General features: G+C 45.5%; 6 protein-coding genes across 6 annotated transcripts in view; 2 read left to right on the top strand and 4 right to left on the bottom strand.

Moving 5' to 3' along the window:
• The window catches only part of LOC130475565 (interferon-inducible GTPase 5-like), a 5,052-nt gene extending 426 nt beyond the window's left edge, over positions 1-4,626 (bottom strand). The window contains exons 1-2 of the mRNA XM_056847374.1: positions 3,962-4,626; positions 1-793 (exon numbers count right to left, since the gene is read on the bottom strand). The exon at positions 1-793 is cut by the window's left edge and continues 426 nt beyond it. Coding sequence (XP_056703352.1) covers positions 1-793; positions 3,962-4,626 — 1,458 coding nt within the window. The remainder of the gene's footprint in view (positions 794-3,961) is intronic.
• An 11,459-nt stretch (positions 4,627-16,085) lies between these two features.
• LOC130475597 (interferon-inducible GTPase 5-like) lies at positions 16,086-18,947 on the bottom strand. Its single transcript, XM_056847414.1, has 2 exons — positions 18,229-18,947; positions 16,086-17,304 (listed from the first exon to the last, which is right to left on the bottom strand). The coding sequence occupies exons 1-2, from the start codon at positions 18,945-18,947 to the stop codon at positions 16,086-16,088; spliced, it is 1,938 nt and encodes a 645-aa protein (XP_056703392.1).
• Positions 18,948-42,337: 23,390 nt separating this feature from the next.
• LOC130474661 (interferon-inducible GTPase 1-like) lies at positions 42,338-46,899 on the bottom strand. Its single transcript, XM_056846352.1, has 2 exons — positions 46,256-46,899; positions 42,338-43,567 (listed from the first exon to the last, which is right to left on the bottom strand). The coding sequence occupies exons 1-2, from the start codon at positions 46,897-46,899 to the stop codon at positions 42,349-42,351; spliced, it is 1,863 nt and encodes a 620-aa protein (XP_056702330.1). The 3' UTR covers positions 42,338-42,348.
• Positions 46,900-59,911: 13,012 nt separating this feature from the next.
• LOC130475101 (interferon-inducible GTPase 5-like) lies at positions 59,912-61,066 on the top strand. The gene has a single exon (XM_056846829.1). It carries the CDS (start codon positions 59,912-59,914, stop codon positions 61,064-61,066), a length of 1,155 nt encoding a protein of 384 aa, XP_056702807.1.
• Positions 61,067-89,174: 28,108 nt separating this feature from the next.
• Positions 89,175-90,415, top strand: LOC130475100 (interferon-inducible GTPase 5-like). Its single transcript, XM_056846828.1, has one exon. It carries the CDS (start codon positions 89,175-89,177, stop codon positions 90,408-90,410), a length of 1,236 nt encoding a protein of 411 aa, XP_056702806.1. The 3' UTR covers positions 90,411-90,415.
• A 3,675-nt stretch (positions 90,416-94,090) lies between these two features.
• Positions 94,091-109,853, bottom strand: SMG9 (SMG9 nonsense mediated mRNA decay factor). Its single transcript, XM_056846931.1, has 13 exons — positions 109,702-109,853; positions 109,547-109,621; positions 108,710-108,953; positions 106,994-107,091; positions 104,348-104,460; positions 103,590-103,701; positions 102,751-102,846; positions 101,004-101,089; positions 99,817-99,923; positions 98,813-98,920; positions 96,798-96,923; positions 94,857-95,001; positions 94,091-94,220 (listed from the first exon to the last, which is right to left on the bottom strand). The coding sequence occupies exons 1-13, from the start codon at positions 109,843-109,845 to the stop codon at positions 94,142-94,144; spliced, it is 1,533 nt and encodes a 510-aa protein (XP_056702909.1). The 5' UTR covers positions 109,846-109,853; the 3' UTR covers positions 94,091-94,141.
• Between the last annotated feature and the right edge of the window lie 14,879 nt (positions 109,854-124,732).

Raw genomic sequence — 124,732 nt, forward strand, 5'->3', positions numbered from 1 at the left:
AATAAAAGCCTCCATGGCAGCCTTTTTCTTGTTTAGAATTTCTCTTGAGAAAACTGGCAGAGCCAGGATTAAAGCATGTCTCTTGAAGTCATCCAGGTCATTTTCCATGGCCTGTTGCAGATTTGGGAAATCATACATATTCAAATTTCGCCTAGAGATGAGGAAAACGCTTGGATTAGATTCTCCTACCTCTGTCAAGTTATCACAGCAGTATTTTCGTATCTTCTGAAGGGATCTGTCCATATTGAACTTTGGGTCCCTCATTTCAGCGGTTATACTGACATCCATTTGGGAGCGCACAAAATAGAATTTCTTCTTCATTTTCTTAATTTCATGGGCCAGGAGGACATCATTCTCAGTGAAACGTTCTGAGGCAACAATCATGAAGAAATCATACTGGCTAAAGTTGACCTTCTTTAGATAATCCTCTGGTCTAAATTCAGGTGTCCCAATCCCTGGTAGATCCCATATGGTTACATTTGGAAACAAAGGATGTGGATAGGCGTGACACTCCATGGTCGTTTGCGTTACCCCAACCTTTGCTGCACCTTCTTCATAATCGGACATGCCCTGCAGGGCGTTGACAAGGGATGATTTACCAGCACCTGACACTCCTGTGATGGCAATGTCAAGCTTGACGTTTTGTAACGCATCCAATTCTTGACGCATTTCCTCTGTCACCTCTTCGAAATTTCTTTGCCTCACAGCATCCCTCAGCTTTGCAAGGTCAATTTTTAAGAACTTTTCAATGAGCTTGGAACGGATTCCACTTCCTTTGGATGGTTTGGTTGATCTAAGAAACAAAAAGAAATATGTAATTTATGTAGGATGTTTTAGGAAGTCCCTACCCTCACCTACAAACAGATAACGGCAAGAACTAGGAGTAGCACAGCAGGACAGATGTCAATTGTAAAGAAAAGCAATAAATCTAGTGAGGACAGCAGTCATCAGCTATTATCAGAAAAGTCACCAGAATATCATGAAAACAGTTCAGTGAAGGCACCAGGTGCCCTCCATAGTAAAATAGGTTTGATAGATCTATGGCAGGTCTACAGAGATCCTGCAATTGTTATCATGTTCTGCATAATATTGACATGAATCAAAAGATGAAGTGGAAAATGTGTTGAAGAAGATGAAGAGTTGGTTTTTATACCCAGATTTTTTCGACCTTTAAGGAGACTCAAAGTGGCTTACAATCGCCTTCCCTTCCTCTCCCCACAACACCTTGTGAGGTAGGTGGGGCTGAGAGAGTTCAAACTGTGACTGGCCCAAGGTCACCCAGCTGGCTTCATGTGTAGGAGTGGGGAATCAAACCTGGTTCTCCAGATTAGAGTCCACTGCTTTTAACTACTACGCCACTCTGGCTGACCAGTTTTCTGCATGAAAACAAGATGTGATGTTCCCGTTCTGGGATTGGAATGCTTGTTGTGAGTTCTTTCTGACACTAAAAACAGCCCACGGGGGATTGGTACCACATATACTGTGGGGTTCTTTAGGACACAATCCTATTCCCCATGCTCATCAATTTTTATGTAAATCCCTGTCATCAATATGCAGATGATGCACAGCTAACCATATCCTTCTTCAAATTTCCTGATGTTGCGGTAGAGTTCCTAAAGCACTGCCTGGATGCTGTGGTTAAATGGCTAAGAATGAACAAATTGAAAATAAACCCTGGAAAGACAGGAGTAATGCTCGCTGGGTAGGCAGAGGTTTTGAAGGACTTTATGCGACCCACTTTTGATGGGGTTAAGCTGACCCTTGCTGTCTCAGTCAAGAGACTTGGGAACCAAGTTGTACTAGACCCAACATTATTGCTAGTGAAGCAAGTTCATGCAGTTGCAAAAAAAAAAAGAAAAGAAAAAAGGCCTTCTTCCAACTCAGCCTAGCTCAAAAAAATAGCCCCTTACCTTGATACGACTGACCTGGTCACCTAGATCTATGACATGTTGACATTGAAACTACTCTAATGCACTGTACATTGGTCTCCTCTCAAAATCAATTCAGAAACTCCAGTTGGTGCAGAATGCTGCAGTTTGGCTATTATTGGGAGCTAGATGGGAAGGGCAGCCATGAAGGAGCTAGAAAAGATTCTGAAGTGTAAGGATGTGTCACTGGCAACCAAGATTAAATTAATTAATGCCATCGTATTCCCTATTACTGTGTATGGGTGGGAAAGCTGGACAATGAAGAAAGATGACAGGAAGAATGTAGATTCCTTTGAAATGTGGTGTTGGAGGGGAGTGTTACGGATACCGTAGACTGCTAAAAAAACAAATCAGTGGGTTATAGATCAAATCAAGCCTGAACTGACCCTAGAAGCTAAGATGACTAAACTGAAGCTATCGTACTTTGGTCACGTTATGAGAAGACAAGAATCACTGGAACAGACAGTCGTGCTAGGAAAAGTTGAGGGCAGCAGGAAAAGAGGAAGACTCAGCAAGAGATGGATTGGCTCAAAGGAAGCCATAGCCCTCAGTTTGCAAAATCTGACCAAGGCTGTCAAAGATAGGACATTTTGGAGGACTTTGATTCATAGGGTCGTCATGAGTTGGAAGCAACTTGACGTCACTTAACACAGATGGAATATGCACATCACTCCCATTCTACAGTCACTCCACTGGCTGCCCACCAGTTACCATTTAAAGTGCTGGCTATCCCATAGAAAGCCCTTCGTGGCCTTGGGCCCTCATAGCTGCCAGAGCATCTCTCCCCCTAGGCTCCGCCACGACAGCTTCGCTCATTCAATCAATCAACTTTAATACGGTCCAAGACCAGCAGATAAAAAATATATATGTAGAAACAGGATAATGACTATATACACCAAAAAATATTTGATAAAAATAGTCACTCACTCATGGAGGAGCCATTAAGAACATGATTTTAAAATATGATATATAGTTGCAGTCAATATAATTAAAGTCACTCATCCATTAAGTTCAACCCAGGCTTGCCTAGTCTTCATAGCTCGCCATCCAAATGTGGCCACTTTAAAGTGCTCATTCAAGTAAGGCCTTCTGCAGGTGCCAACCTGCAAATGGGCAAAGTCAACAACTGCCCGTAAACATGCCTTTTCTGTTGTGGCCCCCACCTTGTGGAACAGCCTGCCTGAGGAGGTCAGGAAAGCTCCCACTCTCCTGGCTTTCCACAAACTATGCAAAACTGAATTATTCAAGAGGGCTTTTCTCCACAGACAACAGGGTAGCACTGTACAAAAAGATTCACAAAGTTACTTGGATAAATTATTGGGGACTGTGTTCTGAACAGCTGCGTATAGTTTGCTCTGGGTCAGATCCTATTGTGTAATTTTGCATCATTTAATTTATCATGTTAATACTTATGCTTTGCTTCAGTTGTGTGTGTTGTTGTTTTTTAGATTTCGAGTTGGTTCTACAACCCAAATCCTATTTCATTGTTTATGGAATGTCCCATCTTGTTGATTGTATGCTATGTAATCCAGTTTGAGTCCCATTGAGAAACAAACAAAAAACAAATATGCTAGGAAAGAGAAGAAGAGTTAGTTTTTTATATGCCCACTTTCTCCACCACTTAAAGCTTACAATCACCTTCCTTTCCCCTCCCCACAACAGACACCCTGTGAGGTAGGTGGGGCTGAGAGAGCTCTAAGAGAGCTGTGACTAGCCCAAGATCACACAGCTGGCTTCATGTGTAGGAGTGGGGAATCAAACCCGGTTCTCCAGATCAGAGTCCACTGCTTCAAACCACCGCTCTTAACCACAACACCACGCTGGTGTATCATAACTATTCCCTCCACCCATGGTCATTTCACCAATCAGACTCTCCTCTCTCATGGTTGAGGTGAAAGCACAAGATGAAATAGTTGATTCTATCCCATGTAGCTTTCCACTAACCCCACCCAAATCAGGTCTGCATTTTTAAAATGCACATTTTATTCATATGCAAAGAAAACCAAATCAAGAACTGCTCAAACCCAACATACTTGTCATCTCTCTTATTTTCGGAGTCTGGCGGCACAGCTGGTCTTAAGACACGTCTCCTCAGAGCCTCGATTTCATTCTCAAAGGTCCTTTGCAGGAGAGGGAAATCGTACTTATCCCAGTACCAACTGGAGATGAGGAAAATCTGTGGAGAAGAAATACCAGCAGCTTCCACCAAATTATCAAGGCAATCTTTCCTGACTCGTTGAAGGGTTTCTTCCTCGTTGAAGTCTGGATTCAGTTTTTCACAGTTAATACTGTTGTCCATTCTGGAGCGCACGTAGTAGAACCGCTTCTTCATTTTCTGAATTGCATGGGACAGCTGGATGTCATAGACAGTAAAGCGACTAGAAGCGACGATTATGAAGAAATCATATTGGTTGAAATTTATCATTTCTAGGTATTCCTCAGCTTTAAAATGAGGTGTCCCAATTCCTGGAAGGTCCCATATTGTTACGTCTGGAAAGGCAGGGTGTGGATAACCCACTGGCTCCATTGTCGTTTGTGTCACACCAATTTCGGCTGCCTCCTCATCAAAATCTGACAGGCCCCGCAGGGCATTGACAAGGGATGATTTGCCAGTCCCTGTCATTCCTGTGATGGCAATGTCAAGGGTGATCTTCTTAGGTTCACTGCTTACCACTGGTTTCGAACTTTTCCCACCCATGGCTCTCCTTGGTGATTCGCTTGACCTGATAAATAAATTCAAATACTGTAATTGTTAATTGCTGCTGCGTAATGATCACATCACATTGACAATCTGCATTCAGCTGTGTTTGTGGGGGGGGGGGGCAATTTACTTAAGACATTCCTCCTGGGGTAGAAAAATGGACCCTTATCAGATTTATTGCATCTTTACAATTTTTATTCATAAAATATTTATATCTTGCTTTTCCAAAATAAACTTTCATCCAAAGCAATTTACTCGAAGACAATCTTACCAGAAGACAGTCTATGGAAGTGATTTATTGATTTATTGTAGCAGGATAAGAACACAGTACACAAAAACAAACCACTGAACTCAGGTCACTCCAAAAAGAGGAAAATAAGATCCCCCACCCCAAGTGTGCATGAACACTAATGAATGCAGACACCCTGGGGACAGCTTTCCAGAGTGCCACCACCAAAAAGGGCCTTTCTTTGGTCACTGTTTGATACCAACGTATCAAATAAAAAGATGAATCTACTTTCTTGTTGGAGCAAAAGTCTATCGATGTCCTGATGCTGATATGGTTTACCCTGGTATTGCCAGACCACGAAAAACTGCATTTCGTGGTCTGCATGCTTAGCCTGGAGATAGTGTGCAGTGAGCGGCGCCTCTAAGTTCCCATTGTGCATGTGTGATCGGTGTTCACCGATTCTCAGTTTAATTTATCGTTTGGTTTATCATGTATAAAAGACTGCATTGAGAGCAGAAGTTATTCAGAGAAAAGAATTATTAGGAGATAGAAAGAAAGATGATGTTACAAGGGGAATCACAGCGGCATTGCAATACACACCACTGACGGGACACACACAGAAAGCAATTAAAAAACACTGGCATTTAGTCAGTGGCATTCCCGGCTGCGAATCACCACCCCTATTTGGTTTAAAACGCACTTGGTCCTTTAAGGATCGACTTATTCATTCAGATACCAACATACCTATCCAGACCACTTTACCTACCGGACATTTCTGTTGTGGGGAATGTGTCGCATGTGCGCAGGTGCTACCAGTGAAAGAGTTTGTGGACACACGTACAGGCTTTAAATTTGTTTTGAAACACTTTTCCAATTGTAACAGCAAGAATGTGGTTTATTTAATTAGATGCCCGTGCTGTCTTTTATACACGGGTAAAACCAAACGATAAATTAAACTGAGAATCGGTGAACACCGATCACGCGTGCGCAATAGGAACTTAGAGGAGCCGCCCACTGCACACTATCTCCAGGCTAAGCATGCAGACCATGAAATGCAGTTTTTCGTGGTCTGGCAATACCAGGTAAACCGTATCAGCATCAGGACATCGATAGACTTTTGCTCCAACAAGAAAGTAGATTCATCTTTGTATTTGATACGTTGGCGCCTAACGGCTTAAATACAGGATTTGACTTGTCCAGTTTTTTATTTAAAAAAAATTTAAATTGTATATATATTCCCATTGTGTGTATACCTGAATGATGATTGTTTGAGATATTCTTGTATATAATTTATTTTGAATTATTGTAACAATTGTGGTTGTGCTTGCCCTTAATTAGATATTAGCATCACCTGTTAGAAACTAGACACATTCCCTTTAAATTAGGAGTAACGCAGTACTGGTTAGATGACTCAGATTCGTCATCCAACATTACGAGGGAGCTATGAGCTTGTTCACTCGGGTATGTAATTATGTTTATTGACCTATATTTATTGAAGAATGCCTTGAAACTCCTTATAGATATTTTCTGTTTAATTATGAGCACTTACACATTTTTACAGAACAAAAGTTCTGAGGATAATGTATCTGTGGACTGCCAATGATGAAAAAGCGAGTGCGAAATGGGATACTTACCGGAGACCTATTTTGGCTTTCACCACACAGCTTCAAGGACTTTAAGTTTGGCTTTTACCATCTAGCTGCAAGGACTTAAAGTCGCACGGGCCGTTGATGCAACTCCAGATGGAATATACACATGTATTAGCATGTTAATGCATCAATTGTAATTTGCTTTATTTGTGTTTTGTGCTTGTATGTACAATATATTGGTAGCAGCATAATTTTGTCTGTATTTTTTGCCATAAGTGCTTGAGAATTCCAATAACCACTTGGAGGTTGGCAACCCTACAGTTGAACTTAAAACCAACCTCCAGTTAAGATAAGATAGACTCTGCTGGTTTCTGCCTTTTTTCTATCCTAACATGGTTCTTTATAACTGGTAGGGTGGCCAGCTATGGCTTAGAACAGGGTCTGCAAACTGCGGCTTCTGAGCCACATGCGGCTCTTTGGCCCATTGAGTGCGGCTCTCTGAACTTGGTTCGGAGCCCCTGCTCTAGCACCCGCTTGCGCCGACTGCGGAGCCGGTGCGCCTGAGAGAGAGAAAGAGAGAGAGCGATCGCAAGAGAGCAGGCGAGCGGGCACGCTGTCTCTCCCCTCCCCCCGCTGTGGAGAATGGCCGGGTCCCTCTTTCCCTTGCCCTCAATGGTTGGGAGGCTAAAGCCTCCCCTCCCCTCTAGCCACGTGATTGCTGGGCGGGCGGCTCGACGGTTCCTGGCCCCCCCGCCAATCAGCTGTTGGGCGGGGCAGGATTCCTTTGGTAGCCCTGGCCTCCGGCTGAGTCCCATTGGGAGGCCATGTCTACCCATTGGCTTTCTTGGCGGTAGACCTGGACTCCGAGGAGGGGAAAAAGTTCCCCTTCAGAGGCCAGGTCCACCAATTGGCTTCTATGGGCCTCTGGAGGCCAGGTCTACTGCCAAGAAAGCCAATGGGTAGACCTGGCCTCCCAATGGGACTCAGCCAGAGGCCAGGTCTACCGATAGGCTTTTATGGCGGTAGACCAGGCCTCCAGACGAGGACCAGACAGAGAGGGGGAAATGGCAGGGACTTACAATTTAATTTTAATCAATAAATAAGATTACTATTAAGTTTGATATCAAGTTTTATTCCGTGTACCTATAGTTTAATTAAGACTTAAAACTTTAATTAAAGTTTATTAAGTTAATAAACAGTGTACCTACCTATATAGTTTAAGTTTAAGAAATTTGGCTCTCAAAAGAAATCTCAATCGTTGTACTGTTGATATTTGGCTCTTTTGACTAATGAGTTTGCCGACCCCTGGCTTAGAAAATTCCTGGAGATATGGAGGCAGTGCTTGTAGAGGGAGAATTACAAGAGGGAATCTATGGCTTTCCATAGAGTTTGCCCTCCAAAGCTGCCGTTACCTCCAGGAGATCTGATCTCTGTAGCCTGGAATTATCGGTTGTAATATCAGGAGAACTCCAGGCCCCACTTCAAGATTGGTAACTCTAGTAACTGGAGATATTTTCTGCATTTTCTAACCCAATAAGGCTGTAAGACTAGGGCTGCCAACTCCCTCTACCCAACTTACATCACAAGCAGGGTTGCCAACTTCCAGGTGGTGGCTAGAGATCTCCCCCTATTACAACTGAATTCCAGGTGACAAGAGATCAGTTCACCTGGAGGAAATGGCTGTTTTGGAAGGGGGACTCTATGGCATTATACTCCATTGAAGTCCTGCCTCTCCCCAAACCTCACCCTCCTCAAGCTCCAAATCATCAGGTATTTCCCAGCCCTGAGCTGGCAACCTTAACCATGGCACCCATGGGCACCACACTGGGGACCCCTGATCTAGATGAAGGGAAGGCAAAATCTTCATGAGCTTCTTTCTGTTATGCACACCCTGGCAAACATTGGTGGTGATGGAAAGTGTAAATGTGCCTGCTATTCTAGCTGTGCATGCCAAAGGCACAAAGCACTTTGTTTTTCAAAAGGTTGCCTGTTTGACCGGTATTGATAGTAACCAGTAACAGTAAGAAACTCTTAAAATACACTTTGTTGAAACTGAATCTTGGATACAGCAGACAGCTTGGCTGTGAATCTTGCTGCAGGGCTGTTCAAAGACTGATCTGAACCGCGGCTGGATTTATTATTTCAAAGGAAGAAAAGGAAAGGCTGTTGCTTGCTGCATTGTCCTTGTAGCCCTTGGTGAAATCTGCTTTTCACCCACATTAAAAAAAGAGAGAGAAAACTGTGTCAGTTCTAACCACTAAGCAGAAGCCACTGAAACACATGAAAAGCGGAGAGGAGGACGAATAGCAAAGAGAGACCGGCTTACCGTTCCTGGTCAAAGTTGGCTTGGAGAGGGGTTGAAGAATCGGCAGATCCTGTAAATTCACAGGGCGGATGGAGCCTTGCCTAGGTTGGTGGGCTCCCCTTCTCCCCTCTAAAACCCCTCTGGTCTTTGCTGCGTTTTCTGCCAAAGCAAAAATGAAAGCAAATTTGTTTGTTCAGAGTTTCAGCTCCACTCTCTTGTATGGTCCACCCTTCCAGGAAGAAGGCGGAGGGGATTTGCGGTCTCTTTTTCAGGTAGGTATTGATCTTCTGGGAAGGACCAGAATACCTCTTGTTTGCAACTCCAACTACACATTCACCCTCCCTTTATTATTTACTTATTAACCATTTCTATACTCAGAGGGTTCTTAAAGCAAGTGTACCTGCAAAACATTATTTAAAAATAAACCAATTTTTTAAAATGTGAATTGTTTGTGATGATGATTTGGACCTGGTATTGGAAGGGATCGACATTCAGAACACGCTGTTCCTAGATGTGGGAGGAGGGGGTATTCCCAAAGCAAGCAAGGATTTGGAGACAAAGGATCCACTGTGGCCTATCTGTGGCTGCTAAACCAGGATATTTTTTCAAGAGGCAGCTGAGCTAAACAGTAGCATGTTGGTCATTCTTGCTCTCCAAGAGCACTGCTGTGTTTACCCTTCCTCTCTGCTCTGGCTGATTAACAAGAAAGAGATCCTGAACCCAAAGGTTTCTTAGAATCATAGAACTGGAAGGGGCCATACTACTGTTGCCAACCTCCAGGTACTAGCTGGCGTTCTCCTATTACAATTGATCTCCAGCTGATAGAGATCAGTTCACCTGGAGAAAATGGCTGCTTTGGCAATTGGACTCTATGACATTGAAGTCCCTCCCCTCCACAAACCCTGCTCTCCCCAGGCTCTGCCCCGAAACCTCCCGCCGGTGTCAAAGAGGGACTTGGCAACCCTAGGCCATACAGGCCATCTAGTCCCACCACCTGCTCAATGCAGGATCAGCCTAAAGCATCCGTGACAAGTGTTTGTCCAGCCACTGCTTGAAGACTGCAGGTGAAGGGGAGCTCACCACCTCCCTAGGTAGCCAATTCCACTTCTGAACTACACTTACTGCTTTTGTTTTCTGGTCACTCTGTTTGCTTGATGAGTAGACGCTGTGAAAAGGGTACATGTGTGTGAGTCTGTCCTCCAGGGAGATCTGCAAGTTCAGGTTCCCAGTTCTGAATTGAGCAGTGGGTTGCCAACTTCCACCTGGGACGTGGAGATCTCCCAGAATTACAACTAAACTCCAGACAACAGAGATCAGTTCCACTGGAGGAAATGGCAGCTTAGGAGGGTAGAGTCTACTCCATTATACCCTGGTGAGGTCCCCAAATCCCACCTTCCCCAATCCTCCCCAAGATGCTAGCTGTCAAACTGGATACTGTCACAAAAGAAGTACAGGAGGTAAAGGCACAAGTCACATCATTACAATCAGTCATGAAGACAATGGATGCATAGGTTAAGAAAATGTCGGAAGAACAGAAGGAAGTGAAGAAAAAAGTAGAGAACCATGAAAAGCAGTTAGAAATGATGCAAACACAAGAAGAAGCCACGAAAGATCAATTAGTCATGATGGATTTGAAAGTCAGGGAAACCAACCTACATATACGAAACCTTCCTGAAGATTGTGGTGATATGAGAGAATCACTGGTGAAAGCACTAGCTTCCTATTTCATATAGAGGAATAAGAGATGGACCGAGCAATCAACAGAATTTACAGGATGCCTCTGTCCTCAAGAATGAGAATGGCAAAGGCAAGAGATGTCATGATTTCCTTTTACGATGTCAGAATGAAAGATATCATTATGCAACTGCATTATAAAGATCCAATCGTTTTGGAAGGCAACCCATTAATACTTCTCAAACATATACCTAGACATTTGATGACAAAGAGAAGTACTTTTAAGGATTTTGCATCAACACTGAGGAAAAATGGAATAAGATATAGATGGCTCTTACCTCAAGGACTTGCATTTACCTACAAAGAAGTGAAATATGTCGTTACTACAAAGGAAGATGTTGGGAAGTTTCTGTGTAAATACAGGAAGGAATTGACTGATCTCTCATTAGACCAGGGAGAAGACCAATCTCAAGAAGAAGACGAGGATTTACCAAAAGGAGCGACAGGTGGAACATAAATTTATGTAAATTCAGTCAAAATGGTCAAAGTAATTTCATGGAATGTAAATGGACTAAATGAAAAAGTGAAGAGAGGAAGGATTTTTAAATTTCTACAGAAACAAAAGTATTCCTTAATATGTTTGCAAGAGATTCATATTTCAAAGGACAAGAAGTATTTAGAAAGAAATGCATTGGGACATGCCTTTATTTCCTCATCTAAAACAAAGACTAAAGGAGTGGTTATATATGCGCATGCCTCAATGACTCCTAAACTTGTATATAAGGATGAGGAAGGAAGAATTCTTATAATTAGAACCAAAATATTAGGTCAAAAGACATTGGTGGTAGGGATCTATGCACCCAATGAAGGAAAAGCACAATTTTATAAACAACTTTATGATGTTTTATTACAACATACTGAAGAACAGGTATTGCTAATGGGTGGTTTTAATGGAGTTACAGACACTGTGAGTGATAAAAAGACAAAAGCTAAAGATGACAAGGAAGGCTGCCTCCCTAAGACTTTTTTCAAATCATTGAGGAATTTAAAATACAAGACATTTGGAGAACAATGAATACATCAGCAAGGGAATATACTTTTTTTTCAGCAAGACATGAAACACACTCCCGCATTGACATGATATGGGCTAGTAAGTCTATCTTTACACAATTGTGAAAGGTACAAATAATACCAAGAACTTTTTCAGATCATAATCCGGTCTCTTTTGAATGGAATGACAGGCAAGCATTTAGATGGAGACTAAATGATAGACTTTTGAGAGATGAAAAAATAAAATCTGAATTACGTACGGTAATCAAATACTTTTTTGAGATAAATATGAATGGTGAAACTGATTTAAATATAATTTGGGGTGCTTTTAAGGCGGTATTGAGGGGCTTTATGATTCAGAAAAATACTGCATGGAATAAGAAACAACTACAGCAAACAAATGAGATACTCTGGGAGTTACAAAACTTGGAGCAACAATTGATTTTAGAAACTCGAGAATCCCAGAGGAAGGACATTTTGTTAAAGACTAAACTGGTTAAACACCAGCTTAACTTAGCGGTTACTGAGGAAATGAATAAGAATATGAAATATGCGAAGCAAAGATATTTCCAACATGCAAATTGCCCAGGTAAACTTTTGGCTAGTCAATTGAGAGACTCTGTGCAAAGGAAGATTATTGGGGAAAATACAGACAGCAAAGGGTCCGGTTTTCACAACAATCGATATACAGAAAGAATTTGTATCTTTTTATACAAAACTGTACCAAAGAGACATTTCAGGAAAAAATTGATAAATATTAAAAATTTATTAAAATTAATAAATATTCTTAAATTATCCCTTGATCAACAAAAAATTATGGATGCTCCAATAACAAAAGCAGAATTAGAAGAATCAATATCAAAACAAAAAACGGATAAGACACCAGGCTCAGACGAGATTACGGCAATGTTTTACAAGTTATTTAAAGAACTCTTAGTAAACCCTTTTATGATGGTTTGTAATACCATATTAGATACGGGATTCTCCCCAGAGACATGGACAAATGCTTTTATATCGCTAATTCATAAAACAGGAAGAGATCCAGAGAAAGTAACCAACTATAGGCCTATTTCTTTATTGAATGTGGATTATAAAATTTATGCCCCAATACTATCGAATAGACTTAAACAATTTATTAGAAATTTAATACATGAAGATCAGGCGGGCTTTGTTCCTGGAAGACAGATTAAAGATAACCTTAGAGTGTTACTCGATGCGATGGAATATTATGAACATAATAATCAACATAAGGCTGCTTTTATTTTTTTAGATGTGGAGAAAGCTTTTGATATGGTTTCTTGGGAGTATATGAAAAAAGTTTTGGAAAAAATGAACTTTGGAAATAGATTTTGAACAGGAATTAATGCTATATACTCGACCCAGAAAGCCAAAATCTTAATAAATGAGTCAATATCTAACAACTGTGATGTACGGAAAGGAACTAGACAAGGTTGCCCACTTTCACCTTTGTTTTTCATTTTAATGCTAGAAACTTTATGTTCTAAAATATGGGACACAGAGGCTATTCATGGTGTGAACATAAACAAACATGAATTTAAATTGAGAGCATTTGCGGATGACTTATTGTTGATTTTAAATGACCCAAATCAATCTATTAACTTTTTGTTAGATTTATTACAGCAATATGGTGATTTTCGGGATTTAAGATCAATCAAGATAAAACCCAAATACTGTTTAAAAATTTGTCAAGTAAGGAGCAAAAAAACTTTGTATCTCTTTCAGGATGGGAGAAAACGACCAAAGTGAAATATTTGGGTACTTGGATTACAAATAAAAATAAAGACTTGATGATGAACAATTATGTTAAATTGTGGGAGGTGATAAAAAAGGAAATGATTTCATGGTCCAATAAAAAAATTTTCCTTTCTGGGACGTATATCGGTAACACAAAAGAATATATTGTCAAGATTGCTGTTTTTATTTCAAAATTTGCCAATAATCACACAACAGAAATATTTTGATATGTGGAGAAACAAAATTGATGAATTTTGTTTGGCAAGGGAAAAAACCTAGAATTGCCTATAAATATTTGATGGACTCCAAAGAAAGAGGAGGTTTTTCTCTTCCTAATTTTAAATTGTATGCTGAAGCCTTGGCGTTCGTATGGCTAAAAGACTGGATTCAACTGAAAAATTAATGTTTATTGGATTTGGAAGGTTTTGATAACAGATTTGGGTGGCATGGCTATGTGTGGTGTGATAAATTGAAGATACATACAACATTTCAACACCATATTGTTAGATCATCTTTAATAAAAACTTGGTTGAATTATAAACATCTTTTTGAAAACAAAACACCTTTATGGATTTCTTCACAAGAAATGTTGACTTTGAGACCATTGAGACCTTCCCAATTTCTTACATATCAAGACCTTTTAAAATGGGAACACAATACGTGTACATTAAAGGAATATGAAGACTTAAAAGAACATTTGACATGGTTTCAATATCATCAAATAAACTCAGTATACATCCAGGACAGAAGATAGGTTTTATAAAAGATAAATAGTCTTTACAACAATCTTTGTTAGACACAAATGATCATCTGATATCAAAGATGTATAAACTGTTGTTAACTATATATACGGAGCAAGACCAAGTTAAACCTACAATGATTACATGGGCACAGACTTTGGGTCACGATATCCCATTGAGTAGATAGGAAAGACTTTAGTCACGAGATATGAAGTCCATTTTTTCACAACAACTACGAGAAAATATATATAAGATTATCTACAGATGGTACCTGACACCAAAAAAAATTGGCTACAATGTATAAAACAATGTAACCGAATTGTTGGAAATGTAAAAATGAAATTGGTTCTTTTTACCATGCCTGGTGGACGTGTGAAAAGGCAAAGGATTTTTGGGATATGATTTACAATGAACTGAGATTGATCTTGCAGCGAAATATACCTAAAACACCAGAAATGATGTTGTTAAGTATGATACCAGAATCTATTTTAACTCAGAGATCTTTTTTGATATATGCCACCACAGCAGCATGATTGGTATATGCAGCAAAATGGAAAATTGCAGAGATACCAGATAAAAATGATTGGATATTAAAAATGTTAGAATTGGCCGAAATGGCTAAACTTATTGCGTTGGTAAATCAAAAGGAAAATGAGGAGTTTGTGGGAGAATGGGAGGCATGGAAATTATATTGTGAAATAAACATAGGGGAATGTAAAGGTTATACATTGATCTAATCCAGAAGATGAAGATAACAGTATTATCATAAAAAATTATTTTTTAAATTAGATGAATGTTCATATTGATCACTATAAAAATTAATATTGTATAAATGAAAGTAATGAAAATAATGAAGGTTAATATATAGTAATCTAAAAATATGTGAGGTTGGATTAGAAATTGTAATACAAAGGGGAGTAACGATTTAATACCAGATGGAGGAGGGTGGAGGGGGAGTTTTAAATGTTTTTACAATCAATAGAAGGATGATTAATTTGTAACAAGATGTAATTGAAAAATAAAAAAAATTAAAAAGAAGCTACATGTATTAATTAAATGCCAAGAATGGTATTGCAATCAAAGAAATAAAAGATCAAAAATTCTTACATTTGCCGTAGCTGTGCTGGCTACAGATGATCTATGGTAAAAGGCTTCTTTAAATTTTATTTTTCAACAAAACACATACAAATATATACACATAAACATATGAACATAACCAATAAGATTATTACATTATATTGGAGTTTACTTTAAAATTACATTTCAGTTATTAACTTCTTTGATTTACACATCCCTAAACTCTCATTATATTTTCTTATGTAATAATACATTTACTATTCTTAAACATTTGTTACTAAGATTTTTATACTCTGTTTATATTCTCAATTTTTATATGCTTAAAGAATACATTCAATTTTTCATAAAATTCAGAAGTTGATCTATTATGTATTAAAGATATCATTTTGCCATAGTTGCATATTCTGCTAATTTGTTTATCCATTCTGTTAAATCTGGGTACTCCTCTGCTTTCCACTTTCCTGCTTATATCACTCTTGTGGCTGTCACCATGTTCTTAAATAATTCATAATATGTTTTTGCCATGTTTATTTATTTATTTATTAATCTCCCGCCCTGTATCCCCAGCCATGTTGCTTGGCAAGCCATTTAATAACATGCTTTTGAGAACCAACACAAACATATTCTCAGTATTTTTTGCATTTCGTAATATATCATTATCCAATACTTTCTTGCCTTCCTATAATTCTACCACTTATCTTAAGCAGAACCCTCTCTCTCCAAATCAAAAGAACACATGCTTTACTTGAATAAGAAGCTAGATTTATTAATTAAATGCCCAGAATCGTACTGCAATCAAAGAAATAAAAGATCAACATTTCTTATATTTGTCCTGGCTAGTATGCCAGCTACAGATGATATATGGTGAAAATCTTTTCACAGACTAAGGGCTGCTGTTCAAAGCAACTGAAGTAAGTTCACAAAGAACGAGCTAGTAGTTAGCAAGAGTTCTGGCCCTGTGCATAATTCACATCTTTTGCACTTGGGACTCTTTCCCAGTCGGTGACTTGGTTCTTTGTGCCAGGATAATGTCATGGTCAAGGCTCCGCGGCTTTTGCCCGAACGTTCTCCGCATCTTCCACAATGTCATTCAGGAAACTCCTCAGCATATAGAATGTGGTTGCAAAAGAAGAAATTCCTCCAACCAAAGAGCCCAGCACTGGTACAAAATATGAGATAATTTCTATTACTGCCACAGTTGTACACAACCATGACCGAGCCAAGATACTGATTAAATATTCTTTAGTTATCATGCCAGACATTGGAGACTTTCTAATAGCAGATTTCAACATTTTATAATCTTTACCAACCAGATTTGCAACTCTGCGGAGGGAATCTTCATCTAAGCCAAAGACTTTGTAGAAAAGTATCAGTCCTGTTACCAAGATACCAATATCACAAAAAACCGAGAGGCCAGGGACAGGAATTGCCCCAATGGCACAAGACACAAGGGCTAGTTTCCATATATAGCCTTCCATAGCAGCCTTTTTCTTTTCCAGGATTTTTCTTGAGAATACTGGCAAAGCCAGAATTAAAGCTTCTCTCTTGAGGTCTTCCAGATCGTTTTCCAAGGCCTCTTGCAGATGAGGGAAATCATACATATTCAAATCTCGTGTAGTGATTAGAAAAACCCTTGGATTGGATTCTCCTACCTCTGTCAAGTTATCACAGCAATATTTTTGTATCTTCTGGATGGATTTGTCCATTTTGAAGTTTGGGTTCCTCATTTCAGCAGCTATACTGCTATCCATTTTGGAGCGTACAAAGTAAAATTTCTTCTTCATCTTCTTAATTTCATGGGCCAGGAAGACGTCATTTTCAGTGAAGCGTTCCGAGGCGACAATCATGAAGAAATCATACTGGCTAAAATTGACCTTCTTTAGGTAGTCCTCTGGTCTAAATTCAGGGGTCCCAATCCCTGGTAGATCCCATACGGTTACCTTTGGAAATAAGGGATGTGGATAGGCTTGACACTCCATGGTTGTTTGTGTTATCCCAACTTTCGCTGCACCTTCTTCATAATCGGTCATGCCCCGCAGGGCATTGACAAGAGATGATTTACCGGCACCTGTCACTCCTGTGATGGCAATGTCAAGCCTGGCATTTTGTAACGCTTCCAATTCTTGATGCATTTCTTCTGTCACCTCTTCAAGATTTTTTTGCATCAGAGAATCCCTCAGCATTGCAAGGTTAATTTTTAAGATTTTTGGGAGGAGGAAGAAACTGATTCCACTTCCTTTGGATGGTTTGGTTGCTCTAAGAAACGAAAAGAAATATGTAATTTATTTAGCAAGTTTTAGGAAGTTCCTACTCACACCTGTTTATTAAGACAGTACTCAAGGTCAGTTACAGATAAAAGTTTTGAAAACTTGGAAGACAATGCAATCTTTTAAACCTAAGAACAGGTAATGGCAAGAAGTAGCAGCAGCATAGCAGGATAGAAGACAATCGTAAAGAGCAACAATAAATCTAACAGTGACAGCAGCCATCAGCTGTTCTCAGAAATGTCAGCAGAAAAGGGATCATACGGGGAGAACAATCCAATGCAGCCACCAGGTTCCCTTCAATATAGATAGATCTATGGCAGGTCTACAGAGATCCTACGATTATTGATGCATTCTGCATAATACTGAAATGCCTCAAAAAATGAAGCTGAAAATGTGTGATCAGTGTTCTGCATGAAAATGAGATGTGATGTTCCAGTTCTGCGATTAGAACACTAGTTGTGGGGTCTTTCTTAACCTAAAATGTAGCCCCAGGGGGACTGGAGCCACATGCTTGGAAAGAGAATCTTAACTATTCCCTCCACCCATGGTCATTTCACCAATCAGAATCTCCTCTCTCAGGGGGTTTAAACCCTGGTGAGGGAAAAGACAGGAACACGGGATGTTTATTTTGCCATATAGGAGTGGGCCTTAAATTTATTTAATATATTCATATATACTAAATATAAACAATATATTTAATTGTCTTACTATACTTATAACTATATTTAAAAATACAGTGCAGCTTTTAAAATTGAGGTAAAGGCACAAAATAGTTCATATAGTTCATAAAATAGTTCTAATCCATATAGTTCTCCCTTCCCCCCTACCCTCAGGCGAGGTCTACATTTTTTAAATGCACATTTTATTCATATGCAAAGAAAACCAAACCAAGAACTGGTCAAACCAAACATACTTGTCATCTCTCTTATCTTCTGCCTCTGGCGGCACAGCTGGTCTTAAGACACGTCTCCTCAGAGCCTTGATTTCATTCACCAAGGTCCTTTGCAGAAGGGGAAAATCATACTTATCCCGGTACCAACTGGAGATGAGGAAAATCTCTGGAGAAAAAATACCAGCAGCCTGCACCAAATTATCAAGGCAATCATTCCTGACTCGTTGAAGGGTTTCTTCCTCGTTGAATTCTGGGTTCAGTTTTTCACTCTTAATGCTGTCGTCCATTTTGGAGCGCACATAGTAGAAACGCTTCTTCATTTTCTGAAGTGCACGGGAAAGATGGATGTCATAGACAGTGAAGCGATTAGAAGCCACAATGATGAAGAAATCATATTGGCTGTAATTTACCCTTTCTAGGTATTCCTCGGCTTTAAAATCAGGTGTCCCAATTCCTGGAAGGTCCCATATTGTTACATCTGGAAAGGCAGGGAGCTGATAACCCTCTGGCTCTTTTGTTCCTTCTATCACATCAGTTTTGGCTGCCTCCTCTTCAAAATCTGACAGGCCCCGCAGGGCATTGACAAGGGATGATTTACCAGCACCTGTCATTCCTGTGATGGCAAAGTCAAGGGTGGTTTTTCCTGACACAGTCAAATCTGGAAGACTTCCTTCTTCCCTGGCAGTCTTCTCCTCTTCAAGTCCACTGCTCACCACTGGTGTTGAATTGTTCCCACCCATGGCTCTCCTTGATGATTCAGTTGACCTGAACAATAAATTCAAATATTGTGATAGTTAACTCCTGCTTTATAATACTTCTGTCACATTTTACTCTGACAATCTGGATTCAACTGTGTGAGAGAGAACCAATTTACTTAACACTGGGTAGAAATGCAAACTCCCATCAGGTGCTTTAAGACTTTACTATTTTTATTCATAAAATATTTATACTCTGCTTTTCCAAAAGAAACGCATCCAAAGCAGCTTACCAGAAGACAATCTTACCAGAAGATTTTTTGGTTTCTTGTAGCACATTAGAACAAATTAGAGCAACGCAAATCTTTTTAGTTCACCTGAAAATGGGGGAAATAAGTTCTCCCCCCCCCCAGTGTGTATGAACACTAGCAAATGCAGAAACCCTGGGGACAGCTGTCCAGAGAAAGTGCCACCACTGAAAAGACCCTGTCTTTAGTCACGTCTTGCTTCACTTCTAAGGGCAAGGGTACCCAGGCAAGGAATTTTTTTTTAATTGATACTGCTCATTTGGCCTTGAGCAATGTCACACTAGATGCAACAAAAAAACAGTATTTTAAATAATCAACCAGTTACCCCATTTGAGGTCCCTAGAATTTAATCACGTAAGCAAAAAATATGTCTACAGCTAATGTAACTCCTACCTCCACACCTGCCAAGTGTTTCTTAACCTTATATGATGTTGACAGCCCCTCATCACAGAAAATCCCTAATACTGCAAAAGCTTTCTCCTACCCCTCCTCATTGCAAGAAGACCCTTTTACAACACGTAGGAAACTGTTTGCCTCAAGAACCAACTGTGCTGTCTTTGGGACTCCACACAAATCTCAACGTATGGAGGAAGAAAACCATTCCTTCCTATTTTTGCACTAGAATCAAGCAGGCAGGGAATCCTCCGCTATAGCAAGAAAGATTAATAACTATAGAGTCTGAGGAAGAAAACAAAACTGGAAATACCGGATTCTTGTTACTAATTTGATTTCTTTTCACGGAGTCGGGAAAGGCTGTGGATCAGCGAGCCTCCGAGTCAGAAACTCAGCGACTCAGTGCTATCCAGCCTTGGAAGTGAAGAGAGTTCTGCCTTGTGTTATTCGCGGAGTAAGAATGTGCATGTAAAGCCTGTTTTGCCATATCGTTTCATCAGTTGGATAATTAAATATCCTTAAGGAATCTGCAATTTAGCTGAAGATGCCTGTAAGGAAAACCCCACGGCTTGCAGTTCTTTTCGGCTTACGGCTACGGAGAATTGGACACTATAGCTTTTAAGAGGGCGGAAGCCCGACAAAGTTTTTGGGTATTATATGTTTGTGTGGTTCACGTTGTGTTTAACTGTGTAGTTGTAATGCATTTTGTATGTATGTTCCGTAGGTTTTTGTATAGAATAAGTATATAGCGGTGTTAATATATATTGCACGAAATTCAGGAGTGGTTATGTTGCTGTGTTTGTATGTTTGCTTTTTGCTAACCTCCAGGTGGTGGCAGGAGATCTCCTGCTATTACAACTGATCTCCAGCCAATAGAGATCAGTTCACCTGGAGAAAATGGCTGCTTTGGCAATTGGACTCTATGGCATTGAAGTCCTTCCCCTCCCCAAACCCCACCCTCCTTAGGCTCTGCCCCCAAAACCTCCCACCGGTGGTGAAGAGGGACCTGGCAACCCTACGGTCTTTCTTTGTTGCTGTGAAGTTCTAGGCCAGAAACTGGGACGGCAACCTGAGTAAATGAACTGGTTATGAAGGAACAGGCAAAAGCAGTTTCAAAAAAGTTGCAGGATTTTGCTTCTCTGGCCACTCCCTTGTGCCAGAAATAAACAAATTGCCTGACATAAAGAACGTAATATTTTGATAATAATGTATTTACATTATCTTTCAAAACCAGTAAACATTACAAAACACCAGTTTCTGTTAGCAAAAGCCGCAGACTTTTTTTGACTCGGCATCTAGCACAGGTTCCGGTACTCTAGAACCTAAAACCAATCTTCAGTTAAGAGCACTGATTTGACTCATGGTTGGTTTCTGCCTTTTCCAAAGGGAAATTCTCCACTTGCTTCTCTGTTTTAACATTTTTGTTTCTTTGTTTTTATTTCTTCAGATGTGGCATATAAGCTGGGAGAAGAATCTGATTCTCTGAAAATGTACACTTAACACAGCTCCTGTAATGTGTTAATAGATCAACATGGATCCTTGTTTCCGGTCCTCTGTAGATACACAAAGGAGGAGACCAATACAGATAAGGTATCCATCTTGCTGGCCATTTGGCATCTGATAGTCTTCTTGGCCTTGTGGATGGAGTGATACTTTCTGAATTTCAAGCAGGGTTAAAAATAGGGTTGCCAACCTCAAGGTGGTGGCTGGAGATCTCCTGCCGTTACACCTGATCTCCAGCCAGTAGAGATCAGTTCACCTGGAGAAAACGGCTGCTTTGGTAATTGGACTCTAAGGCAGATCTGGACTTAAAAGAAAGGGATATTGCTTGTTTCTTTGTCCTTGTAGCCCTTGCTGAAATCTGCTTTGTGCCCACGAGAGAGAGAGAGAGAGAGAGAGAGAGAGAGAGAGAGAGAGAGAGAGAGAGAGAGAGAGAGCTTAGTATTTGAAAGAGTATCTGTTCTGATATCGAAGCTGCAGCTGCTGAAACAGAGGTGAAGCAGAGGGGGGGGATGAATAGCAAAGAGAGACCAGCTTACCGTTCCTGGTCAAAGTTGGCTTGGAGAGGCTGAAGAACCGTCAGAGCCTGTAATCTCAGAGGGTGGATGGAGGCTGGGTTGGGGTCTGGGCTCTCCTTCTCCCCTTTAAAACTCCTCTGGTCTTTGCTGTGTTTTCTGATAAGGAAGAGCCAAAGTCTGCCGCCAAGCAGCAAAACTGAAAGCAAATTTGTTTGTTCAGAGTTTTAGCTCCCGTCTCTTCTAAGGTCCACACTTCCAGGAAGAAGGTGGAGGGGTTTTACAGTAACAATCCAATTAGGTGACTGCATTTTCAACTGCCTTGTTCTTATGTGGTTTAGTAATCAACCACTTTTCTACCCAAAGGGTGCTTAAAGTAGTTTACAAGTTTAATCCCCCCCATATGTACATCACTTCACATGGAATTCTTAAAGCCCCAGTATCTAGTATAAGCCAGACAGAGCCATATGCAGACAAGAACCTTATTTTTTCTTAGTCCAAAAATTAAAGTCCCTCTGAAACAATAAGTTCCAGAAGGCTGCATAGATGTCCTTTTTAATATAAGAACCACAGAAAAGTGTAGGGCTGCCCACTCCAGTTTGGGAGATTCCTGCAGATTTGAAGGTGGTGCCTGGGGAAGACAAAGTTGGTGGGGGGGGGAGCAGCCCCCCTAGAGTATCCATTATAACCATTCTGAGTCTTCCATTTCTCCTAGACTTTATGGCATACCAGGCCAGGGGTCCTGGTCTGTGGAGTAGATCTGAGGGCAGAGTTGGCACCTCCTAGGGCAGGGGTCCCCAATCTTTCTGAGCCTGTGAGCATATTTGGAATTCAGACATAGGGTGGTGGGCTCTGCCACAAAATGTCCCCAAGAAAGGTGTTGGCATGTGCCATGGTGCTCATGGGCATGATGTTGGGGACCCCTTTTTTTAGTGAAGACATTTGTTTCAGGCTCCCCATTTTCCTGTGGGGGGGGGAGAGCACAGCCACCTTCTCAGGGAAAATTCCTTTGGCAAAGAGAGAGCACTGAAAACATATTATGGGCTGTCTCTGATCAACTTTGGATGACAGGGAGTCAGGGTGAAAGGAGAGGGCACAGGTGGTCAGTAAGGGGGAAATACACTTTTAGGGGAGGCAGATTTTAAACTCTAGGCAAGCAACGAGTGAGAATTTGTCTCTCAGCTGCAGGGATTTCCCCCTCTTACATTGCTTGCCTACAGGCTGGCAGGTATACCTGCATCCTCAAGGTACTCAAAGCCCCATTTAAAAATAGGATGAAATCCAAAAACAGATTGAGCCCAATGCCTGCTCTTATGACGTCTCCAACCGATGCTTACCTTAGTGAGATGGGGAAAAAGCAAATGGATTTCATGAGATATCAATATATGATAACCAAGCAAGTTAATATAACGCCATGAGAAGAAATTAAGAAAGAAAATAATTAAATATGAGATGGAGCAAGTTAAAACCTGTATGGTGAAGTAGATGCAGAATTTTAAGAAAGAGAGCATGATGCAACAATGGGAAAAACTTGGACTATTTCAGTAAAGTTCACAGCTAGTAATAACTTAAGAGAATATTGGTATAAACAGTTTTTTAGATGTATATCACACCAATGGACATTAAAAATGGACAAAACATATGACAGTCGATGCTGGAAATGTAAAGAAATAGATGGGACTTATTTTCATATGTGGTGGACATGTAAAAAAGTGAAGAGATTTTGGATACAAATCCACCAAGAAATTCAAAAACCAACTTCCTTCTAGACCCTGAAACGATGCTGTTGGGAATAATGCCAGAAAAGCTAAATAAAAACCACAGAGACTTGTTCAGATTACAGCTGCGAGAGTAGTTTTGGCATCTTGAAAACAAGAAGAAATTCCAGAACTGGAAAGATGGCAAGATAAAACGGCAGAATATGCTGTGATGGTGAAACTATCTAACCTGGTGAAAGGCAGATCGATGGAAGAATTCCAGAAGAAATGGGTACTTTATTTTGATTACTTAAAATGGAAACTATAATTTAGCAAAGAAGGGTGGAAGAATATCAGCGCTTAACAGAATAGCAACATAAACGCAGTAGATTTAACTGATATATGAAATAGAATAGTTTGGAGTGGTAGAAAGAGATTATAAATAGACTTGGGGCATTAACGCATGGGCAGAATGTTCCTGGTTCGCTCCTCTGTTATCCCACAATATTTTAATCCCACCATGGGGCTTAACGCACGGCCAATTTGTCTCGCTTTTGTGCCTTAATAGTAGCGAATCTCCGTGGTCCACACGCACGACCGTCCAAGTGCTGCGCATCGGACCCACCTTAGTCGCGAATTAAGGCAAAAAAACCCGGGTTAAGCAATCCCTGTTTTCTAGCGATCTTTTCAGTGCTAAACCGCTACTTTTTTTTTAATTTCGCTACATTACTGGAACGCCGGCGTGCGTGTAATCACACGACTAGCCCGCTACTAACCTCCTTTCGTTCAAGGACACGCCCCTTACTGGTCTCCCTCACATAGGCGTAAACTTGGGGGGGGGCTCAAGCCCTCGAGCCCCCCCCCAAACTTGCGAGGGGGGACTGAGCCCCCACCCCAAGGCAAATGGCAGCTGAAGCACAGTCCTGTCCTACCTTCCTTTTGTATAGGCTGACCCGTTTTTTGTCACATTTCCTGGCCGTCCCGTCTTTTTAATTAAAATGCCCATTTTGTCCTGTTTTGAATAAGCCCAGCCAGTTGTGTTGCCTCGCCCTCACAACACAGCTTTATTTACACTCGGAAGGAAAAGGCACAACTTTCCAGCTTTGGGTGGAAGCAAAACATGGTCCGTCAATCTGATCAACGCGTTCCCATCCGCTGTGCTGTTGCGAGCCTCTGAAGTGGCACGCTGAAAAATGTACAAGGCTTTCCTTCCCCTCTCCTCTGGGCTGGCCACGAAGCAAAGAGGTGAAGTCGGGATGCACTAAAATGAATGACAGGCTAGCCGATTAGAAACAATGGGAGAGGATGCATAGCCTATTGAAGGAGCCTGGATTGCCAATTGCCTTGCATGAGCTCCATTGAAATACATTACAGCACAAACAGAGTTGCAAAGAAAATGTGGAATGGATTTTCCAGTAAGATCTCTAAACCCAGAGCTCTGGAACTGGAATGACAGCCCATGGGACTAGCACAATCCATCCTGTCATCCACACCAGCTTCTACTAGTGAGTTCGTTTGCAAAGCCTGTAAACTTCTGAGGTATGCTAGCTTCACCAGATTGCCGGTTTTCTAACATCTCAGCAAAAAAATACCCACATCTTTTTTTCAGTAGCACCAACGCACCTCCCTCACTCTAGTATGCATTCCACTGCCCCACTCCAAAAAGCCATTTTATGCCTGAGAAGATCAATGCTTAACTGGTTGAGACGATGATATACCGGAACGCTGGTGTTCCAAGAAAAAAAGGGGGAGAATCGCCCTTTGATTGGATAACCCCTCAGCCAATCCTTGGGCAATGTCACTCCCCTGCTATCCCGCACTGCGAACTATCCCACATTATATGGTTGGTTCAAACGCACGGGGAGCCTCCAGCAGCTACTTGTTTCAGACTTAATGTGGGATAGGCTGGCGTCATGCGTTTGATTATCCAGACTTAAATATTGTGGGATTAAAATATTGTGGGATAACAGAGGAGCGAACCAGGAACATTCTGCCCATGCGTTAATGCCCAATATTTAAGTCTGGATAATCAAACGCATGACGCCAGCCTATCCCACATTAAGTCTGAAACAAGTAGCTGCTGGAGGCTCCCCGTGCGTTTGAACCAACCATATAATGTGGGATAGTTCACAATGCGGGATAGCAGGGGAGTGACATCGCCCAAGGATTGGCTGAGGACTTATCCAATCAAAGGGCGATTCTCCCCCTTTTTTTTTTCTTGGAACACCAGCGTTCCGGTATACCATCGTCTCAACCTGTCAATTAAAAAAAGGCGGGACGGGAGACCGGAAGCAGCAATTGCTCGCACAGGAAAGGGGGCGGGACGGGGGACGGGAAGCGGCACTTGCTCGCGCAGGGAAGGGGGCGGGACGGAGGAGACCGGTAAAGGGCATTAGTAGCGAGCTAGCCGAGTAATTACACGCACGTCGGCGTTCCGGTAATCTAGCGGAATAAAAAAAAAGTAGCGGTTTAGCACTGAAAAGATCGCTAGAAAACAGGGGGCGAAAACGCACGGTCGCTTTATCCTCCTTTAATCCCTGTTTCAGCCAGGATTCAGCCTGGATCAAACGCATGCGTTTCGCTTAATGTGCGTTTGATCCTGGCTAAAACAGGAATTAAAGGAGGATAAAGTGACCATGCGTTTTCGCCCAGGGATTGATTAACCCGGGTTTTTTTGCCTTAATTCGCGACTAAGGTGGGTCCGATGCGCAGCCCTTGGACGGTCGTGCGTGTGGACCACGGAGATTCGCTACTATTAAGGCACAAAAGCGAGACAAATTGGCCGTGCGTTAAGCCCCAGGGATTGCTTAACCCGGTTTTTTTTGCCTTAATTCGCGACTAAGGTGGGTCCGATGCGCAGCACTTGGACGGTCGTGCGTGTGGACCACAGAGATTCGCTACTATTAAGGCACAAAAGCGAGACAAATTGGCCGTGCGTTAAGCTCCTAAAAGAAATGGTAGAAATGGATAATAGTGTTTCTATAAAGCTTAAGATATAAATTGTTACATATAACGTATTGAAAGATAGCATGGTTAAGGCAGTGGAAATAATGACAAAGAGTTAGAAAAGAATAACAGTTATATAAACTTTTAGTAAGATAAGAAGAGATAAGCTCAAAACGAATCCCCTGAAAGATTATCTATACTGTATATATGGGAATGAATGAATTTGTTATGTGTGTTTTATTTTTTGAAATTTTTAATAAAATGTTTTGTTTTTGTTTTTAAAAAAGGCCAGCTTGTATTTTAAAATAAATGTGCGTGGTATGTGATGACAGGAAGCAAGTGGTTTTGGAGAAGAGTTTTATGGATACCATGGACCGCCAAAAAGACAAATTAGTGGGTTCTAGATCAAATCAAGCCTGAACGGTCCCTAGAAGCTCGAATGATTAAACTGAGGCTATTGTATTTTGGTCACATTATGAGAAGACAAGAGTCACTGGAAAAGACAATCATGCTAGGAAAAGTTGAAGACAGAAGGAAAAGAGAAAGACACAACATGAGATGGATTGACTCTGTAAAGGAAGCCACGGCTCTCAATTTGCAAGACCTGAACAAGGTTGTTAAGGATAGGACATTCTGGAGGACATTGATTCACAGGGTTGCCATGAGTCTGAAGTGACTTGACAGTACTTAACACACAGGCATGTGATGATAATTTGGTCCTGAAACAGAAATCAAAGAGTTGTCAGGAAGGGCTCGGCACTCAGAGCGGGATGTTAAGAGGTGCTGTGTGATGGGGAGGTGGGGAGAGGTGAAGTGTCCCCAAAGCAAGAGGCCACTTGGAGATGATACACCAGCTGTGATGCCTCTGTGGCTGCTGAACCAGATTATTTTTGCAAGAGGCAGCTGAGCTAAACTCTTAAGTGCTGCTTATTCTTCCCCACCAGGAGTGCTGCTCTGTTTACCCCCCTCCTGGCTCCTGCTGCTCAAGCAGCTGATTTACAAGAAAGAGAACCTGAAACCGAACAGTTGAGCTTTCGTTTTCCAGTCAATCTGCCTGCTGGACAAGCAGATGCTGTGAAAGGTGTGTTATGTCTGTCCGCCAGAGAGATCGGAAAGTTCAGGTTCTGGATTCAGCACAGACTGGGCTGCCAACCTCCAGCTGAGACCGGGAGATCTCCCAGGATTACAACTAATCTCCAGATGACAGAGATCAGTTCCCCTGGAGGAAATGGCAGCTTAGGAGAGTAGACTCTGTGCCATTATACCCTGGTGACATCTCCAACCCCTGCCCTCCCCGAGCCTTCACCCCCAAATTGCCAGGAATTCCCAACCTGGAGATCGCAATCTTAGCACTGAGCTGCAGAAGCAGCCAGAATCCAGTATGGTGTAGTGGTTAAGAGTGGTGGTTTGGAGCAGTGGACTCTGATCTGGAGAACTGGGTTTGATTCCCCACTCCTCCACATGAGCAGTGGAGGCTAATCTGGTGAACTGGATTTGTTTCCCACTCCTATACAAGGCCAGCTGGGTGACTTTGGGCAAGTTACAGCTCTGTTAGAGCTCTCACAGCCCCACCTACCTCACAGAGTGTCTGTTGTGGGTAGGGGAAGGGAAGGTGATTGTAAGCTGGTTTGAGTCTCCCTTAAGTGGTAGAGAAAGTCAGCATATAAAAACCAACTCTTCTTCTTCAATTGTAGTTTACCTACCTCAACTCCCAAACCTGGTCAGAGTTTCAAACCATCCACCCCCATGGCTGGGAGCAGGAGTGGAATGGGAAGCAAGAATGGCCCTGGAGCAAGTCCAGTTGAGGGACCCCATGAGATGCTACACATCAGCTCTTTGGGGTTTCTCAGCTCAGTGGGGCCACCAGTGGGGAAAAGCTCACCCGTTGTCTTCTCCCCCCAAACTGGCAGCAGTGAAGGTGACAATGGGTGAGCCAACACTAAATGTCATTGTTGATGAAGAGTCTGAGCCACTGAGGCATTGGCGCAGTGGCTGGGGCTAGCCTCTGCTTACTTCTGGCCACCAGCTGACCACTAGGGCAGTGGCCTGCCAGGAAATGTCCAGTCCGCTCCTGCAGGGCGTTATTTTATCCAGGCTTTGAATCCTCCCCTCTTCCAGCCAGCTCCATAAGTTTTCCCAGTACAGTTTTCCTTCACGCATCTCTCTGAAGAAGTGAGCTGAGACTGACAAAAGTTCATACTGAGATAAATGTTGTCCGTGTTGAAGGTGCCGCCGGACTTCTGTTTCCATTTACCTTAACTAAATCCTTCTCCCTGAAAATCACCTGCCTCTTTACTCTTTCTCCTTGCTCCAGCTAGTCCAACAGCTGGTTTACAAGGAAGCCGGGCCCAGGTAGAGTTACTTCGCTTTTGCTTTCCTGTCAGACGCTTGCATGACAAGAAAAGGCTGTGAATAAGTGTATGCCCCTCCGGCCTGACTGGCAAGGGCCTTATTCATCACAGAACTGTAGAAACAGCCTGAATAATGAACTGGATTGTACATATCTCAGGACCCAAACATACCTCAGAGTCACGACTCAAACTAACCATCCCAAATCATCCACCACTAGGGCTGGCAACCTCCAGACGGGGCCTGGAGATGTCCTGGACTTATAAATAATCTCCAGATGGCAGAGATCAAGTCCCCTGGAGAAAATAACTCATCTGGAGGATGAATTTTATGGCAATTATACCCCACTGAAGTCCCACTCCTTCCCAAAAATCTGCCGTCCCAATGCCCCACCCCCAAATCTCCAGGAATTTCCCAGCTTGAAGGTGGCAACCCTGTTCACCACCACCATTGTCTGTGGCCCAAATTCTGGATTTCTAAAACAAGTAATGCCCCTATGAAACTGGGTCTTTCTACCCCTAAAATATACTTTGGCGTTGCTTTCTTTGTAAAACAAAAAAGGAGCCATGACTCGTATAGAAGGTTGTGCTGATTTCCACCAGTTACCCCTTCAGAATTTGGGAGAGCCCTGAAAAAAGCTGCCGGTATTCAGTACCGGTAAGGACAGTCACAAAAACGTTGACCTCTCAACCCAGAAACCTTTTCAGTATACTAGGTTTCAATATACTAGGCTGTATATTTTACAGCTAAAAGAATCAAAACCAAAACCGATGTCATGAAAACATGGTCGTCTGTGGTGGAAACACAGCAGGGACTAGGAGGTGGATCAGGGAAGAGAGCCTAAGAGGGCGCAGTCTGGGTGGGATTAATGGGCTAGAGAGAGAGCCAACTTTCCGTCTTGATTACATGCAATTTAGCAACGTTTTTCTGGGACTTCTATTCCATGGCCAGGTGGATAAGTGTACATTGGGGGGGGGGAGAACCAGATGTGAAGCACCAGTAGTGAACATCCCTGTGGATACTGTGAACTGCCAAAAAGACAAATCTGTGGGTTCTAGATCAAATCAAGCCTGAACTGTCCCTAGAAACTAAAATGGGTAAACTGAGGCTATCATGAGTTGGTCACATTATGAGAAGACAAGAGTCATTGGAAAAGAAAATAATTTTAGGAAAAGCTAAAGGCAGCAGGAAAAGAGGAAGACCCAACATGAGATAGATTGACTGTATAAAGGAAGCCACAGTTTGCAAGGCCTGAGTAAGGCTGTTAAGGATAGGACGTTTGGAAGGACATTGATTCATAGGGTCACCATGAGTTGGAAACGACTTGACAGCATTTAACACACATTCACATGCCTCAAGATCCATACTAAGCACTGTGGTGGAAAGTGCCGTCAAGTCAAAGCTGACTTATGGCGACCCTATAGGGTTTTCAAGGCAAGAGACGTTCGGAGGTGGTTGGCCATTGCCTGCCTCCGCGTGGCTTGAGAGAGCTCTGAAAGAATTGTGACTGGCCCAAGGTCACCCAGCAGGCTTCCTGTGGAGGAGTGGGGAAGCGAACCCAGTTCTCCAGATTAGAGTCCGCCGCTCTTAACCACTACACCACATTGGTTGTACGCATTGCACCATCCCAAATCAGTCACATACCCAATGAATGGAGACTGTCCCTTCTAATTGTGCAGCACAAGACTCTTCACTGAGTGACTGAGGGTAAGCTACAGCAACCATTGTTATGGCTGGCTCTGTTTCCTGTCGCAGGCATTTTGTGGCAGTGTCACACCCTTCCAGGGTGCCCCTTCGCCGCTTGGGGTCTGGGGGCCCAGCGTCACTGGCCTCAGAACAGGAGGGCCTGTTGAGCAGCGCAGGGCCCTCCTGCTAGCTTTCAGGAGCAGCCTTCATCCTCATCTGCCCTGCAGCCCTCCCCTCAGCCTCTGCCGGACCTCTCTTATGTAGCCTCTCACTCCTCCCTTTCGCCCCCTTTTCCCCTCCTCTTCCAAGGCTTCAAAAGGCCCGCACGGTTCTGTCAAGAATACAAGGCTGTCAGATTAGTTTGACAGGTGCAGGTTAGATCAGATGGATCTAGTAATGAGCAGAATAAGATATGTGAATGTGGTTGAAGCTGTGAACAAAAACATGGCATATATTGTAAAGTGTGCCAGTGCTAGTAATGTGGCAGATCTGTTTACAATAATCGTGGATTGTAACAAATTTGTGAAACTAACCAAACTAATCTAAAATCCTTGAGAAGGAGTGTCAAGAAGGCTGTCAGATTAGTTTGACAGGTGCAGGTTAGATCAGATGGATCTAGTAATGATGCAATCAGCCTGGAAAGTCCCTGGAGAGCTAGAGGGAGCTGGCCTAATCCAGTTATGGCCAGGTGGCTGATGCAATACAGGAGCAATGTCAGAATGACTAAGCATCTACTGTGATTGGTGGCTGCGACCACCAGGTGTATATAATGGAGTGAAACTGAAGCTCTGTGTGGGATGCTATGAGCGGAGAGTGTGTAAGAAGTATCTGTATTATATCTTTGCACTGTGAAATAAACTACCCTTTTCTAAGTAGCAGAGAACTTTCTGATGGTGTTATCCTGGACAGACTGCCAATCCGCTGGCTTTCGCGTCAGGTTCTCAGGTGTTCCCTTGCCCTGCCGCTCCTTCCCAGCCCTCCAGCTGTCTCGGGCCCCTGCCTCCTCTTCCCCAGCTGCTCCACTGTTGAGTGGGGCTCTGGGGATGCTGGCTCGCTGACCAGCCAGCCGGCGCTAGGGCCAGTGGGGCAAAAGTCGCCTCCCTTTAAACAGCCCAACTAGCTCCCGGGCCCTTCTTTGTTCTTGCTGCATGGCCGCGTTGGCAGCAGTGTGGCCTCCTTCTCCCCCTCGCCTTCAGTGACGGCCATCTCCCGGGGCTGGATAAGTGTCCCGTGTCGGGTTCTTCCCTCCTCTCCAGGCCCGGAGGGAGGTGCAGGGGCGTGGAGGCAGAGTCGGGCTGAGAGTCGGGAGGCTCGACCTCGCGACAGGCAGCCGTTTTGTGGCTGTACCCACCACACGGTGTCAGAATCCCAAAGGTGCCTGCAGGCTCAAAAAAGGATGGGGACCCCTGCCCTAATGACTTCTGCACAAGTGTAGCGTGCCTGTATCACCCACTGGCAATATGCCAGTGACTAAAAAACTGGGGGCTTTGCACACTAAAGGGAGCGCTGGGCACCCTCGATCATATAGCCCCCTTTACCAGTTGCCTTTACCAGTTGCCCTGGTATCCTGCATAGTGTACAAAGTGGAGGGCCAAAATACACATACAATGTTTATTTATTTATTTACACATCTTTGCCCCACTTTTCGTCACACTGGGGAAATGAACCCAGCGAACGCCTCATGAATTGCTGCATGTCAGGCTGCAATGGAAGCCCAGGTGTTGCTGGGGTTTTTTAATGGAGATGTTTACATAGAGAGGACCCTTCTTTTCACTGTGTGCAGCCTTTCCGCCCATCATTTCCCTATCTTTGTGGCCAGGGGGGTGGCTTTCTTTTTTTTTATATAATAATTTTTTTCCATACAATCATTATACATTTCATTACACATTGTAAAAAGTCTAATTCTTTGACTTCCCCTCCCCCCTCCTCTGATCCTTTAATTAACATTTTTTTTCTCTTTGTATTGTTTTTCTAATTCAATTATAACAAAACCGTCAATACCCAATACATCAGTTCTGAATTAGATCAAAATACATTTGTTAATATCACATTTAAGTTCATCTCTACAATAATTAGGGGGGTGGCTTTCTTGATTATATATAAAGACGGTCCTGTTTGCTTGCTATTCAGTTCTCTAGCATTATGTGTGCCCATGTCTTCTCTGTGATTAAAATGTGGAATTTGTTGCCAGAGGATATAGACAGCTTTAAAAAGAGATTAGATAGGTTCATAGAGGGCAGGTCTACCAGTGGCTACTAGCCATGGTAACTAAGTGGAACCTCCATGCTCAGAGACAGTAAACCTCTGCATAATTATGCCAGGAGGCAACATCAGGGGAAGGCCTCGGCCTCTATGCTCTGTTGTTGGACCTCCAGAGAAACTGGTTGGCCACTGTATGAAACAATATGCTTGACTAGACGGACCAATGGTCTGATCCAGTAGGGCTCTTATTATGTTCTCATGTTCTTACCCTATCCTATGCAATACAAGCAGCACGTCAGACTGAGAAGGAAGAGGTAGACGTTACCTCTCCTCCCCACACCCCAGCTGGACAGTACACCTTCAAGAGAGCCAGCGTGATGTAGTGGTTAAGAGCGGTAGTTTGGAGCGCTGGACTCTGAAATGGAGAACTGGGTTTGATTCCCCACTCCTCCAACATGAGTGGCGGAGGCTAATCTGGTGAACTTGATTTGTTTCCCACTCCTACACATGAAGCCAGCTGGGTGACCTTGAGCAAGTTACAGCTCTGTTAGAGCTACCTTAGCCCCACCTACCTCCCAGGGTATCTGTTGTGGGGAGGGGAGGGGAAGGTGATTGTAAGCCGGTTTGAGTCTCCCTTAAGAGGTAGAGAAAGTCAGCATATAAAAACCAACTCTTCTTCTTCAAAGAATAGGCAGACTGCACAGCTACAGGCACAATTGCTTTCCCCTGAGCAAAACATACCATCAGAGAGAGAGAGAGAGAGAGAGAGAGAGAGAGAGAGAGAGAGAGAGAGAGAGAGATGGGCATAATCATGTGAGTAATCCATGATTAGAAAGGATCTAGGATTTCTTGTCTTTAATTTTGTTAAAAAGCAGTTATGGGTGGGTGCCATTGTTGGACTAGGGCTGCAGTTCTGGAGTACAAGAAGAGTAACCTTGGTGGCATCTACAAGATGACAATTTTCAATGTTCCTTCCATTGCCACTGCAAATGCAGGCCTATTCGCTGGGGCAACAGAGCATCCACACAGCAGATTTTGCTGTATTTTCCTTGCCCTGGGCCACCAGAGACAAAATTCCCCTCCACATACCCCACCAGAGGGCTGTAATTGACATATTGCAGAGTGCCTTTCTGCAGTTGAAAAAAGCGACTAATTTTAAGGGGTACTTAAGGAACCAGTTTATAACAATCCACAATATTGTGTTGTGAGAATCCGCTTATAATACCATTTTTTAATGGGTCTAGGGAAGATACTTGCTGGGGGTAAAGGGAATATGACTGGGGAAGGCACTGGCAAACCACCCCGCAAACAAAGTCTGCCTAGTAAACATCGGGATGTGACATCACCCTATGGGTCAGGAATGACCTGGTGCTTGCACAGGGGACCTTTACCTTTACTTTAGGGAAGATACAGGAAATCACAGGCCAGATCAACTAATGTCTGCTCCAGGTGAATTAATGGAAACACTTGTCAAACATGTCCCTGGGGTCCTTCAGAGAATTCTTACCCCTCTCCTTTTCCCAAAACCCCAGGAATTAATTTGTGAGATGAGATTACATAGGTATCAAAGTACTTCAGCTTTACCACTGGACCTGAATCTACCACCAAAACAAAAACTCTCTCCACCTAGAAGTTTACAAAAAAAGAGGTTTCATATAGTCTGCTGGTGGGGCGGGGGAGGAAGATCTTGCTCTCTTTTTGCCAGTAAGTCAGCAACTGTCAGGAGCAGGCCATGAGTATGGTATGCGGTAGTGCGATTGTGCTGCTTCCAGGTGCTGTTGTGCTATTCTGACCAAGGCCAGTCTATGCCCCATGTTTAGTCTTCATAGATTCCCATACTGTGGGAATCGCCAAGTACTCCTTCCTGCCTCTGGGAGGGAGATTACCTGGGTTACCAGTTATCTCCTTTTGCTCTTCCATATATGCTATGTACTTTGCCTTTGCCCCTTACTAGTGTCCTTTTGAATATGGCTTCTGAAACCTGTCAATTCTAACCAATAAAACTGCTTTCGTGGATTTGCCGTCTACTGAAATCTGTTTATGGGTTTGCCGCAGGCCTAGAGCTTACATTAGGTATTATCCTTACTTGCTGACCTTGGCTGGAGTCCTGGAGGGTTCGCCTAGACACTCGTCTCCTCAGTTTGGGGCGCAGGATGAGCTCCCTGAGGACCCCAAACTTCTGCGTGCTGTCTTGGAGGAGGCGCAGCGGATTTATGCGGAGTCCACCTGGCTGGTTGGGCTGGTGATTGATCAGTGGCGTCGCCTGGCAGCGGCGACCCCCTGGAGGACTCAGGACGCTGATCTACGGGCCCACAACAACCTTTTGGGACTAGATACTTTGCTGGAGGAGGCCCGGTTGGTGCAAGAGGACTTTGCTCTCCTAACTCGGTTATTGGCTGAGCTTGCACTCCGCGGGGCGCAACAGGAGTCAGTGGCCTCAATCCAGGGACCCGAATTCTGTTTCCCAATGGTGGGAGCTCAGGGGGGTGATGTTCCACAAACTGTTCCGGATCCTGCCCTATGCAGCCGGGAAGCACAGGACACTGCTGCCAGGACAGTCCTGGTTCTTGTGGATTTCACGCCAACCACGGCGACGGCGGCCGACGGCAAAAAGATACTAATTCCTGAATTCGGTCCTGCCTCTGCGGACCTGGCTCAACAGGTCCAACCGCTGTTGGGCCAGCACAAGGTAATCCAAATAGCGGCCTAACCAATTGTGATGGCTGCCGCCTCTGCCAAACTCGAGGCGGACCGAGCGCTCGCTGACTGGAGGTGAGCAGAGGAGCAACTGTTGGCAGATGCGGCCGCCACTCGGGTGTGGGCGATGGCAGGAACTGGAGCGCGGTCGAACGTTAGCGGGGGACTGGACTGGTCTTTCCCCTCGTTTACTTGGGCTCCCCGGAACCTGGCCTGCCCTGGGAAATGGCATGCAGGTAACGGCTCACCTTTGCTCCTGATGTACAAGAATATTTGGATGAGGAGGACTTGTATGCAGAGGAGGGCGACTGGAATACGAACTGCCGAGTCAGCCAAGCCCGACGGACTGGGGGGGCTGAGGAGGAGATCCACGCCTTGAGGTTTCAAAACCGAGAACTGTTGGATCGTATGGCCCGTATGCAGGACCAAATGAAAATGTTTATGTGTGAGTACGGTCGTCTACAATGAGCTCAAGTGGCGCCTGCGCAGGCACTGGTTCCAGGCCAATAAACCCCCCAGCCAGCTGCCTCCGATGCAGCCAGCTCCAGGGCAACCTCCAGCACAACCGCCTCTGGGGCAGCCGGCCCCGGCGCAACCACCTCCAGGGCAGCCGGCCCCTGGGCAACCACCGGCACCACCCCCTGTGGTCCTGATCATGCAGTGGAAGCAACCCCATTTGTGAGTGACATTTAATGGCTCCGCGGACGCGTTGCCCTGTTTTCTACACCAAGTGGACAGTTACATGAGAGAACAGGGGCATACCTTTCCCACGGAAGACAGACAAGTAAGGTTCGTTTCCTCACTTTTGGCTGGAAAGGCTGCAGAATGGATGGTCCTCCAGTTTGATACCTGGGCCCACTCCATACGGTCGCTTAATGAATTCATGCGAGCGTTAAGGAGACGTTTCGAGGATCTGTTTCAAGGGGAGAAGGCCAAAGTGGCCCTCCTATAACTCCGTCAAGGATCCTCCTCAGTCCGAGAGTTTGCGGATGAGTTCCAAAGACTCGCTAATAAAATAGTGGATTGGACTGAAGCTACCTGGGTGCATTACTTCAGAGCAGCGGTGCATCCTGAGATTCTAAACTGGGCATACATGCAGCGAGACCCAGCCACCTTGGAAGAGTGGGTTTTGCTGGCGGAGGAAGTGGAAAGCCACCACCAGTTTATTTCCTTTGCCCGATGACAGGCCAGGGGGGGAAGCCAAAGAAACCCTCCCAAACCTGCCGCTCCTCAGGCCCCGCGGAGGCCAGCTCTACCTCCGCAAGACCGAGTGTTGGGGTTTCAAAGGGGAGCCTGTCTCATTTGTGGTGCCATGGGTCACTTCGCTGCCACTTGTCCGTCACGTTCGGGACTGCCGAGTCCCACTCCCCAGCCAGAGGGGACTCTCGTGGGAGAGGACGTACTTGGGGAAGGGGCACCACAGCTGAGTGGAGCATCGCTCCAAGACGAAAAGCGCCTCCAGCTCTGCACGTCGGAGAAGTGACAATGGACCTTTTGCCAGCGGACCCGTCAGGGTCCCGGATTACAATTACTACTCCTGGGGAGGGTAGCTCTGCTTCTTCAGAGGAGGGTGACCACTGGAACTCCCCAGCCCTTAACTTGGAGTCTCCCCTCGCACAGCCAAAAAACAGACTGGGTCTGCGGTAGAAGGAGCGATACCGCAGATCTCCGCAGGTGTTCCTGTGAAACCCGAGGCTCCTTTCATGGTGAGTGAAGTAGAAGAGACTGTGTATGTAGATGTGATATTACAACATTATAGAAAAGGTCCTCAATTACAAGTTAAAGCCTTAATAGACTCCGGATGTGCCAGCTCATTAATTAACAAAACCACCTTTAGGGCACTCCAAGTGAAGTCAGTCCCTTTGCCGGCACCTGTTCAATTTGCTCAAATGGATGGCAGTGATTTCAGGGGGGCCAGTTGACCATCGCACTGATGGAGTGGCAATGGGAATTGGCCACCATTGGGAACAAATTAACCTTACTATTGTGCCCAATGTTCGATATGCTGTGGTGTTAGGCGCAAATTGGCTCAAAGGACACAGTCCCACCATAGACTGGGAAGCTGAGACTTTAACGTTTAATAGCCCACTGTGTGAGTTACACCAATATGAAGTGGCCATTAAAACCATAATCAAACCAACTCCTGCTCTGGCCTCAGACACCTCCAGTCCGATCCAAGTGCCACCCGAATATCAGGACTTTACAGATGTGTTTGATGTGCAGGATTGTGATGTGTTACCCTTCCCCCCACCGCCAGACGGACTGTACTATTGAAGTGGTGGGGGATGGAAAACTGCCAAAAAGTAAGATCTATCCAATGAGTTCTACGGAACGGACGGTGCTCTGTGAATTCTTAGACAAGAACTTGGCTCGCAGTTTCATACGACCCTCCACTGCGCCCTATTCGGCACTGGCTTTCTTCATGTGTAAAAAACAGGGGATTTGCATTTGTGTATTGACTTTCGAAAACTCAATGCTGTTACTCAAACAAATGCTTATCCCATCCCCCTTATTTCTGATCTCTTGGGACAATGAAGGAGGGACACATTTTCACCAAACTGGACTTAGTCTAGGCTTATTACAAAGTCAGAATCCAGGAGGGAGATGAATCTCTGACAGCCTTTTCCAGTTGCTTTGGGATGTTCGAATTTATGGTGATGCCTTTTGGATTAAAAGGGGCCCCGGGGGTCTTCATGCAATTCATTAATGAGATCCTCCATGATCTACCGTTCAAAGGAGTGGTAGTTTATTTAGATGATATTCTCATTTACTCTAAAACCATGGATGAGCATGTTGCCTTGGTTCGAGAGGTGGTACAATGTCTCAGAGACAATCAGCTGTATGCTAAAGTGTCTAAATGCGAGTTCCATAAAAAGGAATTGACTTTCCTAGGATATATTATCTCACACCAGGGACTGACTATGGATCCTGAAAAGGTGCAAGAGGTGCTCGGTTGGGAACCACCCTCTACTCGTAAACAGATCCAAAGATTTCTCGGGTTCGCAAATTTTTACAGGGCATTCCTCTCACATTTCGCTCAGATTGTGTTACCCATCACGAACCTCCTTAAGACTAAGGGAAAGGCAGACTTCCGGTAGACATGGCCGGACTGAGTGCCATGTTTCCTGGACTCTCCCTGGGAAATCCAAGAAGTGTTCAATTTGGGGAGCTGGCAAGCACCCCAACCGGGTCCTAGCAAGTGGATCGGGAAGCAGGAAATTCCCTGCAGCCTATAGAGTGGTTTGATCTCCTAAACTCTCCGAGGGAGCTTTATTAAGTCCCCCGGAGGTTTAGATGCTGGTCCCGCCTGGCAAGAAGGGGAAAGAAATCGCCAGGAACACTACTTTGGCAGAAGACTCAGTCCTCCCTTATCAATTACCATCTAAGTCATATCATCATTACCAAGACTTCACCTCCTGAAATCTGATTGAGTCATTAGCATTCTTTCACTTTTACTGGCATTAATCTAAACAACCGAGGGTGGATAAAAACTCACCTGGAATCCCTATCCCTCCCTTAAGCAAACAAGGCGCTTTTGGCTTAAAGATTCCATCAGATAACGCGGCAGGAACCTTATCTACCTAATCGGCACATAGACTAAACAAAACGAATTACTGGATTGACATGGGACTTACCAATTAGACACGGTATTTCTGGAAGAGGAGGGAAAGGCTGAACTCCCTCCTCTACAATCGGGATGCCTTTTCCGATTTAAGAGAGTCCTCCAGCCACGTATTATTGGAATGGAGACTGCTTGGAATCGGAAGACCTCGCTAATCCCTCTCTACTGCTCGAGTTGAAATCGTGGCAGGAAGAAGGTCACAGGAAGAAGGTCACAGGAAGAAGGTCATAGGACCGGAAACGCCCCCTCGTGTTACAACATAATCCTTCCTACAGGTACTAACCATCAAAATGAGGCGATAGACGGTCCGCGCTGAAGTGACTTCCTGTTTATTTCCTGTTTCTGCCGACTTAGAGTGGCCACTTCAACTCGCTGGTTTTTTAACTTTTAAAAATTGATTTTTAAGCCTTACAATTACATTTCCGTGGCAAAAATATATGCATTCAGATCAGCAAATTGAACTCTACAAGATCCACCTATCGGATTCCTGCCAAAAAGTTATCAAATTTTGAAGCTTGATGTAAATGTCTGGATCCCGTCCACGTTCAGGCTCTTTACATAGCCCTGCATTTCAAAAACTGAGAGACTTAACCATGGAAAAAAAGGTGCAAGACATGCTGGCCAAGCAATCTGAAGCTTTTACTAAACAATATGAACAGATGTCTAACCAAATGGCACAGCTACCATCAGTGATGACTACCCTTAGCCAATCTACTCAAGCTATAAATCAAAAATTGGATACTGTTACAGATGATATGAAAGATGTCAAGACTCAAATGTCAACAATGAAAGCAGATATGAAGACAATGGATTCATCAGTCAAAAAGATGATGGAAGAGCAAAAAGAAGTTAAGAAAAAGTTAGAAGGTCAAGAAAAACAAATTGATGTGATACATACTCATGAAGATGCATTCAAAGACCAACTTGCAATGAGGGACCTGAAAGTTAGAGAAGCTAACCTTGGTAAGGGTAGTCTGGAGAGCTGTTGTAATTCCAGTAGCTCTCCAGGCTTCAACTGGAGGTTGGCAACCCTCATCCTATTCCTAAACCACTGCCTGTCTGCTATGGTTAAATGGCTAAGGGTTAACAAATTGAAACTAAATCATGACATGGCAGAAGCAATGCTAGTTAGGATCGTGGAGATCTAGAAGGACATTGTGCTTGCCTCTTCTGATGGGGTTCAACTGACTCTTGTTGACCCAGTTAAAAGTCATGGGGATATACTGGATCCAACATCTGCTGGAGAAGAACAGAATCGATATGATATGGGCAAGAAAAACAATTTTTACCCAATTACATAAAATACATATAATTCCAAGAACTTTTTCTGATCATAATCCAGTTGTTTTTGAATGGAACAGACAAGCATTTAGATGGAGACTAAATGATAAATGATAAACTAAATGATAAACTAAATGATAAACAGACAAGCATTTAGATGGAGACTAAATGATAAACTTCTGAAAGATGAGGGGTTGCAGAAGGAATTAAATACTCTTATTAAAGATTTTTTTTGAAATTAATTTGAATGGGACGCTTTTAAGGCTGTATTAAGAGGATTTATGATACAGAAGCATATAGCATGGAAAAGAACACAACTACAATCGACCAATAATTCTAACTTTACAAAAGTTAGAACAACAACTTATCAGGAAATACAAGAAGATAAAAGGAAAGACATTTTGATGCAAATATCTGCCTGCAAGCACCAATTGAACATGGTGGTTTCAGAAGAAATGAATAAAAATTTGAAAATGGCTCCCTCTGGAACCATTTAGTGCGATTGTGCTGCTTCCAGGTGCTGTTGTGCTATTCTGTCCAAGGCCAGTCTATGCGCCATGTTTAGTCTTCATAGATTCCCATACTGTGGGAATCGCCAAGTACTCCTTCCTGCCTCTGGGAGGGGGGTTGCCTGGGTTACCAGTAATCTCCTTTTGCTCTTCCATATATGCTATGTACCTTGCCTTTGCCCCTTACTAGTGTCCTTTTGAATATGGCTTCTGAAACCTGTCGATTCTAACCAATAAAACTGCTTTCGTGGATTTGCCGTCTACTGAAATCTGTTTATGGGTTTGCTGCAGGCCTAGAGCTTACAGCAACAGCCAAAGTCCATCTAGGATAAGTTTTTCTTCCTCTTCCTGCAGGTACATGTATGAAGATAGAGACCTTGTCTTGGTACTGGTAGATTGAATAGCTCTGGATTAGGCCAGTGAGAACGCAAACCAAATAGATTAAAAAGCTTTATTGATAGAAAAGTTCAAAACAGAAATTAAAATACCAGTTACATAGTCAATAGGCAAGTGGCAATAATAAAACAATAAATCTAGCTGGCTACATAATACTTACAAAGCTGTTGCATGATAAGCAGGATCTTAAAAGCTAAAGACGTTCATCAAAGCAACAGAGTGGCATGCTGAAATCAAGGTATAGAGGAAGCTTAGCTACTGTAAGGCATAATCCAACATGGAAAAGTGAACCCAGGTCAGATGACCCCCCAACTCCCAATCAAGATGGATTTTTGGGAGAAGTCTCTAAATGATGCAGACTGGTCTGAACCAGAATAAGGTTCTCAGAGTAAAAGAGTGATCTCACCCGGTCCATCTTCACACAGATGTTCTCACTCAGATTACTATATTATAGGGAGAGGAAATCCATCTAGAGTCCTGAGAAGCCACTCTGCCTCATTCCAGTTTTTAATCACCCACTTCCCTAAAAGACCTACATACAATTCTTGGCTGAGAGAACTAAAGCATTAATGTAGAGAGGCATAGGTATAAGAAGAACACCTCCTCCCCCCATAAGAAACATGAGAACACACAATTTACTTTCACAAGAAGTTAGGCTTATTAATAAAATGCAAACAATTGCAGCCAAAAAAAAATAAAGATAAAATGTTCTTATTATTTGCCAGCCAGAGATGATTTATGGCTGATCACAGGTTAAGGTCTAATGTGCAAAGGAAAGGAAACAATATCATAAGAATGAGCTATCAGCTAGCATGGAGTTTGGACTGGTATGGACAGGCAGAGGATGTTTCAAGCCTCCCGTGGCTTCTGCATACATTGAACTGGCACACCTGAAAAAACCTCCCTCTGGAACCATCTAGATAGAAATGTTCTTTATTTCACATGAGGGTGTTCCATTATATTCTTCTGTCCACGTATCAGTTAGACCAAGTCCTGGAGAAGAAATCCATCAATGGCTACCAGCCATGGTATCTGAAGGGAGCAAACCTCTGAATACCAATGCTGGGACACAGTGGCAGGGGGAAGGCTCCTTTGCCCTGTTTGTTGGCCCTCCAGGACAACTGATTGGCTGCTGTGTGAAACAGGATGCTGAACTAGATGGACCACTGGTATGATCCAGCAAGCTCTTCCTATGTCCGTAAGGGAAAAAAAATAAAGCATCTAAGCAGAAATTCCTACCTTCCTTTCTCATGCTCCAGTGATGGTGCACAATGCCTACTTTTTGTGCCAGGGAGTCACTGTCCAAACTGGTGTCTTGGATCTTTGTGTGATGATATCATAACGGTCAAGGCTCAGCAGCTTTTGCCCGAAGGTTCTCAGCATCTTGCACCAGGTCTCTCAGGAAGCATTTCAGCATGTGGTATGTTGTAATAAAAGAACTAGCTCCACCAGCCAGATAGCCCAACAGAGGTATAAAATCCAAGACTTCTTGCGTCACCGTCACCGTTGAACACAACCATGACTTGGCTAAGAGACCATTTACAAATTCTAGAGTGATCTCGCTAGACACTGGAGATTTTTTGATAGCAGATTTCAACACATTGTAATCTTTGCCAACCAGTTGTGCAACTCTTTGGAGGGAATCCTCATCCAAGCCAAAGACCTTGCAGAAAGATTTCATTGTTACCACCAAGAGAGAAAGATCACAAACAAGAGCGAGTGCTGGGCTAGGAATCATTGCAATACTACAAGCTTCAGTGGCTACTTTCCATATAAGGTCTTCCATAGCAGCCTTTTTCTTTTTTAGGATTTTTCTTGAGAAAACTGGCAGAGATGCAATAAAAGCATGTCTCTTGAGGTCATCCAGGTCATTTTCGAAGGCCTCTTGCAGGATTGGGAAATCGTACGAGCTCAAATCTCGCCTGGAGATGAGAAAAACCCTTGGAGAAGTCTCTCCTGCTCTTCTCAAATTCTCACAGCAATAGGTCCTTATCTCCTCGACAGTTTTGTCCATATCAAAGTCGGGTTTCATAGCTTCAGAAGCTATACTGATATCCATCTTGGAACGTACATAGTAAAACTTTTTCTTCCTTTTCTGAATTTCTCGGGCCAGCATGGTGTCATTCACAGTGAAGCGTTCTGAGGAAACTATTATGAAGAAATCATACTTGCTAAAATTTACCTTGTTTAGGTAATCTTCTGGTTTAAATTCTGGTGTCCCAATACCTGGTAGATCCCATAAAGTTACATTTGGAAATAAGGGATGAGTATAACCATTGGGATCCATAGTTGTTTCCACTACTCCTGACTTGGCTGCATCTTCTTCATAATCAGTCATGCCCCTAAGGGCATTGACAACGGATGATTTACCAGTACCTGAAGCTCCCGTGATTGCAATATTAAGCTCAGCATTCTCTAGTGCTTCCGATTCTTGATGAATTTTAGCTATCACCTCTTTAAGACATTTTTGTGTTGCAATGTCCCTCAGCTTCGCAAGGTCAAATGTTAAGGCTGCTTTTGAGAGGAAACTGTAAATTCCAGTACTTCGAGATAGTTCAGTTGATCTAAGAAATAAAAGAAATGCATATTGATTTAGTAATTAGTAAGATAATGCAACCATTTAAAACCCATGAACAGGTAATGGCAAAGCAAATAGGGGCAGAGAAACAGGACGATTGTCAGTTATAAAAGCAATCAATCCAGCCATCAGAAGGAATAGTCACCAGATCAACGGGTCTTGAACTGTTCAAGACCGCCACAAGGTGCCCTTCAGAACAAAAATAATTTTGATAGATCTATGGCACAACAACAAAGATCTTTTTTATTGTTAACCTTTTTCATGATAATGCTGACAAAAAAGGATGACACTGATCTTTTTTCTTTTTTGCATAGATAGAAAATTAATTGTAAGCAAAAGCCCCTGTTTTTCTGCAATTCTACCCTACCCCTGCAATGCTATCCAGAGGCAATAGAGAGGCCCATTCCAAGTTATCCATCCTGGCTGCTTAAAAGAGGATAATGGTATGTAATGTTGGAATTCTATGACTGGTGGTTTAACAAATAAAGATAGGGTTGCCAGCTCTGGGTTGGGAAATACCTGGAGATTTTTAGGGTGGAGTCTGGGGAGAGGGAGGAGGGGAGGGACCTTAGTTAGAGGAGAGGAGGGACCTTAGCAGGGTATAATGTCAGAGAGTCCACCCACGAAAGCAGCCATTTTCTCCAGGGAAACTGATCTTGGTAATCTGGAGAGCAACTGTAATAGTGGGAGATCTCCAGTACCACCTGGAGGTTGGCAACCCTAGACACATAGTCCAGAAAGTAGGGATTCTTTTTGATAAATGGGGACTGACGGAGTTTGTGAAAGACAACATTAGACCAAGTTTTCAATCCAAGTCATTCTAATTTACCACAATGGATTTTGCAACCTAAGAAGGATCCAAAGCTCTGCAATTGACTACAATTATTCAATACATGTATGAACACAGGAAGCTGTCTCCTGCTGAGTCCATTAAGGTCAGTATTGTCTACTCTGACTGGCAGTGGCTCTGGAGTCTCAGATGGAGCTCTTTCACATCAACCACTACCTTATCCTTTTAACTGGAGAGGCCAGGGTTTGAGCCTGGGACCTTCTCTGAATGCAAAGCAGATACTCTTCCTGGGGTTGCTAACTCTGGGTTGGTAAATTCCTGGAGATTTGGTGCTAGAGCCTGTGAAAAGTTTGGAGAGGGGATAGAATTCAGCAGGGTATAATGCCACAAAGTCTATCCTCCAAAGCAGCCAACCTCCAGGTACTATCTGGAGATCTCCTGCTATTACAACTGATCTCCAGGCAACAGAGATCAGTTCCCCTGGATTCTATGGCATTGAAGTCCCTCCCCTCCACAAACCCTGCCCTCCTCAGGCTCCACCCCAAAAACCTCCCACCGGTAGTGAAAAGGGACCTGGCAACCCTAAGCAGAACTGATCTCTGTAGTCTGGAAATCAGCTGTAATTCTGGGAGAACTCCAGGCCCCACCTAGAGATTGGCAACCCCAGCACTTCTTCTGATCCATCACCCTACCTCATTGTGATTATGATGGACAGGAAACAGGGCTGCAGGCAGCACAGCAGCAGTTCCAGTTCTGGACTGGGAAGACCTCAGTTGAGATCCTCATTCAACCGTAAAGCCTATTTGATGAGCCTGGGTTGATTATTCTCTAGCATCCTCAACACTATTGGAGAGTTGTTGTGGGGATAATGGAAAAACTGGACTGACCTCCAAGGAAGAAGAAGAGCAGAATAAAAAATCAATTTTTTTTTTTTTTTTTTTTTGTAAATTGTATGATTTTGCATCCCTGGAGATCTCTCCTGTTGGTGGTGAAATGTGCTCTCAAGTTGCAGCCAACTTATGTTGACCGCTTAGGGTTTTCAAAGTAAGAGATGAACAGAGGTGGTTTGCCATTGCCTCACTGGTCTCCCATCTAAGCACTAACCAGGGCCGACCCTGCTTAGCTTCCAAGATCTGATGAGATCAGGCTTGCCTGGGCCATCCAGGTCAAGGTTACAATTTTCTCATGCACCAAAATCATGTCATTGACCCAACCCCTCATGGGCTGGCTTACTCTCCTCTTCTGCCATGCACCCTTTCTGACTAGGGTTCAAGTGTCACCAGCAAAGGACAACTTCACAAAACGACCATGATGGATCCCTTTTTTCAACCAAGATTAGGAACTCTAAAACCCAAGAAACTCTTTGGTCCCAAGACCTAATGCACACACATACCCCAGATCTTATCCATGCAAGCATGGTGGTGATCCTCAACTTTTCAGAGAATACAGTTAAGACATACAGTTAAGGGATGAGCAACACGACTCATTGCTCCTCTGCACTTGGGGCAAGGGTTGGACCATCTGGTATCAGGAGACAGACATGGTCTGCAGAACATAGGGTTGCTAACCACCAGATACTAGCTGGAGATCTCCTGCTATTACTACTGATCACCAGCCGATAGAGATCAGCTCACCTGGAGACAATGGCCACTTTGGCAATTGGACTTTATGGCATTGAAGTCCCTCCCCCTCCTCAGGCTCCACCCAAAAAAACCTCCTGCCGGTGGCAAAGAGGGACCTGGCAACCCTACCAGAGCATCACCAATGGGGAGGTCATAGAAACCCATCCTGGGATGGGAAAAGATAGGCAAACTAGATTGGATTGTTCACCAAAATACAGGACAGCAAATAAAATATTATTGGCCTTAGTTAAACGCAACATACTTCTCATGATTCTCCTTTTCTGCTGCTGAGGCACGTCTCTCAAAGTCTTCCATTTCGTTCTCTAAGGTCCTTTGCAGGTGGGGGAAATCGTACTTATCTGGATACCAATTGGAGATGAGGAAAATCTCCGGAGAAGAAAGACCAGCCTGCACCAAATTATCAAGGCAATATTTCCTGATTTTTTGAAGGGTTGCTTCCTCAATGAAGTCCGGTTTCATTTTTTCATTTTTAATACTGACATCCATTTTGGAGCGTACGTAGTAGAACCGCTTCTCCATTTTCTGAACTGCATGGGATAGCTGGATGTCAGAGATGGTGAAGCGATTAGAAGCCACGATGATGAAGAAATCATACTGGCTGTAATTTACCTTTTCTAGATATTCCTCAGCTTTAAACCTAGGTGTCCCAATTCCTGGTAGGTCCCATATTGTTACATGTGGAAAGGCAGGGAGAGGATAACCCACTGGTTCTATTGTTCCTTCGATCACGTCAGTTTTGGCTGCCTCCTCATCAAAGTCTGACAGCCCTCTCAGGGAGTTGACAAAGGATGATTTACCAGCACCCGATAGCCCTGTGACAGCAATGTCAAGTGTGTTTTTTTCAAAAATGTTACATCCTTGTTGAGTTGAGTTTTTCCCACCCATGGCTCTTTCTGATGATTCAGTTGATCTGAAAAATAAACACAAATATTGTGATTGTTAACTTTGGCTGCTACATAATATTCTTGGCATTCTCCTGTGGGAAAATCAATTTACTTTCGGCCTTCCACCATGAGTAGGAAAAAAAGGCCCTTATCAGATGCATTTGCTTGTTATGATCTTCAATCCCTATATGTTTTGGGACCAACATACCTGAAGGACCGCCTAATGACCCTGCCAGACCACTACGGTTATCTTCAGAGGCCCTGCTTCAGATGCCCTCTTCTGAGATCAGGCAGGTGGCATCCCAGGAGAGGACCTTCTCAGTCATGGCCCCAGAGCTCTGGAACTATCTCCCCAGGGATTGTCCTCTGTCCCCCTCTGTTGCCATCTTTCACCAGCAAGTGAAGACTTTTTTTGTTTCGTTTGGCATTCCCTCAATCATCTCTCCTTCCTAACCCATGTTTTAATTGTTCTTCTCCAGCAGATGTTGGATCCAGTATATCCCCATGACTTTTAACTGGGTCAACAAGAGTCAGTTGAACCCCATCAGAAGAGGCAAGCACAATGTCCTTCTAGATCTCCATGATCCTAACTAGCATTGCTTCTGCCATGTCATGATTTAGTTTCAATTTGTTAACCCTTAGCCATTTAACCATAGCAGACAGGCAGTGGTTTAGGAATAGGATGAGGGTTGCCAACCTCCAGTTGAAGCCTGGAGAGCTACTGGAATTACAACAGCTCTCCAGACTACCCTTACCAATTCCACTGAAAAAAAGGCTGCTTTGGATGGTGGACTCTAACTCCACTGAGGTCCCTCCCCTTCCCAAACTCTGCCCTCCCCAGTCACCACCCCCAAATCTCCAGGAATTTCCCAACCTGGAACTGGCAACTTGAATTAGGACCTCTCCCGAATCACTAGGGGATTTGGCTAGAAATATGTAAAGCTGGGTGTCATCAGTATATTGATGACAGCCAACCCCAAAACTACAAATTATTTGTCTGAAGGGCTCTACATAGAGGTTGAATAGTATGAGAGTACAGGATTGTGCCTGTGGAACACCACAGGACATGGATTCTAGCTGAGTGCGCCAAAGGCACATACCATGCTGATTTTCAAAAGGGTGCCCATTTGTCCAGTGTTCATAGTCTTATAAGTCCAGTGCAGCAGTCATGTTAGTCATCTGTAGCAAAACAACACAGAGGGCCTGTGGCACTTTAAAATATGAGCAACACTTATTCCAAAATGGGCTTTCGTAAGTGAGTGCACACTTCATCAAACTTAAGTTTGAAATAAATATTTTTAAACCTTTAAGACACCGCTGGACTTTTGCCTTGATCAGTTTGTAAGCCGCTCGCCATAAGAAAAGCTCTTGAAATACAACGCTGAAATAGAATCTTGCCACCTTGCTGAGAATCCTACTGTGCCACTCTTCAAAGGAAGATCCGATTCATTATTTCAAAGGGTTTGTCCTTCTAGCCCTTGGTGAAATCTGCTTGCCATCCTGTCAGTGCTGATCACCAAGCAGCAGCCACTGAAACACAGAAGCAGAGAGGAGGACAAATAGCAAAGAGAGACCGGCTTACCGTTCCTGGTCAAAGTTGGCTTTGAGGGGCTGAAGAATTGCAAACTCACAGGGTGGACGGAGGCTGGGTTGGGGGGACGGGCTCTCTGTCTCCCCTTTTAAAACTCCTCTGGTCTTTGCTGCGTTTTCTGACAAGGAAAAGCCAAAGTCTGCCAGGCAGCAAAAGTGAAAGCAAATTTATTCCGTGCGGAGTTTCAGTTCCACTCTCTTCTGGTCTTTTTCTGATAGTGTTGATCTTCTGGGAAAGACCAGAAAATGCCTGGTTTGCGGTTCCCAAACTGAAAACTGTATATTCAACTGCCATTTTATTATTTAGTGTAATTATTAACCACTTTCCCATAAGTGTTGGCAATTCCAGGTTGTGAAATTCTTAGAGATTTTGGGAGTGGAGCCTAGGGAAGGTGGGGTTTGGGGAGTGGAGGGACCTCAGCAGGGTGTACCGCCATAGAGTCCACCCTCTGAAACAGCCATTTTCTCCAGGGGGACTGATCAGTTGTCATTCTGGAAGATTTCCAGGCCTCACCTAGAGGTTACAAGCAAAATAATACGCACTGCCAGGGATTTAGCAAAAGGTAAGTAGAATAACAGCCACGTAACCACTCCTAATTTCCATTCAAATATATTGATACAAAATACTATAAATCCTTCCTATACATAAAACAGCTAAACACACATAGAAGTGATCACAATACAACTATACAACTAAACAAGATGTGAACCGAAAGGAATGCAAAAAGTCTCTGTCAGGCTCCCACTCTTTTAAAGCTACAGTGTACAGCCGATATGAGGCTTCTGTAGCAAATAGCTGATGAGGACTGAAAGCCATGTAGCACAAGTACAAGCATTTCCAGCTTAATACGCCAATCACAGAAGGAGATTCTCAATCTTCCAATGGCCCTGGCACCAGCCTGGTGGAACTCTCTGTCAAGCGGTCCAGTTCTGCAGGGCCTGTAAGATGGAGATGCTCCACTGGGCCTATGGTTGAGCGACGGTTGCACATCAGTTGGCCTCCCTGCTGGTCCTTCCAAGGAATGATTCCTTGTCTTTGTGCTGTGCCCTGCTGTGTCGTTATATTTGATCACTGTGGCTGCTTTGTTAAGGGAGAACTGAGGACGCCACATTTTTAAAGTATTTGAGATATGATGTTAATTTCAGGCTTTATAGTTTTATATAGGTTTGTATAGCCTGTTTTTTCTAATGACACAGAATAAATATTGTTAGCCGGTCTGAGCCCAACAATTGTTGGGGAGAGTGGGGGAAAAGAAAAGAAAAGAAAAGAAGAGAAGAGAAGAGAAGAGAAGAGAAGAGAAGAGAGAGAGAGAGAGAGCGAAAGAAAGAAAGAAAGAAAGAAAGAAAGAAAGAGAAGAAAGAAAGAGAAGAAAGAAAGAGAAGAAGACAAAGAGCCCCATTTTTCTTAGTCAAAAATTGATGTCTCTTTTGAACAAAGACAGCCTACATAGACAAATGTCCCTTTCAGCATTTTTGCAGTGGGCCATTCCACAATCTTGAGGCAGCTGTCAAAAAAGCCAACACACGCCTGTGGTTCCCAGCCTACCTAATCCCAGAGGATGTCCGTTCTAGATGACGTAGTTACATTGCATTGGCTGAGAGATTTATGAATGCAGGAAAAGAACTGGGTACCCGAAGGGTGGGTGGGAAAAACGTATAGAAATGTGTTTATTTAAAGTGCTAATATCTACATTAAAGACAATACAAATTATATTAAAAGAAAGCACAAATGGCAACTGCTATACATAATACAACATGCATACTACTTATTCTATTTCTGGGCTGTGTTAGCCTTCCCTACAAGGTGTGCATACCAGTATCAACAAGTTAAACACCTTGCTTGGAGGGCTAACAGTGGGCTCTTTAGTTTTTTAGAATACATTGAGCACAAAGTCAAATTGGAATACATCCCTACACACATACCTGGGTTGTTAAAATTCTGCTATAATACTGTTATACATGTTGTATTATGTATATGTGTGCATTATAAGTGATTGTATTAGAGCACTGATGAAGGCCTGGAAGCTGAAACTCATTTGGATTGTGGTTTTAGTTTATCAGCCTGTAGTAATTGCCATTTGTACTTTCTTTTAATACATTTTTTTTAAAAAATTAATACAGATAATGTGTGTGTGTAAAGTGCCGTCAAGTTGCAGCCGACTTATGGGGACCCCTTTTGGGGTTTTCATGGCAAGAGACTAAGAGAGGTGGTTTGCCAGTGCCTTCCTCTGCACAGCAACCTCCTGGACTTCCTTGGTGGTCTCCCATCCAAATACTAAGCAGGGCTGACCCTGCTTAGCTTCTGAGATCTGATGAGATCAGGCTACCCTGGGCCATCCAGGTCAGGGCAATACAGATAATAGCACCTTAAAATAACACACATTTCTATACTTGAGGTTTTTTCCACCCAACCTTTGGGTATTCAGCTTCGTTTTAGACTGGGTCTTTCCTTCCCCCTTTTGTTTTTTGCAGGAAAAGAATCACAGAAAGCAGGGTTGTCAACTCCAGCTCAGGAAATTCCTGCAGATTTGAGGGTGGTGCATGAGGGAATGACAGTTTGGGGGAGAGATAGCCCTCCTAGAGCATCCACCATTTGTAACCACTCTAGCTCTTCCGTTTCTCCAAGACTTTATGGTATATCTCTAGAGTCTACCCTCTGAAGCTGTTGTTTCCTGCAGGGCCTTGATCTCTGGAATCTGCAGATCAATTGTCATTCTGGAAAAGCCACACATACTGCCTTGAGGCTAGCACTGCAAAGCACAGGTGAGAAACAAGATCCGGTCAAAAGATATAATACTGCAGTCCTATGAGTTTTCCCCCCTGTCCTGGATGTCCCAGGCTAGCCTGATCTCATCAGATCTCAGAAGCTAAGTAGGGTCTGTCCTGCTTAGGACTTGGATGGGAGATCACCGGGGAATGCCAGGGTTGTTGTGCAGAGGAAGGCACTGGCCAACCACCTCAGTTAGTCTCTTGTCTTGAAAACCCTACGGGGTTGCCATAATTCCCTGCTGTTTGCTAAGCATTTCCATTCTGACTGTCCAGTTTGACCAATGCAAATGGCAGACAGGCATTGCTAGCCCTTGATAGCTTATATCACAGAGGCTGGTAAATGTCTGCCTGATTTTTTCTGGGTTCTGGATTGTAGGGTAGATCTGAGGTCAGAGTTGGCGCCTTCTCAGCTCCTCCTTTCCTAGCTGGGGTGGGGGGGCAGAAGAGAGCACAGCAACCTTGGCAGGGAAAATGTCTTTGGTATGGAGAGCAGTGAAGGCATATTATGGACTGACTGCAATGATCTTTGGATGACATGGAGACAGGGTGAAAGGGGAGGGGACAGGCGGTCAGTCAGGAGAGAAAGAGGCTTTTCGGGGAGGGAGATGTTAAACTCCAGGAATGCAGAGAGGGAAGATTTGGCTCTGAGTGGCAGAGATTTCTTTCTTGACATTGCTTGCTTCCTTGTTGCCATATATACCTGCGACCCCTACCTCAAGATACTCAGAACCACATTTTAAAATAGGCAAATTTATTTTTAAAAACAAACTTGTATTGTAACAGATGGCCCTGGCTAGTATTTGGATGGGAGACCACCAAGGCATACTATTGTCGTGATGCAGAGGCAGGCAATGACAAACCCCCTCTCAACGTCTCGTGCCTAGAAAACCCTACGGGGTCGCAATAAATCGGTTGTGTCCTGAAAAACAAAACAAAATGTGATGATATTTTGGACCTGAAACAGAAACCAGAGGTGTCAGGAAGGGCTCAGCACTCAGAGTGGGATGTTCAGAGATGCTGTGTGATGTGGGGTGAAGCGCCCTCAAATAGGGTTGTCAACCTCCAGGTACTAACTATATAAATAGGTGTACTGATATGAAATTGTGCAACCCTAAAGGAATGATCTCAGTACACTACCACAACTTTTCCTTTTAAATATATTTCTTTCTTTCAAAGTTTCTTTCTCCAAGTGTATATTAATTTTAATTTTAACCTTTTAACTTGTCTTAACAACTTGTATAACAACAAAATTATAATTCTGAATACAGTTAAACTTCACTATACAAACACTTATCAGAATCTTTAACACTGGTTAAAGATTCTGATAAGTGTTTGTATAGTGAAGTTTAACTGTATTCAGAATTATAATTTTGTTGTTGTACAAGTTGTTAAGACAAGTTAAAAGGTTAAAATTAAAATTAATATACACTTGGAGAAAGAAACTTTGAAAGAAAGAAATATATTTAAAAGGGAAAGTTGTGGTAGTGTACTGAGATCATTCCCTTAGGGTTGCACAACCTCCAGGTACTAGCTGGAGTTCTCTTGCTATTACCACTGATCAGGTGTTTAAAACAGAGATCAGTTCATCTGGAGAAAATGGCCCCTTTGGCAATTGGACTCTATGGCAACGAAGTCCCTCCCTTCCCCAACCCTGCCCTCCTCAGGCTCTGTCTCAAAAACCTCCCGCCCCCAAAACCTGGCAACCCTACCCCCAAAGCAAGGAAGCCCTTGGAGATGATGGGCCTGCGGCAGACTCTCTGTAGCTGCCGAAAGAGGCTGCTGAGCTCATCCCTCATATGCTGTTTGCTCTTTCCAATCAGGAGTGCGGCTCTGTTTCCCCTCCTCCTGGATCTGGCTGTTAAAGCAGCTGATTTACAAGAAAGACAACCTGAAGCCCAGTTTTGCTTTCGTGTCCGGTCACTCTGCTTGCTTGACAATCAAATACTGTAAAAGGGGGGAGGGTTGTGTGTGTGTGTGTGTAAGCACCTTGAATACTCACCCCCCCCATACATACACACACACACACTGGGTCATGATCCCAAATCATCCATTCACCCCCCATGACTAGGAGCCTTTCACAGTTGTCCCATTATCTCCTATGGACCCAGCATGTCCTAATTTCTAATGCTATCCCTGTGGCACTGGGGCTTTACTCCCTTAGTACACTTTGGGGCCAACTCATCCACCCCTGCCAGTAGGGGTCTTGCCACTTTTTACATACCCCCCCCCCCACTATCATGTCTTGCCCAAAGGTTCTCTTTGGCACTCCCAGTAGTGGGATGTCTCATCTGGGGTAGCCTGGAGCTTATTCTGGGGTGCAGAAGGGTGGAGCCTTCAGTTCTGTATTCAGGCAATTCACACAGCCCCCGTGAACACATGTAGCACCCTTACACTGAACCAGTACCCCTGGTTCACCATCAAGGTCAGTATTGTCTGCTCATACTAGGGTTGCCAGCCTCCAGGTGGGGCCTGGAGATGTCCTGTCATTCTACCCGACTTCCAGACTACAGAGATCAGTTCCCCTGGAGAAAATGGCTGCTTCAGAGGATGGATTCTATGGCATTACACCCCACTGAAGTCCCTCCCCATCCTGCCCTCTCCAGGTAAAAAGGTAAAGGTCCCCTGGGCAAGCGCCAGGTCATTCCTGATCCATGGGGTGACGTCAGATCCCGACGTTGTTTATGGGGTGGTTTGTCAGTGCCTTCCCCAGTCATCTTCCCTTGACCCCAGCAAGCCCTCTCCAGACTCCACCCCACATGCCCAAGAACTTCCAGAGCTGGAGTTGGCGACCCTAACTCAAGCTGGCAAGGGCTCCCCGGGGTCTCAGGCAGGGGTCTTTCACATTACCGCCTACTTGGTCCTTTGAAGTGGAGATGCTGGGGATTGAACCTGAGACCTTCCGCACGGCAAACAGGCGCTCTACCACCCCCTCCCAAACGGTGCAGATGAAAATATGTAGTGTGCAGTGCAGAAGGAGATTGAGACTGGGAAGGGCAGCCATGAAGGAGCTAGAAAAGATTTTGAAGCGTAAGGATGTGTCACTGGCCACCAAGACTAGATTAATTCATGCCATCGTATTCCCTATTACTATGTATGGGTGTGAAAGCTGGACAGTGAAGAAAGCTGATAGGAAGAAAATAGATTCCTTTGAAATGTGGTGTTGGAGGAGCGTGTTACGGATTCCGTGGACTGCCAAAAAAACAAATCAGTGGGTTCTAGATCAAATCAAGCCTGAACTGACCCTCGAAGCTAAAATGACTAAACTGAGGCTATCGTATTTTGGTCCCGTCATGAGACGACAAGAGTCACTGGAAAAGACAGTCATGCTAGGAAAAGTTGAGGGCAGCAGGAAAAGAGGAAGACCCAACAAGAGAGGGATTGACTCAATAAGGGAAGCCACAGCCTGCAATTTGCAGGATCTGAGCAGGGCTGTCAAAGATAGGACATTTTGGAGGACTTTCATTCATAGGGTACCCATGAGTCGGAAGCGACTTGACGGCACTTAACACACACACACAGTGCAGGACAGGAACAGTGGAAGGGAGCTCAGCCGGGTCTATTTTGGTGCGGACGTCCCGTCTATCTGGGTTGGCCAGGTGACAGAGCGCGATGCTGCAGAGCCGGGGCGGGGGGTGGTGGTGGTGGTTACCGCATTATGCATTCCCAGCGATGCATTAAGAGTTTGAAAATGCCATAAAAAATACTGCTCGCACTTTCTATGTATTCCCACCGATGTATTAAGAGTTTGAAAACGTTATTAATAAATACCGTTCACGCTTTGTTTGGCCCCTTTAGCTGTGAAGACGTCTCCCAACCATTTTGTAGCCGTGGCATCCAAAAACCCTTTTAATTTTTTTTTTTATATAACATTTTCAAACTCTTAATACATCGCTGGGGATGCATAATGCGGTCACCCCCCCGGGATTCAGAGTGGGGGGTCAACCGAATCCATCTCTGTCCGATCGGTCTGCCTTTTGCGCCCCCTGGTGGCGAGTGGGCTCTCGGCGGCGACGCTGCCCAGCCGCTTTCCCTTTCGCTTTCTGCTGCTGCGAGTTAGTTTGCTCGACGAAGACAAATACGGGAAGGCGGTGCGGAGTCCGAAGGTCGGGGGGGGAAGCAAAGCCTTGGCAGCAGAAAGCCCAGCAAGCCCAGCAAGCAGCCGCGGGAGCAGGTAAGGCGATCTTCCCCCGAGCTTGCTTGGCTTCGGGCATCACGAACCGGCTGCGGCCGCGCTTCTCAATCCTGGAAGCGCACAAGACGCCCCTGGAAGAGAAGTGGGCGGGGGGGGGGGGAGAAAGAAACAGTGAAGGGTTTTTATTTCATTTTGTGACAATACCCCAGAGATCTCCCGGTGATAATTGGCTTCCAGACTGCCAGGGAAGGAATTTCTGCCTCGCTACAAGCCTGCTCTGTGCACTGGGTAACTGGGCTGAGAGTCATGGGGCGAAAACGCACGGTCGCGTTATCCTCTTTTAATCCCTGTTTTGCCCTGACCTGGATGGCCCAGGCTAGCCTGATCTCGTCAGATCTCAGAAGCTAAGCAGGGTCGGCCCTGGTTAGTATTTGGATGGGAGACCACCAAGGAAGACCAGGGTTGCTGTGTAGAGGAAGGCACTGGCAAACCACCTCTGTTAGTCTCTTGCCATGAAAACCCCAAAAAGGGGTCGCCATAAGTCGGCTGCGACTTGAAGGCACTTTACACACACAATCCCTGTTTTAGCCAGGATCAAACGCACATTAGGCAAAACGCATGCATTCGATCCTGGCTGAATCCTGGCTGAAACAGGGATTAAAGGAGGATAAAGCGACCATGAGTTTTCGCCCCATGGAGTGTCAGAGGGAACGATCAACAAGGATAGGAGAAACTGGATGAAACTGCAGCTGTCCTGAGTCGCGTTTCTGTCTGCAATACAATAAGATGCGCAGAACTTGTTTGGATCAATCTCTCTTCCCCAGTATAATTGGGACTCAGAGATTTCTGCCCATTAGGGCCTCTGAGTCAGCAGCTGCAAATAAACTGTTTTCTTGATAACCATCTTGGGTCTCTCTTCCCCCCCCCCCCCGAACCCCTGTTTTACTGCAACAATTTAAAACATTTCTATGCCCCCTTCCGACCCAAATAGGGTCCCCGGGGAGGCATGCTTGGCTGGGCGGTCAGAGGGTCGCTTTCTTTGCTGAGCTGCTGCGCCCCTGGGCGTCTGGAGCCCCCTTTTCTCGCGCTGCCACGCCTGGGGTGGATGGGTGGGGGGAAGCTAGGGATGCCAGCCTCCAGGTGGGACCCGGGGATCCCCGAAAATTACAGCTCATCTCCAGACTGCAGAGATCAGCTCCTCTGGAGCAAAGGGACGCTTTGGAGGGTGGACTGTATGGGCATTTATGCATGGGAGGTTTTGCTTTGGATTTGCCCCCCTCTAGATGCACATTTTCCCCATCCAGATTCTCAGATCTCAACAATAAGCCTCCAAGCAGAGTCTTGAGAATTTGGATGGGGAAAATGTGCATTCAGAGAGTGGCAAATTTAAGGCAAAACCTGCATAAATCTAAGGCAAAACCTGCATAAATGGCCTTTGGCATTGTACCCCATTGAGGTCCCTCCCCTCCCTAAATTCCACCTCCCAATCTCCAGCAGTTTCCGAATCTGGAGCTGGCATTGGCACTCCTACCCTTCCACCCCCTGCCGGTGGCCCCGGGAGCACCTGGCAACCTTGGGAGATCCTGGGGGCCCTCAGTGCAGTGTGGGGCTTTGGGCTTTTGTGCTGCCTTTCCAGCTGATCAGGGTCCTCAAGCCCACAAACAGAAAAACATTAAAACGCTTGGCCTCGCTTTAGAAAGGATGTGCCATTCGGTCTCTGTTAAAGGGACCGACATTTTAATTTTTCTCCAGGCCTGTTGGCAACGCTAGGAATTATCTATGCACAGGTGTTCTGGGATAAAAGGCATAAGGGCCAGCAAGGGAGAGGTTTAGCCAAACATTATGCCAAAATACCTTTCCCTTCCTAGCCAGCTGATTCCCCAAGGATCTAACCAGATACGGAACTGGGGGTGGGAAGGAATCACAACTCCGCAACATTTCTTAAAAGCAAAGGCAGCTTTGACTCTTAAAAGCTTATATGCCTAAAATCTTGTCGATCTCTCAGGTGCTACGGGAGGCGAATCTAGCTCTTCTGTTGCAGACCAGTACTGCCACCACCTGAAACTAAACACAAATACCAGCTGGTTATTGAGACTGACTGTGGGGAGGGAAAGGGCTTAATCGTTCCACCCCCTCATGGTCTCCCCACTTTGAAGTAAGACTCCGGCCAACCTCCCCCCCACCACACACACACTTACTTTTCTTGACCATTCTGTAGCTGTGGTTGGCCTTTAAAACCCAAGAAGATCAAGACACCCAATCCCTGTTCACATGTGAAAACGTATACAACCTGCATGGACCTCTGTTTGTAAGAAAGAGCCAAAGCCCGTTCGCTTGACAAATGAAACCGGGGTTCAGTCACACGTTTAGCTTGTACATGCATTTCGTGTAACGTGAGAATTACTCAACGCATGTGCAAAGAAAATTAACTTTGGGGTCAGGAAGCAATTTTCCTCTGGACCAGATTGGCCAGGGATCCTAGAGGGTTGTTGTTGTTGGGTTTTTGTTTTGTTTTTTGCTGTCTGCTGGCCATGGAGTAGAGGTCACTGGAGTGTGGGGGAACGGTAGTTGGGAATTTCCTTCATTGTGCAGGGGGTTGGACTAGATGACCCTGGTGGTCCCTTCCAACTCTATGATTCTTTGATTCTAAGTGTACACTGCACACAGATTGTATGTGCGTTCACTGTAACTTGTGAACAGGGCCACAGGTCTCTGTGCCTCTCTTCCAGGGATGCCTGGATTATTGTTGAACAAGATAGATTTGAGTCCAGTAGCGCCTTAGAGACCAACAAGAGTTGCAGGGTATGAACTTTCAAGGGTCAAACTTCCCTTCGTCAGAGCTTTGACTCTCGAAAGCTTATACTCTAAAACTCTTGTTGGTCTCGGAGGGGTTCCTAGACTCAAATCTAGCTGTTCTACTGCAGACCAACACAGCTACGCTCTGGATTATGGTTGTGATTAATAAACTGGGGAAAGAATCTGCATGCCTTGGGGGGGCACATACTAATCAGCAATTCAGTTTTTACAAGAGAAAGCCTGTTGGCCCCATATGTTGCATTGTGTTACTTACCTGGGGGATTCTCACACTCAAGGCCAGAATGCTTGGCACTGTTTTATGTCTGTCGTGGGGGCCCAGCCCTTGCTAAACATGTGAGTGTTTGGGGAATTTTGAGACTAGGTAGTAGATGCCATAACAAAGGTCGTTTATGCATGGGGTTTTTACCTGAGGTTCATTGCTGGCTGGGCCCACACTTTCCTGTTGGGAATCTCTGCACCAGCTGTCTCCAAGCTCAAAACAAGTCCCCGCCCCTTTAAATGCTGCTTTGCAATTGGCTTACTTTGTAGTGCTTACTGTGAGATAAAATCCCTCCCCCCACCATCCCAATTGCCCCATTAAAAAGCATTTCAGGAACAACAACAACAAACGGAGCAATCTGAAATGAATGGGGGGAAGAAATGGGGGGAAGAAATCCAAGTTTTAAAAAGCTTTTCTTCTGCTCAGAAAGAGCTCCGAGGAGGCAGGAAGTATTTGAATCCCCGCCTCTGGACATGCTGCTTTGTAATTGGCTGTGAGCGAAACCAAGCTTGCGTGCCCTGCAATTTGCCTTCTGCATGGGGATTTCACCCGGACTTTGCTCGGGGAGAGGGAAGAATCGGGTTCACAGAGGAATGGGAAGACCCGGACATAGTTAGGGCTGGGCACGAGGTCATCTCTAATGGAGGGAAAACTCATGCATAACTCCAAGGAACAACCGAGACAGACCGGGGGCAAACTTGGGTGAAGGTACCCAAAGTGTATTTATTTGTCTAAGAGAGCTTTGACTCTTGGAAGACTGTACCCTGGAAATCTTGTTGGTCTTTAAAGTGCTACTAAGCGCGAGTCTTGCTGTTTTATTTGTTTCGTTAGTTATTTGTACCCTGCTTTTCTTCCCAATCGGAACCCAAAGTGGCTTCCATCGCTCTCCCCTTCTCTGTTTTATCCTCACAACAACCACCCTGTGAGGTAGGTTAGGCTGAGAGAGTGTGACTGGCCCAAGGTCACCCACTGAGCTTCCCTTGGCAGAACATGTGCATGGCTGGCAAGGCATGGACCATTCTGGCTTCTGAGCATTTTTACTTGGAGAGAATTCAGTCCCTGTCAAAATTATTCACAAAGTTACTTGGATCATCAATTAGGGATTGTGGTCTATACTACTGTGTGCAGCTTGCAGTAAGTAGTATCCTACTATGTAATTTTGCATCATTTAATGTGTCATGTCAATACTTATGCTTTGCGTCAATTCTGGTTTTGGATTTCTACAACCCTAATCTTATTGCATTCTTTATTGGATTGTTGATTGTATTGTATTGACTCACTCTATGTAATCCTCCTTGAGTGTAAGTGAGAAAGGCGGACTATAAATAACACAAATAAAAATATAAACAAATGAATTGCAGGCAACTTTCTTGCTTTCAAAATGGTGTCAGGAATCCATGAAGCTAAAACCTCTCTGTTTCTTTTCACTGCAGAACGCCCAGATCTATGGCTATGGAAGAATTTCAGGTTGCTATTCATCAGGGGAACCTGTCGGATGCCATCTCAGTGGTACAGGCAAAACCGCTGCAGTATTTTAGCGACACGCCGCTCAATGTTGCCGTGGTGGGTGAACCAGGCTCGGGGAAGTCCTCCTTTGTCAACAGCATGCTGGGCAAACGTGCTGGCGAGCCGGGCGCCGCTGAGACTGGCATCCAAGCCACAACAGCGATGGCCAAGGATTACCGACATCCGACAGTCCCGCAGCTCATCCTCTGGGACCTCCCTGGGAAAGAAGACGCGGCTTTTGGCTCCCGCGTCGAGCAGGTGGATCTGAACCGCTTTGACTTCTTTATCATCGTCGGCTACCAGCGCTTCCGGACCGTCCACGCCGACCTGGTCCACGAAATCCAGGCGATGGGCAAGAGGTTCTATTTTGTGCGGGCCAAAACCGACCTCGACCTGGAGGCGTCCCGGAGACGCCAGCCGACCGGCTGCGACGAAGAGAAGGTCCTCCAGCGCATCAAGGAGGACTGCGTGACGTGCTTGCTGAATGAAGGCGTGATCGACCCCCAAGTCTTCCTGGTCTCCAACTGGGACCCCCAGAGCTTTGATTTCCCCCTCCTGTGGGAGAAGCTGCAGAGCGATTTCTTGTGGCTGAAGAGGCAAGCTTTCATTGTCAGACTGCCTTCCCTCTCTGCGCCTGTCTTAGAGAGAAAGGTGGCTGCGTTGAAGAGGAAGATTTTGCTCAAAGTCCTCTTCTCAGGGCTTTTGGCTTTGCTCCCAGTGCCAGGCTTCTCGTTTGTGGCCGCCATGTTCTTCTTTGTGAGGTTCCGCTCTCAATGCTACCGAGAATTTGGCCTGGACGACCAGTCGCTCACAGCTCTGGCGAGGGACATTGGGAAGCCGGTAGCAGCCCTTCATGCTGTGATGAAGTCCAGACCCCTAATGCCGTTGATCCTCTGGAGGCTTCCTGACCTCGTGGGAGCTGTTCTAATGCTGGTGGAATATTGTTCGTGGAATCGCTACCCCTACGCTGGCTCCTTGCTGTCAGGAGGCGTTTCATTGTTTACCACCTACTACATGCTACAGAGATGTGTAGTTGCTGTTGCCAATGATACCCAAAACGTCCTCTCCAAAGCTCTGGAGAAGACGACGGTCTAGAAGATGTCGATCTAGCATCAGATGCGATGTGATACTGCAGCTAGGTCCTGGAAGTAGGGGGCTGGGTTGGCAGGCACAGAATTCAGCATCTGTTTTTAAACAAAACCCAAGTTTCTCGACCCCATGACAGAAAACAGTTAGGATTGCAGGCCTTGAAAATTATTTAGTACCCAGGCAATCCAAATTTGGTGCCAAGAAAAACTGATTTCTGTGATTCGTGCAAATAAGCAGAGTACATTTGTACCATTGCTCTTATTTTGCATAAATGTGTTCTGGATTTGCTCATCGTGATGCAAGTCAGTGAAATCCCACCACATTCAGGAAAACCCTTGTGCCTTACGGCCATCAGCTGACTCCTTAATGCTAACTTTGATTCCTGTTTACTGGATGACTCTTTTTTAAAGTCCAGGGGGATCTAGAGTTTGGGATTTTATTTTCAGAGTGGGGTGAGCAGTATAAAACAGCTCTCTTTCACTGGCTGTTAGAAGCTGGATATTAGGAAAACATTTTTTACAGTAAGAGTTGTTCAACAGTGGACTCAGCTCCTAGGGAGGTGGTGAGCTCTCCCTCGCTGGCAGTCTTTAAGCAGAGGCTGGATAAGCACTTGTCAGGGATGCTCTAAGCTGGTCCTGCATTAAGCAGGGGGTTGGACTAGATGGCCTGTCTGGCCCCTTTCAATGCTATGATTCTGTGATTCTAAGCTACTGCAAGCAGGGAGAAGGTTTCACCTAAAATCCTCTATGCCCCCATTTGTCCCACACAAATTCTGAATGACCCCAATGAGTAAATAGCCCCCCACATGATCCTTATAAAGAATTACTGATTTAGAAAGGACACAGAGACAGGTATGAATGGTCAAACATCCCTTATGCATTTTTTTTTTACTAACGTGAGAAAATATACTTTAAAAACCACAAGTGTCTTTTTATTTCAGTGTTAGTAATAATATTTGTAGCAGATTTCTCTTTTCAGACTGTACTATCGCTAATTGCTTTTCAAGAGCTAATGCAAATAAAAAGCTTCTTAAAATGACAATTGGATCACCCTTTCAATCAAGTCTTTTGTGATGGCGAGGTGTCGTTACCTTATTTCTGTTTACAAGATTTATATCTCACTTTTCAGCCTAAGTCAGGGCCACCGGGGTGGTATACAAATACCTCAAACGAGACAAAACCAACTCAAACACAGAGGAGCATTTCCAGTGTACTCATTTAGGGAAGCATTTGTCTGATCTCTGACTTTTGTGCGTCTGGTTTTTGTACTTTGATCCAATTTTACACAGTTCAGCAATCGCTGCTAGCACACTCTGCACCCCATCACTGGGTCTTATTTCTGCTTTCCCATGCCTTGCCTCAGGGGTCCCCAACCTTTTTGAGACTGTGAGCGCGTTTGGGATTGTGACACAGGGTGGTGGGTGCAAGCACACAATGGCTGCCAGAAGAGGCGGAGCCAACCACAAGCTAGTTAGCCTCCTTCCAGGAGCTGCTGCTCCAGAGGTGGGAATGAGGATAACAGCCAGGGCAGCTTACATTCCTCAGAGAAGAACCTTATGCTGTGGCTACCACGGATGCTCGTGGGACCATTTTTCCCCACAGAGAATCAGAACAGACCCCACTCAGACCCACCCACTTCCTACAAATGCCTCTGTGTCCGACATAATGCCTTTTTTACTAAGGGATCCCAAGGCTACATTGTCAGTGGCAAGATTTGTTTCAGTCCTTATATCCCTCAAACCTTAGCTATATGCTGCTCAGGATAAATGGATCAAGGAGCTTCTAAGGGATAAAGGAAAGGAAAATGTATTGGGGACCCCTGCCTTACACCGACCCAGTGAATCATCAGAATTACATCCGGGTTCTCCGAGCCTTCTTCCTTGCAGGACCCTTTCTATATGCAACCCGTTTGTCTGTGTCAGGACTTCAGTACCTCGTTGCATATCAGTAATAGTAAACTTCACTCCAGACGGTGCAGCAAGTTAAAAGTTTTATTAAGAAAGCAAAACGAGTTCAGTAGGTCCATACAAACGTAAGATCAGAATACAGATGGGGGAAATACAGGTCATCTTTATAGGGGACACACAAGATTACACGTAATGGCTTTGAAATGCAAAACATCAGGGTTCTTCCAAGCTTCTAGAGATGCCAGGGTTCTGGCAGAATTGACACCTTGCAAACAGATAGCAGATTTACAATAGGAAGGCTTGCTTTGAAGTGGAAGTATTAGTGCCTCCGGCCTTAACACCTTCCTTCCAAACTGAAGAGACTTTCCCACGAGACCGGGAGTGTGGGGGGGAAGAACACGGCGCTTGCTTATCCGGGGCCCGACTGGGTGCCCTTGCTGACAGTCTGCCAGGGAAGCACAGAATGCCGGGACGTGTCCATGGAGTTCCAGAAAGATTTGGCAAGATTTGTTTCAGTCCTTATATCCCTCCAACACTAGATATATGCTGCTCAAGATCAATTGATCAAGGAGCTAAGGGATAAAAGGAAAAGGAAAGAAAGCAGACCAAAGGGAGTGAATCTATTCAGCAGCAAACAGCGATACTATTACAGCGACCCCAGGGCCAAATTGCCGATGTCCTGTTAGTGCAAAGGAGCCTCTACCTCGTAAGACCCTCACCAGAGTACCACTCTTCTAAATCTACTGAAGTCAATGGGCTTAGAAGGGTGTAATGTATGAGTGCCAACCTCCAGGTGGGGCCTGGAGATCTCGTGGAATTGCAACTCCAGACTGCAGGGATTGGTTCCCCTGGTGGAAGTGGCCACTTTGGAGGGTGGACTCTTAACCTCTGTAGAGACCCACCTTCCCCAGGCACACACACACACCCCAATCAAATATTTTTTAGGAATTTCCCAAGCTGGAGTTGGCAACCCTAGATTATAATTCTGCACTGTTGAACTGGTTGTTCTTTCTCACCAGGATGTATTTCTGTGAGGTGGGCAAAGAATCACTAGTTGAACCCACAGCTCTGCCCCTTCCAATAAACTACAATTTCCAGGAATCTTTGGGAATCCAGCAATTGTGCAGACTTGTAGTTAGTTCATTTATACACCACCTTTCTCCCCAATGGGGACCCAAAAGTGTTTATATCATTCTCTTCTCCATTTTATCCAGGCAACAACCCTGTGAGATAGTTTAGGCTGAGTATAACTGGCCCAAGGTCACGTTTTCATATGTTTATAGTGCAAATAAATCCCAGTTCTCACTCTTTGAGAGAACACATGTAAGGTATATGCTTGACAAATTCTCTTAAAATACATGGGGGAGGCTGTGTTTTCTTGTTTTCTGCAATTAATAAGAGCAATTATTTTTAAAAGTAATTCATTTTAGCCCTGGTCATAAATTGAGCAGGGTTGAGATTTTTTTATATCGCAAGTTCAATCTTCAGCACCTTCACTTAAATAAATAAAGTAGTAGGTAAGGTGAAAGACCTCTGCCTGAGACCCTGAAGAACTGCTGCCAAGTTGGAGCAGACAATACTGATACTTTTATTTGTTTATTTGTTTATTTAACTTTATTTATACCCCAGCTTTCTCTCCAACAGTGACTCAAAGCAGCTTACATCTTTCTTCCTCTGTTTCACCCTCTCAACCCTGTGAGGTAGGTTAGGCGGAGAGTATGGCCCAAAGCTTCTGTGGTCAAGTGGGAATTCAGACCTGGTTCTCCCAGATCCTCATCCAACACTTTTACAGTGCATTTCTGAGAAACGCCGGCGGTGGCTGCCAAAGCCCCTAGGAGGCCAGCAACGGCGCACGCCAGCGCAAGGGCCCACAACACCAGCGGCTGGAAGGCGCACGCCGGCATTAGTGGCCCCAGCGCCGGCGTGCAAGCCAGACACTGCCACAGCCTCCCGCCAGCCTCTGTCTGCCAGAACCTGCCGCAGCGGTGACCCGGGAGGCATCCCAGCGCCGTTTCTGCTCAGGAACGCCCCTCTTTTTTTGCGATCTCCTGTGCAACCCTATGTGGGTTGCACGGGGTTTTTTTTTTTACGCCGGGCGGAGGTTTCGGCACTGCCAAAACCTCCTTAGGAGGCAACGCCGCTGGGTTGCCTCCTAAGCCCGGCGCAGGCGTTCTGCTCAGGAATGCACTGTTGGTACTACACCACTCTGGGTCTTAATAGGCCCTGGTAGACCAACACTGACTCAGTATAAGGAAACTCAATGTTTTCAGGTGGCCCAACAGATTGTCCACGGTGTTTCCCCAGGAACGCTCAGCTCATGTTCAGAGAACCGATGGTTTCATTTTTTCACCTAACGTTTGTCGAGTTAATCTGACAACAATGTATAGGCGAGGTGGAAACTTCAAGTAGCTTTGCTAATAATAAAAGCCAATGAAGAATGTATCATATAGGGAGGCGTGCAACTTGGAGGAAGGTAATATGATATTTCCTTTTATTTCCTTATTTTGTGAACCAGGAAACTGTGTTTAATTCACCTCCTCTAATGATACATATGGGGCACCTCACGTACCACACTTGTTTATCTCCTCAAGAGACTGTAGCAACTCTTTTTTGTGAATGAATGAAATCTGAGTAACAGAGAAAGCCGAGTGAACCGAACTGAAAGCCTACTCCTTGTGTCTTCCCTGAGAATCGGAGAATCCTTGTCATCCTGAGGAACATCTGCCTGGTAATGTGACTTTGTTTGGTTTGGGTGTATCTTGTTACGAGTAAAGATTTTGTCAAATTTGCCTAGTATCCTGCCTCCGGCAGACTGGGATATCATTTAGCCTACATTTGAAATTAAGCTGGCATTTGAAATCTGAATTTGAATCTGTTTGTTTTGCAAATTTCAGGGGACAAATGTAAATAGATTTGAGCTTAAGATGGATCTTAACATTTGCAATATTAAGCATCAACTTGCCAGATTCAGTATTGTAACACGGTATTTTTCTAACATCCAACCTTACCATTATGCATTGTTGGAAATGGAAATGTTGTTTGAAAATGAGAATTAAAGCAAATTCAAGTTGGAAGACTTTGCTGGAGAATCACCCCCCCCCCCAATCAAATCTGAAACGTGAAGGTCCCTTCTATATGTACAGAAGTCAAAGGAACACATACTTTGAATATTTCTAAACCTCCTTTTCATTTTACCAAATGCCATGTATTACAGTAAGTTAATTTAATACCATCAGTATTAACAATACAGTAAGTTAACTTAGTTTTTTTATTATATTCTATAATGGTTGTCATTAGTAAAATCTGACAAACTAACACACAAAGAACATTTAATCAGAAAACAATGTTAATATTCTGATAGTGGAACTGCTGTTACATTCTAAAAGCAAGTGGTGATTTACATCTGCTTCTGTGGGTGGGGAATTCCTCCGTTCAGACCCACAGATCTAGAACCTTATCAGGAAAGCCAACTGGTGGAGAGGGGCTCAAGAGAAATACGGCCCATGAGCCAAAGGTTAAAAACCAGGGGTGTCAAACATGCGGCCCGTGGGCTGGATGTGGCCCGCAGAGGGCTTTTCTGTGGCCCATGGAGCCAAGGCAGCCAGCCCCCACTTACCACTCCCTTTCTGGGCTTTCCGGGGCTGCTGTGGCCCCGCAAGCCCAGCCAGCTGCCTTCCCCCATCCCTTCCCCGTTGTCTTTTTTCCTTTCTCTCCCTTTCTCTCTCTCTTGCTCCCACCCCTCTCTCTTTCTGGGCTTTCGTGAGCCCAGCAGGATCCTTTCCTTTCCTTTCTGGCCTTCCTCAGGCCACTCCGGCCCCATGAACACAGCCAGCTGCCTTGCACCATCCCTTCCCCATCATCTTTCTTCCTTTCTCTCCCGCTCCTTCTCACTCCCCCCCCTCTCTCTCTCTCTTTCTGGGCTTCCAGGGCCAGAGCAGCTCCAGGAGCCCAGCAAGATCCTTCCCCCCCTTCTCCCTCTCCCCCTCACGCTCTCTCTTTCTGGGGGTCCCGCTTCTAGAGCAGCCCAGGGAGCCCAGCCAGGATCCTTCCCCCTCCTTTTCTGGGCTTACTGGGCTGCTACGGCCCCGCGAGACCAGACAGTTGTCTTCCCCCATCCCTTCCCCATCTTCTTTCTTTCTCTTTCTTTCTTTCTTTCTTTCTTTTTTTCTTTCTTTCTTTCTTTCTTTCTTTCTTCCTTCCTTCCTTCCTTCCTTCCTTCCTTCCTTTTTCTTTCTTTCTTTCTTTCTTTCTTTCTTTCTTTCTTTCTTTTTCTTTCTTTCTTTCTTTCTTTCTTCCTTCCTTCCTTCCTTCCTTCCTTCCTTCCTTCCTTCCCTTCCTTTTCTCTTTCTTTCTCTCTCTCTCTCCCCCTTTCTCTCCTGCTTTACTCTTTCTGTCTCTCTCTCTCTCTTTCTCCCTCTTTATTTCTCCGGTGGTTTGGATCAGTGGACTCTGACCTGGAGAACCAGGTTTGATTCCCCACTCCTCCACATGAGTGGCAGACACTAATCTGGTGAACTGGATTTGTTTCCCCACTCCTACACACAAAGCCAGCTGGGTGACCTTGGGCTAGTTACCCTCTCTCAGATCCACCTACCTCACAGGGTGTCTTTTGTGGGGAGGAGAAGGGAAGGTGATTGTAAGCCAGTTTGATTCTTCCTTAAGTGGTAGAGAAAGTTGGTATATAAAAGCCAACTCTTCTTCTTCTTCTTCTTCTCCTCTCTTTCTCCCTATCTTTCTGGACTGCGAGAGGGCTGCAGGCTCACCAGTCAAAGCAGCTAGCCCCCCTCTAGCCCAGATCTGGGCTGGTGAGTTTGCTGCGGGCTCGCCAGCCAAGGCAGCCACACACACACCCCAGTCCAGATCTGGACTGGCGAGTTTGCTGCAGGCTTGCCAGCCAAGCCAGCCACACACACACACACACACACATACACACACACACACACGGAGTTTAAATTTTTTTTAAAAAAAAATTAATGCCAGGGACTAGATACAAACTTTACAGAAGACACATGCAAAGTCAATTAATGATATTATTTTTTATTTAAAATACAAGCATACTTAAAACAATAACAATAAGACTGTTAAATAAAAGAAAATACTGTAAGAATGTTATTGTTATAGGCTGTTTGTTTTTTAAGTAAAAAACAATATAATTAATTGACTTTCCCTGTGTTTTTTTATAAAGTTTGTGTCTCTAATATCTGGCATTACATTTTATGGCATTTATTTATTTATTTACATGTGGCCTGGTCCGACCAAGTGACATTTATGTCATATCTGGCCCTCTTAACAAATGAGATCGACACCTTGGGTTAAACATTTCCTCCCGCTCCAACCACTCCCCTGCTCAAAATTCCAGCTTCCTGGAAAAAGTAATGGTGCTTTGTTACATGCACTTGTATATAGTTTTCTGCTTACAGCAGGGATGGGGAACCTTTTTTCTGCCAAGGGCCATTTGGATATTTATAACTGACATGGGAGCTTACTACTTGTAACTCTGACAATAACATCATTCACGGGCCATACAAAATTATCAGCTTAAAAATTAGCCTGCTGTATTTAGTCCAACATTTAGCCAAGAGGCACAACAGGAGACGGCTCCGAGAGTTTTCCACGTAGAGCGACTCGCTTTTGAGCTCTGCCATCCCCAGCTGGGCCCAAGAGATTCAGGCAGGACAGCAAACACAAGACGGAGTGAGTGACAAGCCACTCGGGGCTTGTAGGCGAAGGAGCCCAGTCCAGTAACGCCCCGATCCGGCACTTTCCTGCCCTATGCATCTTTTTCAGGGCTTAGAGGGAAAGAACCAGAAGGAAGAGAGGGTACTGACCAAGCCCCAAGCAGGCAGCTGCCCAGATGACCCCCCAACCCGTGCAGGCAAGCAGGCTGGCATCCAAACGGTGGTGCACTCGTCCACCTGGTGGCACAGGATGGACTGTTGCACCAGCTGGGCATAGCCGTCCAGCTACATGCCGGAGTTGCTCCTGCTCCACATGGTTGGGGCTGGATTCTACAGCCAGCTCCTGCTGGGATGATATGAGGACACACTGGCTAAGAACTCGCCCCCACGCATTCTGGCCCTGCCCCCTTTAACCCCTCCATTGTCGCCACTTCCGCCCCCAGCCCTCTTGTAGTACAGAGGGAATACATTTCTTCATGGCCCAGGTGGGAAAGGGTTAACACAGTTTCTTGGGCGGTCCTAGCTGCTCCATAGCTAATGACTCTTCTGCAAGGGGGAAAGAAGGTTCCTTTTCTTGGCAAAACAAACTCACATCAACCTTGAATAGAGGTTATTCCTGTTTGCGGGAGGGGGCGGATCACCAGTCTTAGATTCTTCCGAGCTAGAGATCCGCCAGGACCCACGAAGGGCCAGACCAAATGATTTTGCGGGCCTTATATGGCCCCCGGGCCTGACGTTCCCCACCCCTAGCTTACAGAATGCCAATTGAAGTAGGGTATTGGCTGAAGGTATATGGCTGGGATAGTGCTTGTAATTGCTACACAAGAGCCCCAGGAAGTGGACCAGGATCTCTTTGGAAGTCTCTCTGAAGATTACACCCAATTATTTCAATGCATCTGTGTAAACTCTCTATTTATTGTCAGGTCATTCCCTCCCCTCAACCGACTGGAGCACCAAATCCTGATTGGGGCATTGGGCGTTGAAACTCACATAGCCATGATTTCCCCACTGACCCTGTGCTTTCTGTGGGCTCTTCTGGGTGTGGCTGGTGCTCAGACCAAAAGAGGTAAGTCTTTGACCAATAGTCCAAAGGATCCTTGTAGATTTTCTCCCCACCCCCCGCCAAGATTTGTGACAAAGGTTTGATGTGATCCTAGGAGGTTCACTTCTACAACCTAACCCAGCCCATGCAAATAAGACAAAACATTAAGCGTATGTATTTAATAGTAGTACAGTTTATTGCAAGTTGCCAAAAGCCATTACAATCTTAGCCAAAAAAAGTAATAAATGAACAAATGTTAACAACAGTTTTAAAAATTGCTAAAAATTAGTTCAAAGGAATAGAGTTAAGGTTGCCAAGTCCCTCTTCGCCACTGGTGGGAGGTTTTTGGGTTGGAGGGTGGGGTTTGGGGAGGGGAGGGACTTCAATGCCATAGAGTCCAATTGCCAAAGCGGCCATTTTCTCCAGGTGAACTGATCTCTATTGAGATTGTGATAGCAGCAGATCTCCAGCTAGTACCTGGAGGTTGGCAACCCTAAATGGGGTTAAAATTGCCAAACCCTATAAGTGCAGAAATAGTAACAGCAGATTAAACAAGCATAACTAGCACAAATTTTCTTGGCAACCAGTGTATACAGTGATATCATGTCAGTGACACTCTGGTCAACATCACATAAAAGATCAATGATTTTCGGTATTTCTGTATTTATATCAGTATCTTCCAAGAAGAAGTCACAATTTCCCTGTCTTTTTTTTCTTGCTTCTCAAACCCCAAACAATTTATAATAGCCTAGACGGGAGATTAGGATCTGGGGGATACACATAACTGGGCCTCAGTTCCACAACTAAAAATCTCTCCCCTCATTGCCAGTCCAGAAAACAATTTTAAAGTGTCAAAGGGACTTTCTTTTTCACCAGAATAAAAGCAGGGTTATCCTAGCCCATAAGGCACTGTGTGTAGGGCTCCCAATTGGCTCCATCCAGACCCAAATTTGCTTAGCTTCCTCAAAGTTGCAGGATCACACGGCGTCTAACACACCACTGTGGTAACTATTGAGTGATTACGAAAAATTCACCATTAGGGTTGGGATAAAGGATGGAATTCTGCATTAATAACTGTCGGGATAGAAATATTTGGTGTTCCATAAGAACATAAGAAAGGCCCTGCTGGATCAGACCAAGGCCCATCAAGTCCAGCAGTCTGTTCACACAGTGGCCAACCAGGTGCCTCTAGGAAGCCCCCAAGCAAGATGACTGCAGCAGCATTATCCTGCTTGTGTTCCACGGCACCCAAAATAATAGGCATGCTCCTCTGATACTAGAGAGAATAGATATGCAGCATGACTAGTATCCATTCTAACTAACAGCCATGAACTAACAGCCCCTCTCCTCCATGAATATGTCCACTCCCCTCTTAAAGCCCTCCAAGCTGGCAGCCATCACCACATCCTGGGGCAGGGAGTTCCACAATTTAACTATGCGTTGTGTGAAAAAAATACTTCCAAGATGTCATTTCCAAAAGCATTATCCAGGTATGCATTCTTCTTTCAGCTACATCCTTTCTGAAAGGGCACCCACCAGCACCGATGCAATACAGGGGAAGTAGACGTTGCATCTTTTGTGGAGCAACCAAGCGCCTTCAGAATCCTGCAGAGAATGCAGCACCCACCCATGAGAACACAAGGGCTGCCACATCCCCCAGCAGAAACACCGCTGTGCCGTCCATCGTAACCAGGCCTGCGATGAACAACTGGCACCCTAGGGCACATGTTCAGAAGGAGCAAGCAATGAGTACCCTGCCTCCAAGCGTTCAGAAAACAAATGGGACTTCTCTTACTGAAGCCAGGTTGGAAGACTTTGGAACCTCGGTGGCCTGCTGTACCCTAACAACAGGCAACATCAGCATAGGAAACACTGTGCAGGGATCAGTGAGGATGAACCAAAGAGAAGTGGTTAGGCAGGAAACTGGGTTGGCCCCGTTGCTGCAGAACCAAGCTCAGCCTCGACGGTCCCCATCCCATTCTGGCTACAAACCCAAACCTAAACCTGTTAGGCCCAAGCCATATAGACCAAAGCCATACCCCAGACCATATGGTAGCAACAGCATTAATGGTGGAGGCTCAACACACTGGACTGTCTCCTTCCCTGCCCTCATTCTTGGCCTTGCCGGACTACTGGTGGTTCACCAGGTCTCTTAGTTCAGCTTCTCCTCTCTTCCTTCAGCACTCCCATGAAGAGTGTCATGCTTTTGTTTCCTTACAAACAAGTTTCCGCAATGGACCCAAGGCCAAATTCATGATGATCAGACAGATGGTCTATATGGCAGACAACTAAAAAAAAGAAGGATGTCCTCAGGGCCGTCCAAACTGTGAAAAAAAACTGGGGTGTGGGGAGAGAAAATAAGAAATGTTTTCACTTAGTGGAAAGGCACCCTAGGATCAGCCCTATGGCTCTAAACACCAAAGAGTCCTTTTAGAAATATGTGGGAAAAAATAAGATAGTTATGATTTATTTAAGTGTGAATCAGGGTGGATAAAAATAAATGATTTTTAAAATTTAAATCGGATTTTTTTTATTTAAATCAGATTTTTTAAAAATAAAATATTTTTTGAGGGAAAATCTATCTAAAGAGGTTTTTCTATTTAAGATACGTTATAGTCCAAAGGCTATTCCTCATGAAATAAGGATTAGTTTTTAATTATGTAGTCTGAGGCTGTATATTCATGCAATGTTTACATTTTTTGGTCAATGAATGCCATTAATCCATTCACAGTCATGCTCCTCCAGAGATTTCTGTAAGATTATTTTGGGCAGTTTTTCTATCTAGAAGATATTATCACAGATGCTTCGTTTTGCAGTTCTCAAAACTGTGAATGCGTGTCTGCAGAGATAACATGCCTCTTTTTCACAGCACAAATGTTATAAAACAAACTTATGTAGCTGAGAAAAATACCGTATCCCACTGTTCCTTTGCAAATCTATGTACACAGAATCAGCCCCTTACCTCTTAAATGCTAAGTTTCAATAAGTTCAATGAAAAGCAGATTGTTCAGAATGGAATTGATCTGCACAAGGAGCTCAGTGCAAGGAGGGGAGGGGCAAGCAGTAAACTTGAAAGTAAAACCTTTTGAGGAGAATACTCCCCAAGTTTTTATGTAGAAAACCATGATTTAAATCTAGTCTTACTGACTAGTGATTTAAATCCTGATTTAATTTAAATCGGCCCTGGTGTGAACCAGAGTCACATCTCCTATCCCCTTCAGCTGTAGACACAGCACTAACTGCAGTTATCATTCAAGCACAGAGGGCCCCTTTAAGGAGTGCTTATAAATTGGGTTGCCAACCTCCAGGTGGTGGCTGGAGATCTCCCGCTATTGCAACTGATCTGCAGCTGCTAGAGATGAGTTCACCTGAAAAAAATGGCAGTTTTGGCAATTGGACTCTATGGCATTGAAGTTCCTCCCCACTCCAAACCTCCTCAGGCTTGCCCCCCCCAAATCTCCAGGTATTTCCACCCCCCCACCCCCCACCCGATGCTAAAGGGTTGCATAAATCACCGTTGTCTGGAGTCACAGGGAGAGCGTAATCAGAACCACCTGGAGGCGTCTTTGTTTTATGGCAGGTAAGCGCCCGGCTTGGGGAAGGCATGGGTCTCCCTGGGAGGAGGACCCATGGCTGCTGCCGTGAGTCTCCTTGTTTCCTCCCCTCCAGAGACCCTCCCTGCCAGCCCCAGAGCCTCCCTGCTGATTAGCTGTTTTTCCCAATCAGCTGTTGGGCAGGGAGGAAGGGAGGATGGGGCTGCTTTGTTCTCCATCCTCCCGTTGGGCCACCCAAACAAACCCAACCTGACGTCATCACGTAAATGATGCTGATCGGAGCCCCCAACTCGCCTCCCTAAACCTCCCACTGGTTCCAAGGAGGGACCTGGCAACCCCATTTCTGATGCTTCCAACAACCCCACCAGGGTCTTTTACGCATGGCTTTTTCACTCACCCCCACTCCGATGATTTTGGGTCTTTGTGTTGATTATGTATGCCGTTTCCGATTGTCAGAGGTCGCCTCGCTCTCCTCCTGCATTTTGTTCGCGTTTTGAAATTCGAGCTAAAACAGGACTCTGAAAACGCGAGCAAAACACGGGGAAATGCAGGGGGAGAGCGAGGTGACCTTTGACGGTCGGAAACGGCATGCATAATCCAAACGACGACCAAACGTTGTCAGAGGGGTGATGGCAAGGGAAGCAGTCATGCACAGAAAACCTTTGTGAATAGGATTGCCAACCTCCAGGTAGTAGCTGGAGATATTGGCCACTTTGCCAATTGGACACTATGGCATTGAAGCCCATCCCCTTCTCAAACCCTGCCCTCCTCAGGCTACGCCCCAAAAACCTCCTGCCAGTGGCGAAGAGGGACCTGGCAACCCTGTTTGTGAAAGCCATAAAATTCAGGCGGGAAAGAACTTTGCTACCACCTAGCAGCTGTGCTGCAAATGGACTACTTGTCTGACCAAAATACTTCGATGAGAGGGGACTTCCACTCCGGGGCCTTAAAAGATCTGGCAGCACCAGCTAGTTTGGAGTCACTCCCTCTCCAGCTAAGGTTTGCATTAAGGTTCCACATTAAGGAAGGTGTTACGCATATAGAAGATCTGTGGAGATCGACATTTTCTTTTCCCTCTGCTACCAGCAAAATCATTTTGACTGCTGAGTTCCAGACCAACTGGATTATCTGAATCAACTTCAGCAGCGACTTCTCACACTGAGCAATTATTTTGCTCATCACTTTTCACAAATATAAAACTATCAACATTTGTGCAAGACTGAGCGCCAGTGTTGTGCAGCGGTTAAGGTGTCAGACTAGGATCTGGGGAACCCAGGTTCAAATCCCCACTCTGCCATGGAAATTTGCTGGGTGACTTTGGGCTAAGTCACACGCTCTCAGCTTTGACCCTGGCAAGTATTTGGATGGGAGACCTCTCAGGAACCACCAGGGTCATGACGCGGAGGCAGGCAATAGCAAACCATCTCCGAACATCTCTTGCCTTGCAAACCCTACGAGGTCTCCGTCAGTTGTGACTTGACGGCAAAACACACACGCGCAAGGGGAGGTGAAATGATATCCACTGGTCCACAAGAGAAGACATCAAACACAGCACAGTCTGCTTAGAGCAGGGGTCCCCAACGTGGTGCCTGTTGGCACCATGGCACTCGCCAACAACTTCCCTGGCCCCCGCCAAGTGTTTTTAGAAAGTAGGCGGGGCCAGGTGGGACTTCTGCCCAGGAGGGCTTGTGATTGGCCACTGGAGAGCCAAATTGGCTGTGAAGATTTAAAAAAAAAAAGAAGCTGCAGCTGCCATCACAGCACAAGGATCTTCACTGTGTGACTGAAGGTAAGCCGTGTATATGCAAGGTATCTTGTTAAACGCACCTTCTGTCGAAATGTTCAGTAGTTACTATTAGAATTATGCACAACTTCCCTCCCTGTCATTCTGTCATTTGGAGCCACTAAAACTGGCGTTTAGCAAAGTTTTAAAAAAATTGTTTTGTGTTTAGCTTGTGTTATGTTTGTGTTGGCTGATCTTGGATCATAATAAATGAAATGATGAAATGATGGTTGGTGCCATCCCATTTGCCTGCCATTTTGTGGTTGGCTCCACCTCCTTTGGCTCCGCCTCCTTTGGCAGCCATTTTGGGGTTGCGCTCACCACCGTGTCAGGATTCCAAAGGTGCCTGCAGGTTCACAAAGGACAGGGACCTCGGATTCAGACTGCAAAGAGAAAATCACCATTGTAAATTAGTATTTGAATTGCCAAGAATTATTATAGTTCTCTAATTTCTTGACCCACTCCTGGCTCCAGTCCACACATCTTATTACTGTAGCACAAAGGACAGGTAGGAGCAGCCCTGGACAAACTTTTTCTACACTCCTTTTTGTGCAAATGAAATTTAAAGTGATGTAAATGGGTGAAAACAAATCCAAGTCTTGTGCATGCCCAAATCAGAAGAAGGTAGTTCCAGTGCATTCAATGGGATATACTCCAAGGAACTGAGCAGAAGACTAGTAGGAAGAGGGGAACGCGTACACCACAATGGAAATGCATGGATCTCTGGACCTTAGTAGAGACTGAGGAGGAATTATTTGGAGCTTACAATGTAAGGGGCTTTTTATATGGTACAGAACTGGAGCCTCTCCTTGTGGGCTGGTTTACATGTTGTGAATGAAGGGCATGTTTCAAATCACTCTATCTGGCCTCTTAGTAAAACAAGCACAGATTTTCCATACTCCTGCAAATGACCCAAGCGAAACATTTGAGATATTTAAATGAAAAAGTGTCCCATCTGTGTGGTAAGCCACATGATGAGCAATCCACCGTGTGGTAACAGCCACCACTAAGATTCTTTAAACAAAGAATACAAAGTCCTTCATGGCCTCCCCCCCCATGCCCCCACCACCACAACTTTGCTCATGTCAGAAGAGGCTTCTGGGGAGGGGTGCCAACCTGCAAATGGGCAAAATCAGTAACTGCCTGTACATGTGCTTTCTACACTGGGGCTTCTGCCTTGCAGAATAGTCTTCCTGTAGAGGACAGGAAAGCTCCCATGCTCCTGGCTTTCCAAAAACTATGCAAAACTGAATTATTCAAGAGGGCTTTTCTGCACAGGTAATAGAGTTGCTGTTAAGTCCGCGTGGGGAGGACACACGAGGTCGAGACGGAGTTCCAACACAACGCTTCATTGTGGTCAAGAACAGAACTGAGAACTGTGTAAAACTGGCCCCGCTTATATTCCCCCCCTGGCCGCTTGCGGCCACTCCCCCCCCCGATCCGTGATAGGGGGGAACAACCCCCGGGTTGCCAATAGCGCGACCCAGCTTAGGGCCAACGGGGCGCACTGGCTTGGGCCAATGGCGCGGGCAGGGTTTAGGAGCCTTCGCCCGGGACTCAAGCTCCTAGGTTTCCCCCTGCTTATCCACCTAACTATTTACATACATAACAGTTACTGACCTGAATGGCCCAGGTTAGCCTGAGCTCATCAGATCTCAGAAGTGAACCAGGATCAACCTTGGTTAGTACTTGGAAGGAGACCACCGAGGAATATGCAGAGGAAGGCAATGGCAAACCACCTGTTAGTCTCTTACTTTGAAAACCCTACTGAGTTGCCATAAGTCGGCTGCGACTCGACAGCACTTTACATATGCATAATAGGGTTAAACTGTACAAAATGGTTCACAAACTTACATGGATAAACCATTGAGACTGTGATGTATACTGCTGCATATAGCTTATTGTAAGTAGCATCCTATTATGAAATTTCTATACCACTTAATGTGTCTTGTTAATACTTCTCCTATACTTCAGTTTTTTTCTGGTGGTTCCAGACTTCTGAAATCCTAAGGCATTGTTTACTGAATGTCCTATTTTGCTGAATGTACTGACTCACTATGTGTAATCTATCTTGAGTCCCTGTGAGAAAGGTGGACTATGAACAATGTAAATATATAAATAAACTACAGTATCCCAAAGGGACTGTTATAAGGAAACTGGTGTTCAGAAGTTTTAATCACAAGGGAGAAGAGACATGGTTAGTAGCTGACAAAGAGAAGTGCATGCCGCATGTCCAGCTTCTTGCCATAGTTATGTCCCAGAAGAGTACATTTTTATCCAGATCATTTTTAGCTGCATCCTAAACAACACCCTTACTGGCTTTTAAACACCAGGTCATGACATGGTAGCTGACAAAGGGAGCTTTAACTCTCAAAAGAACCCTGACAATCTTGTTGGTCTTTGGTGCTACTAAAAGGTTACTCTTCTACTGCCGCGCAATACAGTCTGAGACAGGTCAAGATGGTCATTCTCTTGGGGTCACCTGCATGCATACCTTTGAGTCTGACCGGTGGGGCAGGTTTTCTCTTGAGTTTGACAGGTGGGGAAGGTCAATGGAATGGTCGACTATTAGTGGTTGTATTGTTTTTAATGTACTGTTCCACGTTTCTCTCCACCGTAAGCCTCTTTGTGGACATGTCCGGTTCAAAATGGGCAGAATTTATTCTGTAAATGATAAACCACTGAAGTTGGGCCATAGCAAGGGGTCACCTGAATATATTTCCCAAAGATGATTTTACAACCAATTCAACCATGCAGAAACAGGTTCAGTCCTTTCTGGGTTTAACCACTTGAAACTGCAGGTGGGAGATGATACGTTTAATGCCCCCTTTAAAACAAACAAACCTCAACATGTCTGCGTTCCTCTGGAAAGCTGGCAAAATGCTTTATTGTTATTTTAAAATTTCTGTTCTGTGTTATTAGTTGAAAGCCTAGCCTTTTCCTTGACATACTAATTTGCCACACGCAAGAAGATTTGGGGTGGGGGGTTTTTCCAAATAGAAAAGCGTTAAAAATGGCACAGACAGCCACATGCAGTCTGAGGGGAGGGTCTGTACAAACAAGATGATTTAGGTTGTGGTGTCAGCCCGGAAGGACTATACCATATCTCCATGTTTCAAGCAACACAGGAGTTAGCTCACGCTAACTGCAACGGCTTCACCCTCCGTGTCTGTGCGTGGTCCGTGTTCCCCCTGAAGAACCGCACAGTGCTGGCCCACAGACTCGAGATCTTGATGCGGTAATGGATGGTGCCGTCTCGAACGTCATAGACGTTGATCTGATTGTCCTGACGCCCGGAAGCAAACTTCAGCACTTGGCCACCGCAGTCTATAGCCATGTCGGCGTTGTTTTGGACGCACAAAGGCTCCTTGGCGTATTCCTGCGCTGCAAACTCCAGGCAGCCCTGCAGTTCTTCCGAAAGCACACCCCAGGACCGTAAGTTGCTTTTCACCTCCAGGATATCGCGAATGCTCAATGGCTCCTGGCGAGTGGACAGCCTAGCAAGGTACATTTCAGCGGTCCGTTCCCGGACATCGAATTGGATGGCGTTGTGCAAGATGTACACTAAAATCTCGCAGTCTCCGTTCCCAGAGAGGAACTGCACGGTTTGTCCGTCACACTGGACGACCATTTTGGAATTCTGTTGCACCGAGAGGGGCTCCCGACTAAAGCCATCAATGGCTTCATTGAAACAAGCCTGGAGCATATAGTTCACCCCGCTCAGCCGATCGCGGTGCCTCAAGAGGTTCCCAAGGGTTAGGGGTTCATAGGAGGACAACAGGATGGCTGCATACTGGAGAAAGTCCTTTAGGATCCTGACGACACCGTGCGGGGCCCACTTGTGCTTGCCGGTCACAGTGACCTCATGTCCAGTGCTTGAGGGAGAAGAGTCCATCTTCTCCACAGCGAGCCAGGAGGCAGACAACAGAACGGTACTCACAGTCACCACGGTGGAAACGATCAGGATCCTCTTGACCTGGGCTATAAAGGATCGGAAGAATGTACCGAGGGCCCACTGGAAGCCGTTTCTGAAGAGGCCAGCCATATTCCTAAAAACGGGAAGGGAAGGGAAGAGAAGGGAGAAAGGGAGAAAGGGAGAAAGGGAAGGGAAGGGAAGGGAAGGGAAGGGAAGGGAAGGGAAGGGAAGGGAAGGGAAGGGAAGGGAAGGGAAGGGAAGGGAAGGGAAGGGAAGGGAAAGAAAGAAAGAAAGAAAGAAAGAAAGAAAGAAAGAAAGAAAGAAAGAAAGAAAGAAAGAAAGAAAGAAAGGAAGGAAGGAAGGAAGGAAGGAAGGAAGGAAGGAAGGAAGGAAGGAAGGAAGGAAGGAAGGAAGGAAGGAAGGAAGGAAGGAAGGAAGGAAGGAAGGAAGGAAGGTTGACAACATCAGTTTTGGGAGGCAACAGGGCTTTTTCTGTGGTGGTACTCACCAGTACTGAGTTCCAGCACCTTTGGGGGGGGGGTTCTCTCAAGCACTGAGGGGGAAACTGGTAGATATTGGTACACACACCCCAAAACAAAAAAAAAGCACTGGGGGAAATAATCCAAAAACAATATTCCATTCTTTGATTTTTTTAAAGTTGCAATCTGCTTCCGCTTCTTACCCTTGGAAAGTTTAACCTTACAGAAACCATAAAATTAACCATCTGCTGCATGAACGCAACAGTTTCCTTTTCTCTAGCATGCAACTGTGGACAGATCAACAGCAGAACCTGAGTGTTTGGAGAAGAAGGCCCTTTCTTTCTCGCCTGTTTTTGCCAAGTCTCCTCACCACTGTTCCACTGAGTCACAGCTCAGTGATCTAGCATGCAAAGCAGATGCTTTAAGGCCCCAGGTTCAATCCCCACTATCTCCAGATAAAAGGAGCAGGTAACTGGGGGTGTGGGGGTGCGGAAGACCTTTACCTGAGACCCTGGAGAGGCGCTGCTAGTCAGACAAAACTGACCTTGATAGATCAATGGTTCAGTATAAGGCAGCGTCATGTGTTCAATACTCCATGAAACTGTCGTCTTAGTTTTGCCCTATTAAAGGTAAAGGTCCCCTGTGCAAGCACTGGGTCATTCCTGACCCATGGGGTGACATCACATCCCGACGTTTCCAAGGCAGACTTTGTTTATGGGGTGGTTTGCCAGTGCCTTCCCCAGTCATCTTCCCTTTACCCCCAGCAAGCCGGGTACTCATTTTACCAACCTCGGAAGGATGGAAGGCTGAGTCAACCTTGAGCAGGCTACCTGAAACCAACATCCGTTGGGATCGAACCGGCTGCTGTCCCGTTATTACCTTCCCAGACGGTGTTCAGAAACTGCTTATATCCCCTTATGCTTGGACTACCAGGTGTCAGGAAATCCCTTTCTCTTCTGGTACCCTGGAGAGTGTTTGCCAGTAAGAGTAGAAAATACTGAGCTAAATGGACCAACTCTGTACATGGCAGCTTTACGTGTTCATAGGCCTAGTGAACCAAACACCACCTACCACAACAGCACATCATTCAAAACATATCACATATCATTCAAAACAGACACAGACTGGGAAACACCTGGAGATTTGGGGGGTGGAGCCTGAGGAGGGCGGGGTTTGGGGAGGGGAGGGACTTCAATGGGGTGTAAGGCCATAGGGTCCACCTTCCAAAGCGCCCATTTTCTCCAGATGATTTCTGTCACTTGAAGATCAGTTTAATAGCGGGAGATCTTTAGTAGGGTTCCCAGCTTTGGGCTGGGAAACACCTGGAGGTTTTTGGGGCTGAGCCTGAGGAGGGCGGGGTTTGGAGAGGGGAGGCACTTCAGTGCCATAAAGTCCAATTGCCATTTTCAGTCCAGTAGCCCTTTTCTCCAGTTGATCTGATCTCTGTCGCCTGGAGACCAGTTGTAATAGTGGGAGATCTCGAGCCACCACCTGGAGGTTTTACCCAAACAATAACCTATGCTGACAAATTTTAGTTACAACAATAACAACAGCACGAAGGCTCCTTAAATGTATATCAATTTACTATGAAATAATATTATTTAAAGAAATATCAAAAACATTAGCAACAGCGTCCAAGAGTTATATATTTCTGATCATTAAACATAACATAAGCAGGTAAGATCGTACAAACTAAACAACGCAAATTTGATTTAGCAGGTTACTTCACCGCCAACATAGTAATACAGGTTGATTCACCGTATGACTTTCTTATGCCAAGGAAATAATTCTGTGGAAGAATTATTATTATTATTATTATTATTATTATTATTATTATTATTATATTAGCTGTTGCTAATGTTTTTGATATTTCTTTAAATAATATTCTTTCATAGTAAATTGATATACATTTAAGGAGCCTTCGTGCTGTTGTTATTGTTGTAACCACCTGGAGGTTGGCAACCCTACTCGCCAGCCACCATCTAGAGTTTAGAAAATGGCGGCACGAAGGCTCAATAAATAAAAAACCACACTGGAATTAACTCGAAATCATATATAATGTATAGGCATTACGTCATGCACGTAATGCCTATACACTATATATGATTTCGAGTTAATTCCAGTGTGGTTTTTTATTTATTGAGCCTTCGTGCCGCCATTTTCTATAACGTAGTTATTTCTGGCACAGGTGTTTCTCGTTACTGTACCATCTAGAGTTTGGCAACCCTAGACTACAGAGTATCTGTGTGCAGTTAAATAATTAAAAGAAAAATTAAATACGAATGACATATCCATTCAAGGGAAATCAGGCCAAATAGCTGAAAATCTGCCGGAAGAACTGCATGGATACACCCAGCACTGATGGACTGGGCAGAGTTTTTGCGGCCGCTTGCGCGATCCTGTGCTTGGAAGAATCATGTGTGTGTGTGTGTGTGTGTTAAGTGCCGTCAAGTCGCTTCCGACTCATGGCGACCCTATGAATGAAAGTCCTCCAAAATGTCCTAATGGTGACCCTATGAATGAAAGTCCTCCAAAATGTCCTCTCTTTGACGGCCTTGCTCAGATCTTGCAAATTGAAGGCCGTGGCTTCCTTTATTGAGTCAATCCATCTCTGGTTGGGTCTTCCTCTTTCCCTGGTGCCCTCCGCTTTTCCTAGCATGACTGTCTTTTCCAGTGACTCTTGTCGTCTCACGACGTGACCAAAGTACGACAGCCTCAGTTTAGTCATTTCAGCTTCTAGAGTCAGTTCAGGCTTGATTTGATCTAGAACCCACTGATTTGTTTTTTTGGCCGTCCACGGAATCCGTAACACTCTCTTCCAACACCACATTAATAGGCCATTTATTCATGGAAGGTTTTGCCTTGGATTTGCCACTCTACAGATGCACATTTCCCCCATCCGAATTCTCAAAACTCTGCACTGGGGGCTTATTGTTGAGTTTTGAGAATATGAATGGGGGGAAAGTGCATCGAAAGAGTGGCAACTCCAAGGCAAAACCTTCCATGAATAAACGGCCTTAAGGGATCTATTTTCTTCCTATCAGGAGCTGCCCTGATCTCCACCGCAGGGTGCCCTTTAAAAGCGACGGCCACAGGAGCCGCAGCTATAACATTTGCACGGATCCTGCAAAACGGCTTTGGGAACCGCGAAGGTCCAGGCGGTCGAATGCGAATAATTCTCATCAATGGAAATTTTTTAGAAATCCCAATAAAAAACCCCGATCGGATATGTCTTGGTTTCTGTCGCGTTTGGTACTCACAGGATCGGAGCCGGTCTTTGGGCCATCTTCTCTCATGTCATGAGAAATTGCAAAAAAAAAAAAATTTTTTTTTAAAAAGTTGAAGTTTGCAAAAAAAATTTTTACAAAGTTGCAGTTTCACTTTCCTGTATTCCACGTGATTTAGTATTCAGCCGCAGCACGGCCGGCTTTCGCGCGCATCCTTATTTGGCCCCGGGAGGGTGGCGCTTGCAGCGGATTTCCCCGTTTCCTCCCAGTTGCTCTGCACGTCTGCAGAAGTCCTCGCTCCGCTCGCCGATCCCAGCTCAGTCTCCTGTCGGCCGTGTAAACCAAAGACGAGTCCAACTGGATTTTCTCCGCAAGTGAGTGAGACGCCCGGCTTTGGAAGGCGTGCCTTCCAGCAGGGGGCGGCGAGGAGCCGCGATCTGCCCCCGTTCACACGCGCACCCCCGGGGCGGAGAGTGTCTGTCGGCGTAGAAGCAGGAAGCGAAGCGGCTGCGCCTCCTAGCAACTCCAGCCTCTCCAGAAACTCCTGCAAAGCCCACCTCTTTCCTGGCTGCCCACGTCTGGAGTGGTTCCCTTGCTTGCCAGGTGCCTGGGTTGCAACGCAAGGATGAGGCCGGGATGGGTGGGTGGGTAAATGGGTGCATGGGTGGGGGGGAGTGTTTGCAAGCCGTTTGCACGGAATCCGGGGCAGCCCCCGTTGGCGCGGCTTTGCAGAAACCCCCGGCCCAAAGTAGTAACTAATTTTTTAACGTGGGGTTTAACATGGGGTTTGCGGAGCAGGGATGCCGTGGAGAGGCATGGGCGGGTCGCCGGACTGCCGGATGTGCAAGAGGCCGGCGAGTAGTTTCGCTGGATGTTGGGTGTGTGTGTGTGTGTAAAGTGCCTTCAAGTCGCAGCCGACTTATGGCGACCCCTTTTTGGGGTTTCCAATGCAAGAGACTAACAGAGGTGGTTTGCAAGCCAGTGCCTTCCTCTGCCCAGCAACCCTGGACTTCCTTGGTGGTCTCCCATCCAAACACTAACCAGGGCTGGCCCTGCTTAGCTTCTGAGATCTGACCAGATCAGGCCAGCCTGGGCCATCCAGGTTGGAGGTGGGTGGGTGGGGTGAATTTGGTGCCTGCTTGCCAGCCCTTAAACCTCACTTAGACCAGTGGAGTTTCGTTTTCAACTCACGCTGAATATGATTTCAGTAAATCCGGAAGAGAAAAAAAAAGGCTCTGTGCTGTATAATATGGGAAAGCAGCAGCGACAGCACAAATTATCAATGCAGTTATATATATTGGGTGCAAAAATATATATACATTGACTACATAAATGACAAACAGTACATAAAAAACAAAGGACAAACATTCACTTGATAAAGGTAAGTACCGGTGATTCTGGTAAGTACCAGTATCAGTGATAGTTATAGCGTTTGGTACTTACCTTTATCACAGTGGTTCCCAACCTTTTTTTTGACCAGGGACCACTAGGACTTTTTTGTTCGGTGCAGGGACCCCAAGGTTCAAAATAAAAATTGCGAGAATTTGAAAATAAACTTTAATCATAACTGTTAGTTAAACTTTAAGCTTAGAATAATATTTGAATATATATTTTTATAATAGAGAACTTTTAATTGAAAATATTAATTTATGATGGGTTTATAACTTTGTTTCACGGACCTTAATTTAGTTCTCGCGGACCCCTGGGGGTCCATGGACCCCTGGTTGGGAACCAGTGCTTTATCAAGTGAATTTTTGTCCTTTGTTTTTTATGTACTGTGTACATGTTGTGTACACGTTGCTGCTTCTTTCGAATATGATTTCAGCGGCGCTTTGAGGTTTGTGTGAATCGCCCTAACTAAGCGTCGTGGTGGCCACAGCTGGTGCATATTTTGGGGGGGATCGGAGAACAGCTACTGTGGGTGCGAGAAATCTTGCGGGAACAGGAAACAGGAGAGCCGCTGGTCCGGGGATCCCACTTGGAAGAGTTCCAGAGTCACAGACTGGCGGTGCGCGGTCAGCCAGCGATGACATGAATGACCCCCCCACCCCGTGATTCTGCAGTGACCAGATGCGAAACAGGAGGGACCTCCTGGCCTTTTCAGACTTTTGCACAAGGGAGAATTGCAGGGGATGCAGCTTCTCACCTCTGAAATTAGGGCCTTGCGCACCACCACCCCTTATTAGTAAAAAGTTTAATCCTTTGCCTTTGAACCAGTGAATCAGCTAATGAAGCAATTTAAATCGTTGTGCTGGTTACCAAAACCTCAGGGCCTTTTTGAGATGTTGAAGTTCTCATAATTTACAATATGATAAAAAGGACGCACACACCCGTTGTCGGCCCAGGCTGTTGGCAACATTTCATTTTATTTCTTATTGCAATCGGTCAGAATAAGAATTGGTTTAAAAAGGGGGGACTGTTTTATTCCCTATTTCAGTAGATCAGAATTAGGACAGATTTAAAAAGAAAAAAAAGACTGTGCTCTTAATTTTTAGCCCTCTTCCATTTTAAAGCTTATGGCCCTGCCACATCTATTACAGATGGTGTGGGTAATGTCAGAAATAATCAACACTCTTATTCTCTTTTATAAATAGCCATAACTTGAGAATCGAGACTGGAGTCCAGAGAAATCTGTTTAACACGTTTTTTGATCAATGAAACGGAGCCTATCTTTCCATCAGTCATCTCAAAGGGTTCAGATGGGCGGTCCATCTTTTATTCCCTACTAAGTCCCTCCTCGCTAGTCCCTCCCCTTCTATAGGTTAGAAGAAAAAGGTCACTCCTTCCCGGCCGGTCCTAAATTGTATTTTACATCATCTTAAATGCCAGCCCTTATCCCACCTCCTTATTTCATTGGTTTTATTGATGAATATTTCATAAGTTTTCTGCGCATGTCCCCTTTGCAGTTGCACTGTTCTTGACCCATTATCTTGTGGTTAATTGTGCTGACCTTTTCAAAAAGCCTGTTACTGGAATATTTGGGGTATTTTTGTGGGTCTTGTGATACTGTTGGCTAGCAAGATTTCTTTACCTATTGCTACTTTGTTACTTCCTTATTCTGGCTGGTGACCCTCCCAGGGTCTCTTCTTTTGCCCTTTCCATTTCTTAGTGCAATGGCTGTCTCAGTGCTCATCCTTGATCTGGTATTGGTACAATCCTGGGACCCTGCTGAATTCTCTGCCCTGAGTCTGGAGTCAGTGGCATCAGAAGAGACTTTGCTTTGTTGTGGAACTGGCAAGCCGCTTCCTGATTTTAGCCACCACCACTCTGCTGACCCCAGTTCAGTAAGGCTTGAAATCTTGCACGGGGGTCCTGCAAACAGACCAAAGACTGCCAGTTCTAGGTCTTTATGGACAAGCCTTATACCTCTGGGAGGTTTTAGAGTTTTAAGACATTCTCACTCTTCTCTGTGTTGGTTATCACACTTATCAATGTTTCTCACACTTAATCTAAAGTGCATGTTATAATGGTATGCTGAGTTTATTTCATTTTTAATTCTTTTATATGATTTAAAGTTAGCGTGTATACTTTGCTACAAACCTATTGTGATTTAAAGCTTTAAATCATCCGCCTTCTGACTGAATGTGCAATTCTAATATTACCTCTTGTCAGCTGCTGGTCTGTGAAACCTATGCGCCGACCACAAAGGAGAAGTTATAAAGACTGTCTGGTTTCGTATTTTGCCAAATAGTCGGCAACTGCTTCGGTCATGTAGGGGCACTTACGAGATATGTTTAAGCGAGGTTTAGCGGCTGTTCCTGCAGGGGTTACGAGGTTGAGGAACAACAATGGGGCAGTGTAGGCCGTTCACTGTTCCCTATATTTCCCTGTGGAAGTGTGAATTGACCTATTCACCATCCTTAACCAAGGCTAATTATTTTATCCCCCCCCCTTCCGCCAGAGTGTGAAAGGCCCTGATATTTTGGTTTTTTTGTGTGTGTTTTTTAAAAGGTTTATTTTTATAATTAAGGGGATACAGAAGGGAAAAGAAGGGAAGGGTAAAAACCGTTTGATATACAAAAACAATAAAGCCGATTCAATAGAAAAAAAAACTTAGTCGAATACGATACCATATGACAAGCATGAATATTAATCAAGTAAAATAAAATATATCTAAATATGTAGTTGTTAAAGTATGGAAGTCAATCAGATTATCTACCTATAACATAATGAAAGTGTATTATACCGTTTGAAAACCCAGGAGTTACATGACGAATGGTTGGAACATACTGGATAAAACATTGCCTATTACTTATTCTAATGCTGTTCAGTGTGTATCAATCATTTGATTAAATGGAAGTCATATAAATGTAAAATGATTCCCGCTTTTCATCAAATTGTTCTGTAAATTCGTTATGATTGGGGTTGCTCGGGGGTCGCAAAACTAGTTTTTGGGGGGGTTGTTGACTTTGGGGGTTGTTAACACGCTTCACCCCCTTGGATTTGCCGACAAATGTGGGGTCTGTTCTCCGTCAGGATGGTATTTGAGAGTCTATAATGGGTTAATCCAGATCAGTCATCCCTGTGACTATGGTGGTTGAAGGATGGGCTTTCATTTGGTATGGGCTAAGGGGTTAAAATGAGGATTTGGCTCCCCCAAGGAATAAAACGGAGAAAAATGTGGAGAGCCGGTGTGGTGCCGAAGCGAGAGAGTGAAACGGTGACTGGAGAAACCTGAGTTCAAATCCTTGCTTGGCCATGATGGTCACTGGGTGAACATAAGAACATAAGAAAAGCCCTGCTGGATCAGACCAAGGCCCATCAAGTCCAGCAGTCTGCTCACACAGTGGCCGACCAGGTGCCTCCAGGAAGCCCCCAAACAAGACGGCTGCAGCAGCACCATCCTGCTGACATGGATCGGTCACATGTTTTCAAACCTAAATCAACCTCAGGATTGTCGTAAGGATCAAATGTGGGGAAACAAGTGCATCCCCTCTAGTTCTTTGGACGAAGGTGGGGTAAATAAATAATCACCTAAAGCTGGCAGGATTTTATGTGACTGGGTTAGTTTCGTCTCCCAGACAATCCTCACCCCTTTCCAAAGTTTCCAAGCCCCCTGGAAAGCTGAAAACCACACCCCACTCTTTTCCATGGGTTCCTTGCCAGTTTATATCCGACCCATTTATCCTTGGCTTGTGGTTCTAGGGGAGACGTTGTGTGAGGAGGCATGGTTTTATATCAAGCACAGAATTTATGTATTAAGTACATTTTTATCATGTTCCTCCTCCAGGCAGTTCAAAGCAGCGTTCATAGTTCTCCCCTCTTCCATTTGACCTTCACAGCAACCCTGTGAGGTATGTTATGCTCAGAAAGGGTGACTGGCACAAGATCAGCCAGTAAAATTTCATGGCGAATAGGGGTGTAAACCTGGGTCGCCCAGAACCTAGTCTAACAACCACTACACCACACTGGCTAAAATTAAAAATTAAATATGGAAAATGAAAAAAAATAAAATGAAAAAGATTCCTTATCATGTCTGCCCTGCTCCAGGACTCCATACAAGCTCATCCCAGGGACGTAAAACACAGTAGCCTGTAATCTACATCTCTGCTCAGCAAAGTTTGCAATCCTCCAATTTAAGTGGTGCTTTCTCTTGCTTCTTAGAAGTGTTTTGCAGAAAGGGAAACTAATAGAAGTGAACTGTTTCCAGTAAACCTAGTGTAAGCCATGCGTATCTTTGTGCCATTGCACAAAGCCAATTACGGAGGGTAACTCCCCTATATATTTATTTCTTATTGTAAGAATTCAAACTCTGTGTGCCACTTCCTAATAAAGGACTCGCAACAACCAGCGTTCAGGCTATGGGAACTATATGGATCCATGTGTCAAGTATAAGTAACATTAAGTGATATATTTTCAGTTATACTTTCTTATACAGATTCTTCGTTGATACGAATGTTGACGTAATTTAGTTCTATAATTATAAAAGGTTGCTGATCCCTGCAAAAGTGGAAGGCGTAGGGGATCTCTGGGTCATCAACTGGAGGCCAGACCAAAAACAGACGCTGAGAATAGCCTTAAGAAATTTATTCCCTATCGACACACAAGGAGACGTCATTTTCACCAGAGGGGCTTGAGGAAGAGTTTTCACTGTACTGCAGTTTCATAAGCATTTAATTGAAAGAGATAAACAAGTGCTGCAATTCTATAAAATCCTTGCAACAGATGACATTTTGTCTCCTGTAGAATTTTGATACTGTCCAGCTTTTATCCAAGCTGGAAAGTTAACAGAAACCTAAATTACCCGTTTAATCATTATCCCTTGTTTCTACATGGAAGCAAGTTCAGAAGCAGAAATGTATATGTAACAAGTGTGTGTCATAGGTTACTGTAGATCATAACAATCTGATGGCTAACATTCCTCAATTCGGAGGCCTGGCTTTTCTTAGGCATGCTTTCTTAAATTTTCTCTTACTTCCCTGACAAGTGAAGTGGTAAGATACAGGCCAGGGTTCCCAAACTGGGGAAAGGAAATTGGTTGGGTTGTAATCTCTCTCTCCCCCTTCCTCTCAGGCCTCGACTTGATTGTATGGCGGATCAGCCCCCAGTGGCTTTGCCCAGCAGGGCTGAGCTCCTAGAAGAATATGACATCATTACTGATGACGACATTGAAGAGATTAAAGATGCTCTTAAAGGAGGAAGAATGGCGGACGCAGCATCCAAGATTATGGAAAACTTACAGGCCTTGGAGAATGCTCGTCTTGATATCGCGGTAACAGGAGAGTCCGGCTCTGGCAAGTCCTCTTTTGTCAATGCCATCCGGGGCCTGGGGGACGAAGATGATGGAGCTGCCCCCACTGGGGTAGTGGAGACGACACTAAAGCCCACTCCTTACCCACACCCCAAGCACCCCAACGTGACGATCTGGGACTTGCCTGGAATCGGTACGCCCAACTTCCAGTCCAACACTTACCTGAAACAGGTGGACTTCTGCTGCTACGACTTCTTTATTCTTATAGCCTCAGAGCGCTTCAAATCCAACCATGCCCGGTTGGCCCAAGAAATCCAGATGCAGGGCAAACGCTTCTATTTTGTACGTTCCAAAGTAGACTGGGATTTGGAGGCCACCAAAAAGCGTCGGCCACAAGCCTACGATGAGGAGGGCATCTTGCAGCAAATCCGCAAGAATTGCCAAGAGTGCCTGAAGGCTGAAAATGTGGCCTCTCCCCGCATCTTTCTCCTTTCCAACTGGGAGTTGAGCAAGTACGACTTTATGCTGCTGGAGGAGACCTTAGAGCGAGAACTTCCGAGCCACAAGAGACATGCCTTCCTCCTAGCCCTGCCCAACATCTCTTTGGAAATCTTGCGCAAAAAGAAAGAGGCCTTACAGAAACAGATCTGGAAGCTGGCCACTGTCTCATGTGGCGTGGCAGCTGTGCCCATCCCGGGTCTCTCCGTGGCCTGCGACGTAGCTATCCTGGTCAAGTCCCTCTCGGAGTACCGCAAGAACTTTGGCCTGGATGACGACTCCCTGCACAAGTTGGCGGAGAAGGTAAACAAGCCTGTGGAGGAGATCAAAGTGGTGATCAAGTCCCCACTGGCCAAAGAGATCTCCAAGGATGTGGTGGTGAAGATGCTCACCAAGGCTGGTGGTGGGGCACTGATGGTGGCAGAGTATTTTGCTAGCACAGTGCCCATATTTGGTTCCCTGGCCGCTGGGGGGATCTCCTTCGGAACCACCTACTACATGCTGCACAGTTCTCTCAACGAAGTAGCAGAAGACGCTCACAATGTTCTCATCAAGGCCTTTGAGTCTGACGTTTGAAACGATTCTTGGTATGTTGTGTGGCAGATCTGGGACGGATACTCTGTTCTTAGTGCAGCTCCAGTGAAACCAATAGAGCTTTTTCTTTCTTTGCTAGCTGAGCACCTAACTCATCATCTGATGGAAGCAGGAAGGGATGTGAGACCATGAACACTGCTCGATCTCAGAATTGGAGTTTGCTCTTCCGTATTTCTGTTGCCAAGTTTAGTTCTTGTAGATTCCACCCTAGGAATCCTGGGGAAAGAAGTGGTGTGAGTGGCTAATGAATGTCTAAAACTTCTCACCGGTATTTTTGCAACATGAGCCTAAACCAGTATGAAATGGTTTTAAATTTGTTGTGTAGAGGTGCTTGAAACTTGGTGCTTCCTGGATTCAGCACACAGAACTCGAGTTTTGCCCAGAAGCCTCCTTGCAAAGGCCTAGTCCATTCATTAACTGGGCAAAAGATCAATTTTTAGTATGAGCTCCCTAGTGGTTTTTAATTAAAATAGAGCTTATTAGATAATATAGTTCATGGTGCTATACTTCTGTAGATGTAGCCTCTGTATTAGGCACTGTATTAAAGAACTGACATTTGGGCTAAAAGTCAGCTCCTTTGCGGCCCTGAATTTTTGAATGTTTTCCAACCACCATGTTGAGCAACTTGAACCTCAAAGCCTTCTCTTTCCCCATTTCTTTCTGTGAAGGGCATCTAATCACCTTGAGCTGTATAGATTCATTGACTTGGCAGAGTGACCCCAACTGGCTTCCATGGAGAGGAAAGTTAATGTCTAAACCTGCTCCCATCCTATCTTCTTTCTAGTTCTTGGGAAGATTTTTTTTTTTTTTTAAAAACTATTTTTATTGAGAACAATTAAAAGACTATGGAAATCATTTTCAAGATGAAGGGCCTTTATTTTCACAAGCCAGTTTGCTCGGTTGTTGATAGATCTCTGTGAGATCAAGTGTGGCTCGTAGCTACATGTTGAGAAATTCTAGCCAGTTTGTTGGGAGAGTGCAGATCTATGGACTCTGCCCTTGACCTAGCATTGCCAGCAGTAGACCATGCAATCTACTTAAATATTGAGATCCTGAACTCGCTGTGTATTTTGACTGGAAAGATTGCTAACCTTCAACTTTTGTTTTTTTAACCTGAATTCACATAAAAAAATTCTGTACTTCTGGTCCAGTCTCAACATTTCTTCTGCTTTTATAAAATTTGTTGTAATCAAGTGGTAGGTTTCTTTAGAAAAGGAAAAAGTTCTACAGAAACAGCTGTGGAGAAACGCCCAGACTTTCAATCCTGACTGCTGGGAATTGGTGTAGCTTTCTATGCAAAAAGAGTGTTTCGGGCTTGGGATGGCAGAACTATACAGCACAATCCTGAAGGTGTTGTATTGCTTCAGTCACATTTCTAAATGCTCCCCTACAAACCTCAAGAAAAAATAACTAGTATACAAAGAGACAGGCTGTAGTTTAGCCCACTCGCTGTTGAATTAGTTTCTATTTGCAGAGGTTTTTATTTTTCAACAAAAGGACACATTCAAAATTATGCCTCCTACCAGTACTCCAGAATGGTGTAGTCTGTTTTTTCACGTTTATCACCTTATGTTGCACACAGAGAAGCAGCCTCAGTAGTGTAGTTGGGTACCATCATCAGGTGTATCTGCCAAGTTCAATAGGATTCAGCTCAGAGTCCAAAGTTTCTCAGAGATTGGGTTTATGGGGTTCTCTCTATGTGGGAGTGGCAGGTGTTCACTTGCAAAACATTTGCTTGGCATGTAGAAGGTTCCAGGTTCAATCCCCGTCATCTCTAGTTATAGAATCTGCGGGTGGTGATGTGAAAGACCTCTGCCTGAGACCCTGGAGAGCTGCTGCCAAGGTAGATAGACAGCTGACTGTGATGGACTAAGGGTCTGATTCAGTATGCCGCAGCTTAATATGTGTTCATGTGCGCTTAACCCCTGACAATGTGCAAGAAAAAGCCAATGCCAGAAAAGTTCCACTGTGCTGTGGATAGTGCAGGAATTGTAAATGTAGGGGGATGAGTGGAAATGAACTCAACAGCCTTCCTTTTGTTTGAATTGACACTTTCAAGCATATGATTTCTAATTAAATTTGAACTGCTGCATTGGTAGAGTAGGTTCTAACATCTTCAGATTGCATCCCCATGTCTGTTTATAGGGAAGAAAGCCATTGCACTCCCAAGATCATGTTTCTGTTTAAGGGCGCCTAAGATCAGAAGGTTCAGCTAGTTTTAAGGGATAAATAATGTCAGAGAGAGAAGGGCAGGACTCCTTTGGGCAAAACCAATACAGATTCTTGTGGCATCTGGAAACCCAATCTTTAAGAAGCATCCAGGGTATAGAACCTGCTTTAGGTGAAGATGCCATTTCTGTAGCGATAGACCAAAACAGCTGGTTTTCTGGAAGCGGTCCCACTAAGTCAGGGCTTCAGGCCAATTTGAGGGGAAAGAATCAAGACCGGACAAGGAAGGAACTTGTCTATTCCCCAAGCACATGCCAATGCAATTGTGACCATACATTTGGGTGGGGCTGGTACGATGCTCAGTATTGCCCAATAAGCTGAGCCAGCCTGCCCGCTAAAGAGAAATTCCAGTATCTGAAAGAGAAGCAAGAATTCCAAGGGCAATCCCCTTACTTCCCACAACCCAGAAGTACTGCTTTTTCATTCTTAGGACAAAAGCAAGATACATCTCCGGTCTTCCCTTATTTAGAGGATGTGTTCTTTGAAGTCCAGGCTGTGCTCAGCATGAAAGTTTCCAGGTGTGCACACAAGGAGAGGAGGCGCACACAGAACAGAAACAGCTAGATTGGAGTCCAGTAGCATCTCAGAGGCCAACAAGATTTTTGGAGTATATCTGACAAAGGGAGCTTCGACTCTCAAAAGGTTACTCTTCTTACTGAAGAGAGCTTTGACTCTCGAAAGCTCATACCCCCAAAACGTTCTTGGTCTCTAACAAGGTGCTACTGGACTCCAGGCTAGCTGTTCTACTGCAGACCACCATAGCTACCCTCCAAAACTGCAAACAGTGTTAGAGATAGTCCACTCTGTGGCAGACATTTTAAAAAGAAACACAAAGCAATTCCAAACACTTTATTAAGCAACGGAACATTTGCACTAGAGGGAATGATTGATTCACTTTGCAGCAGAAGAATGCGGACTCTTGGGATGGTTTGGGGGGGGGGTTAAGTACCCTTCCCTCGATGGAAGGAGGCAAGAAAAATACGGGAAGGGTCAGAGGAAGAAGAATCTGAGAACAGCCTCCTCAAAGCCACAAAGTTAACTCCCTACTGACCTTGACCCTGGACCCACCAAAGCTAATGCACAGGAATCTCTCTGTTCCTGCAAGGGTGGGGGGCAGCTGGTCCAGACAGAAACCCCACCTGGCTGAAGGACTTTTCTGTCTCTGGAATGAGCGGCAGCACAAGAGAACAGCTCTTCCTTCTCGGGGTGCAGATGGAAATCAGAGCCCCAAAATGGCAACTGGAGACAAGCCAAGCTGGGTGGTAGACAGGGAAACAACATCCCTTCTACTGCCGGTGGTTGTCTGCTCCTTGATCTTGTACGGCACCACTGCAGGCATGACGCCCCCGCCTCTACAGCTCCCCGCTGGGATCCACACTCCACATGTTGCCCCTGGACAGCGAGCACAGGGCCTCTGGCTTGCCCAGCTTGAGATGGGAGGAGTCTGGCCACCCCTCGGTGGCTCCAGCATGAGGGCACCACGTTCATGCCAGCAGGCGGCTGTACTCCGCAAGAGCAGAGGACTTCTTCACCCCATCCCAGATGCGTGCCGCATAGTGGAACCTGCCCAAGAGAGAAGTAAAACTGAGATCCAATGCATTCTGACTGATCAGTTCTGCAGCATTGTTGGGCCGGGGCTGTGCACCTCCAAAGAATAGGTGTGAAGAAGAAATGGTGTTAAATTTAATAGTGTGTATTTCTGTATCTCGTGCTTGGGTGCTGAAATCCACTTAAAACACACGGAGTAAAAGGTTAAGGCCTCAAAAGTAGGATGCAGGAGATTGTCTCAGAACATGCATGATCTTATTCATTTGCATCATTTATACCCCACCTTTCTGTGCAACTGAAATCCAAACTGGCGTACATCACTCTCCTATACTATCCTCACAACAACCCTGTGAAACGGGTTAGGCCCAGAGTGTGTGACTGGCCCAAGGTTACCCAGCGAGCTTTCATGGCAGAGTGGGGATTTGAACCTGGGTCTCCCAGATCCTAGTCTGATACACTAACCATTACACCACAATTTCCTCTTCAGATGGGGGGGGAGGTGGCATATAGGAAGTTAATGCAGCAAGCTGAGGCCCCCTTAAAAGCAGAATTTGTTGCCTTTTCAGATGCAGGAAATAGGAACATACCCTAAACTTTACAGTAACCTGGTCGTAGCCCCCTTCTCTCGTTCTCCCCTTATTATTTGCTCACCAGTTCTTTTCTGTCAGGATGGTGTGGGAGAGCTGAGGCCGAGACATGGACATGATCTGGCTCCGGAGCTTGGCGCTCAGAGACTGGAAACTGGGGTGCCCCTTGTAGCCAGGCAGGAGGGAGAAGAGCGGGCCACTTCCAGGGGCTGCGAAGAGAAAGATAGTACACTGCCTATCTGCCGCTTTCTAAAATATGTGTAGTCAATTACACAGCAAATACACAAAACCTAACATTAAAAAAACGGGGAGGAAAGCAAAATACAAAACAAAATTTTTAAAAATGAATAAATGTTCACAATTATTGTTATCCACCTGGAGCTTTTTTAATAGACAGCAGGTTCTCCTTTCTCCAGGACTGGAAAGATTCTGGAGGGGAAAAGAAGCAGCTGCAGAGAGCATGAAGAGAGAATGTTTGGTGGGCAGGAGTCCTTTTGTGTGTGTGTGTGGGGGGGGTGTTTTTCAAGTCACGGATTTTATTTATTTAATTCACTTATGCCCTGCCTTTCTCCCCAATGGAGACCCAAAGCAACTTAGATCATTATCCTCTCCTCCATTTTATCTTCGTAACAACCCTGCGAGGTAGGTTAAGCTAAGAGTGTGACTGGCCCAAGGTCACCCAGCAAGCGTCCATGGCATGAGTGGGGATCTGAACCTGGATCTTCCAGATCCTAGTCCAGGGGTGTCGAACTCAATTGTTACAAGGCCCGGATATGACATAAAGGTCACTTGGTCGGGCCAGGCCATGCCCCGCCAGCCCAGATTGAGAAAGGGAGGCTGCCATGGCTGGCGAGCCTGCAACACTCACTAGCCTAGAGGACTGGAGGAGTTGGCTGCCTCACGAGACAGATAAGCTCTCTCCAGTAGCCAGTTCTGGCCCACAGGCCATATTATCGACACCCCTGTCCTAGTCTGATAATCCTAACCACTGTACCAACCAGGATTTTGCTGATTTTGATCTTTTTAACCCATTATATTTACTTTTATAAAACATTTGCACCCCACACCTTGGGTGGCTCACAACAATTAAAACCAGAATAAAATAAGACCAAAAATGTCTCCCTCCCGCTCTTCAAAGATGCCCGCCAGTCACACCACTTTGGAATCTCTGACAAACAGGCAGGCTTTATTGCATCTCCAAGGAGGGGAGGGTCCCCCACACCTATTCAGGGAGTCCATTCCACAGAGCCAGAAGCATGATGATGGAGACCCGGGCTCTGGTCAAGGCCAGACAGGCCACCCTAAGTGGTAGGATACCCAACAGATGGCTGCCTGGAGACCATAGCTGGTGCCCAGAGTCAGGAAGTCATCCTAGTTCAGTATGATTGCCCAGTGGCCCTTCCTTTGTGCCTTGACACGCTTGAACCGTCTAGCTCTCTCTGCTCGGCCAGCTTCAAAGCACAGTTTGTCACCATGCACTGTGGCCTGGATTATGCAGGTTAATGTGCTGGGAGTTGATAAAGGAGTTCAGCCCAGAGGGAGAAGAAGAGTTGGTTTGTCACCATGCACTGCGGCCTGGATTATGCGGGTTAATGTGCTGGGAGTTGATAAAGGAGTTCAGCCCAGAGGGAGAAGAAGAGTTGGTTTTTATATGCTGACTTTCTCTGCCACTTAAGGAAGAATCAAATCGGCTTACAATCACCTTCCCCTCCCCACAACAGACACCCTGTGAGGTAGGTGGGACTGAGAGAGCTGTGACTAGCCCAAGGTCACCCAGCTGGCTTCGTGTGTAGGAGTGGGGAAACAAATCCAGTTCGCCAGATTAGCCTCCGCCACTTGTGTGGAGGAGTTGGGAATCAAACCTGGTTCTCCAGATCAGAGCCCACTGCTCCAAACCACCGTTCTTAACCCCTACACCAGACTGGCTGGGAAAAGTGGCTAGGATGGTCAGTTCATTGCCATTCATGCGACCAGAAAAGGGGAGGCAGGAATCGGGGTTCCTTACCTGCTCTGGGCAAAGCATCATCTGCATCCAAGTCCATGAAAGGCAGTAAGAACAGGTTGACCTCTGAGTCCAGGTAACTTGGGGGCAGGCCGGGGAATATGTTGCAATCCAGCATGGAGAGGGTGCCTGGTGGGAGGGAGAAACTGCTTAGCCAGACAAATCTACTCACTGAGACACACAAGATGCAGTTTTTGCTGATAAAAAGAACCCAGACCCTCTTCCCCTGGAGAGCAAGAGGTCCAAATGGGCTCTTGTCCACAAAAAGCATATGCTCAACTAGAAACCCTGTCTGTCATTTAAAGCGCCCCCCTTGACTTCTGGTTATTATTTCTGTTGCAATGGACAAATAGTTCCTCTGGAACTTTTTAAGATATCTGCTTCTTGCTTTTACAGCCCAACATCTTCACTAAGTGACAATTTTTTTAAAGAATAGATAAACAGTATTCTTTAAAATCAGCTAAACGAAACCGAACGATACATATTCACAAGGTCAAAAAGTACAACCAGGAGGACCAGCAGAGAGATGTGAGGTTTGCTGTTTTGTTTTGGTTTGGACTAAAAATGAATTTCACTGTTATCGTACCTTGAACTACAGATTCAGTATCCCTTATCCGAAAATCTGATACCCAAAATGATCCAAAATCTGAAACTTCTGGTGAGAGAGTGACGCCTTTGCTTTCTGATGGTTCAATGTGTACAAAATTATTGAAACCATTGTATACAATATTGTATAAAATTACCCTCAGGCTCTGTGTATAAGGTGTATATAAAACAAATGTATTTCGCGTTTAGACTTGGGTCCTATCCCCAAGACATTTCTTTATGTATATGCAAATATTCCAAAATCCAAAATAATCTGAAACACATCTGGTCCGAAGCATTTCAGATAAGGGATACTCAACCTGTATCAGCAAAGGCGGGGTATTAGAGTTTAAACAAATAAATAAGGGTCAAAGAAAGAGCCGGTAATTAACACACCATCAATTCAATAGAAAAATTATGATTAAAGGGCCATCAAGTTGCAACTGACTTATGGCAACTCCTCGTGGGGTTTTCAAGGCAAGAGATGAGCAAAGAAACCAGGAGTTAAAAGTGCTGTCAACTCAAGCAACCCCAAGAGTCTCCTTGGAAAAGGGCTCTTAACTAATTAAACGTCTAAATGAACAGCAAAAGGGACCAGATGGACTCCCTGGGGAACAAGTGTGTTAGTCCTGGGGCCACTACTAAGAAGGCCCTTTCTTGTCTCACCAGCCACTGTGCTTCAGGCAGGGCCTATGCTGATCACCCCAGCATACAGTTAGCAGTCGTAAGCTACGTTTTGCAGCTGTTTTCAGAGTCATTGCAGCACCAAAAACCTGTTGTGCAATTGTGGAAAACAGAACTGGAATAATACCCCATTGCATCGTTTAACACAAAGATGCAAAAATGGAAAAGAACGGCAGAATGAGCCATTTCAGAAAGAGACTTCTGAGTGTTCCTCCAAGATGGCAGCTGTCAGTTAATACTAAGTCGCGGTGAATGTGCAAAAACAATAATTCATCATTGTGGGGTGTGCTGCTCTCTGCAACATGAGCCTCTCGGAAGGGCAGATTAACAAGGTCCCAGGGCGCCAACATGTTCACCTGCCTCTGTAGAAGGAGATGCCTGCAAGGCAGCTGGTCTTGCTGACCTGAGCAGCACAGAGGAAATTTGTAGTGCCAATCAAGTTACGCTTCTCTGCCAGAGCACAAACACACATATGGTGTGAAAAACTTTTTATACCTCAGTAGACTGAGGGTTTCACCAAAAACCACTGAGCTCTGCTTACAATCCCCTTCTTCACCTATCTACTTTCAGGAATTCTGAACCCCGGTTCCGAAGGCCAACCACCAACACCCATACAGTTTCGGACCCAACCTCCCTTTTTTCTCCATACCAATTACTTGTACAGAGAGCTAAGATTGCTGCCTTTACTCCACCATCTGCAATGTTTTTTAACTCGGCCTTCTGGCCTTTGGATGGCCTAGATGCGTTACCTTTGTATTTCAGATGGGAGTGCATCATGATCTTATCGATCACAAGGTGCATCTGCTTCAGGTTCCGGGGACAGAAGTTCTCCCTCTTGGCTTTGTTCTGGAGAAAGACTGGAGAGAGAGAGAAAATACGAGTTTCACAGCCATCGCAAACAAAGTATATTCTGCCTCCACTGTTCAGGAGTAACCATTGACCAAAATATGGCAATAACAGGCAGGGGAAATGCACCTCTGGTCATGGCTGTTTACAGAAAAGATGCACAAGTATGGAATTTTGTGTCTAATGAAAAATTCCACGCCCTGACCTGGATGGTTGCAGGCTAGCCCGATCTCCTCAGATCTTGGAAGCTATGCACGGTGGGCTCTGGTTAGTACATAGATGAGAGACCACCATGAAGTCCAGGGTCACTACACAGAGGCAGGCAATGGCAAAACCACCTCTGAACATCTCTTGCCTTGAAAACCCCATGGGGGGGTCACCCTAAGTCGGCTAAGACTCAATGGCATTTTCCACCACCATAAAATTCTGCATCCTGGGAATCTTGGCTTTCAACAGAGAAGATGTATAGAAACTCCAATGAGAGTAGGGTTGCCAAACTCCAGGTGGTGGCTGGAGATCTCCCACTATTACAACTGATCTCCAGGCGACAGATCAGTTCCCCTGGAGAAAAATGGCCGCTTTGGCAATTGGACTCTATGGCACTGAAGTCCCTCCCCTCTCTAAACCCCACCCTCCTCAGGCTCCACCCCCAAATCTCCAGGTATTTCCCAACCCGGAGCTGGCAACCCTAGATGAGAGGGCAGAGCTCTGTAGGAAGTCCGCTGGCCTCTTTCTGATAGGCCCCAACATTTGTCAACTCTGTGCCCCCACCCCAGTCTCGACCTCCACCACCCACTGTTCCCTGGTTTCCAGCCCACTGCCTACTCCGGAAACAACTACCCTTGGAGACTGGGAAAGACCTGTTGTTGGTCCCGCCTTGCAAAACCACACTCATGTTCCTCCATACCGATGTGTGGGTAGTACTCCGTGCCCTCGTCTGAGCCGGAGGAGCTGCTGGATTCATGGTTGGGGGACGGAGTGGAAGGTTTCACCATCTCAGCAGTCTGTAGGAACCTGCCAGGGAGAGCGAAAAAAACCTGAGCAGTTGGAAAACAAAAGGGATTTGCTATAAAATCAATCACTTCCCTGTAACTGGAACAGAAGGGACTGCGTGAGCCTTGTACTCTTGGCTATGTTTTCTGATTTTTACTGCTGCGAGGGAAACAAGCAATGACCGTGATAAAACACACACACACCCCAGCTAGGAATGGGATGGAGGGAGGGACAGCAGACAACCTCAGAGATGGATGCAGAATCTAGTATAAGCAGGAAAAGGAGCTTGGAAAGGTTTTATTTAGGACTGCATTGGATTAAAGCAGTCTTACTTTGGTCAAATTATGAGAAGACACACTGGAAAAGACAATAATGCTCGGAAAAGTCAAAGGCAGCGGGAAAAGAGGAAAACCCAGCAGGAGATGGATTGATTCAATAAAGGAAGCCACGGCCCTCAGTTTGCAAGATTTGAGCAAGTCTGCTGACCATAGGACGTTTTGGAGGACATTGATTCATAGGGTTGCCAGGAGTCAGAAGCGACTTGACGACACTTAACACACATAAATTGTGTTTTTAAAGTTTGGTTTGATGAATTTTTATGTATCCTTATTTTATCCATTTGAGCTCATTAAGGAAGAAAGGTGGCTAATAAGCGTTTTCAATAAAAAATAATAATCCTCCCCCATTCAGCTCCTCTTTTCTGCTTTCACCCAGGGGATTCTGGTCCAGCATTTCCTGGTCTCCAACCACTTGCTGGGCAACAAAGGCCCCCTGTCCTGTCAACCCATCTTGCCCATCAGCACACCAGTCAAAATAAAAGGTCTTCCACTTATAAGGCAGAGTGTCCCAAAATTTTAAACATCCTCTTCCAGGAATATCTGCTGCAGCAATTGACAGACTTGTGTTTTCTTACAGATAAGAATACCAGTCCGAGGCTGCAGTCCTAAGAACGCTTTTCTGAGAGTAAGCCCCACTGATTAAAACGGGACCTCTGAGTAAATCCACTTAACATGGCTCCCTCTGGTTTGATTCTGTGTTACAGCTCCTTATTCTGACCAGATGCTGGCTCCTTGATTTCACACACATACACAATTCTCTCACCTGTACAGGCTCAGATCCGTGAACCAATCCTGCACCACGATGACCACGTGGCAGACGGTGAACAGGAAAGCAGCAATCTGGAGGGACTGGGAGGAAAGCATCTATGAGTAGGAAAGCGGGCATCTAGTGACATCACTCAGGTCCCAAGGGTGCATGGGGATACTTGGAGGTTTCAATTTAGACCACTGAAAAGGCCTCTGGGACTGCTCTCCAAAGAAGAAAGGGCCAAGAGCATTTGTTCCTTTATCATGTTTCAAAATGAGCTCTCCCTGGGATGAGAGACTGTTTGAAATTCAATGGGGTTGGGGGAAGATGGGAAGAAGAAAAGAAGGAAGAGTTGGTTTTGATACTTAAATTTTCTCTACCTTTTAAGGGGAATCAAAGTGGCTTGCAATCTCCTTCCCTTTCTCTCCCCACCACAGACACCTTGTGAGGTAGGTGATATGAGAGAGTTTGGAGAGAACTGTGACTAGCACAAGGTCACCCAGCAGGCTGTAGTGGTTAAGAGCAGTGGGTTGGAGCAGTGGACTCTGATCTGGAGAACTGGGTTTGATTCCCCACTCCTTCACATGAGCGGTGGAGGCTAATCTGGTGAACTGGATTTGTTTCCCCACTCCTACACACGAAGCCATCTGGGTGACCTTGGGCAAGTTACAGCTCTGTTAGAGCTCTCTCAGCCCCACCTACCTCACAGGGTGTCTGTTGAGGGGAGGGGAAGGTGATTGTAAGCTGGTTTGAGTCTCCCTCAAGTGGTAGAGAAAGTCGGCATATAAAAACCAACTCTTCATGCGGAGGAGCGGGGAAACCAACCCAGTTCACCAGATTAGAGTCCGCCACTCATGTGGAGGAGTGGGGACTCAAACCCGGTTCTCCGCCGCTCTTAACCACTACACCACGCTGGCTCTCAGGAGAAAAGGAGACGAGTGGAGCTGTTACAAGGATTAAGGGGAAATAGGACTACAGAGTGGGACGGGACGGAAGGAGACTGTTATTTTATTAAAAAGTTTATATCCTGCCTTTCCTCTTGGTTCAAGGTGGCTGTTCAAGGTGGCTTACAGTAAATAGTTAAAACCTCCCCTGCAAAAACTAAAGATAAAATAGCAAGCCTCAAACCCCCACCCCCTTCAAAGATGCCTGCCATTCAACCCCCCTCAAAAGCCCTGGGAAACAGGCAGGCCTTGCAGAGCCTCCTGAAACTCTCCAAGGAGGGCCCCCCTCTCACCTCTTTAAGGAGCCCCTTCCACAGAGTTGGAACCACGATGGAAAAGGCCTGGGCTCTGGTTGAGGCCAGATGGGCTGCCCTGAGTGGTGGGAGAGCCAACAGATGGTTGCCTGATGACTGCAATTGGTGCCCAGGGACATATGGAAGGTGACGGTCCTTCCCCATCTTAGACAGGAGGCCTGCCACAGGCAAGGCCCCACCCATTCAAAACTGCCCCCTTTCTCTTATGCTTTGGATAGGGAGATTCACCCTTCTCCACTGGCAAAGATTTCTGTAGAATCTCTTTTGTTTTACTCCACTTACAGCCTGCCTTTCTCACTGAGGCTGAAGGCGGATTACGAAATATAGAACCCAATAAAGAATGCAACAGGATTTAGGATTACCGTCCCAGAAAACAATGGTAACAAACAGGAGAGAACTGTTTAAGTCATGACACACAACAAGGTAGAAAGACTTCGATGCATCCTGCATCGACCTCCCACCCTTCCAAATGGCCAACTCATGTAGAACAGGAATGATCCTTACCTGCATCTCAACATAGGTGTGTGGTAGGTTATACTCAGGAGGCAGCTTGCGGTCATTGTTAATGAGATGGTCAAGGATGGAGGGGCTGAGGATTGGCTGCAAAAAGATGCAAGACTTTGGTGGGCATTGGTTATCTTTCGCAAAGCTACACTGCTATGACATTCCCTCCTCCCCCCACCCCAGCTCTTGGATGTATCACTTCTCCAACTTCTTGCAAAGCAAGAGAGTGACCTCTGCAGTCTATGTTCCCACTCCTTTCTGTGCCTGGCTGCCTTGACTCAGCTACAACCCAGTGGCAGAGCATCTGCTTGGCACACAGAAGGTCCCAGGTTCAAAGCCCCGGCATCCCCAGCTAATAAGGTCAGGAAGGAGGTGAAAGACCCCAACCTGAGACCCTGGAGAGTCTACTGCCAGTCTGAGTAGACGATACTCAGGTTAATGGACCAAGGGTCTGATTCAGTACCAAGCAGCTTCATGTGACCTGGAATCCTCCTTGTTCTCACCCTTGGCCCTTTCTTTGCTCCCTGTTTTAGCCCTTCCAACAAATCCATAATGTCACCTGTCCCCTTGAGACCTGCATGGGCATCTCTGACATGCACACTATGGGAGGGGCTGTGCCTTGTGGCTCAGAGGCATGGCTACCTGCCGCCAGGGCCTAATCACTTGTCCTAATTAACGAGCTTCAGTCTCAAAACAAGAACAGATCTTTCTCCACTGGAGATGAAGGAAGCATCCGAGGAGTGCATTGAAACTTATCCAATGACTGTGGTGGCTTCCATGTGTGAGCTCTTGCAGAGGACACCTGGAAGGAAATATTGACAGAAGACCATTGGGCAGACCTGAGTGTCCAGGAAGATGATCCGCTCCTGAGTGATGAAGAAGTCAATGCCGCTAGTCTGGTTGCCCCCACGCTCCTTGATCTCTTGGCTCTGAGTGCGGAACACATAGGTCCTGGAAAAAAGGAGAAGGGACCACTAGGCAAGAAACAAAGCAGATCAGACAATCTGTACTGTATGGCACTCATGGCAGTGCAGTTGGTGTGATACCACAGAACGCTAACAAACATCCCAAGTGCTCAGGAACCAAAGCTAATAGAACCTCTGCAGTCCAACATCTGAGGGAAGGGGTAATTATCAGGGATGAAAGTTTCTTTTAGGCCTTTGTAGGCAAAGAAGAAGTGGGCTTTGATGAATATGACTCAGGAAGAGAGAGGAAGGTAGGGACTGAATTTCATGTGTCAATTTGAACCAACAAGCCAATTCTTTGACTGCAAGCTTTCAGTCCTTCTCTAACACACTGACTTTCTAATCCCCAACTCCTCACCCCAACTATGACAGCTTCAAAGAAAACCAGTACAAAGCCTTTCCCCTTTCTACTACTTTCAATCTTTTATTACCCAGTGCCAGTCCTGAGACAACGTGGCTAAGTACCAAAAGCCAGAACTAACCTCTATTCATGCATAAACCACCTTATGAAACACTTTCAGAATCTCCTCAGACACCCTCCTCCCTCCGTTTATTCTCCCAGGCTCTTCCCTTTAACACCCATGACCAGCTATTTCCAACTATCCTCCTTCACTGCCCCAGCTCCTAAGTACCTCTGGTCCTCTTCAGGTTGATTGGCCGATAACAGTGACATCACCATGGACTTGCCGGTACCCTGCAAACCCAGGACTCCAACCACCAGTACATCCGTTTGGTCCAGGAGGTACTAATTAGAAATAACAAGAAAGAACAGCCTGATAACTTCTCCAGCTAGAACAGAAATCTGGGGAATTGCATTCACTGTAATCTTGGGCATGGAAGGAGATTAGCCTATGGGAAGCCCCCTCTCCAAAGAAGCCACCACAGCTCTGGTGCATTAGAAAGGGAAACATGTAACTTCTTCCCACAGAGTATGGCGCCACCCGGATCCCATATGGAAAGAATTTTTGTCCAACATCTCTTGGGAAAACCACAGGCAGAAAAAGAAGAGTTGGTTTTTATACCCCACTTTTCTCTACTTTTAAGGAGTCTCAAAGAGGTTTACAATCGCCTTCCCTTCCTCTCCCCAAACTGAACAAATAAACAGGCATCTTGTGAGGTAGGGGGGACTGAAAGAGTTCGGAGAGAACTGTGACTGGCCCAAGGTCACCCAGCAGGCTTCATGTGGAGGAGTGGGGAATCAAACCCGGTTCTCCAGATTGGAGTCCACTGCTCTTAACCACTATACCACACTGGCTCTCTCACTACACCATGCTGGGGAAGGAACACTCAAGATAAACAACAATAGCAGGAAATCTTTGGACCATGCACCGTCCTTATGGAACGGCCTCTGCCTGAGGAGGTCAGGAAGGCTCCCACTCTCCCGGCTTTCCACTAACTATGCAAAACTGAGTTATTCAAGAGGGCTTTTCTACGTAGGCAACAGGGTAGCACTGTACAAAAGGCTTCCCAAAGTTATCTGGATAGATACTTGAACTTAATTGATGATAAATCTAGAGGAGGTTTAAATTTTCCTGACTTAAATCTTTATTATGAAGCAGCTTGTTTGACATGGGCAAGAGAATGGATTACTCTAAAAAATAAAAAGCTACTTAATTTAGAGGGAAAAGGGAAAAGTTTTGGTTGGTGTGCATATCTTTTCGACGACAAAATTCTGGCTGACAATTAAAAAAAAAACATTTCATTAGAAAAAGCTTATTTAAAATTTGGGATAAATATAAATTAAATTTCGAAAATAAAATACCACTTTGGAGTGATCCTATAGATAGGATAAATAGATTAAATATATATCCCACCTCGTATGTCTCTGTATTTCAGATTATATTTTATGTACATAAGAAATTATCCTAAAAATTAAAGAAGATATAATTTGTTGCAGCAAAGATTGGTATTTATACAGACAATTTCAGGAATTATTCAAATCAGATTTAAAAAGAGGCATTAACCCTCAAAAATCATGGTTAGAAAAGGAAATAATTGAAAAAGACAAATTTCTATCGAAATTTTATACACTTCTTCTTACGTTGGCGACAGAGCAGGAAGTAGTAAAAGATACCATGGTTAAATGGGCCCAAGATACAAGGCCAAATATAAATATGTCTCAATGGGAAAAAAGCTGGAATCAAACACAAAAATTCACTCCCTATATTAGCTTAAAAGAAAATTACTATAAAATGTTTTATAGGTGGCATTATTCGCCAAGAAGACTACATAGGTTTAATAATAGAATTCCATCGCGCTGCTGGAAATGCAGAAAAAAAGAAGCAAATTATATACACATGTGGTGGGAGTGTAAAAAAGCCAAAAAGATTTGGTCAATGATTAGTCAAGAATTAAGTAAGATATTAAATATTAATATTAAAAAGAGTATTCCTTTATGTCTTCTGAATATTACTGATGAAGCAATATATGCTGACAATATGGTCTTTCTCGTGTATGCTACAACAGCAGCAAGAATAACTTTTGCTCAGAAATGGAAGAACAGCAAGGTTCCAAAGAAGGAAGATTGGATCTTTAAACTTTTGGATTACAGAGTCCGCTAGATTGGCTACTCTTTATGAGGACAAAGATTTGGACAAACATGAGTCAACATGGATGCCATTTCAAGACAATATCAAATTGAAATATGGTATGAAAATATGATTGGACTACATAAATTTATGAGTCTTAAGACAAATATTATTTAGATATTGGTTTATTATGACAGTTTTTTACATTTACAATTGTTTTTAATATAGAATAATTTACAAAATGCAGGACAAAATCGAGACAGAAGAATATCAACCAGAATAAGCTTGGGAAGTCAAAATAAATTGAGTATACATGACTATTTTTTTTGTATAGTTTGAAAGTTTCAGTGAAGAATTTTTGACATGGTTGGATTTTGGGTTTCATTGTTTAATTTTGGATTTCAACTGTAATTTAATTTCTTTTCTTCTTTGTATTTCCTCTATTGTTGTATCTTATTAAAGTTAATAAAATTTAAAATTAAAAAAAATGATTAGGTGCCGTGGTCGATAGTACTGTGTACAGTTTGCTGTAAGTAGGATCCTACTGTATAATTTTGCATCACTTAATAGGTCATTAAAACTTATGCTTTGCTTCATTTCTGTTGTTTAGATTACTGGTTTGTTCTATAACCCTAATCCTACTGAATTATTTACGGAATGTCCCATCCTGTTGATTGTATGGACTCACTTTGCATAATCCACCTGGAGTCTCAGTGAGAAAGGCGGACTACAAATAACGTAAATACATACCTCTATAGCACTGTCGCACCAGTTCATTTGGTCATCCACGAGCTTGATGCTGTGTTTCATCTTCTCGGGGGCTAGCAGCTTGGCCTGACCGACCACAGCTGGGAAGACGAAAAGGTCTGAAGTTAGTAGTGGCCAAGGGACAACCCCACAGACAAGTCCCAAGGATCATACTTAACATACTAATCCATCTCTCTCTTTACACATCCTTTTCTTCCCTGAGTTTGCAAAACTAATGTCACATCCTTGGGAACATCAGCCTGGTGGCCCCATCCTGGTGGAATGTTTTATCAGAGGACACACGTGCCTAGCAGGACCTTGTTAGCTTCTGCAGGGCTTGCAAGACAGAGCTTTTAATTAGCCATTGCGTTTGCCTTGCAATTCTTGTACTATTTCCACCAGCTCATTTTACTGTTGGGTTGTTGGATGCAGCTATGTTTCCAAAGGAGATGTTTATAGTTGTTTCTAAATTGTGCTATATATTTATTATTTTTATTTTATTTTTGAAAATAGTAATAAAAATACAGAAAATAAGAACAGAGAATATAAACAACTCTGAGGTTGCTACTACACATAAAATTGATCTGACATGTTTAAAGCAAGATACCTAATGACCACCATCTATACCCGTGTTGGCGAACCTATGGCACGCGTGCCACTTCCGGCACGCGTTGCCCTCTCTGCCGGCACGCACGGTTCCTCCCAGCCGCTGGCCTTTCTGGCTCTGCCCCGCCCCAGATGAGGGAGGCTGTAGGCACGCGGCTGCCCAGTTGGGCCGCGGGAGCAGTCAAAGCCCCCCCTTTCCTGGACTCTGGGTGGTGGGGGCTGATTTCTCCGCCCCAGCCTCGGTCCCGATCCCCCCCTGCCCAGAGCCGAGGGAGGGGGGAAATGGCAGGGACTTACAATTTAATTTTTATCAATAAATAAGATCATTATTAAGTATGATATCAAGTTTTATTCAGTGTACCTACTTATATAGTTTAAGAAATTTAAGAAATTTGGCTCTCAAAAGAAATCTCAATCATTGTACTGTTGATATTTGGCTCTGTTGACTAATGAGTTTGCTGACCACTGGCCTAGGGCTGTGCCGTGTTGTCGTGGTGCGAATTGGCATTCGGCGATAAATAAGTGGGTTTTAGGTTGCAGTTTGGGCACTCGGTCTCTAAAAGGTTCGCCATCACTGATCTATACAGTCATTGATAGACCCAAGTTACAGCATGAGAAAATATTTTATTTCAGGACAGAGTAGATATATAAACCATTTTATTTCTACCATCATTTCTGTATTTGACTCTTTCCATCCCGTTATACCTTTAAGTTATAGCTAGTCTATATCTGAAGTACAATAATACAATTGTTTTGTTAGTTTATATCTACTATATGATCCTGAACTGTCTCTTATTTGTAATATCTTATTTGTGCTATCCAGGCAGTATACAAAACAAGCCATCTTAATTAATCTAAAATTTCATCTCAACAAAAACATTTCTCTCATTATTATGATCGCTTTTAAGATCGTCTCATGAATTGTATTCTACTTTGTTTTAAGCCACCCTGAGCCTTGCTTGTTGAGGGAGTGGTGGGGTATAAATCTAATAAATAAATAAAATAATTCCAAAATCTCACAAATCTTAGATGTGCGGTTAACTATCTCATATATTTAACTGGCAACTCTTGTTACCCCCTTCCCACATAATTGCAGTCCTGCTTTATACTTACGGTCCATGACGCCGCTGGATGCGGTGGAGCCCATCCCTCTGTTCTGGATCTGATAGACTGGCTGCGTGGGCCGTTGGCCCTCCTTCTCTACCTTGGCGACAGCTGCGGGGGGCTGGGCGGATGTCTCCGTCGCCCCCGCAGAGCCTTTGCCTTCCTCCCGGGACTTCATCAGCACAATGGGCTTCTCGATGGGTGGGACCGTGGCAGGCGCTGGAGCGGGGGTGGGAGGCGGAGCTCCCTTGGACTGCAAGGCACAGAGACCAAATCTTCTCGTAGCCACAAACAGCTGCGTTTGCTCCAACTGATAGATCCCACTTACTGGGGGAGCTTCTTCCATTCCCCTCCATGCCCCCTAAAATATCATGGGTCTTCTCACTGCTACCATCCGGATCCTGAGTTCCCCACCCTCCTCCATCCATTTCCCAAACATCTAATTCAGATAGAAATTATGAAAAGGAAAAGCAAAGGGAGCGCATGAAAAAAAGAAGGGATCTCCCATCTCTTTGACCCTGGTGGCCAAGACATCTCTGTACTTTACTATTTTAGGAAACGCAAAGAGAATCAAAGAATGAATTGGCAACTTAATTGGGGGACCTTTATATTACCCCTAAGTGAAATAGACAGAGTGGGGCTACCAAGTGCTGAGTCCTAAACTATGGATTAGACTTCAATCATCCATAAATAACAGTGTTGTTTGTTCAGCTAGGATCTGAACAGTAAGCATCTTCCTCGTGGATAAGCCAGATCCTCCAGAGCTTTTAGTGGCACTGCACAATTGAGTCAGCTACTAGCACCCCATTGGGTAACAGAATGGCACGCTGTGCTTCCCCACCCTACCCTCTCTGCAGGTGGCTTGGCCAAGATGATCGGGGTCTTCTGCATCATGGATCCCACTGGCTCGTCCACGGGGTCCTAAAAAGGAGAAGGGGTTAGGCTGGGCCCCCAAAGTTGGTCTTTCATTCTCAGCACAGCCCCTGGACCTAAGATCTTACCCGCCGATCTCGATCACGGTCCCAAGGGACATAGTCCCGGTCCCGGCCTGGCCCAGACAGGCTCTGGTGACCCAGTTCTTTATCACGGTTCCAGCGGCGGCGGCGCTCATACAGCCCAGGTTGGCTGTGCCCTGACTCTGACATAGAGAAGCAGGATCTGAGAGAGGGGGGAAGAGAATGTCATTGAGCTGCTCAATAAAAACATGGAAGAAGGATACTAAAGAGACTTCAGAGGGGCAGAAGCATACAGGAGCTAGAGGGCTGAAATAGTTGTATTGCAGGAAGTGTAAGAGACACACATCTACGACCAAACTGGTACTCTAAGATGGATGTGGGATGTGTGTTTGCAAACACAGATCTATTTATTACAGTACCATAAAACCTTTGCTACCAATTTGCACCAACAAACTGTTTAGGTTGTTCACTGCAAGTCCTTGACATCAGGGGCTATGCTGGGGCCCTAAAAAAAATCTTGGGGGGGGTTGCTTTGACCCCCAGGCCTCTAGTCACCCAGCTGCAGCTGAGAAATTTCTCTAATTTTTGGAACCTCTTCCAAAACATGTGACGGGGAAGGAGTAATGTGTAGTGGTTAGAGTGTTAGACAGAGAGATCCAGGCTCAAATCCCCACTCTGCTGGGTGACCTTAGGCCAGTCACACTTTCTCAGCCTCGCAGGGTTGTTGTGAGGATAAAATAGATAAGAGGAGAGAAATGTAAGCTGGTTTTTCCAGGGGCATAAATCAAATAAATAAAAAAGATGTATATAAAACAAAATATAAAGTGGAGTTTGGGAGGATCAGGTATATTGAAGTCTTGTCCTTAAGACCTTTAAAAAGCTGCTGCTATTCAGGGTAGACAATTCCGAGCTGGATGAACTTATGATTTGACTCTGTCCAAACAGCAGCTGTTTGTGGGTGGTTTTTTTCTAGCATTGGAAATCAGCACTGGAAGGAACACATAAAGATCAGAGTGCCTCTCAACCAGTGCAGAGTATCTCACTCCTAACATAACTTGCATTCCCACATATCTAGAATGAAAGGGTGATCTTCCAGGTCAAGTAGAAAAGGGCAAGAGTCCAGTAGCACCTTAAAGACTAACAAAAATATTTTCTGGTAGGGTATAAGCTTTCGTGAGCCACAGCTCACTTCTTCAGATATAATCCCCTATTATCTTTCCTTCTCCTCTCATAATGGACTGAAGCTATAAGTTTTGTATGGCATTGTAACATGCCTTGGGTGCCAAGATTAGTGGAAAGGTGGGGTACAAAAATGCAGCAGATGCATGATCAAAGTAGGATTCTCCCATGCAAGTATATCTGAAGAAGTGAGCTGTGGCTCACGAAAGCTCATACCCTACCAGAAAATATTCTTGTTAGTCTTTAAGGTGCTACTGGACTCTTGCCCTTTTCTACTACTGCAGACAGACTAACACGGCTACCCACTGTGAATTATGTATTTATATATATATGTGTGTGTGTGTGTATATATATATATATATATACACACACACACACAATTCACAGTGGGTAGCCGTGTTAGTCTGTCTGCAGTAGTAGAAAAGGGCAAGAGTCTAGTAGCACCTTAAAGACTAACAAAAATGTTTTCTGGTAGGGTATGAGCTTTTAAATATATATATATATATATATATATATATATATATATATATATATATATATATATATATATATATATATATATATATATATATCCCTTTTCTACTACTGCAGACAGACTAACACGGCTACCCACTGTGAATTATGTATATGTGTGTGTGTGTGTATGTGTATATATATTATCTTCCAGGTCAAAGAAGAGTTTCCTGGCAATGGGAACACACACACACAGTCTTTGTGCTTGGAGTTTCTGCCTCCTGTACCTCCTTGCAGACAGGTTTTTGTTTATATTATAAATAAATACACTTGACTATATAAGTAAATATACTTGCATGGGAGAATCCTACTTTGCTCATGCATCTGGTGCATTTTTGTACCCCACCTTTCCACTAATCTTGGCACCCAAGGCATGTCACAACGCCATACAAAACTTATAACCCCACATAGCCTCAGTCCATTATGAGAGGAGTAGGAAAGATAATAGGGGATTATAGCAATATGCGGACAGATACTGGCATACCAGATGCGGTCGCATCCCTCAACATCTGTCCTGCGGAGGGATATAAGTGGGAAACAGCGAGCGGCCGGCACTATTCTCTTTGGCGGAGGGATAAAACAAAGTAAATCGCTAACTGCCCCTTTAACGCTCCGCGGAAGGATACCGGCGTAAAACCCGGAACTATCTACCCTCGGAGCAATACCTGAGCGGCGGGAGGTGAAAGGCCGATGACCCCGTTTGCGGCGGGACGGTGGTGGTCCGATCTCCCCTTGAGCTAGAAGGTAGCGTTACGCATGTAGAACGGCCCGCTTACATAAAGGCGGGATGCGCCGGGCCGTGAATCTGCGCGTCCCTGGTAGGAGAGGGAGGAGCCTCGCCGGCCACCGTCGCTGGAGCCAGGGCGCACGCGCAAGGCGCAGGACGCTGACCCTGGAGGGGGCGCGAGCCGTTAGCTGGGGTGGGGCGCATGCTCAGTCTGCGGGCATCCGTTTGAGGCGCAGGGGCGGCCCGCTGTCGTTGGTTGGTTGGTTGGTTCTCGCGCGCATGCGCGCTCGAGAACCTAGAGGGCGCTCAGGGGGCGTGGCCGGGTATGCGGATGGAACGGATGGGACCGGAGTTGGAGATGGCAGTGGGGTCTAGTGGGTGGAGTGGGGGGAAGCGCGAACTAAAAAGAAGTCGTCCTTTTTTTTGTCCCCACGCCCCTCTGTTATCAAATATTCTTTTGCACGAAACGTCACTCTCGCCCCCAAAGGTATTGAAAAAAAGCCCATAGCCAAATCATTTGGCGGGTTATTTCCAGGCTCCATGTGCCATTCGACCCCTAACAGCTACTTCCTCGCCGCTGCACCCTTTGGGGAATTCCCCAGTGCCCCAATGCTGTAACCGCAGCAGGAACTTGCCACATCCTGAAAGTGACAACAAGCCCCTTTGTTACAGCCGTACAGTGCCTGCTTTCAGCCGCTTCGATCTCCCGTGTGCACGTGAGAAGCGAAAACAGATCTGGGCATGCAAAGGCGCATGAAGCCGCCCCGAGGAGTACATTCCCGAGGGGCCGCAGGGCTCGTTTGTTGCAGTAATTAATTTTTTTAAAAAAAACTCTTCTGGCTCCTTTAAAAAAAAAACGAAGGGGGTTAGCGTGCGATTTAAAACCACGAACGACTTTTAAGAGGCCTTGCGATTGCATAGATTTTTTCACTCCACATTTCCCCCACCTCCCTCTAATAAACCCTGTCTTCAAAACCTCCCATGAAGATCATTCCCAGTTGGCAGCCGTGTTAGTCTGTCTGCAGTAGCAGAAAAGAGCAAGAGTCCAGTCGCACCTTAAAGACTAACAAAAATATTTTCTGGCAGGGTGTGAGCTTTCGTGAGCCACAGCTCACTTCTTCAGATTGAGAAAAGAGCAAGAGTCCAGTAGCACCTTAAAGACTAACAAAAAATATTTTCTGGCAGGGTGTGAGCTTCCGTGAGCCACCGCTCACTTCTTCAGATTGAGAAAAGAGCAAGAGTCCAGTAGCACCTTAAAGACTAACAAAAATATTTTCTGGCAAGGTATGAGCTTCCGTGAGCCACAGCTCCCTTCTTCAGATTGAGAAAAGGGCAAGAGTCCAGTAGCACCTTAAAGACTAACAAAAATATTTTCTGGCAGGGTATGAGCTTTCGTGAGCCACCGCTCACTTCTTCAGATTGAGAAAAGAGCAAGAGTCCAGTAGCGCCTTAAAGACTAAGAAAAATATTTTCTGGCAGGGTGTGAGCTTTCGTGAGCCACAGCTCACTTCTTCGGATTGAGAAAAGAGCAAGAGTCCAGTAGCGCCTGAAAGACTAACAAAAATATTTTCTGGCAGGGTGTGAGCTTCCGTGAGCCACAGCTCCCTTCTTCAGATTGAGAAAAGGGCAAGAGTCCAGTCGCACCTTAAAGACTAACAAAAATATTTTCTGATAGGGTATGAGCTTTCGTGAGCCTGTGGCTCACGAAAGCTCACACCCTATCAGAAAATATTTTTGTTAGTCTTTAAGGTGCTTCTGGGCTCTTGCCCTTTTCTACCACTTCAAAACCTCCTGCAAGCATTGAAGATCTTGCGGAGGCGGAACTACAACTCCCAGCAGCCCTTGCTGCGTTCCGGAAGCGCCGCGCGCTCTCTCCTCTCCCCCCTCCCTTCGCAAAGGGGGAGGCGGCCGCGGCTGCCCGGTCGGTCGCGTGGTGGGCGCAAGGGCCGAGGCGCTTCCGGCCGCCTTCCTGCGAGCATCATGCGGGAGGGCTTGCTGGGCCGGGCCGGAGCAGCTGCTAGGCCCGCCGGACACGCCTTGGTAGGTCGCCGCGGGAGGGAGCCGCGGCCGTGCGTGGATCCCCGGGAGGGGGGGGTTGCTTTTTGGATCTTATTCCCCCCCCCCCTTACATCGCATCCCTACGCTTCCCAGGCCTTGCAGATTTGCAAAGGTGCATGCCCAGGATCTCCCCGCGGTGCAAGGGAGGGGCTCGGTGGGGGCCAGGCTCGATCCCCGGCAGTTCAGAAGAGCGGGCAGGAGGCGCTGAGCAAGACCTCCCCGCTTGAGACCCGCTGCCAGTCGGAGCAGACAGCCCTGACCTTGCCAGACCCGTGGCCTGACTCGGGAGGAGGCGGTGTCCTGTGTTAAAAGCCCTCCCTGTTCTCCAAAGCCAAGAATAAGTCGTTTCCTTGGGGAAAGATATAATACGAGGAGGGAAAAAGCATTGTTCTTGTAATCAGATAAACAGGAGGTGTACTGATATAAGGTAGTTGAAATCCAAAGAAAAACTTCTCGGTACGCAGCCACCGAACACTGAATATGTACAGTTTTAACAATATATTTGTTTGCTCTAGCAATACTACGCCCTGACCTGGATGGCCCAGGCTAGCCTGATCTCGTCAGATCTCAGAAGCTAAGCAGGGTCATCCCTGGTTAGTATTTGGATGGGAGACCACCAAGGAAGACCAGGGTTGCTGTGCAGAGGAAGGCACTGGCGAACCACCTCTCTTAGTCTCTTGCCATGAAAACCCCAAAAAGGGGTCGCCATAAGTCGGCTGCGACTTGATGGCACTTTACACACACACAGCAATACTCTATAACCATCAACATGTACAGAAAAACTTGATAGTTGCAATTCTGTATAAATGTGGAACTTGTTTAGTAATATTTCCAATACAATTGTATTGCAAACTATGGCAAAGATTGGTTCTTGTAGGTTATCCGGGCTGTGTGACCGTGGTCTTGGTATTTTCTTTCCTGACGTTTCGCCCGCAGCTGTGGCAGGCATCTTCCAAGGAGTCACACTGAAGGACAGTGTCTCTCTTCAGTGTGACTCCTCTGAAGATGCCTGCCACTGCTGCGGGCGAAACGTCAGGAAAGAAAATACCAAGACCACGGTCACGGTCAAGACCGTATAACCTACAAGAACCAATGAACTCTGACCGTGAAAGCCTTCGACAATATATTGCAAAGATATTTACTGCCGGATGTATAGACACTTCCCTGGGGGATTCTAGTAATAAATGGATGTGAACTATTGTTTATGCATACAATTGTATTGGAAATATTGCTAAACAAGTTCCATATTTATACAGAATTGTAACTATCAAGTTTTTCTGTATATGTTGATGGTTATATAGTATTGCTAGAGCAAACAAATATATTGTTAAAACTGTATATATTCAGTGTTCAGTGGCTGTGTACTGAGAAGTTTTTCTTTGTAATCAGATCAAGCATATACTATTGTGTCCCCGGCCCTATGGTAATACATCTGCTTCTCCTTGGGCAAAGAATTTGACATGGTGTAAGGAAGAGCCCTGACCTGGATGGCCCAGGCTAGCCCGTTCTTGCCAGATCTCGGAATCTAAGCAGGGTTCGTATTTGGATGGGAGACCACCATGGAATACCTGCGTTGCTATGCAGAGGAAGGCAATGGCACAACCACCTCTGTTGGTCTCTTGCCTTGAAAACCCCATAAAGGGTCGGCGTAAGTTGGCAGCAGCTTGACGGCACTTTACACACACAGGGAATAACCCAAAGAGCTTAGTTCAGTGATAGTGCATCTGCTTGGCATGCAAAAGGTCTCAGGTTCAACCCCCAGCATCACCGGGTAAAAGGATCATGTTGTAGATAGAATATGTGGACGAACTCTTCCTGAGACCCTGGAGAATTTCTGCTATTCAGAGTGGATAGTGCCAATCTTGGTAACAGCAGTTTCCAGCATCTGACAATCAGACTCCTTCTGCCCCTCAGCCTGGAGGTTTGATTCAGCTGTCATGGCAAGGAGGTTGGAGAGCCAGATATTTGCCTTGGGCTCTTGAACCCAGAAATGGAGGGTTGATAGCCAAACTTCCTTTGGCTGTAGGAGCCAGTCTACAAAACGTAGGAACCAGGCTCGTTTTTGAGTCTTCAGGGGTTTGTATTTTTAAAGACTGCATTTGAATCACGCTAGGCACCACAGTGAAATGCCTATGTGCTGTGGCAACCTGGCGCCTGGGATTTGTCAAACATGATCAGAGGTAAAGGAAGGCCCCGTGTGCACGGCACTCTGTGTTCGTATACCCTTATTAATGTATAGGTGCGACATTTACGTTGGTGGGACCTTGCTGCGTGTTCGTAGGTGAGTTGGCCCAGAAACCAACGTTGGGCATGGGACGGGCTTTTGGCAGCCGTAGCCTCTCAGCCTTGTGAAGCGACAAGCTCCACAGCCTCTGGCTGCATCTGGTTCCCTCTTTCTAGAACTCCTGGGTCCTATGCCCGCCTGGTTTCCCAATTCGACAGATTGTGCAGTTATGTATTGGAGTTTTTGAGAGTTGGCTCATGCTGTTGGTTGCAGTTTCCTGGAGAAAAGATTACTCATGGTGTTTTGTTTCTCTTCCCCCCCCCCCCCTGCTTGTTTTAGGGCACGATGGATTTGGTGACAGGGATGGAAGTCGGGGCTGAAATTGAAGTGACTGAAGATGGGACCTTGGAGGAATTGCCTCTGCACTTGGTATGTGTGTTGGAATCCTTTATGCCTATGTGATGGGAGCATCCCTTTGGAAAGGGCTCTGTCATGGGCTTGTGGGGAGGATAATCGGTGGGGCAAAGAATGAACCGTGGCGTCCCAGATGTCTGCTCTAATTCCATCCCCAGTCTTTGCAATTGATCCAAATTCTGTGTTGTAATAGTTATTTATTAACCCAGAGGCTCAGGAGCGAGTATCAGATATTGATAGAATACTCTATTTTCAGTAATCCACGTTCCCCAATTAAATCATAGTACAGGCTGAGTATCCCTTATCCGGGCTGCTTAGGACCAGAAGTGGTCCGTATTTTGGGTCTTTCCGTATATTGGAATATTTTTGCATATACATAATGAGGTATTTTGGGGATGGGACCCAAATTCATTTATGTTTTATATACACTTTATACACATAGCCTGAATGTAATATTAAACAATATTTTTTGATAATTTTGTGTACAGTGAACCAAAGCAAAAGTGTAACTATCTCCCCAGAATACCTGTAAAGGTAAAGTTCCCCTGCGCAAGCACCGGGTCAGTCCTGACCCATGGGGTGACGTCACATCCCGACATTTACGAGGCAGACTTTGTTTGTGGGATGGTTTGCCAGTGCCTTCCCCAGTCACCTTTCCTTTACCCCCAGTAAGCTGGGTACTCATTTTACTGACCTCGGAAGGATGGAAGGCTGAGTCAGCCTTGAGCCGGCTACCTGAAACTGACTTCCGTTGGGATCGAACTCGGGTCGTGAGCAGAGCTTTGACTGCAGTACTACAGCTTACCACTCTGCGCCACAGGGCTCCTCCAGAATACCTGTATTAGCTGTTAAACGAGAGCAACAACAAACAAACAAACAATGGCAGGCTTTCAGTCTCCACCTACGATGCAGTGTACACTGTGTTATATTTTTTTAGGTGAGAAGAAACATTGAAAGCAGGCAGCATGGATCTGCCTGCATGCTGGCTCGGAGGGTCTAGTTTTCGGATCAGTCTGAATATGGGATGTCTGCTTAAGGGATACTCTACCTGTACTGGCAAGCATACCGTGATCTCGATGGCCCAGGCTAGCCTAATCTTGCCAGATCCTGGAAATGAAGCAGGGTCGGCCTTGGTTAGTAATTTGATGAGTGGCCACCAAGGAAGTCCACGGTTGCTGTGCAGAGGAAGGCAATGGCAAGCTACCTCTGAATGTCTCCTGCCTTGAAAACCCTACGGGGTTGCTATAAGTTGGCTGTCACTCAACAGCACTTTCCACCAACACTATGGCAAGCATGGATCTTGGGGTTCATCTGTCAGCTGAGCAGCAAAGTTAGGGAGTGGCCTATCAATCCACTATGCAAGCATAACGCTGACCTACCTTGTACAATAGTTTTAAGCATCATTGAGAATGAGGTATGCAACGCAGTGAGCAAATCCTATAGAATGACTAGGTGGTGATTGGTGGAAGACAGTTCTTTGCCCTCCTTTGGCACTACGTTCAAGTCGAGACTCGAGTTTAACTCCATAAATGTAGATCAAGATGGGTGACTGTGTTAGTCTGTCAATAGCAGTAGAAAAGAACAGGAGTCCAGTAGCACCTTAAAGACCAACAACATTTCTGGCAGGGTATGAGCTTTCGTGAGCTGCAGCTCACTTCTTCAGATACCTGAAGCTCACATACCCTGCCAGAAATTTGTTTAGTCTTTAAGGTGCTACTGGACTCTTGCTCTTTCCATAAATGTGGAACAGCTGTTGAGAACGCCTGTCTGCAAGCCTTGTGTCTTCAAGCAAGGCGTTTTTGGTTGAGTTTAGAGATGTGGGGTGTTTTTTGGTCTTGACCCTTTCAGCGCTTTGAAGATCAGGACCAAGAAGCCCAATTTCTGCGCCAGTTTTGTGACAACATATGCATTCATGTACTTCTGCATGACCCTGACCTGGATGGCCCCAGCTAGCCTGATCTCATCAGATCTCAGAAGCTAAGCAGGGTCAGCCCTGCTTAGAATGTGGATGGGAGACCACCAGTGAAGTCCAGGGCTACTACACAGTGGCAGGCAATGGCAAACCACCTCTGTTCAACTCTTGCCTTGAAAACCCTACAGGGTCACCACAAGTCAGCTGCAACTTGACAGCACTTTCCTCCGCCAGCACTTTTACACGGTTTCTTTATTTAGTAGTGTTTCTCCCTTCTCCTGTGGTTCATGTTGGGAGGCAGGCTGTGCAAGTCACTGACATACAACTTGTACGTAATACGCCTAGCATGCCCCCCCCCGCCCCCAGTTATTAGGACACCCATTCAGCAGTCTCCCTAGCTTTACGGAAAGCATTTACAGCCTGCCATTCTGTTATAAAACCCACACGGCAGGAGAGGCGAGGTCAGGTGTGTCCCAAACCTTGCGAGTATGTATTTACAATGATGAGGGCTAGCAGCTTGCCAAACACGTACGGCTGAAGTTCGTGCAGGGCTCAGTTCCTCTCTGGATGCCATGTTCTCACACCTGTGCTCGGGTGGGTTGGCAGCAGATGCCCTTTGCCCTTCCTGGGTGCTAATGGCTTGCTTTCTCCTTCCCCACCAGGAAAACGCCAAGAACTGCCTCTCCTGGGAATCCTTGGACCTCTCGAGCAGCGACGATGACGGGGAAGCTTACTTGACCTTCTGCCTGCCCGTGAGGCGCCCTCCCCGGCCCACACCACGGCTCCCGGCTCAGCGGCTGCCCACGACTCCCTCTGCCATCCGATCGCTGGCTTGCGAGAAGCGGGTCCCTCCCTTGTACCCCTGCCCCGTGCGCCCGAGCACCCCTCCGTCCCCCGGGGTCCCGGTGTTCGGAGCCTACCAGTGCCAGAAGTGCCTCCAGGTGTTTATGGAAGAGTGGCACTACGCCCAGCACCTGCAAGACCATGCTCAGGAGGAGGCCCAGCAGCAAGCCGCCGCCCAGCCCCCAGCCCAGCCCCACTCCCCGCCCCGCAAGCTGCGCTGCCTGGAGTGCGGCAAGCGGTTCAAGCACCCACAGCATTTTGCCCGGCACACCAAGTGGCACTTGAAGCTGGCACGCAAGGGCATCAAAGTCTGTCGCAAAAAGGGCAGCAGGCGCTCGTCCCAGATGTCCTACGTTTACAAACCCCTCAGCGGTGACGCTGCCGGCAACCAGCTGGGGGCGATGGAGAGCTCCGGCCTTCCGCTCGCCCAGGAGAACTCGGGGCAGGCGAAGGGCCTCCAGGTGCCCCGGCCCCAGCGGGCCAGCAAGCGGAAAGGCGTCCGGCACCCAAAAAGGGTGCCCGCCGAGGCCTTGCCAGAAGAGGAGCTGCTGATTCCCGCCTACCCGGAAAACTCCATGACCATCCTGGAGGGCGAGCTTGGCGTCAGCATCCTGCATCCATGGCAGAAGAAGCAGGAGGCTGTCTTGGAAGGCCAGGTGGCGGGAGGGCTCTTCCAGCCAGCTGTCATCAACACCGAGAACCAGATCATCATCTTGGACGACGAGGATGCTGAGGTCAGGCCCGGTGGACAGGAACAGCACTACACTGAGGTGCAGGCTGCTCTGTTTGAAAACCAGACGAATGCCGCAAGGCCTCTCTTCTTCAGAGCTGAGGAGCAGGCCGCTATACTAGACGCTCAGGTCAACGTGGGCTCTCTTCAGCTGGGAGGAGGCAAGGAGCCGGCGGCCGTCACAGCTGGGTGGGCGGGCCAGAACCCCTGCACCCTTTTCCGGACCGTGCTCCTGCAGGCGGAGGAGCAGGCGGCCATCTTGGATGGCCAGTTGGAGTCCAGCCCCCTCCAGCAGGTGATCATTAAGACTTCGGAGGTCTCGCCCGCGCTGTTTGTGGACACGGAGCCTCAATTCTCTCTGGACTCGGCAACCCTCCAGTTTGTCCCTGTGCACTCGGAGCCTCAGTTTGTCACCGTCCCCTACGGGAACTCGCTGGCCGTGGACCATGCAGATCCGACAGAGGAAGAGAGCAAGGGTTGGGAGTCTCCAGCCACAACGTTCCAGTTCCCGGGTTACTTACCAAACGCGTACCCGCAAAACAAGCAGCCGTCCCCGACCGCAACCTCCTGCCCATCGCCCAAAGGTTCCTTGGTGGTTCGTTTGGTCCCTTGTGCCTCCGGGGAGCATCCAGAGGTCTTAGACCTGGAGTATGACACCGGAGGGGGTATTCCCGTGGCCTCTGAACCCTGGGAGGCCAGCGTCGGGACAGGGCAGGAGGTCTACACTACTGAGGAGGCCGTGGAGGATAACTTCATCATCGTGGAGATGGAGTCGGATTCTTGCGGCCGAGGCCTGGCCGTGGACCCCACCCACGACAACCCCAGCGAGCCGGGCCTCCACAGGATGACCCGAGCCACCAATCAAAACCACGCCCGGCGCTTCAAGTGTCCGGACTGCGGCGTGCGCTACAGCCAGATGTCGCAGCTCCGCTCCCACCAGAAGGGGCCGAAGCGCCGGGGGCGGAGCTACCTGTGCGAATGCGGCGCTTCCTTCCGGGGCCTGCTGCATCTGCTGCGGCACCAGCTCCTGCACCTGGAGGAAGCGCTTTTTATCTGCGCCACCTGTGGTAAGTCCCTCAAAGGACACAAACGCCTGGCCAGGCACGGCACCTGCCACCCTGGCCCGGCCCGTTTCGGCTGCCGCTGTGGCATCAGCTTCCAGCGCTTGTCCCGTTACCTCTGGCACCATGTGAAGAGCCAGCGGCCTGGCCTGCGGGTTTACACCCTCTCGGGCTTCCTCTCTTCAGACTGAGCTATGGGGGACTGACAGGAGAAGGGGGAATACGGAGCATCTCGCTCGGAAGGGATAATACAGAGCTTCTCGCTTGGAAGTTTGAGGGGAGAATATGGAGCTTCTCGGTCAGAGATCCCGTTCAGAGAGGGAGAGGACTCTGGGGTGTGAGGCCTTTTTATTTCCTTTTCCTGTGAAGAAATGTTCGGCAAAAATGGTTTACTAGTTTTGGATGCTAAACCGATTTCTCTTGGGATGGATGTCTTCAGTTTTTGTTATTTTGGCAGTGTAATTATGTTGGATGGTAATTAAAATGACACAGATCCAGAGTCCCTTGCTCCTTGTTTGCCTCGGACAGCAAGTGTATTAGTTTATTTTCTATCGTTCCTGCATATTTTCCTTGTTGGAACAGAAAAGGTGGCCAACTCTCTAGCAGGCTCCTGTGCCGTTAAGAGCTGTGCAAGATGGCCGAGATCAGCAGGGGAAGCTTTTCCCTCCATCACTTGTTGATTTTTTCCCCTGGGTGCAGCTTCTACAGGTGTGGGAGTCCCCCCCCCCCCGGAGGGAATTAATGTGACAATGCTAGGGCTATATCACCTACCCACCCACCTCACAGGGTTGTTGTGGAGAGTGGCCCAGACTAGGGAGAAAACAGAGGTATAAATAAAATGAGGTAAGGAAATCCCAGGGAGACTGCAGAAGCACGCTGAGACAAGAGAAGGATCCCGCTTGATGAATTTTGGGTATGAACTCTACAGATCCATATTCTGGATTCCTCTGATAACATGGTCGTTGCTTTGAACAAACGGGGAAAGCGTCTTCCCCTTTTGTCCCTGTACACATGTGCAGTATTCAGAGGTATTGTGCCTCTATACACATAGGTTCCATTTGATTATTATGGGTAACAATCCTCCGCTCTGGGTTCTTAGAAAATAAGACTCTGGGGCAGCCAATAAGGGAGATCTTTTTTGCTTGGCATGCAGAAGGTCCCAGGTTCAATCCCCGGCTTCTCCAGTTAAAGGGACTAGGCAAGTAGGTGATGTGAAAGACCTCCGCCTGAGACCCTGGAGAACCGCTGCCAGTCTGAGTAGACAATACTGATTTTGATGGACCAAGGGTCTGATTCAGTATAAGGCAGCTTCATGTGTGTTCATGTGTTCAGATTATGATGTGTTCTATCCTCAAAGGCGCAACCAGGACAGATGTTGAAGGAGCTGGGTATGTTTAGCCTGAAGAGAAGATTGAGAGGTGATATGATAACCATCTTCAAGTACTTGAAGGGCTGTCATATAGAGAATGGTGCCAAGTTGTTTTCTGTTGACCCAGAAGGTTGGACCAGAACCAATGGGTTGAAATTAAATCAAAAGAGTTTCCGTCTAGACATTAGGAAGAATTTTCTAACAGAGCTATTCCTCAGTGAACAGGATTCTTCCGGAGGTGGTAAGTTCTCCTTCCCTGGAGGTTTTTAAGAGGTTAGATGGCCATCTGTCAGCAATGCTGATTCGATGACCTTAAGCAGATGATGAGAGGGAAGGCCATCTTCTGGGCATGGAGTAGGGGTCACTTGGGGGTGTGGGGGGGAGGTAGTTGTGAATTTCCTGCATTGGACAGGGGGTTGGACTAGATGGCCCTGGTGGTCCCTTCCAACTATGATTCTATTGTATGATGTTTGTTTTGGATCCTCCGCTTTGGACTTTCCCACTGACTCATGACAACTTGGACATTACCACAAAAAATGCATTTATTGAGCTGGATTTGATTTCCCCTCTGGGAGGACCAGGGTTCCAAAAATGTTCTTTTATCCTCACAACAACCCTGTGAGGTAGGCTGGGACCATTGCAGATGACGTTAAAACATGTATTTCTGAGAAGCAGAATCTGCTTTCTTTGCAGCAGGTCAAGAGCAGGTTTCCCCATGCCCCCCCCCCCCCGCTTCTTGTTAGGTATTAAGACAGCTCCCACCCAGGAAACCAGGACACCCTTTCCTTGGCACTGATGAGCAGCTGCTATGTATGATGAGGATTATTGCTCCAGAGTCACTCTCGCCTGGCATAAGAGTCTGCCTACCTGTTGAAGCCATTGCAAGATTCTGGCTGTTGACAGCAGAATGTCCTTGAGGGAGTGGGGGAACCCTTGCTGGCAGTGATCAGTGGATAATTCCCAGGAATTTTAGAACAAGTGGTACCCATGTGTGTGTGATCCCAAACTCCTCCTCCCAGGGTTCTCCAGCCCATAGTGTGAGAACTTCAGTGGTTTCTGTCTCGGGTGCTCTGTTATCGCTCCCCGAATGCTTTGTACGTGGGACGCTTAAGGCACATTTGGAGAGGGGCCGTGGCTCATTGGTAGAACATCTGCTTGGCATGCAGAAGATCCCAGGTTCAATCCCCGGCATCTCCAGTTAAAGGAACTAGGCAAGTAGGTGATGTGAATAGATCTCTACCTGAGACCCTGGAGAGCCGCTGCTAGTTTGAGTAGACAACATTGACTTTGATGGACCAAGGGTCTGATTCAGTATAAGGCAGCTTCCTGGGTTCATGTGTGTTCACATAGTCCCACCCTGTGCAGCATTCGCTTAAGAGCAGGTTTGCAAACCTTTACTAATTCCAGAGTTATAGCCCATGAATTTTCATCTGCATACCCTTTGCGTCTCTAGGGTACTCATTAGTGCAGCATCAATTGCCTTAAAATAATTTTTAAAAACCCCGTGCCCGCTTGTCTGCCGGTACACACGAGATTCCCTGCCTGGTCGCCTAGAGGCAACCGTTAACTTGCCACCGGTGACTAGCAAATGGTCATAGGCAAGCAAGAATTCAGGCCTCCTCCCTCACCATCCCACAGAAAGTGAGTGACAACCCACCGGTGGCTTCCTGCAGCTTCAGATCCCATCTTTGAATTGCCACCGCAGAGGGCTTTCCATCTGCTATTATTTCATGCCTCTCCCCGTAAATTTATTAATAACTGAAACGCTCCCATACTGCTGGGGAAAGTGATCGTTTCATCTTCTGGTCGGCACCCAGGATGCTTCTTGCAAGACGCCGCCCATCTCTGCACGTTCTTTCCGAGGCTTTTGGCGCAAAGTCCAAGCGCTGCTTCTCCCGTCCTTTTCAGTCTGGAGATCTTTGCAGCACGCTAGCCAGGGGAAAAAAGAGCCTGTAGCGATTCACCTCTGCCACAAGGTGGGAGTAGAGTCCATTCGTTTTCCTACTCACTGCTCTGCCATAAAGTCCAGCATAAAAAGAGGTTTTC

This window comes from Euleptes europaea, chromosome 3 (assembly GCF_029931775.1).
Source record: "Euleptes europaea isolate rEulEur1 chromosome 3, rEulEur1.hap1, whole genome shotgun sequence".
NCBI lineage: Eukaryota > Metazoa > Chordata > Lepidosauria > Squamata > Sphaerodactylidae > Euleptes > Euleptes europaea.

Excerpts from the sequence above, each read along its gene's own strand:
- LOC130475597 (XM_056847414.1), bottom strand. The coding sequence starts at position 18,947 with ATGGGTGGGAACAATTCAACACCAGTGGTGAGCAGTGGACTTGAAGAG. Across the intron at positions 17,305-18,228 it reads GAAGATAAGAGAGATGACAA|AGCAACCAAACCATCCAAAG; the intron begins GTATGTTTGGTT and ends TTCGTTTCTTAG.
- LOC130474661 (XM_056846352.1), bottom strand. The coding sequence starts at position 46,899 with ATGGGTGGGAAAAACTCAACTCAACAAGGATGTAACATTTTTGAAAAA. Across the intron at positions 43,568-46,255 it reads GAAAAGGAGAATCATGAGAA|ATCAACTGAACTATCTCGAA; the intron begins GTATGTTGCGTT and ends TTTATTTCTTAG.
- LOC130475101 (XM_056846829.1), top strand. The coding sequence starts at position 59,912 with ATGGCTATGGAAGAATTTCAGGTTGCTATTCATCAGGGGAACCTGTCG.
- LOC130475100 (XM_056846828.1), top strand. The coding sequence starts at position 89,175 with ATGGCGGATCAGCCCCCAGTGGCTTTGCCCAGCAGGGCTGAGCTCCTA.
- SMG9 (XM_056846931.1), bottom strand. The coding sequence starts at position 109,845 with ATGTCAGAGTCAGGGCACAGCCAACCTGGGCTGTATGAGCGCCGCCGC. Across the intron at positions 109,622-109,701 it reads ACCGTGATCGAGATCGGCGG|GACCCCGTGGACGAGCCAGT; the intron begins GTAAGATCTTAG and ends TCTCCTTTTTAG. Across the intron at positions 103,702-104,347 it reads CAACCTGAAGAGGACCAGAG|GACCTATGTGTTCCGCACTC; the intron begins GTACTTAGGAGC and ends CCTTTTTTCCAG.